At 38.2% G+C, this 137,453-nt stretch overlaps 1 protein-coding gene and 1 non-coding gene across 2 annotated transcripts; both read right to left on the bottom strand.

Annotated features, from left to right (window-relative positions):
- Positions 1-42,133: 42,133 nt before the first annotated feature.
- Positions 42,134-118,662, bottom strand: RSPO3 (R-spondin 3). Its single transcript, XM_059083576.2, has 5 exons — positions 118,554-118,662; positions 87,502-87,693; positions 85,787-85,933; positions 80,976-81,173; positions 42,134-43,375 (listed from the first exon to the last, which is right to left on the bottom strand). The coding sequence occupies exons 1-5, from the start codon at positions 118,648-118,650 to the stop codon at positions 43,182-43,184; spliced, it is 828 nt and encodes a 275-aa protein (XP_058939559.1). The 5' UTR covers positions 118,651-118,662; the 3' UTR covers positions 42,134-43,181.
- On the bottom strand, positions 52,554-52,626 carry TRNAG-UCC (transfer RNA glycine (anticodon UCC)). Its single transcript has one exon. It is a non-coding gene; the product is annotated as a tRNA-Gly (tRNA).
- Positions 118,663-137,453: the final 18,791 nt, after the last annotated feature.

Below are 137,453 nucleotides of genomic sequence, written 5' to 3'. Positions count from 1 at the left end.
TGTGTCTCTGCACACTAGAACATAAGTCTCTCGGGGTCAAGAATTTGTGTTCTATTTTGTATTCCAACTGCCAAGAATAGTACCTAACACATTTAGAGAGGCTCTCTGGAAATATATGTTGAATGATTGAATGAATATGTGCACACACATTTATATACTAAATAATATATAAATGAATAAAAACTTCTTATTTGTCAGCAATTGTATATAGAGAGGAAAATTGAGTGTATGGAATGTTATGCACCCCACCTTCACCACACCTGAAAGGTAGTATGAGTTTCTGTCTATGAGTAATACAGGAGGGCACCTCTCAACATGAACAGAATTATTTGAAAAGTAATTGGTTTCCAGTAATTGTCAAGATGCCCAAACTTTCTAATGGTTTACATAAAGAAATAAATCAGAGCCCAACAGATTCAAGGTATCTCTGTAATAATGTTATTATCATTTTCATTTTATTTTGCTTCATTGAATCAAGGAGTTGCAAAAGACTGCTAGGAATTGCTCTTTATTTATAACTGACCGTCTATTTCCCACAAGCATATAAAATGTGTTCATGAATACCACACGTCTCAGGTACCCCCTCCTCCCTATACTATCCCCCCAGCATATAAAAATGTTTGATGTTGTTAGTTTAATGATCAAAATATTCTGTTTAGTTAACATCTGAAGACATCCATGAAAACATGCATGAGAAAATTGTATGTGTAAACAGTGGAAAATGTTTTGAAGACAATTGATGTAGCTAGTTTAGGGCAGTGGTTTTCAGAGTGTTTTCTAGTGTTCCCTGGCGGTCCTTGAGATCCTTTCAGAGGATCCTAGAGGTAAAAATTATTTGGATAATAATATATACAAAGACTCTAGCTGCCTTGTTTCTCCCCCACCCCCTTTCACTTTAATACAGTGGAGTTTTCCAGAGGCCACATATGTGGTGTAACAACAGATTGAATGTAGAAGCAGATTCTAGAATTTGGCTATATTAATTAGGCCAGGCATTAAATAAATTTGCAAAACATAAAATAATACTGCTCTTCTCACTAAGTTAACTTTGGTTTTAAAAATAGTTATTTATCAGGAAATACTTATGGGGTTATTAACGTTAACATTAATGGGATTATTTTTAATGAATTAATTTTAATTGATGAATAAATTTTAATGAATTTAATGAATTAATAAATATTTTAAACAGTTCTCAGTTTTAGTTTGGTAAATATTGATAAATTAACATATATAAACAATACTTCTTTTGAGCCTTCTATAGGTTGTTTTAAGAGTATAAAGGGGTCCCAAGACCAAGAACTTTGAGAACGCTAGTTCTAGTGTAATGTAAAATAGTCTGGGGCTATTTTGTGTGCTAGCCCTAAGCTAGATTTCTTCCCACATGCCAGCAGTCATCTGATAACTGTGGACACAACTTTCTCATGTGTCTGGAAACAGAACAAACCAGATTCAGGAATGCACCAGTCATTATAGCTAGCAGCAGATGAATAGAAATAAAGCCAAGAGGAAGTTTTAGAAAGCAAACTTTTCCATTTCAGTTGAAGATTTTGCTCCAAGAGCTGATATACAGCTTGGTCTCTGTCCTACCATTTGACATGTTCTTCAGTAATCAAAAATACGTACTTTTCTACTAGAATTCCTTTGTAAATAGTAGTAGACTAGACAGTTTTGCAGGTGCTCATCCTTTACCTAATGTGATAATCAGTTCTCTCTCTTTGGCTCATTCTTAGTGCTTCTACAGCAGCTGTGGAAGTTACAACTGAGTTATGACAATTGTATGCCTGGGAAATAGCCCAAGACGAAACAGTCAGTGAGTCAGATTTTATAGTTTGTAAAGGCAAGCATGCCTTTCCTAACCCTGATTGTATCTGTACATCATGTATGTGTTGATTTTTAGATGTCTTATATTGACAATATTAGCTATTATATTATTTCCAAAGTCCATGCTTGTTTCATTGGACATGACCTCATTGAGCATTGTATTGAATCAAATGCTCTATTTTATTTATTGGCAGAATCATTTATTATTTTAAAGCTAGATTATTATTTTAATAAAACTGACACTTAAACAGTGCACCCTGTTACATAAAGGAAATAGCTTTCAGTCATACGGGCAGCAGATATGTTTTGCAATGCCACATTTGCCTCCAAATGGTTAGGTTAGGAAATCAATGTTAAATGGTTTTATAATCATGCATATTTGAATTTTTATTTATTTATTTATGGAATTAGATGTCTATCAATGATCAGCTTAATACGACTATAACCTAGAAACTTGAAATATTTTTCACAGTGGTGTATCAGTGTCCTCTTTGGAAAACAGACACCACCTTAAGTATTTCAAACAAAGGGAACTTAATGCAGTGAACTGCATTAAAAGTATTATGAAACTGGATGACCAAAAGAGGGAAGATGGGGATACCCTGAAATCAGTAACTACAGAAACTCACTAACTCTCCTAAGGTTGGAGGAGCAAAGGGTTTACTGATGTTCCCAGGAGCCTATTCATATACCCCCATAGGCTGCTATAGAGCACTTCTGTATGAATTGCTGCAGTAGGAAGCCAGGACCCATATGCTCACTGAGCCTACAGGAATCGGGGAACTCATGGAGACCAGCAGTTGCCAACCCCACCACTGCCAGAGCCAGGAACAAGAAAAGAATCACATTCTCCCTCCCCCACCTTCTATTTTCATGTAAGTACCTTCCATCAAAGAACCACGCAGAAAACCAGTGGTCAGTGGATTCTGGAAAATAACTTTTCCAGCTCCCTTCGATATAAAGCAGAATATACAAGTGCCAATGTGAGGCTGGGCATCAACAGGCAAGGAATTTGCTGCAACTCTGAATAGAACTGAGTTTTCCCCTTTTGTGTTTTTTTTTTTTTTTGCGGTATGCGGGCCTCTCACTGTTGTGGCCTCTCCCGTTGCGGAGCACAGGCTCCGGACGCACAGGCTCAGCGGCCATGGCTCACGGGCTTAGTTGCTCCGCGGCATGTGGGATCTTCCCGGACCAGGGCACGAACCCGTGTCTCCTGCATCGGCAGGCGGATTCTCAACCACTGCGCCACCAGGGAAGCCCTTCCCCTTTTGTTCTTCCCATTGTCCCTGATATCCATAGGGATCCATGAGATTCTAGGAAATATTACTTCATCCTTGTAAGTGAAGGATGTGAAATTCTGGGACTTTTACAGAGAGTTTTGGAATACAGACCCTCTCTTCCTTTGGATGGCATCAAGTGCATGTGTCACACCTTTAACTGCCTCATCTATATTGTTACCCTGAGGAAAACCGGCTGAAGATGAAAGTGATAAATGGAGGACAGCAAGACTTAGAGAATGGCAGAGGCCTCATTGAAGCGCATTGAAAAGCTGTCTTTTCTCTGAACTTCTTAATTATGTGAGCTCATATATAGCCCCTATATTGTTTGTCAGTTTGAGTTAGCTTTTCGTGTAGTATTTGCAACAAGAAACAACCTGATACATGATTCACTTCCTAGTGCTGGCAACAAACAATCCCATAGTCTAGCTACAAACTTTCATATTTCTGGCTCTCACACTTTCACAATCCTTCTAAACTGTTAGAAATATAAGGCAAGTGTGAAAAAAAACTTTTGCACAACTGATACATCTTTCAACCTTCGACAGAGTACATTGAAAAGAAAGGATAGTGACAAGGAGAAACTGCATGATAGTTGAAGGCTGAATCAATGGATATACAATAAACTTTATATCTATAAGAGAAGATATACCTTATATTCAAATGTCCATGTAATAATTACCAAACAGAGAAAGAGAAAAAAAAACTCATATACTTAGACTGTAAAGAATATTTCAATAAATTTCTCAAAAGTTTATTGGGCCATATTTTTCTGATAAACAATGTAGTTAAATTAGGTATTAATAATAATGTATTAAATGGGAAAAAATTCATTTCAAAGTTCCAAGTAAAGTCTCTAAATCTTGGACCAACAATAAAATCAGTATTATAATTCGAGACAATCTTAAAACAAGAATAACAAGAACACAATGTATTAGCGTTTTTTGAACATGGGCAAAACTAACCTCAGAGAAAATTTCATAAACTTAAAATGTTTTATTACTAAAAATAAAAAACAAAACCAAGAATTTTTAAAAGGACACAAGAATAGAGAAATAAAATCCTAGATATAAAAATCAAAGTAGAATCAATAATCCAAAAGTTTTGTTTGATTTTAAAATTAATGTACAATATAATAGATAAATTTGGACAAATTTTATTAAGAAAAGATGTAAAATATAAATAAGCATTACTATGAAGAATAAGAAAGAAAAACAGTCATATATAATGGAAGAAGTTAACATCACTTGAAAATACTATACTAATAAATTTGAAAATTCCAGTGACATGAATAACTTGGAACATACTAATTTTTTGTACACACAGAAATTTTTCCTACACTTTGGACTAACTGTGCCTTCTACATAAGATCTTGCTATGGGGCTTCCCTGGTGGCGCAGTGGTTGAGAGTCCGCCTGCGGATGCAGGGGACACGGGTTCATGCACCGGTCTGGGAAGATCCCACATGCCGCGGAGCGGCTGGGCCCGTGAGCCATGGCTGCTGAGCCTGCGTGTCCGGAGCCTGTGCTCCGCAACAGGAGAGGCCACAACAGTGAGAGGCCCGTGTACCACACACACAAAAAAAAGTAAAAAAAAAAAAAAAAAAAAAAAAAAAGAGATCTTGCTATGGTCTGAATAACTGTGTCTCCCCAAAACTCATGTTGAAATCCTAAACTCATAAAGGTGATGATATTAGTGGGTGGGGCCTTTGGGAGGAGATTAGGTCCTGAGGGTGGAGCCCTCATGAATGGGATTAGTGTTCTATAAAAGAGACCCTACAGAGCTCCCTAGCCCTTCCACCTGTGAGGCTGCAAGGAGAGATCTGCAACCTGGTAGAGAGCTCTCACCCAATCATGCTGGCACCCTGATCTTGGACTTACAACCTCCAGAACTATGAGCAGTAAGTTTCAGTTGTTTATAAGCTAACCAGTCAGTGGTATTCTGGTATAGTAGCCCAGATGGACTAAGACAAACTTCTTCCCCTGGATCTTTGGTGGTTCTTTCTTGTCAATGATGTCTTCGCCTTAAATGTCACCTCCTCAGAGAAGTTTTTTTCTGATTACTCATAATTCTCCAACTGTCCCCCAGCCTGTCATTCTCTATCATATTACATTCTTAATTTCACCAAAGCATTTTTTGTTACATGACATTTGAAAAATTTATTTCTTGGTTTATTATCTGTTTTTGCTTCTGAGAATGTAAGTTCCTTGAGAATAGGGGCCTTGTATGTCTTTACTGCCCAAAGCTCATAGAACAGAGGCACATAGCTGGTATCAATAAAAGGCTTAAACAAATAAAATAATTTTTTAGGAAAGTAAAAAGTGAGAAGAATCACAAAACATATATCTAATAATCATGGAATTACTTCAAAAAATAGTTCCAAGGCATGACAGTTTTAATGTTGAGCTCTTTAAACTTTCAATAAATGGAAACTCTCCATGTTATATAAAATGTTTGATAGCCCAGAAAATGATGCCCACTTATTCAGTTATACATTTAGAAAACCTAAAAGAATAAATTGTAAAATTCTTAGAACTATAAAAAACTTAAGTCAAATATTTAGATATAAAATCGATTATAAAAATTAATATTTTATTAAAATAGTAAAATAAGTATTATTTATTTTATTAATATTATTTAAAATTTCAAATTAATAAGGATTTACTTTGAAATTAAAATTTCAAATCAAAATCTGAAAGGATATTGTTGGAGATGGACAAGTTAGTCTTAAATTTACCCAAATGTGCAGGAAATAATTGACAGCTGCTAGTAAACAAGTGTATGATGAAAGAAGAATAAGATCTTAACAAGAAAGGCTGTGTGTTTTCAACAAACAGTTTTGGGGAAAAATTGCGTACTTGGAGGAAAAAATACCTACTCTCCACCTCTTATACTGTAAAGCAAAGATTGCAAGCTGGCCACCCTTGTACCATAATTGAGCCAAAAATGTATACTGTCTGTTGCACTGTATTTTAAAAATCAGAAAATTTTACATCAAAATATAAAAGTTGAAAAAAAAAAAAACAGCTTGGGAAGAAAAAGTAAATTGGAAGATAGAGCAGTGCTGGACCCACATTCCCAGATGGCAGCCGTTGGCAGGAGCAGAGGAGTGGTGGCCCTCCTGGTGCTCAGCAATTCGGCACAGTTCTCCCTGCCTCCCATTTTATGCCAGCTTGCCTCAAGCATTTAGACGAGTGGCTCCAGTCCTGTAGCCATTTGAGATTAAAAACTCTGGATGGATCAAGAGTTAGATATAAAAGATAAAACCATGAAATAAATTAGAAGAAAACACAGGTAGATATTTAACTGGTTCCTGTGGGTTGGCCTAACTCTTGGGTTATTTTTGTTAAAGAATGGTAGCCTCCAAGGGTTAGAGGTAAGTGAAGGTTAACTATTTCCTCACAACCTCTCTATCAGATTATAGAGAAAGCAATTCTCAGACCAAATTCTTCCCCACAAGCAGCCATTTATCCAATTTTTATTAGAAAGTAGGCAAAACATCTCAGGGATCAAGTCTCGGTGCCATCCCTAAGCAAACAGGATATAGGGCTCCCTAAGTTCCTACATACTATTTAAGAAAGGGTAGGAAGTGTCTCTGAAATTTTTAATCCAACATACATATCTCAAATGCCATTAGTTTCACCAATAAGAACTCATCTTCCCAACAAAAACCCTTTTCTACCATTTGCATATTGATTAGCAAAAGTTCCCGTGGTGATTAGAGACAAGCTAGCTGAAGCATTGGGGTTCTTTGGAGTGTGGCCTTTCTGACTGAGTGCTAGCTGATCACCATTTGGATGGGAAATTCTAATTAGGGCAAATAGTTACACGTAACAAGTAGCTTAAGCCAAGTAGCACATACATTGTAGCACACTGTCTATGCTCAAGCTCTTTAAAGTGAACTATAGATACCACAACACTGGCATTTTGCAGAAAAGCACTTTCCAAGCATAAAAGAAATGGAAGAAATTACAGTGGAAAAGGAAGGTATTTGATACCATAAAAATGACAAGTTTCTGTACGTCAAAAATACCATAAATTAAGAGGGGCATGAAAACTGCTGGAAATATTAGAGCAGTTATTTCCTAAGTGAAATATGTATTGTGTTTATTATACATACATAAATGTACACATTTATATGTATTACATATATATGTGTGTGTTTCTAGCTTCCTCTTTGTCTTTTTATGTGAATCTCATTATGCAAGATATGGTTACATGGATTTTCACTAAATGCTTGCTTTGGACTAAGCTGTTTCTTTCACTCCAGCATTCCCATCTGGCCTCTATGCTATGTTGCCCTGCTGATTCTCTTGAGTGTTACTCTGCTGGCCACAGACCATCTATTGGTCACCATTGAGGAAACCCCATCCTGATCTTAAGCAAAGAAGAAACTCCTGCAGTCCAAATAACTGGGTGTTTTTGTTTTGTTGTTGGGGAGGGCAGTTTTTTGGGGGGAGTTGTTTTTTGGTTTTTTACCACGCACCAATTATGCACCACTCACTCAGAGGTACTGTCCATGAAACGGAAGGACTCCACAACCACTGTCACGGATACAGGAAGCTCCAGAAAGTAGCTTATCTTTCTTCATTGTCGCTATTGCACCTCGAACAGCACACAGAGATTCCCAGAAGCCACCACAGGCATGAGTAGTTCTTAGATAACATCTTGGCATCACCATGATGCCTGCAGCTCCAGAGAGTGGAGAAAGACCCTTCCTCTTCCAGACAGAGGCCTATCTCATTTCTTCCTCTAGCATTAACCACTTACTAGAATGACTGATCTTGAGAAAATCCTTTCTTTTGCTAAAAAAATCATGGTCTTGCATCAAGATTCAACTTGTACCAATCATACCCTTTCCTCTCCTTGGAATCTGAAGCTCATGTGGAATGTGGGAAAAGGTAGAAAAAACAGTTGGAGTGGATCAACTCCATCTGGCTGACTGTCCATTCCTTTTCATTTTCTCCATAGAAACCTTGGCTTTTGACTTTTCCAAGACTGACTCTGAGGTTGTGTAAAGATGTCCCATGTTCTTCAATCCTCCAATATATTCCTCTGTGCTTGTTAGGCTGGATTGCTTTTTGTTTCTTGCACCTAAAAGTCTAAGTGATACAAGTTCTACTCATGATAACATTTTTATGTAAGTGTGCTTTTTCTCTAAATTTCCTGTTACTCAATTGCATCTATCTACCAGGATAGAATCCTACATTGATCTTACCAACACCATTCACTGATCTGGTCTACTTTCTCTTGAGATGCTGGATCTATCCCAGGATGAGGCTAAGATCAGATCATGCCTGGAATGTGGTTATTGAGGTGAAATAGCTGTCATGACTCATTTTCAAATGATAATTGTTGTTTTGCTTTTTCATTGCCTCAAATCAAATGCATTCTTTGAATCCCTGAAGGAAAGAGAAGAAAATGAATGAAAGTAATGACCAGTGATGTGGAGGGTCTCCTTTCCCCTGTCCCTGCCACCTGGCAGGAAGGAATAGGCCAATGCAGGTATAATCAGGGCTAAGGTTTATGAGTTCTGGGTGAAAAATTGAGTTTATCTTTGGGAAAGCCACTCCCTTGTTTTGTGTTAGGCTTCTTAAAAATGTCTCTTTAAGTATTTCTTTAATCTCTTTAACCATAGGTCTAAAGCAGAAACCTTCCTGTGAGACAATAGAAAAAAATTATATAAATATATATGTGTGTATACACAAACACACACACACACACACACACACACACACACACACACGTATATATCTGCCCTGGGTTCCTGGCACAAATCTCCTAAAATTCTTAGAACTTCCTAAGTGATAAAAGAACTAGGAGTGTCCTTTTGTCTAATTGGTGTTTGATCCTATTCCTGACACAGAGTTCCTAAATCCCTTGGAATTTCCTGGGTGATAACAGTGTCTTTTATGCTAATGAAGTGACTCTTGGTGGGCTCCTCAAGTGGGCTGGTCACTGGAAAGACCAAGACATGATTAGAAGTTTAAATTTTCAGCCTCACCTTCTATCTTCCAGGAAGGGGAGAGGGGCTGGAATTGAGTTGATGATAATCGCATCTACATGATGAAGCCTCCATAAAAATCCCAAAGGTACCAGGTCCAAGGAGCTTCCGGGATGCTAAACAAAGTGGAGGTGCTGGGAGAGTGGTGTGCCCGGAGAGGGCTTGGCAGCCCCACAATCCTTCTACATACCTTTCCTTATGCATCTCTTCCATCGGGCTGTTCATCTGTATTCTTTGCCATATTCTTTTATAATAAATTGGTAAACAGTAAGTAAACTGTTTTCCTGAATTCTGTGAACAGCTGTAGAAAATTAATTGAACCTGAGGAGGTGGTTATGGGAACTCCAACTTACAGCTGATCAGTCAGAAGTACAGGTAACAAACAACCTGTACCCTAGACTTGCTATTGGCCTCTGAAGATGGGGGCAGCCTTGTGAGACTGAGCCTTTAACCTGTGGCGTAAGATGCTATCTCCTAGTAGATAGTGTCAGCATTGAGTTAAATTGTAGGACACCCAGCTGGTGTCACAGAATTGCTTGGTGTGTGGAAACCCCCGATAGCTGATGTCAGAAGTATTGTGAGTCTGATAGTAATGTGAGAGTAAAGGAGAAACACAGGGGTAATATAGGTTTTCTTTATATTACCCATTATTCTTGGAAAAGCCATTCTCATATTTATATATCTCATGTTTTACTCTTCCACATGATTTTTAGGATTATTTCTAAATTCCATAAAAACCCTGTTGGGGCTGTTTGTATTATACTGGATCAATAGCATAGGGTTACCCAATAAAATCCAAGAGGCCAAGTTAAATTTGAACTTCAGATAATCAACAAATATATATATTTGTATAGTTATTATATATATATGATAATTTTTTTGGTGTGAGTGCATCCCATACAATATTTGGGACATACTTATACAAAAGATTTTTAAAAATTATTTATTTGAAATTGAAGTTTAATTATTTTCTATTTTAATTTGATAACTCTGGCAACCTAATTTGGGAAGAACTAATATCTTTAAATATTGTCATCCTTTTCACAAACACTCTATCCTATCCATCTATTTAGTGTTTATATCACTAAATCATTAGGGTTGTATATCTGGCTTATTGTGTTAGATTTATTCCTAAGTGAGTTAAAATTTTTTAAGTTATTGTAAATGAGAAAATTTTGTTATTGCAGAGGAATCCTATTGATTTTTGTATAGTGATCTCATATTTAGCACCCTTGTTGAACTTTATTAATTAATTTGTCTATAAGATATCCTGAATTTTTGTATTTATAATAACATCACTTAAAAAGAATGAGCTTTATTTCTTTCTAATCCATATCCTTTTATTTCTTTTATTATTTTACTGCATAGATAGGATCTCCAATACAAAGCTGAGTAGAAGTGGCAATAGGTATTTTTATCTTGTTCTTAATTTTAAAAAATCTGTAACTTTATCAAACTATTATGTTTATTGAAGATTTTTAATAGATAATTCTTATCAGGTTAAAAATTTTCTATGTATACTTTAGTATTATCATGAATGGATATTTAAACTTCAAAAATATATTCTGTTGCGTCACCCTCCCTCCCACCCTCCCTATCCCACCCCTCTAGGTGGTCACAAAGCACAGAGGTGATCTCCCTGTGCTATGCGGCTGCTTCCCACTAGCTATCTAATTTACATTTGGTAGTGTGTATATGTCCCTGCCACTCTCTCACTTCATCACAGCTTACCCTTCCCCCTCCCCATATCCTCAAGTCCATGCTCTAGTAGGTCTGTGTTCAAAAATACATTCTGTACCTATAGAGATCATCGTACGGTACTTTTCTCCTTTAATTCATCAGTGTGGCAAATAGAGTAACAGATTTCCTCATATTCTCAACTTAGTCAAGGCACACACAGAAACAAACACACACAAACATTGGTGGATTCCATTTGTTAATAGTTTGTTTAGAGAGCTTTTATCCCATGTGACATTAGCTTATAATTTTTCTTTCTTGTAGTGTTTATATCTGATTTTGGAGTGAAGGCTTTATTGGCTTTCTAAAATGAAATCACTAGAGAGGAATTTCTGTTTTTACTGTCCTCTAAAATAGTTTGTATAATTTTAGGTTGATCTTTTCCTTGAAACAAAATTCTCAAACTTCAGCCTGCATGATGTACAGATGCATCGGCTCATACCCAGGATTGCTAATTTAGTGGGTATGAAGTGGAACTTGAGAATGTGCAGTTCTAACAAGTTCTCAGGTGATGCTGATGCTTATGTTCTGAGGGCTCGGCTTTAAAAACTACTGCTTTAAGTATTTGGTAAAATTTATTTATAAAATCTCATGGGCCAAGTTGTTTGTTTCATTTTATTTTCTTAAGTAATGGGTGAATTTGAAACTATCAATATTAATTCACTATCTTAATGACCTAATTCTAGTCTAGTTTCCTTTTGGGTAGGTTTGGTAAGTTATAGTTCTCTAAGAAATTGTCCACATTTTCACTTACATTGACAGAATTATGCAGGATATTCTCTTACAATGTTTTAAATCTTTAGTGCTCTGTTTTTCAATTCTAATATTTTTCAATTCTAATATTGTGCTCTGTTTTTCAATTCTAATATTATTTGTTTGTGACTTCTCTCCAGTGGTGTGCTGGAGCTGGATTGTACCAGCTTCCCAGAGCCAACTCTGTGTATCTCTTCCCAGCATGTGCACAGTGACATCATGTCTGTAGATTAAAATCAGAAATAGGGGGAATATTTAATCTATGGAAATCAGAAATCTTACAAATTAGCGCCTACCTCCACCCCAGAGAGAGCTGATTTACCAGCATAACTCCTTCCCTCTCTCTCTTTCTTTCATTCTCTCTCCACTCCCTTCTCTCCCTTTTTCCCTCTTGTCCTCTCTCTCTTCCATCAAACTTGTTATATATTTTTCTATTGTATTCATTTTATCAAAAAATAATTTTTTGAATTATTCGATTCTCTGGTTTGTATCTTTGTTTCTTATATTGATAGATATTTGATCTTAGTTGTATTATTCTCCTTATCTATTTCTAGGACTTATACTGTTATTATTTTTCTGTTCTTGGAAGGATGACTGGCTCATTAATTCTTAGTTTTTCTTGTTTTGTAATATATACATTTTTTTTTTTTTTTTTTTTTTTTTGCCGTATGCGGGCCTCTCACTGTTGTGGCCTCTCCCATTGCGGAGCACAGGCTCCGGACGCGCAGGCCCAGCGGCCATGGCTCACGGGCTCAGTCGCTCCGCGGCATGTGGGATTTTCCCGGACCAGGGCACGAACCCGTGTCTCCTGCATCGGCAGGCGGATTCTCAACCGCTGCGCCACCAGGGAAGCCCTGTAATATATACATTTTAAGCCTATACATGTTCCTCTGAAAACTGTTTTGATTGCACAGGTTTTGCTATATGGGAGTCTAGTTGTAATTCATGACTTAATACTTAGTAATAAATACTGTCCGTTATTATTTCTTCTTTGACTCATGACTTATCTAGAATTGTGCTCGCTTAAATGTCCAGATATTTGCTACTATGATTTTGATTTGTTTGTTTATTTTTTAGGGTATACATTATTGGTTTTTCATTTTTATTTCAGAGTAGTTATGGGATGTGGTATATGTTATTCATTTGGGGGGCATTTGTTGAGAATACTTTGCTGTCTGAAGCCTAATCAACCTTTGAAAATGTCTTATTAGAGCTTAAAAAGAATGTGCATTCCCTAATTGTTGTCTAAATTATTAATGTTGTTGCTCACTTCTTTAAAAATTGTTTTAACGTTAACTATCAGTAACTATGCATTAACTGTCAGTTTCTGGGAGAAGGGTGTTAAAATTTTCCACTGTGCAACACTTTGTCACACTTCAGTCTTCCTCTTTGCCTTCGAATCCCAGCCCCTATGATATATCTCGTTGAATACTCCATGGGCAAAGACCTAGCTTCAACTTCCCTCTCTACTATTGTTTTAGTTATATGTTTATGGCTCCTGGAGTCTTCTTGTCTTCCTTTCAAGCTGAGAGTTGTGTTAAGCTATTTAAAAAATATTTAATTCAGAATTTTCTTTATAGTCAGAGGGAAGCCATCTATGCCAGCTCAGTTCACAGAGTTTGTTCATGCTCTTCTTCTGCTTTCCAATTCTGCCTTGAATTTCTTTTAACTAAGATAAAAGTTCCAACTTTTATCAATTCCTTTCCTTTGTATCCTATTTTCATTTACTATATTCTTTTTTCTAATCTCTTGGATTGGACCCTTATTTTCTTGTCACTATTTTGTACTAATTTTGTGAAAGCACTCGAGAGTTTTGATTTCTCTATGAGGAATTTTTTAAGGAGAGGTATATGAATTGAACATCATTTTTTTGGTTTCCATTTGCAGCACTGCTCTTTGTCTGTTCTTCTGTATCTGTTTTTTAATCTAGAGATATTTGATGACAAGAGAGCTGCAAGGCAGAATTGAGAAAAAGGAAACACTGACAAGAAATATCACATACATCTTTTTAAAAAAATTTTTTATAAGGGTATACATAAGGTATGCATAAGGGTATACATATATATACATATATAAGGGATTTACAATGTTGTGTTAGTTTCAGATTTACAGTAAAGTGAATCTGTTATACATATATGTATATCCACTCTTTTTTAGCTTCTTTCCCCATATAGGCCATTACAGAGTATTGAGTAGAGTTCCCTGTGCTATACAGTAGGTCCTTATTAGTTATCTATTTTATATGTAGTAGTGTGTATGTGTCAATCCCAATCTTCCAATTTATCCCTTCCCTGCCTTATCCCCTGGTAAACATAAGTTTATTTTCTACATCTGCAATTCTGTTTCTGTTATGTACATACGTTCATTTGTAGCCTTTTTTTTAGATTCCACATATAAGTGATATCATATGATATTTGTCTTTCTCTGTCTGACTTACTTCACTCAGTATGACAATCTCTAGGTCCATCCATGTTGCTACAAATGGCATTATTTTGTATTTTTTTAATGGCTGAGTAATAGCCCATTGTATATATGTACCACATCTTCTTCCATTCCTCTGTTGATGGACATTTATGTTGCTTCCATGTCCTGGCTATTGTAAATAATGCTGTAGTGAAAGTTGGGATGTATGTGTCTTTTCGAATTATGGTTTTCTCCAGATATATGGCAAGGAGTGGGACTGCTGGATCATATGGTAGTTCTATTTTTAGTTTTTCAAGGAACCACATACTGTTATCCATAGTGGCTGTACCAGTTTACATTCCACCAACACTGTAGGAGGGTTCCCTTTTCTCCATACATTTATTTATTCTTAGTAGTTTTTTTTTTTTTTTTTTTTTTTTGCGGTAGGCGGGCCTCTCACTGCTGTGGCCTCTCCCGTTGCGGAGCACAGGCTCCAGACGCGCAGGCTCAGCGGCCATGGCTCACGGGCACAGCCGCTCCGTGGCACGTGGGATCTTCCCGGACCGGGGCACGAACCCGTGTCCCCTGCATCGGCAGGCGGATTCTCAACCACTGCGCTACCAGGGAAGCCCCTTAGTAGATTTTTTGATGATGGCCATTCTCACCAGTGTGAGGTGATATCTCATTGCAGTTTTGATTTACATTTCTCTAATAATTAGTGATGTTGAGCATCTTTTCAGGTGCTTTTTAACCATCTGTATGTCTTCTTTGGAAAAATGTCCATTTAGATCTTCCACCCATTTTTTGACTGGGTTGTTTGTTTCTTTTGATATTGAACTACATAAGCTGTTTGTACATTTGGAGATTGATCCCTTGGCAGTTGCTTTGTTTGCAAATGTAATATCACAGACATCTTGGTGAAAATTAACAGTTTTCAGAGTTTCAAAGTAAATCTTTAAAAGCTAAGTCCTTCATGTGTCTATAAATTCTCAGAATTTTAAAAGGGGAAATTAGCTTTTATTTATGTTTTTAAAAGTCTATGAGCACATAATTATTTGTTTAAAAATACACTTTAAAATTTTTAACTAGAAGTTCCTCTTCTAGTCAAGATGAACTAATAGAGACCAGATTTTACCCACATCTATTGTCTTAAACGACTACAAAGAGAGACACACAGTAAATGTAAGTTTTTGGACATTGGATAGCAAATAGCACAGGACTATGACCTCTGAGAGAAGGGAAATAAGCAGTGCAAGACTTATGTTTTTACCAGCTTATTGCCCAGAGACAGTTTTCATGCTGCAATACAGTTATAGGAACCTGAACAGCCTAAGTGTCTTGCTAACTTGAAGAGAAAAAAAGTAAGAGTTTGGGGGTCTGAGTTGGCTAGAATTTGCTAGTGAAGTTTCTGAAGAGAAAAAAACTGTGCAAAAAGAGTTCCAGAGGATTTCAGAGGAATCTCTTGAGTCTTTAGCTGAGACGTGACCTACACATAAATAAGAGAAAAACTATCTGAGGAACATAGAAAGAACCACCGTGAAGGAGTAGGCAGAATAATTCCTAGAAATCACTCAGGGTTGGGAATTGTTCATGTTCATATCAACAAACGTGTAAAGACCATACAACACAGAGTACATCAGAAAGAATTCTCAGAAGAGTATCACCTTAGTGGGACTACATTAGCCCTAGACTGCAGGCTGCTTTGGATACTGTTCAACAGTATCCTTCACTCTAAATAGTATGAGGTAGCCAAACACATGGCACTCAACAATGGACAGAGGAGATTGGCAGAGATTTATTGGCCATGTATACTCACAGCTTGGGAATGGACACCATATGCCATGCAGGGACACATGGGGGCTGATCCTGGGGACAAAGTAACCCCAAAGGGCTGGGGGGAGTAGTTTCCAGACCATGAAGAGGGAGGAAATTTTTTAATTGAAAGACATTAATCACCAAAGCTCACTCAAGCAGGAATAAATTTGAATACCTCTGTATCTGTTAAAGAGATAGATTGTAGTTATAACACTTCCCACAAAGATAATTCCAGCCTCATCTTGCTTACCTGGTGAGGGAAAAACAACATTAATTCTACACAAACTATTCCAAAAATTAATGAGTAAGGACCTTCCAACTTGTGCATTAAAGTGATACCAAAACCAGGCAAGGCATTCCAAGAAGCTAAACAAAACAAACAAATAAGAAGAACCACTCATCAATATGCCCCATAAGCATCTATACAAAAAATCCAAACAAAATTTTAGCAAACTGAGCCCCTAAATATATTAAATGGGTAATACATCATAATCAAGTGGGCTTTATCCCAAGAATATAAAGGTGGTTTAACAGAAAATAAATCAATGTATTCACTAAATTACAAGATAAAAAAGAAAAATCATATCAAAAACATCTCAATAAATGGAAAAAGCACTTGACAAAATTCGACATCTATTCCTGATAAACATACTCAGCAAAGAAATAACACAAGCATACTCCCAGAGCCTGAAAAGGAAATCCATAAAAACCTACAGTGGACATAATACTTAATGGTAAAAGAACAAATGTTTTCCCTCCAAGGTCAGAAACAAGACATAAATATTGGCTCTTTCTAAATCCATCATTGGGAGGAAGGGCTACATCATGATGGAGTTGCATATCTGGAATGAAATTTCCCTCATTTATAACTGTGAGAGCACATGCAAGTGCCTAATTGTTTACTGCTCAGTGATAGAATGAATAGAAAGGTCACATACTGCCAGATTCCATACCCTGAGAAAACCATAATTCAAAAAGAGACATGTATCATAATGTTCATTGCAGCACTATTTACAATAGCCAGGACATGGAAACAACCTAAATGTCCATCCACAGATGAATGGGTAAAGAAGATGTGGCACATATATACAATGGAATATTACTCAGTCATAAAAAGAAACAAAATTGAATTATTTGTAGTGAGTGGACGGACCTAGAGACTGTCATACAGAGTGAAGTAAGTCAGAAAGTGTGCTAACATATATATAGGGAATCTAAAAAAAAAAAAAAAAACGGTATTGATGAACCTAGTGGCAGGGCAGGAATAAAGACACAGACATGGAGAATGGACTTGAGGACACGGGTGGTGTGGAAGGGGAAGCTGGGACGAAGTGAGAGCGCGGCATGGACATATATACACTACCAAATGTAAAACATAGCTAGTGGAAAGCAACAGCATAGCACAGGGAGATCAGCTCGGTGCTTTGTGACCACCTAGAGGGGTGGGATAGGGAGGGTGGGAGGGAGATGCAAGAGGGAGGGATATGGGGATATGTGTATGTATATGGCTGATTCACTTTGTTGTACAACAGAAACTAACACAGCACTGTGAAGCAATTATACTCCAATAAAGATGTATATACGTAAAAAAAGGAATACAACCTTTCCATGCTTCTCTTTATTTAATAACTTTTGGTTAACTTGACAATTTGTAACAAATGATGAATATATTTTGTATCCCAAATTCTACCTAGCATTGATTCAAATTCCATGCAGTATTATTCCAAAGCCTATGTGTTTTGTTTTAAGAGAAAATGATTTTTTTTAGGGAGGTTACAGTGAAAAAAATAATAAAACATTGGCCTGGAATCAAAAGTTCTTATTGTGGTCTTGGTTCCACCATTTAGGCAATTACCTTATCCCTTCTTGGCCTCAATTTCTCATCCAACAAATAACTAAAGGGCTAGACTAAAAGACCCTCTAATTCTCTTCCAGGTTAGAGATGTTTTTTTGTTTGTCTGTTTGCTTTGTTTTAATAAGTACTTAGAACAGTATCTCTCATACTTTAGCATGCCTCAAAATCACCCAGTGAACTTGTACACAGATTCCTGATTCCGGCATCCAGAGATTCTGATTAAGTAGATCTGTGGTGAAGTCAGATGCTTTGTATTTCTGACAATTTCTGAGGTCATGATGTTATTGCTGGTCTTCAGACTACACTTGGAGTAACTCTTGTCCTAACTCTAGAAATTATACTAGTTGCAATTCTCTTTCAAGACACTAGATGATATATTTTTGGATTAAAACTAGTCAGAAATACTTTAGTAAGGATATGTTTTAAATAGTCCATCATAAAAGAATATTTCTGGGCTTCCCTGGTGGCGCAGTGGTTGAGAGTCCGCCTGCTGATGCAGGGGACACGGGTTCGTGCCCTGGTCCGGGAAGATCCCACATGCCGCGGAGCGGCTGGGCCCCGTGAGCCATGGCCGCTGAGCCTGCGCGTCCGGAGCCTGTGCTCCACAACGGGAGAGACCAGCAGTGAGAGGCCCGCGTACAGCAAAAAACAAAAAAAAAAAATAGAGAGAAAACACAACATAACCCCCCTTACAAACAAGGGAGAATGAAGGAGAGATTAATTCTAACTGGAGGATACAGAGAGGAGGAAACAAATAATATGTTATGACCTGATGACCAGATTCTGTTAATAAAGAAAATAGGAACTGCCAGACTAAGGGAACCTATATAATAGATATGGGGACCTATTTTAAATTCTCTTCTATATTAGAAGACAACTAACATATCTGGAACTTTCTTTTGCAGTACTACATGCATTTTTCAAGTGTATTACTTTTAAAAACACTAGGAAAAATTAAGAAATAACACCAAGCAGTCATTGCGGTCATAAAAAGTCACTTTTAAATCTATTACAAAGACTTAAAGATTTTAAATCATTAACAATAATGTCTTCTAAATTTTTGTGTTCATAAAGAGGATAAGCAAACATAATTAGTCAACTCAGACACTGGTCAAATCAAATTTACAGTAGAATGAACGATATTTCTAAAAATAAATTTTGGTAAAAACCACAATGTAACATATATTTTCTGATTTAATACAATACATAATCATATGAGTTATACATATAAACTATTCACATAATATCTGTGCAATTATATGAGTTACACACATAAAATAAATAAAATACTTAGAAATTAAGGTTCTAGAGGCAAAGAGTTTCAACCAGATCCTAGGGCTGCACCTATGAGTTTTATTCTTTTATTCTAGTTCTCTACTTGCTTTATGATATTAAGAATTGTTGTGATATTCATAATGATTGCTATAATTTGTTGAATGACTATTATGTGCTATCCACATAATATACATTTTCTTGAAAAATCCCAGCAATCCTAGAAAATAAGTAGTACTAACTTCATATTAAATATGGAATAAACAAGTCACCTTTCAAATGGTATGGTAGATTTATACTTGACACCAGAGTGAGTACTTTGCCCACATCAATTACTTTATTTCGAACTATTCTGGTTTTGCCTTGGAAGAAGAAAATTCTGCTCATTTAATTACTTATCGGTCAGTCTTGTTACCAGGCTCGTATCCACTCCTTCCTTTGTCTGTGTCTTCTTGTGATGGTGCTATGTACTAGTAATGAATCGCATATGCCCGGATATATTTACAGAATGAAGATGTATCAGAAATACAAAGGACAATGAAACATACCAGAACTGACCGTCTTAAAAACATGGCTGTAGAGTCTGAACGAGAAAGCTACGTAGGAAGTCAAGCCAATATGCACAATGTAAACATGGGATTTAGGGCCTGAAGGCAACCTTTTTGGCCAAGTAATGCAGCATGTTTAGTTAGTTCTAAATGAAGTATGGGACTGTAACCACATAGTCTGTCACTTTCTTTCTTCCTTTTCCTTTCTTTTTTCATCATTATCCAACCCTCAGGTTGCCTCAGAGACATTTTCTGCTCTTAAACTCTAGCTTCCCGTGACACTTCCTTCTGCAAAATGTCCAAGGCTTGAGCTTTTGCTGGTTTCTCCGACACCTGTGCATTACTAGCCTTTTTCTGCTTGGATGGTGTGACAGATGAATCACAGTCACAAAATTTTTGACACTCCTTCTATCACGAGATAGGGTCTACTTGCCCTCTTCTTGAATCTGGGGTGGCATGAGGTTATTTTGACTAATAGAATTCAGTGAGAGAGACTATGGCCATTCTAGACCTTGTTTTTAGGAGGCTAGCAGCTTCTGCTTTGGTTTCCTGAAGCCCCAGACCACAAAATAAGAAGTCAGACTACACCACTGGAGAGACCACACGGCAAAGCCTGAGAATGCAAGGAGAGGGACAGAGGGGTCTAGCTGAGCCCAGCCCTCCCATTGACTGTGGCAAGATGTTAAGAGTGACAGTGAAGCTACCTTAGACCTTCCAGCACAGCCCAGCACAGCACCAGGTGAAAACCAGTGAGTCAGCACCCTGTGGAGCAAAACAATTGCTCAGCTGACTGTATGCAAATTCCTGACTCACAAAATGATGACGTAAACAACATGGTTATTGTTTAAGCCATTAAGTTTCAGAGTCTTTTTTTTTTTTTTTTTTTGGTTGGGGGGTATGCTGGCCTCTCACTGCTGTGGCCTCTCCCGTTGCGGAGCACAGGCTCCGGACGCGCAGGCTCAGCGGCCATGGCTCACGGGCCCAGCCGCTCCGCGGCATGTGGGATCTTCCCGGACCGGGGCACGAACCCGTGTCCCCTGCATCGGCAGGCGGACTCGCAACCACTACACCACCCAGGAAGCCCTCAGAGTCATTTTTAACACAGCAGTAGATAATGGATCTTCTGAATCTTGGACTTAATTTTCCTTTTTAGGATAGTTAATGTCAGTTCTTCTCTCTCTATCCAGGAAAATGGATGATTCCCTTCAAATCACGCCAACAAAGCCATTCCTGCAATAGGTAAAGGTCCGTCTGCCTGAATTCCAGTTCCCAGTCTCCTTTAGCTGGTCCATCCCATTCTTCCTGAGTCCTGCTTATTTATATGCATGCCTTTTCCCGCCTTGGTTTGTATATTGGTCTGTCTTTTTAAAGTCTGCATGCCTTTTTTGTGTGTATGGATCTCCCTTTGTGATTGCGTTACAGTATCAACTTTTTTTTATATCAATTTCCCATTGCCTCTGTGGGATGTGTGAGTGTGTTTCTCTTTGTTGATACCTTTCTGCCCAATCCTTTATGTATGGGTCAATTTTTACATGTGTAATTAACTTTCCATTTTTCCTTTTCTGTCTCTGCCACTTTCTACTTCTCTCACTCTCTCCCAGGACAGGTAGAACAGCATAGCAGATTAGAGTACAGACATTGGAGCCAGATTGCCTGGGACCAGACCCCAGCTCTGCCACATACTGAGCGATGACCTTAGACCAATAACTTCACATCTCAGAGTTACAGTTTTCCCATTTGAAGTATGAAGATGATAATAGTGCCCAACCATAGAATTGTTGGGAGGATACATATGTACCTACACACATACATGTGTATAGGGATATGTATAGGTGTGTCTGTGTACACATACAAATGTGTGTGCATATGCAAATGATAATTGGTCCCCAAGAAGCACTCTCTAAGCATAGGCAGGATTATAAGTTTTGTTTCTCACTGTGCCTCCTTGTCTGCATTCCCTGTACTCTGCTGTTTTCCACCTTTCTCTAGAAAGTAACTGAAGTGGCAGTTTAATTATTTTCAGAATAAATCCATAGAATTCAACATTCCCATTAATAATTTTAAAAGATAAGTAGATTGTGATACATTTCTCTCTCTTCAAAATTTCAAAAATTCAATTGATATAAGAATCTTTAAGCTCATAGAGACACTAACTTTTTTTCTCTCTTCTGAGGCACAAAGACTAAATATATAAAAAGATTCCTCAACCAGGCTTAATTTGTGGAGGGATTTCAACCCTTTTTTTTGGAGTGACACGTTTAACAGATGGCATTCCTATGAAGGATGGTTCTGTGGGTGAACTTGGAGCCCTGTGCAGTTTCTGACAGACCATCTCCATGTTTATCCTTTTCTCTTCTATTCAAGACAGCATATTGTCTCAGGCTAGGTTTCTCAGAAGTATAGCAGCCCCAGCCATGTGATTTGTACAGGAAGTGCTCAGGAAACACTGGGAAGAGAGTCAGGCTAGCAGGACAGGGAAGCAAAAGAAGCCAGGGAGGGGCCTTAGCCTGATCTGGGGGAAATGTCAAATTCTCTGGAAGGTGAAATTCACCTCGACATATGTCCTGACTGGAAGGGGAAAGAGCTAGGCCTTCACAGTTCTGTGTCGGTAAGTAAATGGCCAAGGGCTGAGGCTGTGAGAGGTACATAAGCTCTCAGGCACCTTCAGCTCCTTTGCTCCAAGTCTGTGGGCAAAGCAGCTTCAGTTGGCCTTCGGCAGTTTCCAGAAGAGTTTCAGGTACAGACAGGAAACTCGCAGAGGGCAAGTAATGGGGATCCAGGGCGCTCTGGGCAGAACACTTGACAGTGTCCCCAGCCCGGCACATATCAAAATGCAGGAAATGGGAGTGGTAACATTTTAGGAATAAAATTTGAATTGGTTCAAATTTATGTTTAAATTTTAGTCCCTCATAGGTGTTGGTGCTTTAACAGATAGCAGGTGGCATTTTCCACATCTGTTTGCTCTACTTCTTGTGTCATGACAACACAGTTTATGTAACTAGATTAGACACTAGTTTGTCCATTTTTTTTAAGAATAGTAGCTATTGTCTGCCTGCAACTTCATTCAAACTCATTTTTCTTACATTCTAATTATACTTACAAGTTGGCACAAGTAATAGTGATGTAATAAAGAGAAGAGGTTTTCCAAGGTTAACACATATCACAGGCTCATTGACATTTTCAGGTCAAGAAGACTTCTAAATGAGGGGGCAATAGCTAATTTGTTCTGACTATGTCAGGCTCTCTGACATGACCCAGACCACCATGAAACACTGGAAGTTAAGGGAGATGCCATCTCTTACTGATTCCCTGATTTCAAAGGTGCCAAATGGACCATTAAATTCACTCCTAGGTCCTGCAAAGCCTTTCCCTGACTCATTCCTAAGGCCCTGAAAAGGCCAAGCAGTGAGGCAGTAAAGTTTTGTACTCAGCAGCCTCAGTCTCTTTCTCCTGAGCCTCTTTTTGCCTCTGCTGGGGCTCCTGTGACTCTATCACCTTTGTGTTTATCCTCAACCAATAGAGAAGGAAACTGAGTGTTAACTATGTTTAACCTGTACGATGTTGTATGTGAAATTGTTAAATAGACACATGCTCAAATGCTGTAGTCAGTGTTGACATAGGACATGTCATATATGATAATTCATGTTTTAGTCACTATCAAAGTTGTTATCAGCCCATCTGGAGACAACCCTTCTTACCAATGTCTTTGGAACATAATACCAGTGCTCTCCGAGAACTTTCTCTTTCTTTGTTACTGTCTTTGTTCCCTCCCTTCCTTCCTTCCTTTCCCTTCCTTCCTTCCTTCCTTCCTTCCTTCCTTCCTTCCTTCCTTCCTTCCTTCCTTCCTTTCTTCCTTTCTTTCTTTCTTTCTTTCTTTCTTTCTTTCTTTCTTTCTTTCTTTCTTTCTTTCTTTCTTTCTCTCTTTCTCTCTTTCTCTCTTTCTCTCTTTCTCTCTTTCTCTCTTTCTCTCTTTCTCCCTCCCTCCTTTCCTCCCTTTCTTCTTATCCATCCACTAGCCATCCATTCATCCATCCAAAAAAGAAACAGACGGAGAGAGAGAGAGAGAGAGAGGGAGGGAGAGAGGGAGCATTTCAAGGTTAAGAAGTAAAACAGGCTGAAAGTATTTTATGGAACAAATTAGAGGAATCAACTCTCCATAGAAATCAACTGGTAGTAAAATTTGAGCATGTAGATATAAAAAAAAAGGATACTCTGAAAATAGTAATGAGGGCTTTTAAATAAGAAAAACACAACTCCCAATGTAGGTGGCCTGATAAAAACTATCACAGCCGTAGAAGAGAATATAAGAGGATTCCAGATTGAAGCAGTACATATACTGTATATTCTCATCTACATGGCTAAAGGGCTCTCATAAGCTCCCTAGTAAAAAGGAATTAAACGTCTAGTTTAGAACTTTACTATGTTAGTATATCAGAATCCCATATGTATGCATACATATAGTTGTAAAAAGGTATATGAGTGTGTGAGTGTGCATAATATATGTATGTGTGAATTGAAACTTTTATGGAAAGAGATAAGGTTAGCCATGGCAGAGCATCCCAAGCGCTTTGATTCTATTCTTAACAGGTACCCATACTCACAAAACAAAAACAAACAAACAAAAAACCAAGCACAGAAACAAACAAACAAAGGAACACTCCATTGCTATCTGGTGTTGGTTCCAAACTCCCATGGAGAGCGTCAGTGGCTGGACTAGCCTAGACCATACTCTAATTCTTTTGTCTTGGTTAATTGGTCCTAAGTGACGAAGTCCAGCAGAAGACCTACTTGTTTTCTTTGCTTCTACTCCAAAGTTTAAATCTGAATTCTGAATGTCAGCACTCTGAGTCAAGGAAAGCATACTACCAAGCAACAAACAGGAAGAAAGCACAAAAACCAAGAAAGTGTTTGGCCCAAGGAATAGGGCAGAGCTGCTTGGATTCCCTCCCTCTGCATTTTTTTGGGTTGGCTGGGAGAGGAACTCAAGGAAGATCCCTTCCTTGGATTTTCTTAAGCAGCTGGGTGGAAGAACTAACCAGTTATGCAACACACACCAGATAAAAGCCTAATGTATGTAATTTATCTCAGTTATATGAGGCCAGAAATATAAAGTGTCTGAAAACTGTTTTCTTTCTATAAAACTAAGCAAAATGAACTTCTTCTCTTAATCAAGAACATCCTTTGTTCCCACAGAGAAATGAAAAGTCCATTAAATAGGTCTTACTCTTGATTTACTCCTGAAGAAATATTAAAATTCTAAACTATACACAGAAACATCTATTCTTTTTTTGCCTCTCAGAAACATCTATTCTCTTTTTGCCTCTTTTTGCCTGAACTGATGTTCAGGACTTCCAAAACTTTAGTATATCACCTCCAAGTCCAGCATACCTTTGTTGAGTTTATTTGCTCAGTTGCTTTCCTGCTTTTTCATGTAAAGCACCCATTCATTCCTGTTTTCATCTACCTGATTCACTTGGAGGCTGAGAGTGATTGGTCCATGGATGGGAATATTTCCCAAACTGGGCAAATCAGAGTCTCTTTCCAGGAATTTAATCTCTTTCTATCTCCTCTCTAGTCAGAAACTGTAGGATGTGACTGAATAGTCAGGAGGCATTCTACATATTGATCATAATGAGAAACCCAGGAAAATAAAGCTAATTCCCACCCCCTAAAATAGAGGTGAGAAGTAGGGAGAATGTCTTGAGAATATTACCATATAAGAAGAGTCCTCCAGTATCTGGTTTATTCCTGAGGCAAGTTCAACCCTTATTCTTCCAAAGTCTAGGTTGTTTGGTATTTTTCTAAGTTCTGAACATTAGACAAATATCTTTCCAATAAAACTTCTCCAAGTCAAGACCTTTGGTTTGTTTGCTTGTTTGGTTGTTTTTCTTGAATTATGCATTAGCTACATGGATCTGTAGTGGACCAGGGTTGGAGATTTAGATGTTGGAGTATTAATGTTAAATGGTAGTTAAAATCTTGTCAATGAATGAGATTTTTCTCTATGCGAGATAAAGGAGGAAAATCAAGAGTAGGTGATATAACAATCATATGCGGAAAGAGTTTCAAGAAGAAAAATGATAAATACCATCAATAGTAGTAGAGAGGTCCTGTAAGGTAAGGACTGATATGTCTACTGTTTTTAGCACCTAGAGAGACATTTGTAAGATTGGATTTAGTGGAGGGAAAGAAGCATCGAAACAGTGGTTCGGACAGTCCTAGGAAATGGGGAAGTGGAGGTAAGCACTAATTGCTCTTTGGAGAAACATGGTTCTAAGAGGAAACAGAAAAGTAAGGTGATCACTAGAAGGAGATAAAGAGACAAGATGGGGAATGCTGGAAGAAAAAGAGAAGTTAAAGGTACAGAAGAGGGGAAAAACACTTGATTTAAGTAAGGTTCCCAAAGAAATGGAAAGATGTACTTCAAAGAACAGATGGGAGGATTAACATTTGAAATGCAGAAGGACAACCACTTAGCTAAAAATATAAAGAAAAGGAGTAAGGGTGGCTCTAACTATATTTACATTTGATTGTCTTTGGGGGAGACACATGGAGTGGAGAATGGTCTTGTATTATGGTCTCTATTTTTCCCTCTAAAGGAGAGTTCATTTACTCAGAGTAATGGAAAAAATCAGAGTGGTGAAGGTTTGAAAATATTGTTGTGGAGAATGAGAGAGGAAGTGGACTAGGGGTAGAGGTTTTACTGATGTGGGAGACCATGAATTTGTAGTGACATAAATCCATGCGGTTGTGGCATTTGTTTTTAGTAGTGCTTGGCAGCCAGATATGAGATTAGAAAAGGAGTGACTGGTTGATCCCGGGCTAGAGCTAATTTGGTGCAGAAGAAGGATAAAGGGCAAGGACACTGATGGTTTTGGCAAGAGGGTTTTTTAAGTAATAAATTATGAAGTTTAGATGGATCGAAGTTGATAATGATCATTGAATGCCTACATTTAGCAAGGAGCAATGTTATGTGTTTTACATAATTTATATCTAATCTTCACATCAAATATGCGATATAAGTATTACTACTCTCATTTACAAATGAGGGAAATGAAGCTCAGCTGAATAATTTAATGAAGCCATGAGGAGGATGAAAGATTAAGATAAATTGAAGGACAAAGGATTAGAGTCCTTAAGGAGATTCAAGAATACTTTTTGCAGGGCTTCCCTGGTGGCGCAGTGGTTGAGAGTCCACCTGCCGATGCAGGGGACATGGGTTCGTGCCCCGGTCCGGGAAGATCCCACATGCCACGGAGCGGCTGTGCCCGTGAACCATTGCCGCTGAGCCTGCGCGTCCGGAGCCTGTGCTCCGCAGCGGGAGAGGCCACAACAGTGAGAGGCCCGCGTACCGCAAAAAAAAAAAAAAAAAAAAAAAAAAAAGGAGTATTTTTTGTAGACCAACAGGTTGAGGGAGCAGAAAAGAAAAAGATGAGATCACCATAGATTGTGGAGATCCAGAAATTATAAATTCAGAGCTGGAAGAATTCTGGATGTTGTGTGGTCCAGGGTGTCCCTATAGAGATATATAGACAGTGAGGTTGGAGTGCTGGGTATGCTGTCTGCACAGAAGTGGCAGTCATCCAAGATGCAGTAGAAATAGGGGCAGAAACCTGACCTTAGGACTGATATGCTCAAGCCTTTGATAAGCATGCGGGAAGTGAGTAGGACATCAGAAAATGGTAACTGCTTGTAAGTGTGAAGCTTGATTATGCTAGAGGTCCTGAGTTTTAAGGAGAAGTTAAGGCTTAAAAACAGTGACAGAAAATCTCATTCTTCTGGCTGTTCCTCCTTCATGCACATCCCTCTTATCCTTGGTCACCACCCCCAAACTGGATCCTTGCTCTATATCATCTATGTTGCTTCAAGTCTGAATTATCTACTCCTCCCTTTCATCTCTCCCAACCCCATACTTAGAATCCAACATGTTACCAAATTCTTCATAAATTGAGCTCTCCATTTCTTTGCTTTAGCTGAAATCTAATTTTCTCAAAGACAGGGGTGGCCTGGAGAGAGAGAGAGTTGGTATTTAATCAGGCAAACCTGAATCCTCTCCCCTCCTGAGAAAATCCCACCTATGTTCTGGGATTCGCTGACCTCCCATTTCCCCATAGAGCTCAAGGGTGAACTTGAACAGGCAGTGGCTTGAGAACATGAATGAAATGTCACTTTTCAAGATTCTAAGCTAACTGATAAGGGGATTTTATTGTGGGTATCTGAAGACATTCTAGTCCAGGTGTGCAGACACTCAGATTAGCTAATCCCCAGGACCTGACCTTGAGGTGGAAATAGCAGCAGCCCTGAGGGATGGCTGGTCCACAGAACCATCCTTCATTAGCTCCTTTATATACCATATCAAACTCTTAGCCCTGTGAAGCTTGGTCCACTAGAACCTCTATGGGTTGACTTTTTCCATGCCAACGGCTATTAATTCCCTTGCTCCTTTTTAGTTTGTTGTACTTTAATGTAGGTCTATGCTTTCTTTTCTTCTTGATTTTATCATTTTGGTGCCAGACTGACATAGCAGTTTATTTGGCTGTTTTACAATTCTTATTGTCTCATCCAAAGCATCAGTTATTTCTCTCAGCATTCTCTTATATATTTTTTTCAAATTTCTTTAGCTTCATCCAACCTGTTGAGATGAAATAACAGTAAACGATGAAGGACAAAGACTTTGGTGCACCATCATAGAAACTGCAGGTTGACACAGAGAATTTTACCAATACTCCTTCTATAACGTTGCTCAGCTAGATATGGATCCATCTAATTGTAGCCACTTCTGTAAATTTATTCATGAAAATACCCAGAGAAACTCTGTTGAAATTCAAGATAGTGTTTGAAATTTCCCTAATTTATTACTTTATAAACTCTAAAAACAAAACAAAACAAAAACCCCCAAAATCTCCTACACCATAAACATGACAGGAAAGGAAAAGTGTGATTTGTAAGGCAGAGCCTGATGTCTGAGAGCTGTGGTAATTCCGCGATGGCCTGTACAGTCTCCCCTGAAAGTAATGTCTGGTCTTCTGCATCAATAGCTTAATATTAGTTTATAATTTTGTTAGATATAAATGCATGACTTTGGTGTAGTCTTCAGAATCTACATTTGTTCCTCAGGGCAGGTCCTGTTATTTAGGCAAAAGAAAATATGTTTTGAAAATAAAGTAATTTTAAAAAACGAGCTGTTTTGAGGAGGTGATAAAACATAATTGATGTTGTTTTTAAAAAGAATGTACAACAGATTTAAGAAAATTCTTAAAATCTGACTTGAAAGCAAGTTTTTCTCTTTTTTATTTAGGAGGAACTGTGAAGATATGTGATTTTTACTGGCTATCTGAGTTTCTATCGGGCAGAAAACTAGAATTCTATATTTACCATTGGATCTATACAATAAGTATTACATTAGGTTTCTGTTTCTAGACATCAAATAAGTTAATGGAGACAATTTAGCCCGATTTTTTTATGAATATGCTGAGCACAAGATGCTTCCTATCAGCAACCAAACACATGAGTAAAACAGCTAATTTTTAATTGAATAGATGAAACTGTGCCAATATGTGAAAGACAGAGTTACAAACTGCAACAAAATATAACTGGTTTCATTAAACAGGATTGCATACATTGGACTGCTGCTGCATGTATTTGTAAAAAGGAAAGCAAATATGGAGCCAAAAATTTATGCTTCATAGACTATATATTATACCTAGTAGGTTTAAACTTTCCTTAGTAAAATTTTCTACTAGGTAGTGATAAGTTGACTTGAATAGCTTTCCGTCTTGTCAATGACTTGTACTGATGATACAAACACTGACTTACAATTTGATGGAGGAGGAGATATGGCATCCTTAAAGTGATACTAATAATATATTATACTTTATATTTTATACTTTATTATTATACTTTAAGTTTTGCAGTCTTTTATATTTTTAAAAGGACTCATCCTTTTTTTATTTTACTTGTAAATCATTTACAAAGTAACATACAAAAAATAGAAATTAATATAGTATATACAAGTATTGGGCAAAAAGTTGAGTAGGCAATATTGTCTAAAAGTTGAGAAACTTGACCTGGGTGTTAAGGAGGGCAGTGATATAGATTGATTTTGGATAAAAAAATCAGTTGAGGTGAAATAGCATTACCGAATGCATTTTTGTGGAAAAGGAGACAAAAACAAAGGAGAAGACAAAAAAAAAAAAACGGTCTTGCTGAGAATTACAAAGTGATATGGGGATTTGAGAGAGAGTTGGAAGATGTGTTGGGAGAAGGATGTTAAAATGGAAATACTGTTTAAATTGCTATTTGTCCTCCATGCCTATTACAATATCTTTGGTTGCACTTTTATTTTTATTACAGGTTAGCATAATTGTACTCCTTGTCTGTTAAGCCAGGAAAATCCTTTTTCTCCTTTGCTTTAGTAGGTGAACATGCTCTAGTCCGATTTCTTTCTTTGAAAGCAGAGCCAAGTAAAAGATAATTGGACTCTGTGGGCCCTGCTCTGAGTTCCCTTTCTCATCCACCAAGAGGAGAGTTTCCCCACTGCTTTGCTTCCACGTCTGCAGTTCCCTACTTCCCATTCTGTTCTCAACACATTGGAATCTGAGTTCTGTCCACGCAACTTTTGAGGAAACAAGTTGAAAGATTACCAGATTTGCAAACCCTGGCAACATGGGGCCTTTAGAGTAACTGATTTTGTTGTAGCGTTTGATACAATTTGAAAGATTACCAGATTTGCAAACCCTGGCCACATGGGGTCTTTAGAGTAACTGATTTTGTTGTAGCGTTTGATATTATCACAGCTTCTTTTGATTCCCACCCCTAATGTTTCTGTGTTGTCACTTTCTTTGTTCTTTATTTACCTCACAGACTGACTTTCACAGTTCCCTTCATAGCGTCCCTTTTCTCTACTCACTCTTTAACTATTGCTGAGTGCGTTCAATCTTTTTTCTTTTCTTTTAATGTATTCTGCTCAGAACCACTCACTCATGCCCTCTGGTTTATTTATTCGATAATTACTCCTAATTCGATTTTCTACATTTTCTACATTTTAATAGAGACAGACCTGTATTTCAGACTCCCTTGAGTTCATCCCCATTGAATGCCTCACACATCTCAAAATCAACAAAGCAAAGAAGCAATCCACTTTTACCTGTGGTCAGTTCTCTGGGTAGTGACACCTCTATCCTCAGACACACCAAGAGAAACGCGGGATTCACTTCACTAACCAGCTTCCTCCTACTGGTCACCGCATTTTGTAGCTCCTACTTTCAAATGATGTTTGATATCTATTCCCTACTCTCCTTCACCTTTCTCTCTTCATTAATTCAGTCTCTATTTGTTTTTGAGTTCAGTAATATAATTTTATACCCCATACTTAAAACTGCTGCTCATCTGAGTCTTCTTCTGTTCATTCTTTTAAAAAGTTCATCCTTTCTTTGTCACCAAAGGCATCTCTGTAAGCCAAATAGAATCATTCCATTGCCCTTCTTACAACCCTTCCCAGACTCATCACTCTTTTCAAGATAAAGTCCTAAGTCTCTCACATAGCTTATAAGGCCGTTTGTCACCTGTTCCCTGCCCACACACCCACCAAAGCTCTTGCCAGAGAACACAAAAGCTACAAATGCTAACCATCATCGGACAAAGTAGGGTTGTCACAAACCTTGTTTGTCAAAAACGCAATATCTGTGAAGTGCAGTGAAGCAAAGTGCAATAGGACATGCCTGTATATATAAGAACTTCCGTTTCGAGTGATTTGGAAATTCTAAACATTTTAAACAGAGCACATATAAGATCTTACGATAACAGCAGCAACTTACTGAGTGCCCACTATGTGCCTGGCAAGTCATCTACTTTTTCAAAACTTTATTTAAATTAATTAATTTATTTTGCAAGCCATATACTTTGTTTCCTTTAATCCTCACAACAACTCTGTATAGTCTGGAATAATATATTCATTTTATACAAGAGGATAATGAGAATGAAAGAAGTTAAATTATTATTATTATTTTTCCAGAATTGCACAGTTAGTCTGCGATGGAGGGATTTAACGGCAACTCTTCCACTCTCCAAAGACTGTGCCCTTTCCATTAATTTTCACTCAACAAGGTAACCCCAGACTTACTTCCTAGTGTTCGCCAATGGTTCCATCCAACTATTTGTCTTGGCTTTTTCTTCTGAAGCACGTTTGGATTGTTTCTTGATGCCGACAAATGGGCATCTATTGATCGGGAGAGGAAACAGGAGCCAGGAGTCACTGAAGAGGGCAGTCAAGGGGCAGTGGAGGTAGAGAGATGGAAAAATGGCCAGCACTCTGCCCCCCATGTTTGCACTCTCTCTTCCCTTCTGTGGAGCTATGGGATATTTGTTTTTGCTTAAATATGTTTTACTTCGTGACATTTAAAAACTTGTAGAATGAAAAGCAAATGCTCTTTTTGAAACTTGCAATATGAATACCGTTTTATTTTTGTTTGCTGAAGTTTTGTTTGTTGAAAGAGAGGAAATGGTTAATCATCAAAGCTGAGGAAGAGTCTTTTAAATTTATTACAACTTGTAGCCTGGGTAAATTTTACCTACTGCCTACGCTTACAGTTCCTGATAGAAGAGACTGGAATTGAAAACATCCTTTATGCAGCCTGCCTAAAACTGGCATTTTGGTTAATCAGAAAGAGAAAGAAAAAAAAAGTAATGAAATATCTGATGACTTATCGCCCAGTGTTCTCCAGCGAAACCATGAATAGTTAATTCATCTTGGCTGTTTCTTCTGAGTTTCATTTGGAGTGTTTCGTGATGCAGTCAAATGGTGTCTTTTTTTTTTAAGATAGGAAAACTGAGTTCCCCATTTTGCTGGTATAGTTTAGGCCATATGTGAAAAATAGAATATGTGTCATCAGGAGCAGACTGTTAGCAGATGAGATGATATCTCAGGCCATATCTCGGCAACATCCTCTGCCAAACTCTAGTCCCTATGGAAAGAGAAACGAGTGCACTTTTATTTTCTTATTTTTTTTGCGGTATGCGGGCCTCTCACTGTTGTGGCCTCTCCCGTTGCGGAGCACAGGCTCCGGACACGCAGGCCTAGCGGCCATGGCTCACGGGCTTAGTTGCTCCGCGGCATGTGGGATCTTCCCGGACCAGGGCTCGAACCCGTGTCCCCTGCATCGGCAGGAGGACTCTCAACCACTGCGCCACCAGGGAAGCCCACGAGTGCACTTTTAAAAAACACTTATGTGAGATTAAACATACTTACATATTGATTTGACTAATGAGAAATAGTTATTATCCCATTAGTAATGAACAGGTTTGTTTCATTATTTTTAAAAAATCAAGATTTATGAACTAGGAAGAAGAAATAACTGAGGGTATATAAGTTTGGAATAATTAAGCTTATTATTATTATTCACTATAAATTAGGCATGAAGATATATTTTTTGGAGGTCTTACAATTTACTTACAAAATACAGAGGTTTCTAATGTCTTTTTTCTTTGGCATTGGACATACAATGCCTATGTCACCTACAAAAATGTTATGAGAGCTTTACACAAAATAAGCAAAGTGACTCTGGGGCAAGTATCCACAGAATAATCCTTAAATTCAATAGGAGAGACTCAAGCATTCCTTGTAATTATCTTGCATATGAAGAGTGTCTGACCAGTTGCTGTCTTTATAAATTTTTTTTTTGGTACGTGGGCCTCTCACTGTTCTGGCCTCTCCTGTTGCGGAGCACAGGCTCCGGACGCACAGGCTCAGCAGCCATGGCTCACGGGCCCAGCCGCTCCGCGGCATGTGAGATCTTCCCGGACCGGGGCACGAACCCGTGTCCCCTGCATCGGCAGGCGGACTCTCAACCACTGCGCCACCGGGGAAGCCCTATAAATATTAACTGAATGGGATCACTACCCACAAGTTGGATGCATACGAGAAGCAGGCGGAACATGGTCTTTTTGCTTGTCATTGCAAGGAGAAATAATTTAATATAATAATAACTATTGTATTCTTTTAGGATGGAAATGTTGCATCTTCCTAGTACATTACATTGGAGATTTTAGTTTCCCAAGGCAAAAGGGGGTATTTTTCTTGTCTACCAGCACCAATAATAATTAGAGCTAAATACAAACCATTTTCATATCTAAATGAAGTGGTTTAGTAACTGAATACTTAGTTTCAAATAGTAGAAAACAAGAGAGTTAAAATATCGCTAAGGGCTTCCCTGGTGGCGCAGTGGTTGAGAGTCCGCCTGCCGATGCAGGGGAAGCGGGTTCGTGCCCCGGTACGGGAGGATCCCACATGCCGCGGAGCGACTAAGCGCGTGAGCCATGGCCGCTGGGCCTGTGCGTCCGGAGCCTGTGCTCCGCAACGGGAGAGGCCACAACAGTGAGAGGCCCGCGTACCGCAAAAAAAAAAAAAAAAAAAAATATCGCTGAGATTAGCTCAAAGACATAATTACAGACAGTATTACATTATTTGGGATTTTAAAGTAAAATTAGTACATTTTTGGTTTGTGTTTGGTTAATAATGGAAAGCATGTCCTAAATGAAAAAAAATGAAGCCCATACTTTAGTAATAGAACTAAGAAAAGTTAGCACTCTCTCTCACCCAATCCCCTCCAAAGCTTTGCCTCCAGATGTTATTTGGTATTTATTTTGCAAAGTTTATTTTTACAGTCCAAGCCGTTTGTGTTTTAAAGATACATTGGTCAGTTTATTTATAGAGAGACAGCTTCCTAAAGTAAAGACAATTGACGCGGGTGTGGGTTAAAGCTACCCAGCACTAGAAAGAACGGGGGCGTCTGGTAACCTCTAGTATGTTCTCTCTCATTCCTCTCATGTTCTTTCATTATGGGGACTCTGGAATTTTCTTTTCCTTTTTTTCTTTCTTTTCCTTATTTTTTTTCAGTCCTGTAAGGTTTTACATGATTCGTCCTGGGAGGAAAAGCTGAGCTTCTGGACCAGTTATCCCTCACAGGAAATGAAAGAAACACAAGGCAGAAGGGGTGACTGGGACTTCGAGCATTTGCTTACAGATCTGGCTCCTGTCCAGGTTGAAACTGGAATAGCTGGAGATTTTTCCAAGGCACGCAGGATGGAGAGCAGTTCCTCGTGTTTGGATGGCATTACTGGTGCTTCTCAAACCAGGCTTAGGACCAGGGAGGTGTGGAGGAGGGTGGGCAGTAGGTGGTTATGACTGCACAGTCGGGCGGGATCGAGGTTGTGGAGGCTTCCTGTGCTGAACGATGCTGTCATTCCTTTCCTTTATGTGTTGCAAAGTAAAACAATATTAAACTGTAAAACAGGGGTGAGAAAGTTCAACAAAGTTCTCATTTTTCTCATTGTGACTACTTCACTGCCACTTCGGTAATATTGAATAGCATTTTTCCTTCAAAAATTGTTTTGTAATATAAAACAGCAATTTTTTTTCAAAGACTGCTTTTCTTTACCTCTGCTTTGCGAATCCCTTAGACTTTCTATTGGGAAATCTAGCACTGAGTTTGTGGGAGTACAGGTTGGACGCCGTGCAAAGAAGAAGCTGGGAATGTGGTATCCAATGAAGGCTGGGGAAGCACTGAGGACAGTTATGGATTAGGGCTGGTGAGGTGTCTTCAGAACCATAATGCAGCACTTTGTAGTAAAACTGAAGTTTCATCTTGCAAATTAGAATGTACAGGGGATTCCACTTATAATTATTTTCTTCTACTTTAGCATTCTTTTTCTTTCCAAGCTTTAAGAAGTGATTTGGGAATGAATTTGTCTTCTTAATTCACTTTTAACTTAATATTTGAGTTTTGTATAGTGTTTTAAGTGACACAAGGAAAAGCAGGACAATATGCTACTTTCCTCTGAGGGTCCAAAATAATCTTACACCTACCTACTTCTCCATTTGAAATGCTACTCAAAGGTGTATTTTATTTTTTTCAATCTTTTGAAGCACTGCTTGGATAGTGCTTAGTATTGCTAGCTAGTTCAGTAGTTCAGTCTGATTTTCATAGATAAAGACTTTTCCTTCAAACTGATAATTATATCAGTTTCTTTGCAAAGCTAGACTCCTGTATTTTCAAATTTTCTTTTTTTGTATCAAAACTTATCAAGTTATATAACTACAAAAGCAATAATATGTTCTCTTATCATTTTTACAGGCTGGAAAACATTAATATTTACTATAGATGCCAGGGATTGTAGAGCAATTATTACAAAAGAATATAAGGCTTTAACCTCTACCTGGAGACCTGACAGAAAATTTTAAGAGAATATGTAACCTATACACATGGAAATACTAAATCTAATTGGGTAGGTCTATTGACCCCTCAAAGCACTGTTGCTAATTAGCAATACAATAAGGATGGTGGAATCTATCATTTGATTACTTATTCATTTAAATGATACCTAATTAGTGGATGGTGCTATGGTCTGAATGTGTCCCCCTCCAAATTCATATCTTGAAATCCTAATGCCTGTTGTAATGGTATTAGGAGATAGAGTTATTAGGTCATGTGGGTGGAGGCCTCATGATTGGGATTAGTGCCCTTGTAAAAGAGGCTCCAGAGAGATCCCTAGCTTGTTCCACCATGTGAGGACCCAACAAGAAGTTTCCATCTATTAACCACAAAGCAGGCCCTCACTAGACATGAAATCTGCCAGTGCCTTCATCTTGAACTTCTAGCCTCCAGAACTGTTATCTATAAGCTACTAGGCTCTGCTATTTTGTTATAACAGTCCAAATGGACTAAGACAGACTGGAAATACATCTCCTGACTATTTTTATATTACTCTCCCATAGTGACTGTATTAAACCTGAAACAATTGATGCTTTTCTAAAGTAATTTTTCTTTAAACTTATTAATTTTTAATTATTCTTTGTTAATTTAGTCTTTATTTATTATCTAATTGACTGGTTGTTAAGGGGGTGGGGGGTAGAAAGGGTAGAGGCAAGGAAGTTGATACTGGCCCTGAATTTCAAATTGCTTTGGCTTGCAGGAATGGCTGTGACCAAACAATCTATTTTGATGATTGTGGAAAGGACAATTTTCATAATAAATTTGAAAAATCTGGAGACCTGGAGCAGCACATTCTAATGATCTCTTCCTTTCTATAAATCGTAGCATTTCCCATTTGATTGGATCATATGGATACAAATTAAGCTCTATTCTCTTGACCCTTCCTTTCACATGTTGCATATTAAGCTATGCTTTAAATATTCCACAGTCAACAAGCAGAAATATTGGTTTACCGCAATAATTCATTTTCCCCCCTCCCACCCTAAAAACTTCAACATTTAAAAGGAGACTAAGATGGCAATCAAGAAAGCTAGGGCTCATTTGCATGAAAATGACCCACTTTCCTAAACTGACTCGGCTTGTCTATGACTTTTTGGATTCATAAATTATTCTCACTGCTGGTTTGGATAAAACTATAATCTATTTTCCTGTAGTACTTGGTGTGTTCCTAAAATGAATCATAACCATTTCTTAATGGTTATGGGAAAAAGATCAGTAGGGGCAAACTTAGTGATAAATAGGATCTGCTTCTAAATAGTTACCACATGAGGAAAATCCCTTGGATGTTAAATACCAAGTGTTTTTATTTTTGTTTTTCTGGGTTCTTTGTTTTGATTTTATTCAACTACTTCTTTAAGAAGCGTAAAATAATGTCTTTCCTTAGTTTTATATTGAGTAGAGGAACTTACTAAATTATTTCTCCTCCAACTTATTCCGAGATTAATTTTTTAAATCAAGTCATTAAATCATCACTACTTAATGATTTAAAAATCATTTTTTCTTTCTCAAACTAGCCAGCCAAAAAAACATAACCAAGCAAAGTACAGGACCAAAGCAAGGAAAGAGGCTACTGGCTAGGATGATTGGTATTGCCATCATGGAGACGCCAGTACCCATGCCCCATGGCTAGGAATGTGGCTTTTTTTTTTTTTTTTTTTTTGCGGTACGTGGGCCTCTCACTGCTGTGGCCTCTCCCGTTGCGGAGCACAGGCTCCGGATGCGCGGGCTCAGCAGCCATGGCTCACGGGCCCAGCCGCTCCGCGGGTATGTGGGATCTTCCCGGACCGGGGCACGAACCCGCGTCCCCTGCATCGGCAGGCGGACTCTCAACCACTGCGCCACCAGGGAAGCCCTTTTTTTTTTTTTTTTTTTTTTTTTTTTTTTTGTATAGCATTCTGGGAGGGAGGGGTGAGGCAAGTACATGGTTGTCACTGAGTAGCTAAGGGTCCCCATTCTTTTGGGATCGTAAGTTTTCTTTTATTTTCTTTTTTTCAAACCTTGAGACTGTCATGGGCAGATGGTTGACTGATCTGTTAAAGAACTTTCTACCTCTCGGGAAGTTGGGACTCACCAAGAGTGTGCATGGTCGGCCCGGGAACAGAGAGCACACATGGTAGCATCAACTGACTCAAAAATGTATCTGGTATAAAATCAAGATTTAGTGGTAGCTTATGTTATTGTATTTGGCTACCACAAAATTTACAAAGTGAATTGGTGTCTCCTGCCCCACCTTTCATGTAGCTCCACTGACAGCAGCTACAGAAAAATAAGCCAGAAGGAAAAACTGCATGCTGAATTCTCAAACATGGGGTCAACTCAGGAATTTGTGCTTTTATTAATCCCTTGTTGGGAGTGATATGGGTAATTTCCTCTAAGAATAAACTCACCAGTGGGATCAACAGTGTGAGGAATGGGGAAAGAAAAGGCAATGAGTTGCTTTAATTAGTGACTAGCTAGCAACAATAGTGGTGTATATATTTATTGTGCTTTATAACTTCAAAGCACTTATAAATGTACTGTATTATTTCAGATTTTATTATAAAAGTAGTTGCCTCTGTAACATTTTTAACAGGTTGTTGAGTTGGTTGAACAAAACTCTCTCTTGCTTAAAATCTATTCGTGATGGAAATTTGATAGGGATAACTAAAATAGTAACTGGTATTAATAGTATAAAAGCCAGCATACCAGTTAAACATCAATTAGCCAGAAATCTTTTGTAATTAAAGTTATTATTCACTTTTCTTTAAAAACTTTTCTAATATGTATTTACTAATTTTCTATTTTTATAAGTAAAACTTAATCTATAGTAGATGATTCAATATCTTGGATTGTCTCAACATCATTTTGAATGGTATTTTTCATTGCATCAATGCATATATAAAAGTGGAAGATATTTTCTCAAACTGTTTATATATCAGGTTATTTTATGGTCATGTAATTCTGTCTTCTGAAATTATCATGTTGCCAATTTTCCAGCTAATGGAATATTCTTATTAGTTGAGGTTCTCTTACAACTATATTTTGAGGACTATGAATAAAGTTGTGTTTACTATTTTTTTGCCTCCCCCTTTCCTTTCCTCCACCCATTTCTTCTTTCTTTCCTTCATTTTTTTAAAACCTGTTTATATGATGGACATGCTACATTTGAGAGACAGGATGGGCAAGAAAAGGTATGTGACAATTGAAATATTGATACTGAATGTCTGATATAGCTGGGAGAAAGTGAGGCATTATCTGAACAAGTTGTTTTGGCAATTCCAATAGTGAAAAAGACCTGTTTATGTTTCTTCCTGTATTATTTTAACTCTGAACAAGGATTCAGGGAAAAGGTGATAGAGCTGGCCAGTATTCTGCTTACACTGAAAGAGAACTGAATTGTGAGTCATTCCACAGTCATGAAGAGCTATAGCAATCCAGGACTTTCCCAAGGAGCCACACTTGCTGTTCCCTTTTTGTCTGAATGTTGGTCTTTTACTGATGGAACATAATGATCACTTCTTTTCCCATCAACTCTCCTACTAGCTAGCCCACAGGCCCTCTGACAGACACACACTCTCACACTCACACCCACACATGTAGTCACATTTGAGTTCAGATTCAGAGTTGAGTCTTACCCTGGGTTAAGGCCTCTGTGATTTGACTTCTCAGCTTCTTCTTTATGAGCTACTAGTTCAGATCACAAGAAAATACTCCCATAATATGTTCACGGACATTTCTGGAGCTAAGAATAAATAGGATTTTAAGAGCTATGAGGTAGGGGAAGGAGCAGGGGCAGAGCTGGAGTGACTTCCACACTTACTGGTTGCAGGTTCTGCGACTTTGGGTGCTTCGCTGGGCCTCAGTTTCCTCAATTTAAAAACAAAGATATCAATAACCTGCTCAGAGGGCTTAGGGATAATTACATGATGTAACTTAGTCAAAGGGTAAGTGGCTAGCACAAAGGAGGCACAACTTTTAGGTTTTGTTTTTTTTTCTAATTAATCTAGAAGTAGGGATATAATAAAAAAGTGTTAATACTACTAAGTTAGTGAGATGAAATGTCATTGTTTGCAACAGGAACAGTCTCAGTTGATCCAACCACCAGCTTTATGTAATCTTACTCTTTCAGTGGAGGGTAAATTTATATTGGCTTCCAGACCAACTCTGTGTTACAAGAAGTAACAAATCAGCCTTAGAGAGAGGCCTCATCCCCAACTACTTTGCCCAGGAATAGTTTCAGTCTGACTGAGATAGAGTCTAGTCAGTTCTTCTATTAAAATATATTTATGAGAAAGACATAGTATCTTTATGTCCATTTATAAAAAATGCATACTTTAAAGAATAGGTGATTTCTTAATTTTAAGAAGATCCAAGACAAAACGGGTATTTACATTTTGGTTCCTATTATTCATTTCATTTCCACGATTCTCACATATATACTTATTCCTTGAAATTATTACATGTGTACACCTATATGGATAATATCATATATTAATCAAGATAAAATTGATTTATGTGTGTGGCTTGTGGAATTATTTTTATTGATATTTATTTATATATAGAATAATTATTATATTGAGTAGTGAACCTTTTAATTCTCCTCTAAGAGCCTACACATTCCCACTTTTTGGAAAAGCAGGGTTGGGGAACCCAAAGGACACTGTCACTAATGAAGAGTCGTTAGGGATATCACCCTGAACTAACAGAAAGGTCACATGCTTCCTTGCCAATGATCATCTCTAGTCTACCTCTTTCACGCTGCACATAAGAAATGGGGACCCAGAGCAGTTAAGTAACTTGTCAGTGGTTAACACCTATGACTGGACAGAAGAGAGACCTCCTGTCTATTATAAAGTAGAATCTGGAGACTAGAACAGGAGTGTGGATCAGACATAGATTTCTGTTGCTGCACTCCCTCGATTTTCTTTGTATTAAGAATTTACCAGCCATCTGTTACCATTAACAGTTTACCAGATCTTAGAGACAGAATCAGAGCAGAAAGTTACTGCCTTCTGTGACTAGTGCAGGAATTTTACCAGAAGTTAAACAGGAGATTTTGCTCAAAGCTGAGTAGGCTGCTAGTTTGAAGATGATAATGATTCCATGTGCCTAAAGATCTATTACGTGTGGATTGAGAATTGCAGTTAAAATTGATGTTATCTTTGTCTTCACTTATATTTCCCCAACATGTGACCATTAATGCTAGTTTTCATTTCTTTTTCCTTTGTAATATTTCTACTTGTAATTACATGCTGCATCAAGGATTTAGATTATCTGCCATTGTCTGGGGGACCACAGGGTAAAAGTCTTGAGTCAAAACACTTGGGAAGACATGATAGTCATTTGCCACGATTGTGGTGTCCTGGTTTATTTAACCTTTTTCCCAGTACTGCATATGCAGGCGTAGACCTTCCCAGTAATTGCTTGTTGAAAGAATGAAGACAATGATAAACATAGAAAATACACAAAAATAATTTGGCCACGTATGCTTGACTACATAAGATTGAGGACAAAGATGGTGATAGAGACCACCCCAAAGTTCTAGAAGATGGGAATATACTTCCACCTGATATAGCTTAGTAGGAAAAGATTTGTTTCTCCTTAGTGACATAAATTATATAGGTGAAGGTAGAATTATTTTTATACATTGGGAATATATCTAGTTAGTCGAAACACATCTCATGTGGACAAGAAAAGAAAACACCAGAGTAAGAAACAGGAACACATCATTCAAAAATTTTATATCTTGGAAGAGGAAAAGAGAATTAAGCCAAAGAGTCCATATGAACAGTACAGTTGGTGGAGAAAGAATGACCAGAAATAAGCAGCCAGAAGCCAGATTCATTGCCAGCTCTTCAGAAAGCAGTGATCTTTAGAGGACTAGGAAGCCTGGTGGACAGGCGAGCTGTGTGTCCTTCCATGACAACAGGAAGGTTATGGTGGGTCCTGAGATTCTGTGGCACATGCCTTCTGCCCTGGGCTGGCTGTGTCCTCTTTGATATACTGGTGAGGCCTCCAGCTAGGGTGACTTCAATCCCCAAAAGAGATCCACAGACTTAGGAAATATGGAGAAGAAAAAGCCAAATGTTCAAGATGCAGGAGGAGCTGACACACAAGAAAATATGCTAATTTTGAAGCAATGAAGGGGGAGTAGTGAAATCATTTAGGGAGGCCCCTGCACCTATAACTAGAATTTTTTGATCAAAATAGAAAACAATTGAATAAATATCTCCTAATACCTTGTAAATAAATCTCCAATGGCTCAGATAAAAGTGGATTCCAAAAGTAAACACTGAGAAATGTAATATGTTCTGAATTACATAGGATACAGAATCCTCTTCCCTAATTCAGGAGTCTCTAAGAGTAACAATTTTCTAATAAAACAAAATGAACAAAGCTTTAAAAACTATCAACAAATATATTTATTGTGGTGGCTTTCCCCCCATTGGATACACTTTGTTAGGAAGTAGTATCCCTTTTAGTTCCAGGTGGACCATTAAGCAGGTAATAAGATTGCTCCCCACCCCCACCCCCCCTCCGTTGAGAGAGAAAGAAAACACATGACTTTGCAAACATGTTATATTTTCCTTGCTCTAGTTTTTGTTTTCTATGAAATCAGAATTTTCTTCTAATAAGTATGATTTGTTTTTGGAAGTAACTTACAGGTACATGTTTACAGACTTACATAACCCAAGGGGTAGCAGAGGCTGAACCACACAGTGCTGACATAGACTGGAGACCTGTTCCAGGTAATCACAACCCTTCACAGTTTTGGAAAGCACAAAAGTCATCTCCAACTCTATGGTTTCTTCCACATTTTGCCAATCCCATACAGTATATTTAATTCTGTAAATATGTGCACTCTCATGCTTCTTGCAGAAGGACAAATGAGGGCAAGAGAACCAAGCTTAAAACAGTTGTTTCTGTGGTGATAATTCCTATGATTCCAAATGCCAGGCCCTAATATCTGAGCAGTCTCTAGATTTCCTGCACAAAACAACACTGTCCTTTGAAAGATGTTTCTCTCCTCTGATCTCCTGTTTCTTTTGAAGGGATACCACATCTTTGAATTTGCAGAACTATTGTTTGCTTCTTTAAACAAATAGCTCGAAAAAATACTTTTATAGGAAAAAGATGTTGCTTCTCCAGATGTCATCATTATGTTCTTACATCTTATAGCCTACTGATGATTATGTACAAAATTTCTTGTCTCTTAAAAATGCACAGAAGCACATAAGATAACCATTCAAAAACATCCCTTCTTTGAACTTTCAGCTCTTTGTTGTTAACTATGCTTGTATGAAGAATATAGCAACTATCTGGAATGTTGTTTAGACTGAGCAGTAACTGACACGTTGTCCATTTGTGGTCCTAATGGTTAGAGCACCTGTCCTGGGCATCTGGTGGAGATAGCAGCATCACGAGTTTACAACAATCTCATGGGACTCTCTAGTGTACAGTGCTGACTGATACCGATTTCTGTTGTTTATCTTGGACCTTTCGCTTCTTCTGCTGCTGTTTGTCTTTGTTTTCTCGTTGCTCTGGAGTTTCTCTGCTGGGCTCCAGACCTTTGTTATCAGGTATTGCATCCTTACTTTCTTCTTTATTAAGTTTTTTTCTTTTTCTCTCCCTTCCTTTTTTTCCTGAAATGAAAGGATACACCTTTTTAAAAACATTCAATCATGTTCTATTTGGTTATTCTAAGTTTTTAAAAACTAGTTGAATTTCTCTTAGGTTGCATACCATGCCCACAGATACCAAATATCTCCTATTTAAATAATTCATTCAACTAATCTTTATGAAGACTGTGCTATATTTCAAGCAATGTAAACATGAAACACATACAACATATAATGAAGCAATTAATATATGATAGTTCTGAATTCCAGAAAGTTCTATTGCTATAAGTTTGATATGAATATTATTTTACATGGTAACTATTTATGGATATTTAATAGAAATTTTTGAATAGATTTCTTGCCATCTAAGAAATTTATTAATGTCTATACATTATCTGTCTCCTACATAAGGCACTATTTTGTTTTCAAAATTGTCCAAGTAGCAGTTACATACTTGCAATATGCTGATATATCTGCATGCCATCTACTAGAAGAGAATTAATTTGCATAACAAATATGCAAATAAAGGTTCATGAGGAATACCAGGATAACTATATTTTAATGCAAGTATTTGTATGTTGAAATTAATTTCCATCACAAATTCTCTACATGCAGGGGTAGCTGTGTCTATAACTTATCGATAACCCTATGGTATTAGCTACCAGGGCAGGGACTTTGTGTCTCTATCAACCAAATGAGTAGATATTTATTGGAATATACTGGATTCCATGGAGGACCTTGACCTTGAACTGTGTTTGAAGCACAGATTTATTCAGATTCACACTCTAAGGTATTTAAAAAAGTGGAATCAACACGACTTTAAAGGTTTTGATGCAGGAAAGCATATTGCAAGAAAGGCTGGAGCCAGGGTGAATAAATGGATTTTATTCTATTGGCTTTGGGGAACTGTTAACAGTTTTAGGAGAGAGTAATTTGATCAAAATGTATGGGTCTGGCACCAAATGAGACGAATCGATTTTTTAAATTTCAAATTAGTGAATTAACTAGATATTTTATTATCATGTTAACATTTTACATATACAACCTACAGTGTAAAATAATTTCAAGGGCATGGTTTTAGTAAGCTCCATTCATACACATATCCCAGTGAAAAATTACTGATTTAAATCAGTATAGTAAATGAAAACTAGGAACAAACTACTCCTTGGTGTGGGAAAAATTCTGATTGGGTGTATCCCTACACACTGAGCCATGTAAAATCTGAAATTAGTTTCGGTCTACAAAAAGTCACTTTGGACAAAAGTATTTTGGATAAATTATTTGCATGACAGAACCAAAATATTTTCACGTCCTGAAATAGGCTGCAAATATTGAATTCAGTGGTTTGGCTTTCCTTTTCTTGAGCTCTGGTTATGGAATTCTAGGAACCAATATTAATACTGCATTCGTAAACTCGGCCAACACAGTCTCCTTGGATTTCATGCCACAGCTAGCTTTGCCTGAGACTATATTTACAAAACCTTCCAGTTACTTTATGAAAACTTGCCTTGTTGGGCTCAACATAACACACCTCCAAATTTTGGACTCTAAAAGGACAGTTAACAAAAATGAGAACTCAGACCACATAAAATAAATATCAGTCAAATTATTTTGGATATGTAGAGATGAGCAAAATATATTAGAGTTGACTGTATGTCTAGGGTTGACTAGTTGTATATTGATTCACCAATTCCATTATTCTTTACACTTAGAATATTGCTGGATTGATAAGATTTCTACAGAAGAAATTCCGGGTGGTTTTTTTTTTTTATGCTGGCTTTACATATTTGAAGAGCTGACATAAACTTAGTAACTAAATACAGAAAACTGAAGAGTTAATTTACTTTCTTTCTGAATATGTACCATAATTTAGTTTTCACAAATCTGCATGAACTGAAAGAGAGCAATGCTGGTTTTTATGGTATATGCTTGATTTTCTGAAGGACATGGCTGCATAGGTTAGATTACATAATATTTCCATTCTGAAGAGCATTTTGGAGGTGTTCAAGTTCAACTCTAAAAATATCATCAGTGAAAATCATTCCAAAGTTCCATAAAAACTACTGACCCCAAACAAAATGTTATTTTTTTGGAAGTCATCCAAAAGCTCAGTGTTTAACATTGTTCTCTTGATGATGGTCCAACATCTCACAGCTGTGATCCCAACCATAAAGTTTTGGACATGTAAAAAATATATTGTTTCTTTCTTGGTCAGAGATTGATTTATATGTTTTCTAGCTACATGTGACAACTTACTCAACTTACAGTGCATTTCTGCTTATTAGCAAACTGATATGATTATTTCTTAATATGGGCAGAAACATTCTTGGAAGTAGCTTGAAACCAAGTATCATAGTTTTATTATCCAAGGAATAACTATTTAGTCTGGGCGGTGAGTGAAAGGGGAGGTTCTACTAAAGTAACAGGAAACTAGCACATTGTACATTGTTGTTGCCCAACAGAGGGCTATTGCACAATAGAGAAATGGGATTATTACTTTTTACAGGCCATGTGTTAGTGGTTGGAAATGCTAACTACCCTTTTGCGTAAGTAATATATTTTCCTCTTGTCCAAGAAATAGAAATGCAGAAGAGTGGCTCTAGTCCATTAAAAACTCACAGGCAATTTGGGAAATTTGGTAAGGTTTTCATTAAAGAGGATTTCTTTTTCTATTCTGGTGACTTTTCATTGATGTGGTCAATAGTTATTTTTATACTTTTTTGGGTAATTATGCAAACTAAGCATTACAGTTATCACAATCTTACATATATATGTTTGTGTTTTGTCATTCATTGATTATGTGTGTGCACGCACACACGCGCACCAGAATTGTGTTGTAGAGTGTTCCAATGATTAAAAGAATGTTCATCTTCCCTCGATGTTCCACCCTCATGGGCGGACTTTGCATAGAAACCATCAAAAAGAAATTGCTATTAGCAATCAAATACAATCTGAGCCTTTGCATAGAAATATGTTTAAGAACACTTTCTTACATATGTAGAGAACAAATGTATGGGCACCAAGGGGGGAAAGCGGGGGGCAGAGGTGGTGGTGGTGGGATGAACTGGGAGATTGGGATTGGCATATATACACTAATATGTATAAAATAGGTAACTAATAAGAACCTGCTGTATAAGAAAAAATAAAATAAAATTTAAAAAAAATGGGCTTCCCTGGTGGCGCAGTGGTTGAGAGTCCGCCTGCCGATGCAGGGGACACGGGTTCGTGCCCCGGTCCGGGAGGATCCCACATGCCGCGGAGCGGCTGGGCCCGTGAGCCATGGCCGCTGAGCCTGTGCGTCCAGAGCCTGTGCTCCGCGAAGGGAGAGGCCACAGCAGTGAGAGGCCCGCGTACCGCAAAAAAAAACAAAAACAAAAAACAAGAACACTGTCTTTAGAGTCAAAAAAACATGGTGTTCAAATTCTAGGTCCGCCACCAGCTATTTGTGTGACTTTTGGCAAGTTGTTGATATCTCTCGGGATTAATTGTCTGATATTTAAAATGTGAATAATCATTACTACTTGCTAAACTTTTTAAGGATTGCGTGAGATGCTTGTAAAGCACTTAGCATAGTGCATGGGAGAAATGAAAGCGAATGTTAATAACTCATTACACAAACACAAATTAAACCTCTATCCCATGCCAAAGAGTGGGCTAAAACCTGGGGATACAAGCGAGATATAGAGACAGACACAAGAAATATAGTCACACACTAATGCAAAAATAGAAGCATGCACAAGATCTACTGGTTGCAGGGCAAGAAAAGCATTGAACTCTGCCAATGGAGATCAAAAACGACTCCCCAGATGGGGTGATGTTTGAGCTGAGCTTTAAAGAATTAGTGAGAGTTTGCCAGGCTGAAGAGGGAAAAAGGGCACGGTAGGCAGAGAACAATATGTCAATGGCATGAAGGGTGCAAGGACATGGTGAATCTGGGGAACTGAAGTAGACTTCCTTGGTTTGATCAGAGTTTATATACAGTATATTACCCAGAGAAGCTGGAACAATAGACAGGACTTAATTGCCATTTGGGGAGTTTGTCCTGAGGACCAGTGGTACTGAAAACTGGAGAAGGGCAAGTATCAGAATCTGAGAGCAAAGCAGAGTTTGGGTGTTTCTGTGACTAGTTTAACATGTGACCTTATTTTCTATTTCAGAAACACTTCTATAAGTAATAAGAACCCATAAAGTGACTAGTGGTGATGACTGGTATTTATTTTTGAGCCTTGACTTTCAAAAGAGTAGCTAAAGTCTATGTGAAGACCATACAGCCGCGTAGTATTTAAGATTTTGTTGCAAGTCAGTGTCACATAATTGAGTAGGTGATTGACAGTTTTGAGATTCTGAAGTTATTTTCTATTAATACGATAGTATGTAGCCATTTATGTAAACACCTCCTAGGGCCTTCTGCAGACCAGGTTCCCAAGCGCAGATGACTCTGAAAAATACAGATTCCTAGCGCCACTCCTGGAGATTATGAATCAGTAGTTTTCATGATGGGCCCAGGAACCTACAGTTAAAAACATGTTCACCCCCAGTTTATTCTTATGTGCAGCTTCATTTAAGAACCATAGCTGTAGATCAACAGACGATCCAATTTCCTTAAACATATACTCTCAAAAAGTTTATTTCATATCACATGTCTTATCATTTCTTGTCTTATATTTTTCCCCATGGATATCAAATATGTTTTCTGACTTACTGTAGCTACTAATTTTTAAGTCAAGTTTTCTGATTAGGTACATTTGGAATAGACACCTAGATACAAAACAAAAATTAGTTGCAGATAGTCATTCAAAAATATATCAAGGAAATATGAACTGAAAAGACTAAACATATTAAAAAGAACAAAGAGAGAAGGAAATGATCCTGAATTATATTTCCTAAATTACATGTAACATATTTTAAGTTCCAAGTAAAAATAAAAACCACAGAAAATGCTCAATCACCCTTTTAAATATAATGTGGTTATAAATAAAAGAGTTGTTCTCCTTAGAATTACAGATATAATTTATTTATTGAGAATTATTCAAATTATGAATATCAGTTCACAGTTTTCCAGATGTTTAGAAATATGTGTCCAAGTCTTTATAAAAGCTGCTTCTTGGTGAATTTCTTGCAAGATACCACTGAGGGGAGCTATTGAGCTTAAGTATCTCCACTTCCAAGACTTTCAAAAAGCTGAGAATGTATCCTACACTCTAAACTGAGGACTAAATATCACTGAATCTATGATTCAAACCAATTAAATAAATATCCCATCAAAAGTACAAAATTTATTGCTAGGTATTTTCTCTTTATTGGGTGTAGAAGGAAATTCAACTGGAAAGCCAAAGCTTTATACCTTCAAAAGAACACAAGTGGTGTGAAAATGGGGTTAATCTGATGATTTTTGGATCTAGAGTTGGACCTGAAACTTATGTATAGAGGATGAAAATTCCAACTTTTTTTCCTTTTTGTTAAGACATCACTGAAGAAATTTCACAAAGGAGGGGAAATCGCTACAGTATAACTTCTTCAGCAAATATGATTTATTGTGTAAATATATATTTAAGGGTCTTTGAACTGTGGGCACAGGACAGGACAGCTTGACCCAGTGGTGAAGAACAGAGCTGAAAGTCAGCAAGGCCAAATTCCTTCTCAGCTGTATTATTACCAAATAGAACAGACTTGAGAAATGCATTAAAACCTTTTGTTTTGTTTTTGTTTTAATAAAATAGAAACACTTATTTCTTTGCTATTTTTTTAACTCAGGAATTTATTTCAAATACATTGAACATAGGAAAGAATGATAGGTTTAAAAAAAATAGGCAGACAATTTCTCCAAATGGAAATTTAAGCTACCTGATTTATCTACTCTGTACAGTTGATCCTTAAACAACACAGGTTTGAACTGCAAAGATCCCCTTATACCTGGATATTTTTCAACAGTAATATTACAGTACTATAGTTTCTGGTCGGTTAAATCCCCAGATGCAGAGGAACCATGGATATGGAGGGCGACAATAAATTATACTTGGCTTAACCCTCTGAGGTTGTTTAAGGGTCAACCATAGTTTAATACATGAATTAGTTCAATTGTATTTCCATTTAACTTCCAAGATGCTTTTGAGTAACTATTCGCAGAAAAATAATTCGACGTATCATTATATGCTCTGCTAAGTGCTGTAATTTGGGGAGTTACCTTGAGCCCATTTTTGCAAAGATATTAAGATTGAAATAACATTTTGCCACCAACTGAAAACGGTTAATGTAAATCTATTTGTGTCATTCTTCTGGGGATTCTGAAACAAGTCCGTCCTGACTGAAAGGCACTGAGTGTAAATTTTCGGACGTGAAAGAAGATAAACCCAAACTTCTTGCCGTGGTGTCCGGGGTGCTTGTCCTGTGACCTGGCCCCTGCTTATGTAGTCTGCAACCTTGAAGACCTCATCCTTCTCTTCCTAGTCACCTCTGCACTTCACCTGCCACAGCTCACAGTGTTTACAGATCCCGTATGTTTGATTCATTTCCCTAGAATGCATTCTCTAGTATCCCTTGCGCTAACTCAGACTTAAGTACTCACGTGTCACCCCTTCAGGGAAAGCTTCCTCACTCTTCTAACTTTTTCTTAGGCTGGATTATTTAGGTTTCTCCTCTCTTTGCTCCTTAAACTGCCAATTAGTAATCCTGTTGCAATAATCAAGGAGAAGATGACTCAAGCTGTCTGTTTTTAAAAACAGTAAGAGCAATGACAGATAACTAAAACGTAATGAACACTTCCATGTGCCAGGCATACTTCGAAGAGCGAGCGCTGTGTCTATAAGCTCTGTCATAACCTCCATGGGAAGATGAGGAAAACGAGGGCTCTTAACCACCGTGTTCCTCTGCCTCCACAATTGTGTCTCAACAGAGCACAATGTGACACGACATCCTTGTATTCTTGTTTTATTTCACAATTAAACTGCTGAATACAAAAAAAACAGAAAAAGAAAAGACAGTGTGCAGGTGTGGACTAACATAGGAAAACATAGAGGTTTTGTAAAAATTAGAACATACTTACTTGACCTCTTGAAACTTCAGTTTCCTGAGCTGCCAGTTGATCCTCAGAACCTAAGAGCACTTTGCAGTAGATGTTTTGTGTCTTCACCAGTTACCTCATGCTCTACCCTCTTCTGTTTTATTGCTACAAGTCTGTTTAGTTTTCATTATTTCCACTCGTCTCCCAATCATGTAGAGGTAGGATATTGTATGCATATATATATATATATATATATATATATATCTTATCATTCATATCTAACTTACAAACTTTATTTGACTTTTAAAACTACCACTATTACCTTTTTGAAATTCTAATAAAATTATCAGAGATTTTTATATTTTGTTACATTTAGTATCAGAAAAAGAGAAAGAAAAACTGTATGAATTTAAATTTCACAATCCCACTGAGGCTTGAAGGCAGTCCCATTATAAATAATTTCATTTTATGGCAGATATCATAAACACCAATAATAACAACTTTTCAGAATCTATATTTCCATAATATGCTTCAGCAAAATGAACTTGCTTTTGCCAAATCAGATACTTTCCTTATGAATTGATTGTTGTCAATAGGCCTTTACAGATTTTTTCCCGTGTTGCTTAAATAGTTTCATTACTCACTGAAGATTCAGGATCTGAAATTTTGAATTCTGGCTCCACGTCCTAACAGAACTTTCCATTGGCCTTTCCCCCAAATGTAACTCCAGTCCATCTTCATGCTTCTGCTGCCCAGAATGCTACCCTGGACTTCTTGCACTCAAAAGGGACGTTACCTAGAGTGCCAAGGGAACTGTGAAAGATACTGGATACTGCATACTATGATGCCTTCTTGTTGTAAGTCGTCAGTATTAAAAGAACAGTTAAAAGTGCAAGGAGAGAAAAGAAACCCAAAATGTTTTACTATTTGCAATATTTACAATTTACTCATTATAAAAGTAAAGCGTATCCTGTATTTTATAATATTTAAAAAATATAACAGTGCATTACGATTTACATTACGTAACTATTTTAAGTTTAGTATTCTTTTATGTGGGCTAATTTCTTTTGAATCAACTACCTTTTGTTTGAACGTTCATTTGAAATTAGTAAGTTCAGTGTTGTTTTTTTTTTCAATGCAAAATTTCTTAACTTCACTTTGAAATTTTACCCAGCATATTAGGTTAGATTACAAAATTCTTGGAAACTAAATCACATACAATTTACATGTTGAAAATTTCCTGATCTAAGCATGTTTGCATAGTGTGTTTTGAACTAGATCTTGGGTCTTACACAATTTCACCTATTGGATAAGCAAGTAAACTTATTCTGATTTTCATTTGCTATCTAAGAATGTGTTAGTAAATTTCACCTATTAAATCAGTCAAATTTTGTTCATTACTTTTGCCATGAAATTCATGACTAGCTTGTGAAATGACTATTACTGCTCTCTTTACAAAAAATGACTCTGCATATGATATTTTGATTGTCTCACATACTGTTTATGAATTTACGAGGGTATGTGTATATTGCTTATCTTCAGACATTTAGACAGTGATATGGCTGGCACCGCTATTTCAAAAACCATTGAAACCTGCCTAGTAGCATTGTCGAGTGTCCTCCCAAAATTTTCAGTAGAGACCAGTCTTCTCAAAGTATTAATGAGTATCTTGGAAATTAATTGATGTGTTTATCTTTGTTGTAACACTCATTCTCTACCTTGTCTCCCTCCTCACAGCCCACCCTCAACTCATGTTGACTGCTGCTATAGGCTACCATCTTATATATCAAGGTAGAGAATATGTATGAGTCTATGGAATATTTATGTTAAAATTTTTTTCATATCATCCTTTAAAAAATCTATTGCAGCAATTTAAATATAAAAAAAGCCACCCAGTTTTATTCTAGGAATAGCCTCTTTGAAAATTCCTATCATATGCATATTGCCAAACTTAAAGTATGTAAGATAGTTTATTAAGGATAGGATTTCCTACAAAATTATTTTAAAAGCAGAATACACAATTGTCAGACCATTGTTTGAGTGACTCCTTTAAGAAATATGGACAAGGATTTCTTTAATACTTCACTATAAAGAATGTTTTAAAAACATTTCATATTTTTGTGATAAATTATTTTTCCTAATTTTGTGTCAATTAAAATTTTTTTTTCTTTTGGCCAAACTGCGCAGCATGTGGGATCTTAGTTCCCCGACCAGGGATCGAACCTGGGCTCCCTGCAGTGGAAGTGCAGAGTCTTAACCACTAGACCACCAGGGAAGTCCTCAATTTAAATTTTAAATGCAACAACTTTATTTAATATATCACTAGTCAACAACAAGTTGAAAGTACTGCCTGAAGTGTAGACTGCTTTGAAAATCTGAGCCTTAAAAATGTTTTTCTTGGTGAATTTTCATTCTCTTGCTCTAAATCTGTCTGAGTTGACAATCATCCTACCCCAGCCCCACTAACACATGCTAAAGCAACACAATAAAGAATGCTTAAATTTGTTGACTTACCCAATTCATTTACCTTAGAGAACCAAAAACCTCAGTTATATCAGTATTTGATTCTGAAAATTAACAATTGATATTTTAAAACTGTTTTTCATCCTCACATATTCCTCTCATGAGAGAACACAATGACAGTGTGTTTTCATGTAGAGCTTAGTCAGAATAACACTGGTATTTGAATTTTCCCATTTTTCTTCAGTTAGGTGTGTAGGTTCACAGTTCAGTCTTTCATACTTGAAATACAAGTTCTGGAATCTGTTTATGGTAAATATCCACCAAACGCCTTTTTTTTTTTTTAAGAGAATCACTAAGCCAAGAGCACTGTCTTCATCTTTCATGAATTATAGCTTTCCAATTAACAGGAAAGTCCTTCATTTCAAAAGTCTGAACGGAATGCTACTTGAAAATTCATTCCAGCTGGTTAAATTGAAGAACTGAAAGAATTCCAAAGAAAGAATATTCTCTTGGCATTTATCATTTGACTTTCATTTGGATAAATTTCCATTTGCTCCAAGAACTTGTCTCAGAATTTTGTTCTTCTGAGACAAAAAAAGAAGTGTTGATAGGCATGTTTGACTGTGCTGTACTTCCTCCCTTACCGAAATTGTGTACTTGGTTGTATTGACAGGAGGAGATGGCCTCATACTTGCTGACACTTTGGCAGTGATTGATTATACAAGAAATGTTGATATTATTCTAGTCACTTTTATCATTTTATGCACTAGTTGACTGTGCTGTCTAATTCTCATGCTACCACATCCCACTCTTTCTTTCTTTTGAAGCTTTTTACTGCTTGATGGAGGAAAAATGTAACTCTAACCTGGAATTACATCACAGGGGGAAAAGCAACTACCAAGTGTTTTATCTAGTGTGTTACTCCATATTTTTAGTAAAGATGTCACACTCTTTTAAAGTTATAATTTAGTATTTTCAGCAATTTATTGATTACTTATGTAAAGCTAATTTTTTTAACGCAACTTCAGTACATTCTCAAATGTTTTCACTATTAATACTAGTTTCAGTAATACTAGTTTTAATATTTTCTTTCTTTTTTTGTTACAGATTCTGTCTCAAACTATTGACTTCTTAACTAGCTTAGAAAACATAGCGTACCCCATGTAGCCTCTACTATATTAAAATTTGCAAGAAATAAATTTTCTTCATTAAAGTAAATAAGATAATAAGGGTTGTATTTCACCTATAGCAGATAACACAAGCTGTTTTAAGTACTTTTTCTCTCACTCTGTTCCTGTGAATATCTGTTCTTAATTAGAAATACTTTTCACATGCATTTCCATAAGCAACAAGGTAGCTCCTTGTAATTATTTCATCAACAGTGGTTACATATACTTGAATGGAATACAAATGATTTAATTTCTTTAAAAGTTTTTGGCAGTTGAGTGTTCACTAATCTAGAAATATCCACCGTATAAATGAGATTAGTAATATTTTACCATATCTCATTTTACAGTTTTTCATTGTACTTCCTTTTTCATTGTATTGATGCATGTTAGGATGGGGGAGGAGTTGGGAGAGTAGACACATGTGCAACAAGTGTGTGTGTATGTTTGTGTATATATATAAATATATATGCACATATTTATTTATAGGTCCCTTCCCACCACAGATGGAAAAGTTCTATTTTTCTGGTGGATTTAAAAATATCAATTCAAAGACAGAAAGCCTGTTTTCCAATTTAATTTTCAGTAAGTCTGAAAGGAGATTTAGCCAATTACAAGAGTTCTTCAGAAATCCGAACCTTTAAAATTAAGAGACTCTGCTAGGTTATGTGACTTTTACCTTTTTCTTATCAAACATATTTTCCATATGTTAAATTAAATTTAACTTAAATTAAGTTGCACCCTTTCTTTTTTTCTTTGCAAACTTTCAAAATGTTGTGGGAAAAATAGAATGTGGTGCTCTAATAAGCATCTGATTAATGCAGAAAAATTTAAAGAATTATGTTCATTCTTTGGATACTCAAACTTTTACATGTGGACTTCCCCTCCTAACATTGACGTTATCATGAGAAGTCCAATTTCCCTCTTCTTTCTTTGCTACTAATTAGTTCATTTCCTTCCATTGTTTTGATTGGGTCCCTAAGTGTATATTTTATGTATTATCTACATATATTATCTACTGAATTTTGATCTATACTTCCAGGCCCTTTTTTTTTTTTTTTTTTTTTTGTGGCCATGGCTCACAGGCCCAGCCGCACCGCGGCATGTGGGATCCTCCCGGACCGGGGCACGAACCCGCGTTCCCTGCATCCGCAGGTGGACTCTCAACCACTGTGCCACCAGGGAAGCCCTCCAGGCCCTTTTGTAATATGTCATGATGATACTGAATTATGCTTCTACTTTTTATAAAATAGGAAGAACAATGTAGTAATAACTGTAAATATGATGGACTTATCTTTGTAGAAACTCAACCTTAATTTCGTTTCCCTATAAAAATATTTAGAAAGAAAATACAATTCACAGGATGGGTTATTTCAGGTGGGGTGGATAACGTTGGGGCTTCCAGCAGTGGGTTCCTGATTCATTTGCATAATTTTGTGCACAGAGAACCTGGAGACATAAGAGGCCTCCATACCTGGTACACAGGTAAGCATTGCTACCATTGCTCCAAAGAATGTGGCAGTTTTGCCTTTCTCTTTGGCACGAGCCTGTACACAGTAGTGACTCAATAAATATTGGTTGAAAAAATTAAATGAAAAGATGAATAATGCTCTCTTTTCTTGATTTAATGCTTGTCATTGTATTTGAGGGAGAGATGGGGAAGGACAGACATAGAGAGAGATGCTTTTGGTGTTATTATCACATATGCAAGCATGCTGTGATTACCCAGTATTTTGAACAACTTGTCTTAATGAATGACATTTATTATTATGGAGCCCTCTGCCAGTTAGCCACTTCCATACAATATTGGCTTCAAGTGACTACAATTCACTCCAGAGAGCTACATCATGGTTGCAGGGAAATAATTTTAACTTGTCATGCTCTAGAAGATCATCTTTGGGACCAAACCAATGATGAATAACTAGAGTATCCCTAAGGCTGTTTCAGGTAGAGAACTTAGAAGTCCAGGTTGCGACAGAGAGGTTACAGAGGATACTCCTCTCTTCTATTGTGAGAAGGAACTTAAATTCTAGAACAGTTTTAGGGATTTGAAGGCTCTAAGGTTTCCCTGAGGCTGGGAATGTGGACAACCTCTCAGCCCAAAACTGGGAAAGAGTGGCCTAAGAAAATTTTTCTGAGACTGGAGAATAAGAGGTGGTCAGGGAGAGAGTGGGGAAATGGAGGAGGAGAGGAAGGGACTTGGATGATTATGAAAAGTTGAAGGATGGCAAAATAGCTTTTTTCTTCCTTAAATTATCTTCTATAGCAGGCACAAATGATGCTTTATTTGGTGGAGTAGGGAACGTTGTCTTCTTTTAAAATAATGAAATATGACCCTGGCTCATCTTGACCCAATCTTAGGGCTTTTGAAGTGGTACTGCACAGTCTCAGAAGCTTGATTTCCCCTTGAGTTTTGACTGACTGTGGCTTTTGTTGTGATCCATTGAATTTTGCGTTTGGTGGAATTCCACCAAAAGGAAGGGCCCTTGGGTAATATGATGAAACTGTCAATTTAAGAGGGTGTAGCAAGGGCAGCAAATGGCACGTGTAATGCAATTAACGAGAGGAAGTCAGGAAAGACTTAAGCAAATAAGCTGAAAATGAAAGAAACTGTAACAGTTTCTGAAGGAATGAAATCTGTCTTACACCATCTCCGCAAAAATGAATCCTTATTGTTTAATTGAGTATTTAAGAATCAAATAAGATGCTCTTGGAAATAAAAAGGCCAAATGAAGTAGAAAAAAGTGTTTTAAAGGAATAAATAGTTTTTAATATCCCATGTTTTAGTTTTTTACCTTCTGAGCAGAGTGCACAATCTTCCTGTGTCCCTGAAGACCATATGAAGGTAGAAAGGGGAATATATAACCAATGATTGATATAAACCCTTCCCTTATCTCCAGGGAACTTTTAGGAAAAAGGGTAGTAGTCAGGAGGTGATTAAAAATGCTGAGGAGTAAAAATATTTAAGGATGGCAGGAGTAAGATTGGCAGATTTATCTCTCTGCTGTGCTGGGGGTTGAGGGGATGGGAAGAAGAATCCTTTCTTCTCTATTACACCTTGGCCACCCTTAATCAAGTACATTTTTGGACCCTGTAAACTGTATTGGTACTTTTTAGCTGCACAGACCTTGAGGAAGCACAAAAGTCTGTCTCCTGGGCAGCCTTCCCTGAGTATGAACAGGTCTAGGTGTGGGTGATGAATCTGTCCTAACAGAAAACAATACCCATGATTTCTAAAAATCAGCAAAAATTTCAGAGATCACTGAATGCTCTAATTGATTTTTTTTTTTTTTTTCTTTTTTTTTGTGTGGTATGCGGGCCTCTCACTGTTGTGGCCTCTCCCGTTGCGGAGCACAGGCTCCGGACGCGCAGGCTCAGCGGCCATGGCTCACGGGCCCAGCCGCTCCGCGGCATGTGGGATCTTCCCGGACCGGGGCACGAACCCGTATCCCCTGCATCGGCAGGCGGATTCTCAACCACTGCGCCACCAGGGAAGCCCTAATTGATTATTTTTGCTACAGCTCACAACACATAATAAGTAGTTGTATTCTTTATGTATGTTAATATATTCAACATTTTTGATTCATACATGGATTAATAAATTAACATATTTTGCTGTACTAGTTGTTAAATGTTTTGAAAATCGCTCCTTGCCTATATACATCCTTTAAGATAGATTTCAAAGGCTGCTGTCTCCATGAAGCCTTCCCCAGTTATTCTCCAGCAGGTGAGTAGGGATGCCGTAAAGTATAGCTTCTATGACCTTGGACTTTGAAGTTAGAAAGATCTGAGTCTGATTCTGATTCTCTGCCAAACCATTTAGTCATTCTCTATCCTTGGGGGATGTTGCTTAAACTCTCAAGACCTCATTTTAAAAAATATGTGCTTAAAAATAGGTGTGGCATTCAATTAAATGTCATACATCTGAAATGGGTATCAGAAAATGTATATTTTAGACTTGGCTATATTACTTAGCAGCTATGTGACCTTAAGTGAAGCGCTTTCTGTGATTCAGTTGACTCATTTATAAACACGAACAGATAATTCCTATTCTTCTCACTACTTGGGATAGGTGTGAGGAACAAATGAAATACAACTACTTAGAAAATTGAAAAAATAATAAAATTATAACCCCTAAAATAATGATGATGATGATGTTGGTGGTGGTCTCTATGAAAATATAAAACAGTTGAGTACATCAAGTCACCTGTGAAAACAGAAGAGCCCTAATTTGACTAAAATAAAACCTCAGGGGCACTTAATTTTTTAAGACTTTTGGTGGAAGTCCTTAACCCACTCAAGTCCACCTGCTTCAGTAAAATTAAAAAAATCTTACTCCTTATGTATTGCTCAAACATGTTATTGTCTCTTCATTCTCATTTAGTTCAAGCCTCTTACCATCTCCAGAGTGTAATTCTGCAAAACTAGGGACACTGCATTTTTTTGCTTCCAGATGTTTTCCACTTTGCTGTCAGGTTACCCCGTTATAGCATGGAGGGCTGCTCTGCTGTTCCTGTTGGTCTCTTGTTTTTTTTAATCTCCACAGGGCCTGTATTTCCAAAGTTGGGAATACATGGCTTAGAAGGCCCTTCAGAATCTGACTCCAGTCTATTTTATAGAGTGTTATTTTTTACCCTAATTTGCCTTTGCTTCAGCTACACCACATGTCTCATGATTATCTGATCACATCACATTCTTTCTTGCTTTTGTGCCTAGATGCTTGTCCTTAATGGGAAGCTTCTTCAGCTGGAAAAATTCGACGTGCTTTTCAAGAGCCAATAACACGTTACCTCCTCTGTTTCCAGAACACTGTACCCATCTGTCTATTTTGCCATTATTTGTTTACAACTAACTCTCACATGAAATTGTGAACTCTTAAGTGAGTCTCATACAGATTTGTGTATCTTCCTTGTCATTTTCACTTTTTGCATCTAGCATGGTTCCTGGCATACAGTAGTTACTCAACACATAAAGTCACAAGAAAGGATGAATAGGCAGTGTTCAATGCCAGAATCATGCAGAGCTAGACAAGTGGTGATACCACAAGGCTTAAACAGCAAAAGAGTTTAACGACAATTCTATTCATAAAAACAGATTTTCTAGTAGGACATCGGGTTATTTATCAGACTTAGTTTGCCTTTGCCACAATTATATTGCTTTGTCAGTTTATGTTCTTTTTAGTAAAGGAGTCTTTGCTTTTGGTGATGATATGATCAAGTAAATAAAACTGTTCTATATGAGGCATGGCATCATTACGTCACCCCAGCTGGAAGCAGTGAGGATACAAGGCTTACTCATGGTTCCATCACATTCAGCTTCCAATTTCCTAAGCTTCAGTTTATCCACTGATTAATATGCACAACACATGCATGATGAGTTAGGGATAATGGATTTAGTCATATTTTCTACAGTGTTTATGAGAAGGATTAACTTTCCTTTTTAAATCAGTGAGAGATAGTCAGAGGGGACACACAGGCAGAGTAATGAAAGAACTGGGTAGACTTAGCCGAATCTGTCAACAATTTCTTATGGAGGAAATCATCACCGTAAGTGTTCACTTCATAAAAAGGAGCAATGCTAGTTGATGTTTGGTCCTTGGCTTGGTAATCATTTACCCAGGGTCCATTCAGAGAGCATTATGTAAATTGGGAGCCCTTCAAATTTCTAAGAAGCATGATCTACTTTACTGGAACAGCCGTGTGGCAGGCAGAATATAGCCTCCCAGAGATGTCCATGTCCTAATGCTGGAACCTATGAATATGCTACTTTACATGGCAGACGGGAATTAAGGTTGCAGATGGAATTAAAGTTGCTAATCAGCTGACTTTGCGATGGATAGAATATCTGGGATTATCTAGGTAGGCCCAGTCTAATTTCATGAGTCCTTAAAAGAACTTAAAAGGAAGAAGAGGCAGAAGAGAGGGCCAAAGAGATGCTTTGTGCAAAGGGCTCACCCTGCCATTTGTAGCTTTGAAGAAGAAGGAAGAGGCCACGAGCCAAGGAATGTGGGCAGTCTATCCAGGCTGGAAAAGGCAAGGAAGTGAATTTTCCTCAGCACCACTAGAAAGAAACACTGCCCTGTGGACACACTGATTTTAACCTAATTAGGCATGTGTTTGTCTTCTGACGTATAGAACTGTAAGATAACAAATTTGTGTTGTTTAAGATACTATATTTTTGGTAATTTATGGCAGCAGTAGAAAACTAATATGAGCCCAGACTTTGTAATGGTTTTCTTATATTTCAGTTCATAAATATATGCCAAAAATAGTTTTGAAGACCACTATCCTACTATTCAAATGCTCTAGGTAACCTGAATGGATCGTCTTGGCTCTGAATAGCATCTAACTTGTCTAGACAGACTATTAGAACATAAGCACCACAGATTTCTTTCTGGCAACTTTATTCCTCGAAATTTGGAGAAATAGAATTTACTGGTGACCAAGCCTGCAAAAAGCAGCTGTGTCAGAAATACTAACTTTTAAAAAAGTCATACCTCTAATATTTATCCAATTCTTGTGAGAACCGAAAATTTGCTTTTCCTAAAAATGATCTGATTAATTACAAGACAAATTGTGAAACAAGATGGGTCCTTCCCATCTTATTTTTATGTATATGCTACATACATTTTCAGTGTCAATTTGTGAACAAGGATTCCTATTAAGCAGAAATTCATCTGGAGTGTATCATCTGCAAGATCAGCTTTAAGAGAAATGAAAAAAATGTGAAAACAGGGAGATTCTTTAAGAATGAAATTATGCCTTCCTCCATGCGCCCACATCAATGTGGTTACAGAACTTTGGGGAATTTATTCCAATGTTTTCTGTACTCATGGTGTTCATTTCTTCAGTTCTTCCTATCAGAACCCCCTGAGGTCATAAAGTTTTGCCCTTTTCAGAGACTCTTTTCAGCCAGTGAAGGCTTCTGAGCTAACCAGAAATCAAAATGGGATGCTGCATTTTGTCAGAACTGCATGTTTAGTCTGCTTTCTTGGGAATAATCAAGAAAAGTTATATGTGAAAAGACACAGATGTTCCTTTCTCAGTGATATTTTCATACTTTTGAAGTATAATATGAAAAAATCTAGTTGAAATCTAGAACAACATGTATTTTGTATATCCATGTATTTTATTGATTTATATAAGCTCACAAAAGATAAATATCTTTTGGAAATGCCTAAGATTATATATATAATAGTATTATATTATACATAATATGTAATACAAGGCAATAAATGTTGTATCATGGTGATGTTGACCCTTAGTCCAGCATGTCTTTCTTTGAAAATTCATAGTAAACAGATATTCTACTATTTATTCTGACTCATACTTGAGCATATTTATAGCATGGAGAATATTTTTAATTTATCAGACTTCCAATCATTTTAGGAAAATCTTCGAAGAGGTACCTAAAAACTAATTTGCCCCAAATTTAATCATATTACTTATCTTTCATTTTTATTATTATGTGAAACAAGTAGGACTCAAAGCTGCCTTAAGACATATATTCTGTTATGAGTTTAGTAACTAAAAAGCATGTGTGTATATGTTAGAGAATCTCAAGGAGTTGTTTGTAATATTTAAAGTTGTTGTCCAACCCAAATTCTATAAAATGTTACTACTTAACTGTATTATATAATCTACCGTTTAAAAATCTATACAGTGAAATAGAATTAGTTAACTTTTCAATATTTGGATTAAAGATGACTATAGACTCTCTCATAGGATGTAAAGCCCTAGAAGAGCATCTAAGTAAATACCTATTAATATTCTATTAATACCAGTTTCATTTCACACTTCATTTCTATTTCAGAAATGAGTCAAAGGACTGTATCCAACAGATTGAGACTAATACTAGTGAAATAAAATTTATTATTCTATTCTATCATTAAAAAACCCAGCAAAATGCCAATAACAAAAACAAAACTTTAAGACCACTATTTGGCTCTCTCTGACTCCCTTCCCTGGACAGCCATTAAATAATTGACTTTTGAGGAAAAACAAGCACATTTGTAAAAAGTTTGGCTTCTTGTGAGTCCTTTCTCCCTTTGTCTTTCATCCCTTTTACTCAAGTTATAAAAAAAGAGAAAGTAGATGCAAATCTTTTTAATTTACATTTTTAAAAACTTCTTTTCAGTTCCTGTTTCACCAATTTAGTTTTTCACCTAGCTTTGATTATTCATCTTTAGAGTTCCTGACTTACTATGTTCACACCTTATCAAAAATTCTAATAGAATATAGAGTTAAGTTCTTGTGACTAGACCTTATTATTGGCATGGAACATTTGATGCCACCCTCCAACGAATTCCAGATTACATTTGTATCCATGTCCTCTTTTTGACAGGGCGCTGTCTCTGGGCAAATACACAGGTCCTGCCTGCTGGATGGCCAACTGGGTTTAAGAAGGAGACGGACTCTCATGGTTGACAGCTCACCAGATGAATGTGCCTCTTCTGTACAGCTGAGGTATGGAATTGTCATCAGTGAGTGTTTGGTACAATTTGGTAGCTTGAAAGGCTGGGAATTCACATTTGTGATATTTAAGCAGATTTTAGTCTCATTGGCTTATTCCCAAGAATTGGGTAACATGTTATAGTTTTTGATGATTTGTTGGTTATTTGTTATTCTTCTAAATTCCCAAAGAATGAGCAAAATATCCAGTGGGAACACTGACATGAGCAGCAGACTTAGCAGTCACTTTTGTGAGCCATCAGCCATGGCACATCACATTAAAAACCCCAAACGCAGGCCAGTCTTGGGACAGAATTCTCCCCAGTTAGAGGAAGACTCTACCATGAAGGAAATGAGCAAGTTCAGAAAGAGTCTTGGCTTAAAATGTAAGGTTTGAGAATCTTAGTAGAGTGGAAGGGGTGGAAACAGGTAGTGTTTATTAGAAATAAAAATTTGCTGCCACAGAGAATCACAGGGATTATCAAGAGTATAGTAATTCAGCTACAAGGAATTCGTACCTTGTAACGGGTGTCACCTGAGTTAAATGAAGATGAACTTTGACTTTTATTTAAAATTAAATAAATATATAAACCCTAGAGTAAAATATTTCTTCTTTAAAATGTGTCTTGAGGATTTTCATTGTCCAAACCCTGGATTATCGTAAATTCATCCTAAATTTCTTTCTGGTGACTCCTAAAATAAAGGGCTTTTTCCCCCCCCTTCCTAGACATTAAAACACATCGTGCTCTTTTAAAGGCTTATTCTTTCCATCTGCTTGACCATATTAAGAATAGTCATGAAAAATGGCTGACCTAAAACAAGTGGGATTTTAGGACCCAAAGAAGCTGATAGTAAGGAGTGAGCATTTAGGTCTATTCACCAAGAAAAAGGAAATAAGTTCCCTGACACTGGAGCTTCAATTCCTTTTGTTATAGGCTTGTACTTCAGCTTCTTTTTCTGCTTAGTCATTGCTTTAACTCCCACTCTGAGATTAATTGCATGACCCTTGGAGATGAATGATCTTCCACTTAATCTCAGCCAATGCAATCTGGACAACCTCAGGGTTGGTGAGGCTCCTCTTGGGTGGTTTTCATTTGTTTTAAGAACATTAAAGTATCTCATAAATCTATATTTATTATATTGGTGAGTAACCTACTATAATTAAATATGAAATGCTGAAGACAATGTTAAGGTAACATTGGGGTCACAAACCTCTTTTTATGGTGGTTTCATGGCTGCAAAAATACTCTGGAATTTGCTTTTGTCTTTATCTCTGCATCTGTTTAACATTACGAAGCATCCAACAGCATATCATTTTCAAATGGGCACTTTATAAGTGTTTTAAAATAATAGTGATGTTTCTTGATTATAAATACACACTGCTTATAACAAAAAAATTTAAGATGAATCTTGGAGAGAATACAGCTAACAATACCCTCATTCAATATGAAGTGTTTTCACTCACCAGTATTAGAAAATTTGGTGAGCCAGTTTTAATACAGTATTCAAGAATATTCAGGATTTAATACTAGATCTGTTCCTACTAGTTTTCGATTGAGACCAGTATGGAGATAACAGAAATCAGGCAAAGTAATAAAAAAATCAGCTCAAGTCCATGAATTTGGAATCTATGATTTAGAATGGACCATGATAAACGTGCTAAAATTGACCTTTGTAATATCTTCAGGGAGAAAAAGGATTTGTTATGCAAATTAATATTGGAACAAACAGTTGTTTTTAGAGGTGTTTAAATTATCAAAAAGTATAAACTTTTCCAGCCCTTTATATCATTTATGAAAAAAAATCAATGTTACGAGGAAGTATTATTTGATAACTGAAGCAGTCACCTAACCAATTTTCCACTTGACTGCAATAGATTAATCATATGCAATTGAGGAAAGTATCACAATTGCATGTTTTTCAAACATATTCTGTAAACACTAGCAAAGCTATTCCTTTGGATTTTCTGAATTTTCAATATTAAGCAAGATGCCTCCCTCCAACCCTAACAAAAACTAAATACTATGCTTTGGAACTTTGTCTTCAGTAAAGGAACTCAATTTTCTAAGTTAGACAGATGAACAAAACAAAACAAATGTGCATACCCGAGATAAGAGATGCTAAGTGTCAATTATAGGGATAAAACCACAAATCAATAAATAACTCATACTAGGAAAATATATATGTTAGAGGATAAATGAATTATAGAACATAAAGGGAGTGAGAGTGAGTGTTTTCAACAAGCTGGGAAAATCACTTCTTTTTGTATTGAAATGTGCTACAAAAATCTATTGACTATAAAGCTTTAAAATTGAATAAATCTTCATGTATTTTGTACCTAAATTCAGGAATACAAATGAAAGAGTTACTCACTCATATGATTCCATGGCTAGTTTAAAGAGTTAAGATAAAGCTGCCCAAAGGTAGAAAGCGTCTCCATAAATCTAAACAGTATTTAGACATCCTTGCAAACTGGCCTAGGAAAATTTTACTGAGTACTTCAAATGTAAATCTATTGTATGGCTGAAAATAAACACAAACAGATCACAAAATGGGCTTTGTTAAAGAAAAATGTGTTGGTGACTATGTTCCCAGTTCTCTGACTCCATATGTTATTAGTTTTAATTACCGTGTAGCGCACATACTTAAATTTTGAGGAGAATGAAGTTAGACTAGTTACATTCTAATGGCTCTAGAGAATATGGTGGCAGTGAGGTCAGCTTGTAAAGCCATGATCCTCATGTTCCCACAGGACAGCATATAAGCAGTTTCATAATGTATCTGTAACCCTGATTTTTTTTTTTTTTTTTTTTTTTTTTTTTTTTTTGTGGTACGCGGGCCTCTCACTGTTGTGGCCTCTCCCGTCGCGGAGCACAGGCTCCGGACGCGCAGGCCCAGCGGCCATGGCTCACGGGCCCAGCCGCTCCGCGGCACGTGGGATCCTCCCGGACCGGGGCACGAACCCGTATCCCCTGCACCGGCAGGCGGATTCCCAACCACTGCGCCACCAGGGAAGCCCAAACCCTGATTTCTTAACATCCCATGTTTCTTTTGCTCTCTTCACACCTCTTGGTCTTTTCCTGATGGGAGCATATCCACTATTCAAAAATGAGATTTAATGTAGTGTTTGTAAAAACACACAGGCAAGGCCAAAATGGCAGCCACCAATTTGTTCTTATTTCCATTAGGCCATCCTTGAATTCGAAAATCTCTAATTATGTTTCAAGTGCTTTAGAAGGCTTAATAGATCACTAGTAGGTTTTACCACATCTTAATTCTGAAAATCTGTATATAATTTAAAGAAAACATATCCATGTGTTTCTGACTAACTTGCCATTAAGCTTATTTTGTAAGCTCAATTTCATGTCTAAAAAATATTTAAAAGCCTCTTTAAATTGTTAAGCTCTTGCCAAGAACAAGGTATCATAAACACACACACTGTTTATGGGTTGGTCTTTGACAGCCCAAACTGAAGTCTGTAAATAGCTATCTAATAATACTACTAGAGGAAATACATGCTCCCATCTTTTTGCAAACAAATAGCTTCTTGCCCTCTCTTTGCCTATTTGGAGGAGCATGCTATATATTTATAACGAGTAATAGTGAAACTCTTATTCTGCTAACAGTCAGTTTCCCTTGTTTTCAAAGTTAAGCTACTGAATTCTAGGAGGAATTTTGCACCATTGCCCTAGCCTCAATCTCACGTGCCTTCAGCAGATGTCTACAGAAACTGAGAGCAGCATGTGATTTTTCCATATAGTCGTGAGTTCCCAAAGAACAGACCAAAAGTCATGCTGCATCTGCTTTATTCGTACATGCACATTGTGTTCTCTCTTGGAACTCTGTCCTCTTACAGCTTGCTTCAGGCTTGGAAACCTCCTGGGCTGGGAACTTTGCTCCACCTCTGGCATATCCACTGATTCACGCGACACTTAGGAGACCATGTATATTTCGTAAATTAAGTTGAAAATCTGAACCTCCTAAATACATTTTTTTTAGTAAATTTCATTTTACATCTTCATTGTTAATTTATAATAGTTGGATGGGGTATTAATGTTCATAACCTTTTAAAAAACCAAATGAGGATCTTTATTAGGTCCCATATTTAAACATAACCCTGTGAAAATTGCACATGGCACTTAGAGCCTGAAGGTCACTGACTCTACTGACTGACAGTGTCTTTGTTTAGACAGTGTGATGCTGCTAACATAACCATTTACTCCATTTGAATACGATGTTAGCAATTTGTGAAAACCATTTGGCTTTAAAACAGCAGTGTGATTTGAGGCAAAAGGCCAATTTGCTCATTAAGTTCAAGTTTGTTCTTTGAACAACAAAATGATCGTAAAACAGAAAGAAAGATTTAGCAGATTTCGTGATAGAAATAGAAGGTTCTCAATTTTATCAGCAACAAAATGAAAATAATAAGAAATAATGGCTAATGCCAACCATATGTGTGGTGTGTATAATTTTAAAAGGTCAGAAAAATAGAAATAAATGGTCATCTTGAATATGTGGCCAAAGTGTTGAAAGAGAGTGTAGAAAGAAGACTGGATTAATAGACAAAAGATCCACATTCTAGTCCTGATTCATCTGTTTACTAGCTAACACTCGTAAGGTTGTTATAAACTTTCTTCAGCCTCAGTTACTTGAAATTTCACTGGACTTGGAGTCGGGTCTGGGTTTGAGTCCTGTGTCTGTTGCTTCCTATTAAAGTCAACTACTCACACTCAGAGCCTCAATTTCCTCATTTTTAAAATGGAGTAGATAACAACAATGCAGACGTGCCCCAAATATTTGAAGAACTACATAAGATAATTATGCAAAACTGCCAAGATTTAGACAAATCATATTGTTAAATCACAGCCCAATCATAAAGAATCTATGTCAATGGTTATTGGATTTGAGTAAGGATATACAACCCCAAGCAAAGTACTTTCTTTGGCTTTTTGTAAGGTGATTTGGGGCCCACTATAATTACCCCGGAAAACCATTTTTACTTCTTCTTTAATAACTAGAAGTCTCATCTCGATTTTAATTGTCTTATCAAGTTCCCAGGAATAATATAAATAGGTGACAACTACTCTAGCTTTACCCCTTAGGGTCCAGTGGTGAGAAAATTCCCTTCTAGTTGTACTATTTAGTGGGGCTCCATGGAATATTAGGATTTAAACCAACTCAGAATTTGGATTTTTTTTTAAATTTGACTATAAAAGCTGTATATGTTAAACAACTTGATTTTAGAGAGTAAGATCAATAGTTAAGGGCTTTTTAATTATTCATAAGCTTCCTTTCCAGAGAAATGTAGGCTTGTGAAACAGGCCTTTTAGTTTAAACGAATAGCGTTTCGTGGCAAATCGAATATTTAATATCATTAATTAAAAATAGTGTTATGTTTCCTAAGGAACTTTGGGTTTTTGCAGTTAGAAGATTCTGGATCACATGTTGGCAGTTTTATTCTTTTCAGTATTCTAAATACATATATTCAAGTCCTTTGGGTCTCAAACTAACTTGTTTTTTAAAATTTAGTATTGCACACACATTTTTAGTTAAGCAGTAAACATCTGTCATCTGCCATTTATTAATATTAATTATAAATAGTCAGTGGCTCATGTGATCCAAGTACAGCAGCTGAGATTTTTCCAAATCTGACCTCCTTAGAGTTTATACAAAAAGTGTTCAGAGTAGTTCTCCTAAGCTCCTAGCCAATTTAAGGCTGGTTTGCAACCTAGTGTTTTAGATGCTGCATCTAGCAATCAAAAATGACAAACTGACAAAAATGATAAATGACAAAAATCCTGAAAAAAGCGTTGTGCTAGGGGATTAGGTGGGACAAATAACAAGATGTTCAAAATGATATGGTGCCATTCATTAACTATTACTACAAGCTAAAGGTTCTGTGTACAGTGTATGTGTTAGGAACGTTAAAAATGTCATGTCCCTTTTCCATAGTTTTGTTGCTTCAGATGGCAATATGGAAGCCACACTTCCATAAATTAGTATAAGAGAATACAAATTTGAGGAGAAAGTCAAGAAACAAACAAATACAAAGCCAGGCATGTTAGTATCTCCCAAGAGAGCTAGTGTTCACAGCTACTTATTTCTTGTCACCCTAAATATCCTACAGCTACAGCAACATATAACCTAAGACATCTGACATGACCTCTGCACAATGCCTTGGGGGGCATCCTGACATATTTTTCCTTTCTGAGATTCAAGCAATTTTCCAAAGAAAAAATATTGTGCTATACTGTAGCAGAGGGCTCATAGAAATGTCAAGTTCAGGTTTTACCTGAGTCTAATTGGAAAACATAAAAGATTTTATAAACCATCTTGTTTAACGGTTTCAAATAAAATACCCTAGCACAGGGCTACTGGTTGGTTAGCCCTTACTTCAATACCAGCACTGTTATTTTCTTTTACTATTTTAAATTGTGGTAAAAGTGCATAACATAAAGCTTACCTTCTTAACCATGTTTAAGCGCACAGATCAATGGCATTTAGTATATTCACATTTTTGTGCAACCATCACCACCTTCAGTCTCCAGAAATCTTTTCCTCTTGTAAAACTGAAACTCTGTATCTATTAAATAGCAATTTCCTTCCCCCCCTCCATAAAACCACCATTCTATTGGGTTGGCCAAAAAGTTCGTTCAGGTTTTTTATAAGATGTTATGGAAAAAGCGGAAGGAACTGTTTTGCCAACCCAATACTTTCTACCTCGATGAATTTGACTATTCTGGATACTTCATATAGGTGGAATCATACAGTATTTGTCTTTGTGACAGAATTATTTTACTTAGCTTTATATCCTTAAGGTCCATTCATGTTGTAGCATTTCCTTCCTTTTTTTTTTTTTTTTTTTTTTTTTTTTTTTTTTTGCGGTATGCGGGCCTCTCACTGCTGTGGCCTCTCCCACCGCGGAGCACAGGCTCCGGACGCGCAGGCGCAGCGGCCATGGCTCACGGGCCCAGCCGCTCCGCGGCATGTGGGATCCTCCCAGACCAGGGCACGAACCCGTGTCTTCCGCATCGGCAGGCGGACCCTCAACCACTGCGCCACCAGGGAAGCCCTTCCTTCCTTTTTAAGGTGAATAATATTCCATTGTACTTTTATATACCACTTTTTGTTATCTATTCATCTATTGATGGACATCTGGGTTGCTTCAACCTTTTGGATCTTGTGAATAATACTGCTATGAACATGGATGTACAAATATCTCTTTGAGACCCTGATTTCATTTATGTTGGGTATATACCTACATACTTGGAATTGGTGGATCATATGGTAATTCTGTTTTTAAATTTTTTGCCAAACCACCATGATGTTTTCCATAGCAGCTCTGTCATTTTACATGAGCAGCCTTACTAGTAGTCAGATAAACAAAAGGATACCATTGTTAATCCATCAGAATGGCAAGTCTTCAAAGGACTGAAAACATCCAGCTTTGGCATAAGGAAAGAGGCATTTCCTATCTATAAGGAAATAGGCATTTCTGATACACTGCAAATGTGAACTGTTCAAACCTTTTTGAAAAGTAATCTGGTAGAATACATTCATTTTAAAAACGTGCACATCCTTTGGCTTTTCCATCCAGTGTTTGGGACTCTATTTTATATTAGATCTCACAACTATTGAGCACTTACCAGATGCCAGACACGAGTCTCAAGAGTTTTGTACACACGTTAACTCCTTGCTACATCACTCCTTCACTACAACTCTGTGAGGGAGTTACTGTTATCATCCCCACTTTACAGATGAGGAAAATGGGATATACAAAGCCTAAGTAATTTGCTTAAAGTCATACAGCTAGTTAAAAAGCACAATTAAGATTTGAAAACAGGTACTCTGGTTCCAGAGCCTGTGTTCTAAATACTACGATGTATCGATATTACCTCCTTAACCTCTGATAGAAAGGGAGTGCATCAGTTCATTAACATTATAGAGATTTTTATTGTAGTACTAAGAGCAAAAAGGGGAAAACATTTTGCTATCCACGTATACCATTATGTTATATTGGTAGTATGCCATTGTGGTATCTATACGTACCATATCATATATACCATTACTGACGTTGAAAATAATGCTTTTTTGCAAATTAAACAAAGAAAAAAATAAACACCAAATCTAGAGTTGAACTGAGATGGTTTTGGTTTCCAAACTAGTTCAGTACTCTTTTACTTAACCAGGCTGACACTGCAAATATTAAACTACTTTGAAGACTGTGAACACAAGAAGAAACAATGATTCTGTGAACATATAATCCTTTGAAAATGGAGGAAACCTGCAGGAATGGAAGGAAAGGGTGTTAAGGCAGGAAACAAAGCAGGAGGAGGGCCGCGAAGGGCATACAACATGGTAGGAAGCCGAAGGGCCAAGGGAGAGGCGTTAAATAGGAAAACTCCCTCTCCTACACATTTCAAAACAGAATTAGAAAAAGTGGACAAGCATGAATCCACCACAAGTTTGCCCAAGAAATACTTCAGTAAACTGCGTCTTAGCTATTGAAACAAACCAATTTGAAACAAAACAAAATTCCTTTATGATTTTGGTGTTGGCTGGAAACCAGAGGAGCATGACATCAGATGTTAACGGTTTGTACTTATTATTTTGAGGAATATTTCACTATTCCATGGTCCATAAATAAGTAATCAGCTATCTAATTAGCGTTCTATAAATTAGGATAATAATTTTTGTTCACAGGTTGTAATTAATTAGATATTTTAACTACTGATCCTGAGTATGTATACATTTCTATGACTCATTTTTGGAATTAGCAATTATACATATTTTCCAAGTGTGAGTTCAGTATGTTGACATTTCCTTGCCTAAAATGTGATATTATTCAAAAATCAGTGAAAAATAAGTTGCATTGTGCTTCCAGACATTAGATTTCACATCATACAAAAGTAAAAGGGGTATCTCATTTAAAAATGTATGTTTTGCATTGAGATATAAAATATAATTGGACTCTGTTCACAAACTATTTCCTAAATCTGATCTCTTGCAAAAATAAGAAAAGCAGGCTTTTCCAGCAGAAACAACAAATAAACAAAACAAGCCTTTACAAGATATATTTTTCAATTATGGCAGCTTGGGCTCACAGAGGCTAGAGTTATGACCGGGTGGTGTATACACAGTATAAACACAAGAGTTCAGTAATTAGGTTTGAGTTAATTTTAAAGTTTCACTGGCCTGATGTATAATCAAGCAAAAGGTCATTACCCACACTGGTACATTTCACACAGAATCTCAGCAGCTAGAAATGGAAATGGACATGTCTTTACTTGAGCTTGCACAAATCAATCCCAGAAACCCTTCATATGAGTACTGGATTCTTTTTCTATTCATTTCAGAGCCAGTTTACTCACAAAAAAATTTTCTAGTAAACCAGAAAAATCAGAAAAAAATTAGTTAAAATATTATTAGCATTATGCTAGACATGCCTCTCTAGTCTAAAACAGATGGAGTAAAACTTTGGTTACACTTTTTCACTTAAATGTTTTTTCCATAAATAATATTGGACAGGGATTACCCTATAGAAGAGTACAAGCTTCTAGATTTTGAGCTTTTTTTTTTTTTTGGAAGAAGATCACTTGCATCTGTTGTTTTGTCAGCCTAGCACTCATTTCTACATAGAACTGCTACTCAAAGTGGCCCACGTGTCCCTTGGCTTCAATAGTGAGCATGTGACTCAGGCAGACCAATCACAGTACTCCATTTCCTCTGCCACAGTGATGGGTCCAAGGGTAGACATGTGAGCCAAGCTGGGTCAATTTGCACCTTCTATGAGATTGGATGAATGGACTCTGAAGGAGACAGCTCACTATCCTTTTGGACCAAGAGCAACATGGATATAGATTTAGGGCTTCCCAGAGCTAGCTTTCTGTGTGAGTAGAGACAGACTCACTGTAGCAGGAGAGAACAAGGCCAATAACAGACACAGAGGCAGGATGAGTTGAAATGGCAAGAAAGAGAGAGGAGAGAAGATGGAACCAATGATATTGTTTGAGCACTTAGAGCAAACTGTGTCTTCAGCAAATAGTTTTCTTTTGCTTAAGGTAATTTAAAATCTGTCTTTTCAAATATCCTGATGAATACACAGAAGGTAACAGTGACCTTGGTGAAAAAGGACTGTCAATGAAAGATAAACACTCAGATATTGTTTTTCTGTTAAAATAATAATTACATACATTTGCAAAAAATTTTTTGGAGAAACTGAAAAACAGTAAGAAAAATGATAGAAAAGCATTTCCAATTTAGGACATGAGGAATGGGGTGCTTTAACCAAAAGGAAAAGGGAACTGAATAGAAAATTAAATGGAAAGTGAAGTACCTGTGGAAGAGAGCAGAAACTAAGTGGAATAACAAGTTATGAAGAATTTTTCATTTACACCCATTTTGTACATGTTCATGTACACTGATGCCAGCCACTGTGCCGAAAACTTTATGCTTGGATTTGTCATTAGTACAAAAATATACCACATTCTATCTGGGGTCTGCTTTGACAGCAATGTACAAGAATTAAACCATTTGAGTGGTCTTTTCCTTTTGTGATGCTAAAAATGATACAGTTTTAATGTAAACAAGTTTGAGAATGTTTCTGTTTCAATGAAGTCAGGGAATTTAATTGTAACCTGGCTGTATTTGATTGGTCACACCTCTTGGGAGGCCTGTGGACAAGGTAACCAGTCTTTTCTGTCAGGCTGTAACAATCTACAAAGTTAGTCTGTAACACTTCTACTAAGAAGTTACTGGAGTAGATAAAAAGAGAATAAGATAATGATCTATGGAAAGAATAATTCTTTTGTGCCTTCAAATGTGGGGTGTCTTCTTTGCCAAAGAGGTTTCAGCAACACCAGCAGTTTCAAGGAGTGAGTGTGTTAGGGAGGTGGGAAGGAGGACAGGAGCATGAAAGGAGGAAGTGTCTTTTTTGCTGGAGAAATGTTTACTTTGTAATTAGCAAAGGACAAGAAGGCCTTTTGGAAACTATACTTGGGGGTCCAGAATTTAAATTTATGCTGATGCTCTCTGAGGCTCTCTCTAGGGAACCCGCCTAATTGGCAGGGATCTCAGTTGGCTAGAACAGGCTGCACATGAAGCCAGGGTCTCAGGGTCATTTCTCCAAAGGGCCTGTTAATTCAGCTCTGTTCCACAGCCACAAGCTGTACCTTTAACCCTACTTAGCCATCTCACAAAAACATATTAGCATATCAACATGGTGGTCACAGAAAAATAGATTTGCCTTGAGACCAAAACAAAAAGTAGGCAGAGATATTTCATTTTTGCCAGCATAAACAAATGTCTTTGTAAATGTGTTAGCAAACTAATGAAACTGCAGCTACCGACAGAAAAATATCGCAAAGATGAAAACGGTCCACTCAAGCATATGCTACAAGTGAGCTGATCATCGATTGTCTTTACTTTGTGGACCAACATAAACCAAGACACCAAGATCTAGATTCATGATGGCAGGGACTTTTGTCTTTCTTGTCCATTGCTATATCTTCAGCACCTAAAAGTGCCTAGCATGGTGCTTTAATAAACATGTGTTGAGTGTATGAAGGTATCCTGGCCTGGCTTTTTATTTATTCTTCCTATGCTGCCCTTTGCAAACTGGAAAATACAATATAAATAATCTCCTATATACCATCTCCTGTATCAACCACTGAGTGTTTTTACAAAGGAAGAGACACCGCATTAAATAGGAAGAGAATGTTGAATAAACCAGCAATCACACTCATCTAATTGCAAACAAGAGAAAGACCTCCGTGGAGGATGGAAAAAAAGGTTACAATTCTCCACTCATCCTTGTATGTGCATGCCAAGTTGCAAAGTAACTATGGGACTTCTCCCCCAAGAGGTGAAATCTATTTCAACTTTTGAATCAGGACTGGCCTTGTAACTTGCATAGAATAACAGAACATGGTGGAAGTAAAATTGTTCCAGTTCTGAACTCAAACTCAAGAGGAACTGCTTCTTCTCTCCCTCTTAGAAACTTGTAGAACCCCTAGCTACCTTGAGGATGATAGAAACAGCAGTTTCCTCCGTCCTCAACCAGTCTACCACATTAGGGAGCCAGCCAGAACCGCACAGTGGATCCCAGCCCATATTACCCACCCACATTTACTGTTAAATAAATGGTGGTTGTTTTAAGCCTGTATGTTTTGGGGTTATTTATTATGCAACAAAAGCTAACTGAAACAACTTCACCCCAATGCACAGGAGCTAAACAATGGCAAGATCGTTGTTTGGTTGGGGGCTGAAGAATGCTTTGTTTACTACAGCTACTGCTCTATTCAACAGACTGACCAGTATGTGTTATGTTACACATACCAATGGGTTGAAAAGCATTAGATATTTATAAAAATCACAAAAAGGAAATCTCAGAAAGTATAAGTATTTGCAAGAATAATTTATTATAAAGATTGTTTTAGAATAGAGATGCTGCAGTATACACAGCAACACAGCACAGAAGCCTAAAAATGATTTTTCTACCACCAAAGCAAGGTAGGGACTACAAAGATAATAACAACACTTAAGTATTTTCCCACTGTGAATAATGCCCACCGTGAATTTTGACGACTATGAATGTCCCCCAAATCTTAGCGATCCTACAAAAATAGAATGGTATGAACTTGGTATTGATTATAAAAAGGTAATAACTGCTGGTTGAATTATAAAAAATGGTATAGTACCTGGGATTGCAAAACATGAAATAAAAGGCTTATTTTCTGCAGAACTTTTTCATTAACACTGGGAAATTTAAGAACATACAATGTAATTGTAAAATGTGCTCAAGGCAAGAAACCTAGTAACTGTCATTTTACTTTTTTCAAAATCTATCTAGGTGCTGGATGTGATCCTTCAGCTCCATTATTACAGAGGGAAGTAAACTGTGCACATATAAACCATCTTAGCATGGTCTTGAACCCACAAACCTGGGCAACAGAGAATGCTTGCAAAGATCCTGCCACTGTAATGTCAATGTCAGAGGAATCAATGAAAGAAATTGGTGCCTGTCACAGAGGTGATAACACTCTTTAACTATATGGATAATACATTCTGACACATAGCTGTGAAATTTGCAAGCTGATTTGATGCTTCAAAGATTAAGCTGTAATTGGTGGGAAAGAAACAAAGAAGAGTAAGAGTTGAGTAATATGGCAAAGGAGAAAATATGTAATCAAATAAATCAGTGCGTAGGCCATGAGTGAGCATAACTGAAAAGGACCCAAAGATGAACCATATTTTTATGAGAATCTTCAGAGGTTAGGCGTGCCTACCTACATCCTTCAAAAACAATAGCATACCTGTATTAATATTAAAACCCTAATATTTAAATTAAGTTGTGGCATATACAAACTGTAATGTTTTCATCAGTAACAATGGTACTCTAGGTCTAGTTCTAGTATTTACAAAATTCAGAGAGAAAATTTTGGAGTATTAGGTTGACCCCTGTGAAACTGCTTATATTTGACCATTTATAATCAACAAAAATGGCAGTTTCATATGGTTTAACCTCGTAGATAGGAGTGTATTAAAAAACAAGAGATGACTGTAGCCACATAATTTGTCTCAGTGGAGAGAGAGCTAAATAGTGATTAAACAAATGACAGGCCTCTCCATCGGGGACATTAAATGAAAAACTGGGCTTAGCCTTTAAGAGAAAGTCCATACATTTGTATTAAGGAACATTGCTCAGAGTGAAAGGCATTATTTATTTGCAATAGACTACCTTTCTTGGAGGTTTTTAACATAGCTAAATATTTTCGTGTGGTACTGGAATATTTGAAATTCAAAGAATATTAATTTTTAATAAAATTGATTATTACCTTTGTAATGATTGGGGGGCAAAAATGTCCCCTCTGTTTCACCAAACTGTTCTTGTTACCAAAGGTCTGCACCATGTGCAGGTTTCCATTGGTGGCAATGAAGGGTTTTCACTGGTCCTTCCCAGAATCTAAACAAAAAACCCATTTGGGTAAGGACTAACATGGCCTCAAAGAGGGATAACAAAGAGAGATTGTTGAGTTTGTACCAGGGTTTCTCATCTTTGGCACTACTGGCAGATAATTTTTGATGTGAGGCTGTCCTGTGCATTGTAAAATATTTAGCAGCCTCTCCCCACTAGATGCCTGTAGCATCCCCCTCCTCCAAGTGTGACAATGAGAAGTGTGCCCTGGGGAGCAAAATCATGCCTGGTTGAAAACCACAGTCTTTAATGCCATTCTTATCTCAGCTCTGTACTTTGTCGAATTTTCTCTGACCTGTGTTAAAGGGCTAGCGTACTGATTGGGTGTAGAGGAAGAGCAGAAAGTTCCCATCCTCCAGTGCTTAAACAGGATGAGTGTCTGTAGGCCAGCTGGTCCTCCTCCATGATGATGGTGGTGAGAGGCCATCATCAAAATTCTCCAAGCCAGTTGGCATCCTACAATTGTAAGCTAATGACTCCTTCTATTTGGATTTTGAGAACTGTTCTGAAAATCTTGGCTAAATGTCTTGTTTTGAATTTGACTGAATCTTTAATATGAATCCTTCCTGTAGAAAACTCAACTCTTCATCACTGGAGTAGTTGTTATAAAGATTTTAAGAAGTAAACTGAAAGACAGAGGTGCAAACCTGGGAACAAAGCAGACTCATTTTTTACTTGTTTTCTTTTTTAAAAACAAATTTTACTGTAACTTTAAATATAGTGCTCATGATAAATATAATGCACATTTATAATACTGGTATTTGAAAACATGATTAACAGCAATTTGTAAGTTAACATATAACACTTTTCTTCTATGTAAAACCTAGTAGAACTTTACAACTGTACTTTTAATTTGGGGAAGGCACATAAGGTGACCTTCAGTATGTTCAAATAATGCAATAATTCCCACACTTGTTTCTTCCCTTGAAATGTCTCTGGACATTTTATTTATTTATATTTTAATGGATTCTTTTTCTCCTTCTCTGCTAGGAAGGATGCTATTTCTTCTTTACACCAAGAAAGTAGACCCTGCCCCATTTCTTCCATGACTCTGTTCTTCTCTCTCCTTTCTTTCCCAAGATCATGTACTACATGTAATTAATTAGGATCTTATTCATGCAATTCACCAAAGAACAAAATTTCTTTCATACTTTGTGAATTGCCTCAAAACCCAGGACCTACAGGAAATTCTCTTCAGTTAATTAAAGAAATGTACAAATGAATGAGAAACATTTTGGTGATCTTCCTTTCTTTGCACCCTGCCTTCCAACCCAAACAAAAAAAAATCACTCTTTTGCATCAAATGCAGACCCATATATGCTCCCCTGTTCTGTTTCACTTCCCCTTATCTAAGATGGTTACACGCAATATATCAGGAGTTAACAAGTATGAGTTGGCAGCCATTAAAAGTGCATTTTCTCCTTGTTTACTTCTATTTAAAATATATTGTTTTAAGGCGTATGTGATACTAGTATATATGTTAGCCTTCATAATCTCTTAAAATAAATATTATATATCTTTGACATTTCAGATATATAATTCAATTGAGATAGGCTCAAGCTAGAAACTACTGCAATGGTAATAACTTCTTATTAAAGCTAGTAATTGATGGAGAAGTTAAGATATTAAAAGGCAGCACGCCAGGTAAAGGGAAATAATCCTAAATGTGCAAACAAGTAGCACATCAGATAAAAGTTTAGATTTGGGGCTACAGAAATGACATTTATCTCCTCAGATTAACTTACTATAAATATTCTAGGCATGAGAAGAATATTAGTAAATAAAAATGTGTGTATGTATAAGATTTTGCAACCAATTTTTCATATATATATGAAAATTTCATATATATAAATATGCATCTCACAACTAGAATAATCCATTCTGTTACTAAAAACTAGTTCCTCCTATTCAGCTTCTTCTTTGTGTACATTTTAGAAAGTCATTTCTGGATCTTATCATTCTTCCCTGGAGACCTTGCCTTTGGCAATTACAACACAGCAGAAAACTTCCTGAACACGTGCTCCATACCTTTTCCAAATATAAGTGATCTACTTCTGTCTATTGTTAACCTCTTGGGCAGGGAAGATAGATGTAAGTTTAAATTCAAGAATTTCAGGCTAAATTAAAAAAAAAAAAAACCTTATCTTTTAGCTTTCTCATCTGAAAATGCTCAGCCATGGACCTAAATGATGTTATTTTATGAATCTACAATCACTTAGGTGCAACTCAAGTAACAGCTATTCTAGTGGTAGGAGAAATCATGTCTTCATCACTTTATTGTGTTTATATTTATCACTATTGTATAGCTCTGAGATAGACAATATAAACAAGAAGACTCTGGGTAGTGTTATTATTTTGATGTGATATTTGATACAGTGGCATGTCCAGGGGTCATAATTACTTTTCTGTTTGGTTTCTTCATATTCAAATAGATATATTTTTGATATTTGAGTTACCATTAAGAGAAGTTAAGAAAACTAATAGGTTAGAGAAGTAAGGAATGAAGGGAGAAGTGGTTACCTTCCTATCTTACATTTCTAGGCTACTTGAGAAATCATTTTTGACAGGCATATAAAAAGATGAATGAAAATTAAATAAAAATGGAACTAAATCTTGAATTTAATTATACATGTAATCCATATTTCCTACTTTGTAGTCTATGTATTATCAAATTTGAAAAAGAACAAAGCACCTAAAATTTTCTAGTTGTATAACATTTTCTTTGTAAACATAAAATGTCACTGTATCCTACTCAGAGGGGAAGAAACAAGGACCAGAAAGAAATTTTTAAGTCAAGCTTATGTTACAGGTTACTATTTTAAACTTCTTATGGCATTACTTATCTTAGTTGTGGCTAGTTTAAAAACTAACATTTTCAATGTTAATGTTTAAGTCAGTGCTAGCAAAATATATTAGAAGACCACATCCTCAAATAAAAGAAAAAAATGTAATTAGTATCATAATTTAATTTTTCTATCGGATGAGATTTTCTTCACTTATATTTTAAAAGCAAAGTATACTAAATACTGATTAGTAATGTAGAATCTTTGTGGAAAGAATAATATGAACAAAGACCACCTGTAAGTCATTAAATTTTAAGAAAATTTAGTAAACATAAGTAAATGTACGGCTATGGGAGCTTACCAACAAGTAGAGTGATGAAATATTTGATTTCCAAATCCAACTTTTAAAATCTAAGATGTTTTAAATTAATTGGTAACAAATGCCAGAAAGACCTTTTTCACCAGCCAACTTTCATTCCTTAAACCTAATTTTAATCAAAACCTCTTATAAATTTACAAAAACTTGAAGTTCCCTTAAAATAATCCATGTATTCAAAAAGTTTATCACATTAACTACTTGATTACTAATGGCAACGACAGGCTGTATCCATCCTGATGATGGTCAATTTGGTCTTTTGGTACAGTGAAAGACACTGCAAAGTACGGGTGACCCAAGTTCTTTCTTGTATGAACAAAGTTCAAGTTTTCACAGCATCCTCTTCTGTGTTTCCACCGAAATTTTCCACACACCAAACCTCCCTTATTATGTGATATTGTGATTATCTGCTTAAACATCTCAACCTTTTACTGGACTCTGAGTATAACTTCAGGATAGAGATGGTACCCTATTCAGTTGTGAATCCCCAGGGCTTAGCACTATGTGTGGCCATAAAATAAAAATTCAATAAAATGATGTTGAATGAATGAATGAATGAAATAAGCAAAGGAAGTTCAACTACAGAGTCAGCCAAGCTGCAATTAATTGAGAAGATCATTTATAGTCTCACCAAGAGCTACATAACATATTTGTAGGCAGTGGTGCTGAGGATTAGTGAGAAAGATGGAAAAATTGTATTTTAAAAGTCAACAACTGCAGATCTTCTATATGGAAGTTTAATCACCTTAAAGCATCAGATTAAATGATATATTTTTCCTTGGCTCTCATACGACTTCAGAACAGCCCTTACACAGAGTTATTTAATATTGATTTGGTAGGTTCTATAATCTGATGTATGAAATTACTGTAATATGAAAAAAAATCTGGGGATAAAATGTCACGAATGCTTGTATTATACTTATAAAATATGTAACCTTTAAAATATGTTTAGCTACAAAAGCTTAACACCTAATTGCACTACTTTGGTTTGTAGGCAATGAAGAAAGGAGTAAGCTGATGGCTGGTTTCACCATGCTCGTGTACCAAATGTTGTTATTAGACCTTGTGTTTCTGAGGCTTCCCCTAAGTTTTCCAGGTACTAGGAAGGTAGATGATAGGAAAGATAATAGCCCAAAAGGAAGATACAGGCATATATTATATGCTTATAATGCAGCCCCTTTCCCTAAGATTCAATTAGCACACTTTTGTGTAAAGTTCTGATATCAAGCTCCATTTAAAAAAATTACCACATCGATATTCTGTAATTTACAGCCAACATATTCTTTGTTTGGTACACATTTTAGGGTTTTCAGACATGAATGATAATAATAAATGTTTCCTAAGAAATAAAGTGAAATTTGCATCAAATCATGAGAAGTCAAACAAGCACATGTTATTAGTATGATTGTACCTCGTTCTCCCTTCTGACACTTCTTTCTCTGCACTGTACACTTTCTTGTCTCACTGGTGGGGGGACACAGGTTACCCTTTGCTGATGGATGCTGTATTATTTCTCGAACCCGTGTTTCAGTCCCTCTTTTGAAGCCACATGTTTTTCCTTTTTTCGTGCATGGACTCCAAGGACTCCATTCACTGGCCTCACAGTGCACTGAAACAGAACACCAGAAACAGCCTCAGTTTGCTCACACATAGTTTCACAATTGTTAAATAAACAAGAAGGCTTGCTTCCATCAATACTTGCCCAAATTCTGAGCAGAAATCCTGCAGAACAAAGTTGGGCAAGATGACTTAAAGATAAAACAAAGAGAAAGTGAAAGCAGGAATAGAATGTTTTCCACTTTTTGGTCCTCATATTATCAGGTAAACTCACTCTTGCATTGGGTTTACTTTTCACTGTAGATTTGATTAACCCAGGCATGAATATAATTATTCACAACTGACCAATGCTTTAAATTTCTAGAGCACTGCTACAATTATTGATTGATCTTGACCATAACTTGATAGGTTAGTCATTATTACATACTCGAGAATCGATTCTCAAAGTTTAGTGTGCAATAGAATCACCTGCAGGGAGGACTTGCTAAAACAAAGAATGCTGGACCTCTCACCACCCAGAGTTTCCAATTCAGTTGCCTGGGGTGGCGCCCGGGAATTTGCATTTCTAATGATACACCTGATGCACATTTGCAGGTACTGAGAACACACTTTGAGAACTTCTGTGCTAGAGAATGATTAAGCAAAAAATGAATTCAGGTCCTTGCCCTACAACTCACTGCTTTTTCTACTTCATGTGCCTTTTCTTGCATACTTAAATATTGTCATTTATTCATGGGTGTAGATCAGGCATAGCAGTATCTATTTTAAGTGAATTATTGGTCAATTTCAGCTGATAAAATGCTTCTAGAATTCACCTGACTGGCTGATTTCTAGGATGAACTGATATACTTTTTCTAAAACTTTTGTAGATTTTTCCTTTTTTCTGTGTGTATCAATCTTTTTCAATCTTGGCTTTACAAGATATTATAACAGATTTTTGCACTTCTAATAAAAATAAACACCTGCAAGGTGATATTCTTATATTTATGTTCATAAAATTTCCTGACTTACAATGGAAATGGCTTGCAACAGTAACTCTTTCAGATGATATGACTCTCTTTCCACAAAAACAAATTCCCAGTAACCTTGCTGCCTTCTGATTTAAAGTATCCTTATTTTAGAGCAGAATACTATTTTTCATACAACCTCAAGGAATATAACCTAAATGTTTCAGAAGTTTAAAACCATTTACAATACATTTTTTTCATATGCCTTTTCAGTCACTTTCAGGTATCTGAATGCAACACAGAGTTGAATGGAAATGATTAGATAAGTGAATTTAAGTTTCTATGAACTTAAATGAACTTTACTGAACCACTTTCAAAGGAGTCTTCATGTTCAGTTGGTTAAAGAACAGAGCAACCAAATCACTTAATGATATCATAATCTCTTGCCAGTTAAGGTCATATCTCTGATCCCAATATTAGTCATTAAAAAGTAGGGGAGCTTTGCACATACAAATAAAAACACCTCCAAGAAAGCAAATGGAAAAATAAAAATCCAAGTTTGTGAGCTGTAACTTTGTCCAGTATTCATTTAATGCCAGAACTACATGGACTAAATTAGAAAAAAATTACGTGATGTGGAAATGATCCAAACTTTGGTGATTTTCATAAAAGCAAAGGTGGTCTAGGTAAATGTACACCTAGACTTAAGAAAAACAGATTTAAAAAATGACAACATAGGTAGCTAAGAGTCTTTAGTCAGATGATGAATGGTTCTAAAAATAAAATTTTAGTGCCAATCTTAGATTATTCCATTGAAGAAGAAGGAGGAAAAATATTCACGACTAGCGAGTTCAGATATAAAGAGCTCTAATAAGATGGGATAGTTAAAAGGCCTTGAGAGGAGAAGAAATTTTCTGAGCTGAATACTTTCAAATGAACCTTTAATGTTAGCATCCAAAAAGTATTTTTGGAAAGAATGGAAACTTTGTTGATCATGTAAAGGCAACAAATAGGTTGATTTAAGTAGTATTCAGGTCATTAAATGAACAACATAGATCTGGGGCACTATTTGGTTAAGAGGTAATTAAGAAAAAAACAGAACTGCTCAACAGAAACTGCATTTCTTCTATCTTCTGCATTAAGAACAATCTTAACACTGGAACGTTTAACTGTTCACTAATGAAACAAGTGTCTCAAAAACGTAGTTAGCTCCTTGTCCCTGGAAGTGGTCATGCTGTGGTTGATAATCAGCCTAGAATGCTGTAAAAGGGATTCTTGAATTGGAAGACAAGTTGAATTGGATATTTCACCAGTAATGGTCTTACAGCCTTATTCATTTGTTCTCATTCTTGCTGCCTGACTGCATGGTTCCAGAGAGAACATAGCAAGGCCATGTTCTTTGCTACTCACTGTTTGGAGCTAGATATCTTCCCTCTGTGACTAGTTGAACAGCACCAACTCTCCAAGAAGAGCAATGAGGATGGCAGAATGACAGTGCAGAAAGGAAGCAAATTGCTGGAGCACAAAGTGAAAGAAATACATTCTCCTATAAAATTGGATTCAGTTGACATTTTTGCTTAATTTGACTTGCAAACCATGAGGAGTTGGTATGTTGTGACATAATTCTTTTACCCTAGCTCTGTATGAAGGTGGTGTTTTCTCTGTTTATGACATGTTCTCTCAATTTAAAATCTGGGTAAGAAACAAGTCATGCAGTATAGATTTTAGCAAAGGGAGAGACACATTCTTCAAACTCTGCCCTAGAGAGCTAGAGTAGAGGTACTAATTATAGCACTGACAATAGCTCACATTGTGTCCTTGGGATCACCATTTCAGCTCTCTGGGTCCTAGTTTTCATATTTGTTAAAGGAACAGCCTTTAATGGTCCTTTGTGATCATCAAGTAAGTCATCATTTTTTGTGAAATTCTGAGGCAAGCCCACGGGCATGGTCCACACAGTGCTTGTAGGCCAGATGCCACGTGATGGGAGACATCCCTTATGGAGCGAGCAACAAGAGCCAGCTGGGAACTAAAGTTGTTGATTTGCCTATTCCTATGTCCTAGGTCATTTACACCTATCTGTTCAATGAGCCTGATTCACTAAATGGCTTTTAGATTGCTAACCTGTATTCTGAAATACATAAATTTCTTAAACATAATTGTGTTAACCAATCAGTCTTTGTCTAAATAGTATTACAAATTACCAGGAAGCCTTAATAGCTAATCCAGCAGTGCCAGGTGTTAAATGCTCTCTGATAGGAAAGCAGTAACTCATTTAAATAAATGGCCTTTGAAGGACTGATGCTTCACCTTCAACAACTAAGAAAATCTAAACATTCACCCCTTTCCTGGGTAGAGCAATATCAAACTTTCAACAACTTATCCTGAATTTCTCTGTTATCACCTCTAATCATCTGCCCTAAGGATCTACAGAGAGATGAACTTTAAGTGCTTTCTCATGTACCTTTTACCCTATTTCTAAGTTATTTTTCTGTGTTTTTATTGACTAGAGGAAAAAATAAGAGTGAACCAAATTGAGCCATGAGCTGTTTCCGGAAAGTTGTTTTCCAGATGCTTCTGAGATTATTTTTAAAATATCATCTATTTGTTTCCTTCTCACCAAAACTTTGCTTAGAAATAAATGTCTCATGTGGACCTGGAATGGTTAAACCACCACTTGAGAGTTATTTCTCCAGTACTTAAGATTCTAATGGATCTGTCTGTGGGAAGCCCAGGGGTGTCCTGGAGACTATCTTGCACTGAATCAAGGGGACAATTGTGTGCATTTGCCAACAGCACTGCAGTATCAAAAGGTTCTTGCAGCTCTTGCCCAGGGGATTCTGAGATTTAGTATGCTGCTTCCCCACTTGGTTTAGCATCTGCTCCCCAACTGTTCACCAAGCTCGTAGCTGTAGTAGCTGCACACCATTTAAAACAGGGAAAATATAGCCTGACAGTGATCCGTTATTAGACAAACAACTTGTCTGAGGAACCTCCCCTCCAGGAAACTCAGCCTGCAATTAATCAGGCCCTGGGACTGTGTCCTTCTGTCAGTTTAAGTCCAAAATCCTCTCCTTGTCTCTGAATACCTGTGCAAGCAGGGCGCTTCAGCAAAGCAGTGTGAGAGCAAAAAGTGAGATTTTTTTTAACCATATCAGATCCGATTCTCTAAGTCTTTGATCCATCTACTGAGTATTAAAGGGCTGTATCCAGAGAATATGTTTCCTCCTTTTGGAAAATAAGTTTGGTCACTGGTTGACATTAGATCTAGGTGGAAACTCTTAACCTAAGGTGGAAATTTAGTTCAAGATCAAATTTGTGTGTGTGTGTGTGTGTGTGTGTGTGTGTGTGTGTGTATGTATATGTATATATATATACACATATATATATGGAAGTGTGCATGTATACATATAAATTACTGTAAGTAAAACTTCATTAGATAATGATACAAAATAAATCTGTAATGATCACAATAGTTGAAACAGTTATCGATGGTCCCTAAGAAATAACGGTGCACGCACAGGGTGTTAAATTTACTGTGATACATGCTGAGTAAGGCCCGTTAGGATGGTATCTTTGTAAAGAAGGAGGGAGTGAGCCTCTTAGAGGTGGTCCCTCAGGCTCTTGTGAGACAGGACTTTGAGAGCATTTCCATGGAGACTGACATTATCATCTCTGGTGTTTCTCATCCCTCCTAAGTCTTAGAGCTCCTCCTCACCAATACTGACGCACTCCATGGTATGGTTATTGGCTTCCAACCCTTCTGGGCAATTGTCAAGGCACTTTCCAAGGTGTAAGTAAAATCCACTTTTACACTTTGTGCAGAAATTTTTGTTGAAACAGGTATCACAGTCAGCTTTGCATTCTGAAAACGAAAAAAGAAAAGAGAAATATGCTTCCATTAGCGTCAGTTAACTATTTATTGTTGGTCCAGTTCTGTATGCTTACAACACAGGCACATGCAACTTGTATGTCAAACAAACACTTAGGCTCAAAATTATTTTGCCAAACCAAATTAAAGGTTCCTCCATAGTCATTTAGTTGATGTACACCAGTCATTGATTTCAAAATTATTGTATTTATTGCCTTATGAAAAAAATGTTGACAAGAATGCTTATAAGACCAAGTCTATTTATATTAAATGATAGTGAAAATGTTTCATTAGAACTTTAATGAAATGTATTAGGATTTTGCCTTTGTGCTGCTCTTGAGGTCTATTTGTTAATTCAACAAATATTTGATTGCCTACTGTCTGCCAAGCCCTATTCTAGGTACATTGACAGCAGCATACAAAAGAGAGATAAGGCCCATACTTCACAAAGTTTACACTCTAGGAGGGGAGATAAAATAAACAATAATGATAGTTGATCCTTATATGGTGATTACTGTATGTCATACACTGCTACAACTATCTTACAATATTGTCATTTAAACCTTACAATAACCCAGTGAGGTAGCCCCTGTCATGATTCTCATTTTACAGAGAAGGAAACTGTGATTCATAAAGGTTAGGTAATTAGCTCAGGACCACAGAGCAGAGTGGTCTTTGAAACTAAGCAGTCTACTTCCAGAGTGATAAGTGCTCTGGAAAAAAATAACGACAAAAACAAAAGGTAGGAAAAAGATATAAAAAATGACTGATGAGGTTGATTATTTTGGACAAGATAGTCATGGAGTGCCTCTGTGAGAAGGTGACATCTGAGCAGAATCTTGAATGGAAGGAGGGAGCCCGCCAAGCAAAGGTGTGGGCAAAGAGTTTTCCAAACTGCCACGACGGTGAGTGTACAACAGTCATTTCAAAAGCCTTGAAGTGGGAAGATCTTGCAAGAAGGCCAGTGAGGTTAGTGCAAAGTGGTTGAGGGGCAGTCGTAGGAGCCGAGTATGGAGAGGAAGGCAGCCACATGTGATGTATGCTAGAGTAGTGATATTTCCTTATTTACATTTCGAAAGGTTACTGGGTCTACAGTGTGGAGAGTAAACTTTCAGTCCAGATGAGATGTGATCTGAGAGTGTTTCCAACATTTAATTCCAACTGATAAATAAATGTTTCAGTTGCTGTACTGGAATCCTTCTTGAAGCGAAAATAGCTGAATTACTTCTTTCAGTCATTAAATACTTGGATTTTGTGATGGTGGTGGGAACTCATGTGGCACTGGTGCTTGTGGTACCTTTCTACAGGTTCAATGAATGATTACCACGTTCTCCGTTTTTGTATTTACGATGAAAGAAACACCCCTCAAAATGGAAGTATTTTTTATAGTGGTGAAAATCTTCCTGCCCTGAGGGCTAAGTTCAAGTATGGTTTAGCCTAAGTGTCAGGTAAATATTATTATTTACTTACCATTGAATATTACAAATATGGCTAGAAGCCATTTCAAATCTGGAAAGTCCCCCAAGGATGAGATAAAAACATAATTTTGTGTAGACACTTACTTGTACACTTATTTATATCTGGATATCGAGTTCCATAATATCCACTTGGACATGAAGAGAGACACACTCCAATCTGCTTCATGCCAATTCTTTCCAGAACAAAAAATAGTTTGGGCTTACATGACAAACATCCATTGTAATCTGAACACGTTGCACAGCCTCCTTGGCAGCCTTGACTGACGTTAGGATGCACTAGGGGGACAAATGGAGAAAGACAAAAATGAAAGTTAAATCATAGAGATAGAAGTTCGATGACATTCTCTGGGCAGGATACACATTTTCTTTTATTAGCTTTCAATTTGGTGGTAATGAGTGAATAAGTTGGTAATTTTTCCCTCTTTTCTGTGATCTGGTATTTCCCTTTAATACATACATATATTGTTTTAACTTCAAAGTTCTTAAAATTTGAGCATTTGAAAAATAAGAATATATTGCCTCAAACTATTTATAGATAGTATATACCTAGTGGAAGTATCCTCACTGAACTAGCACCCTGGCAGATTAGAGACAGGTATTTTGTGCTCACTCATTGAAATCAATACATATTAGTTTTGCTTTTCATTTATGTGGTGGATGTCTCTCATGTCTTCAGATAAGGATGACAACATAGACTGGGGCTTAATCTGAGTAATGACACTAATTTTTAAGATATCTTTTTCATCTGGTCTATTAGAGAAACCATTTCACTCTTTGATTCAAAGCACACTGATTCTGCAACTATGTAACTATTCAGCACCTCACTCCTTGCCAATGCTTTCCTGAAACATTTCTTCTCACATGAGTTTACTATTTATCAGTTCAAATTGATATAATGGTGAAAATGTGATTTATCTTATCGGTAGTTCCACATGGATCATATGTAAGTATTTATAATAATATTTACTCTAAGTTATGTTCAATATTTGATCTTTTGGGAGAGGAGTCTTATAATGTTTGTGCCCTCATCTTTCATTTACTTAAGTGAAATATATATTTGGTGAGGACATGACCAGTCCGTTCTAAGGGCTACTACTACACATATCCCTGAGAATCCCAAGGTTTCTAAGAGTCACCAATATGTGTGGTGAGAATATTCATTAGCAAGTCTGAACAAATACAAACATTTGGAAGATTCATGTTTACTTGAGATCTTCACAACTTCAAACCTTTTTTATGACTATTAACTGGTCATAGGCACCTATGTGTGAGCTCATGGAAAATTGCTGACTGAGGTGCATCTCTCATGTAGCTGGTGTTTGGGATGATTTCTTCTCCTAATGTATTCTCTATTCATATACAATATTAATAGCTTTATTGTCCCTTCAGGAATTCAAGGGAAGGGAAGGGAATAATCCTGACCCTATGAGAAGCAAGGTTGAGGCACAAGAGTGCAAAGGCATCCCCGTGTTTCTCTGACTACTGTTGGTGCGGGGAGGGACCTTGCAATTACTAAGTCTGTCTTCACAGTGATGTTTGATTATTGCTAAGTTCTTTACTGCAAAAACAAATCCCACCAGGCTTAGTTAGAAGGGGTACCCATAAGCCCGATCAGCCTTCCCACAGGGGCGCATGGGTTAGCTGCAGAAAGGTCATTTGGTTGACCAGCATTCTCTGCCTGGAGGAAACCATCCCTGAATCAGCCACAGGAACCACAAGCAGCTCATTCTCATTCCAAGACGTTTTGTAAATAAACTGAGGAAATGTGTGGGGGAAGGGAAGTCTGCTCTTCCTGTACATGCTCCTCTGTGGGGTGGGGCGGACATCTAAAGTGGCACAGGAGGTTTAGACATTACAGGACCTGGGGGACTTGTAAGTGAATACTGCCTTCCAAGGAACAGGGTCATTTTTCATGCCAGGAACTCCAGCATTGGAGACTTACAGAAAATGTGTACATATTTTAATCTGGGAAAGACCCTAAAAAAGAAAGGGGTGAAGAGAGCTCCATGTGTTCGGAATCTAATCGACCCATTTCAAAAAGGGAGAGGTGTAGGTCAAAACCTGTAAAACCTTTTCATAAGAATTACTGATGGAAAACGGGACCTCAGTTTGAAAGAAAATCACTCCAAGCTCAGGAAAGTAAGTGACTGAATTTAAATGAAGATGGACTGGATTGACCCACATCAATCTATCTCATCTCTGAAACGCAGTTGCTCAAAGGAACACAATTGTAAGTCTAAGCCCCTTGAAATTTTTGTCAATTATAACTTTAAATCGATCAGTTATGAAAATAAATATGACTTACATATTCTGAGCCTCAAAAAGTGATATATATTGAAATAAATTTTATTTAAAACTTTGGGTTTTGAATGTCTGGAAACTTCTGCCAGAGAGACCTCTGTATGGGTCCCACGATTAGTAACAATTTTGCCCCAAATTATGAGATGTGCCAAAGTATCTTGCTTAATTCCCTCTTTAAAACTTTTGCTGATGAACTGTAGCACATTCAACTCACACATGGTACTACAATCACTCTTTTTTTCCCCCATATTTTGCCTTTTTAGACAAAAGTTTTGACAAAACAGAGTTTTGAAAAGTTAAAGAAGATATAATTGTTCTAACTGGCAAAGAAAATTTCTGTTTGTTTTTAATCAGGGAATTTTGAATATGGGCACGTACAAATAATGGCGAACATTATTTCTTCAGGAAGGGTTAAGTATTATGCTGTGAGAACTAAGAAAACATTGAGACTATGAAGCTCAGATTCTATGATTCTAGATTCTTTTACAGTTGAGTAGCATGACATTTTGCTTTCTTGAACCCTGTACAAGGATCACTCAAATTATGCAGCTGGTATGACACAACTAGACACAAATTTCCCAAACTTCATCTTAAGGCAAGAGTTTTTACTTTTTATATGGAAACCACAGAAAACTTTGATCTGGATTGACTGTAACAGACCTTTCAGTCTTAAAATCTTATAATTCTAAGAGAGAAAAGAGAATTCTACTTTGTCATGCTGCTTCTTTTTTCCCCACTCTAGTTATACCTTCATTTTCTATTTCTGAATCAATTTTTTTGCAAACAATGTTTTGTACTACTACTTTATATGAGCATTGGAGGGGCTGGTGGTGGAGAGGTTTCACAGAATATCTAACATTTGAACTTCATCTTAGAAAATGTGTTGAAGTTATGAGCATGTAAGTGGCCATGATGGGGCTGGAAACAGGAACACCACAATTACCCCATCAAGGAGACTGGCACGAGTTCCATGCAACTTACGCTTAAGTAGTGGTGAATGGAGCTATGAGGCACATCAAGAATATTGGAAGCACAGGATAGATCGAGATTAGGAAACCCCTTGTGGGCTCTGCCAAAGAAATTATTCTGTAGATTTGGAGGACTTCAATCTGGTGAGTGATACAATCCCATCTGTATCAGAAAGGCGATTTCCCTGGCAGCACGGCAGGCATGGAAGCTAGGAGAAGACTAACGTAAGGATCAAGGTAAAAAGACTGATGAGAGCTTAAAATATAGCAGAGACAGTGCAATGTGGTGAGAGAGGGATGCATATTCCAAGGATATTTAGGAGGTGGACTCAATCAAATATGCTGACCAACAGAATGTGGACTGAATAAGTAAGACGATTTGTGTTTTACGTTCTGGCCAGTGAAGAGAAAGGAAAGGGACGGCTGAATAAAAGCCGCAGTTAGAGGGCTGTGGCAAGGTACATAGAATAAGAAGGTCTACAGGGCTTCCCTGGTGGCGCAGTGGTTGAGAGTCCGCCTGCTGATGAAGGGGATGCGGGTTCGTGTCCCGGTTCGGGAAGATCCCACGTGCCGCGGAGCGGCTGGGCCCGTGAGCCATGGCCGCTGAGCCTGCTCGTCCGGAGCCTGTGCTCCGTAACGGGAGAGGCCACAGCAGTGAGAGGCCCGCGTACCGCAAAAAAGAAAAAAAAAAAAAAAAAAGGTCTACAAATATAAACGTGGTTTGGGATCACTGATTTTTCAGATTTTGTGAATTGTCCAAAAAGTGATGCTTAGTATATGTAGCTTAATACCATGATGGTTGCTAGAGATGTACGTGAGAGTCTTTTAATTAGAGAAGAGGTCTTGAAAGGGGGAGGTGCCAAAGATGCCAGAAGAAGGAATAGTAGTCCAAATAAGGAAAAGATACATTATCAGCTAATTTTAGTAATACTCTGTGTTTCTATACCACTTTTGCTTTCAATTTTTACCACTTCTGCATGCATCTCATAGAAATCTAAATTAACCGTGGAAACTGCTGTTAGTAAGTGTAGAAGCTATCACAATTATGTATTTTGGAACCCCAAACTAGGACTCAAAGATATGCTGTAAACTGCTGGACAAATAGTGAACTTAGATCAAAGGTTAGAACCTAGATCCTTGATATCTGGTACCAATCTGTTTAAATATAAGTAAACTCTAGGTGTGTAACATGGGTAAATATATAAAGTGAAAAAATGGGCAGAATTCATGGGAACTTTAAATTGGGACCTTCTGATTACAAATGCTTCAAATACATGGTCAAACTTGTATATCTTTTCCTAAAATTGGGAAAGAGGAAAGTATTTTTTCTTAACTTGTATACGAAAGTTAAATGTGAAGAATATACCTTAATGCATAACTTAAACCAATTTTCAGTGTCTGAATTGTCGATACTCCCTGTGTAAGTGACTTCAATTTCTCTAGCTGTTAGGCAAGGCTTCCTACTATTTCTCTGTTTGAATCTTGTGATGTGTAACTGATGCAACTGTTCCTAAAGGCTATTGTCATGATAGTTAATTCAACTTTTTGATAAAATGTGCAGAACATAAAGTTTTAAATGGTACTAGAGCATTTGGAAAATACACAATCTTTGTTATTTTCATTGTTTATGATATACCAAACCAACTGCAGCATTGGCATCTAAGTTCTGTTTCTGTAACAATTTAAGTGTAAACTTCAAGGATTTCCCTTACTTTAATCCCTTTCTACAGCCCAACTGCAAATATTAACATCTCCTGTAAATTGCTATGCAGAAGAAATCCATTATTGCATGCTGCCAATTACCTCTGAGAGTCATCTATCTGTGGCTAGAGAGTTTCCAGAAGTACAAAATTTAACAGACTTTAGGTTTATAATAGGCTCGACTAAGTTCAAAGGAAGTGCTAAACACATGAAGGTAACATTGATTTTATAATTCAGATAATCAAAAGTTAATAAATTAACCAATTTGATAAATTTATTTTTAACAAATGAAACATACAGATTCTCCCTAAAGCATTCTTGTCTTCACAACATTCACTGTCTGCTCTTCTCCATGTAGTGGCCTTAGGAGACAGGGTAGGGAGAAGAGACAGGTGAAATTCTATAATCAAAATTACTTTTACATCTGTCCTTCCTTCCATGTCCTCTCCTTTTACAAGTACGTTCGCATTGACTGGAAGCTTCTCGAAGGCAGAAATATAGTCGGTCTAGATAATTTCTTCGTAATTTTCCGGATAATTCTCAGCTTCTACACAGGGTAGCTGCTTACTGAATAGGTCCTCATTAGAGGTTTTTTTGTTTTTTTTTTTTTTCCCCCTTTGGCCATACAGCATGCAAGCTCTTAGTTCCCCAGCGAGGGATCGAACTCGCACCCCGTGCAGAGAAAGCATGGAGTCTCAACCACTGGACTGCCAGGGAAGTCCCTTCATTAAAGAGTTTTTGATTATTGAATGGATGAAAGCAATAAATATAAAATATAAGCCATTTATTTGTGTTTTTTTAAAAAATAACGATGTTAAGCAGTAAATATTTAACAGAAAGTACCTATAATAATTGACTTTAAGTGAACTGTATCTATGAACACATAATAAAGAAACCAGGTTTAAATCACATACATTTTGAGGATGCTTAATTATGAAATAAATCATTCAAAATAACATAATGAAAGCTTTTCTAGGTGCCATTTACTTCAGTTATCCATTCACCTAGTGAAAATGGAGACTTTTATCTTGCCTAAGTTAGGACAGCACATTTCTATCAGATCTTGGGACTTGACTGTTACAGACTCATTTTTTAAGTTTAATGTAATCTTTTGGTCTTGGAAAGAGATGTTTCATGTTTCCTTTGGAATGTTTGGCAATATTCACTTTAAGAAAAATCTAATGTTAAAAACTTGAATAACTTGGCAGTCTCTTTCAAATTCTATTGAATCAACCCCAGAAAATATTGAAAGTCAATGTTTCTTATTTGTTCATAGGTTAAAGCTTTTAGCAGAACTGACAATGGCTAAGATCTCTAGAACCATCTGCGCAACTTGGGAGTATTAGGTATAGACAGCAAAATATCAAAAGCTGCTTAAATAAATATAATCTCTTACTGGTATACAATACTCCTTTACATTCTTAAACAATGATACCTGGATGAACAGAGGTCTATCATAGTCCTCTATTATTATTTTTGACTAATAATTTGTTAAAGAGCAACATGTTTATATATATGCTTATATAGATTTTGCTATTTTTGAAGTACTGTGTATCATCTGATGATTTTAATGTCTTCATATACCAATGTTTTAATCATTAAATGAATTAAAATTCACCTATGCTATTTAAATATATAAATGTATACGCACGTGTATGTGTGTGTGCGCCCGTATCACACACATGACATGACACCCACACATTCTACTTGGTCTTTTGTCAAATCAATAGCACAGACATGAACTGACCTGAAGCAGTTAAAATCATTGAGTCTGCCACATCTTTTGTCCCAGTGAATCAACTTCTGATATTCTGAAAGTTTGTGCCCAGACCAATGGGTTCACAAAATTCCTAATAGTCTCAGAGAGGAATGTATTCACCAGCTGCTGAATACAGCCCAGTTAGGGCTCCACCATTATTATGTGGGAAACATACTGTTTTTAATGGAAACTATTTCTTTGAAAACTTGGAAAATCTTTCTTTTTCTCTTACTGAATAATAATTTCCTGAAGGGAGTCTAATATTTATATTCTATAAATACTTTAAAATAAAACCACAGCAATAAAACAGACCTAACATTAAGTAGCAATTAGCTAGACTTTCCACTAAAATCAAGCCAGCTCAAAATATTAAGAACATGGCTAGCAAATGATGGCAGATATAGAATTCCCGAAATCTAAGATATGATGAATATTTGGAACTAGATGCCAAGTTGGTGGACAATGGCTGTGCTTTGTCTAAGCACAGGCTATAGCATCAGAACTAGAAGTGAAAGATGAAAGTGGGTTGCATTGTGTGTGTATATATATATATAACATATGTATATTATATACATAATATTATACATAGTATATATATTATATGTAGTATATATTTAATATACATACATTATATATATATTATACACAACATGGTGCAGAAAACGTAGGAATGAATGACATCTGGTTCCCGATCTCATGACATTAATCGGCTAATAAGCAAGTAAACAAAAAATTAAATGATTAAAGATTATGATGAGTGTTGTGCAGGAAATAAACAGGTGGGTAAAGCAGAGAATAACTCTGGGAAGTTATTTTAAATATGCTGGTCAGGAAAGGCTCCTTTAAGAAGTTTACCCTTTAGCTGAGACCTGGAGGATGAGAAGGACTCGGCCATGAAAACCTGAGGGAGAGCACCCCAGGTGAAGCATCAGCCAGTGCAAAGACTGTGGGAAGGAACAGGGCATGAGGAAGAGCACAGGGGACACCAATGAGGCTGCAGTGCTGTGACTGGTATGAGATGAGGTTAGAAAAGAAGGTTAGAGCCAGATCCTACAGACCCTTTTCGACCAAAGTAAATAGCTGGGATTATCTACCAAGTACCTTTAGACTCTGCATTGGTAAGCAGATATCAGAAGGAAAGAAAAGAACACATTTTTGCCTGATTTAGTTATTCACATTAATTTTTGTTAATTTTATGGGTCATGGAACAGAACCAGCATCTTGTATTCCACGAAAACATGTTTTCCTATTAATTTTTATATTAGAGGATAATGTTCTAACTAGACATAACTTGGGAATTTACATTCAGATTGCAATCTTGGAAGAGACTGTACATTGATCTACCTGTACTTTGCTCTTGGGAACATGTTATTTCTCTTTTGTTCCTCCCATCTCCCTCTAGAAGTAATTTTAGTTTGCTTTGGGGTTTTAAATTTTCATTCTCTTGTACTGGAGTGTGTGTGTGGAGGGGGAGGGGGCATTGGTGGTGGTGAGAAGAAACAGGAAAGTTATGAAATATGTAAGACGTCATAAGAATAAATTAAAAGAGTAAAACATTTTGCAATCTTGAATATAATCCTTTTTGTATTTTTCTGAATTCTTGCCATTAGTGACGCCTACTGACAGTCTAAATAATTGAGAGCAACAGCATTATAGTTCTCACTTATAACCTTCCTTTTAGATTCCCACTATTATGTTCTTTTTTTTCCATTAAATGAATTAAATAAGCTAAGGGCTAATTCCAAAGTCGATTCTTCAAAAGTAGTGAAAACCAAATTAGTTTTCCTATGAGCTACCAGATAGCTATAGTTGATACTACTGCTGAAACTGCAACAAAAAGCATTTGTAGAACCAAAAATAGTGGGATTTTTTCCTAACTACAAGTAGAAAATCTATCATGAAGTACTCTGCTACGGGTGTAAAATGTAAGTTACTGAATCAGCATCTCCAGCTGTTGCTAACTGCGGGGGGAAGCTTCCCCTTCTCCAAGTGGCCATGTTCCCAAGTGGAGGTGAATAGAGGATAAGAAGGCGTGGACAGGGGTAATGGAGACCCAGATTCTGTAGAGAGCCAGGACCTGTTGATGAGTTAGTGGGTGGTAATAACAGCGTTTTTCATGAGACAGATCCAACAGTGTTCATCCAACAGTGGGAATCATTATGTGCTCCGGTCTGGCTGAGAGAGCCATTCTTTTTTTTTTTTTTTTTTTAAGGAGAGAATTAATTAGAAATCAACATAAACAGAAAATGTGATAGTTTAATGGTAATGAATCTGCATGGGTATGATTCTATAACTACTGAGTTCATATTCTTGAATGAAACAAACTTCAGTTTGTGCTAAAAACAAGCTCCACTTTGTTATATTCTGAATAAACCTAAATCTTCTCACCACATAGCATGCTAAAGTAGCATATCTGATGGCTGAAGTCTTAGCATAAGCAAACAGCAGGCAAGGGACTTGTGATATTTTAACAGGCACAAGATGTACAAATAGTGGGTATACCATTAAAGAAATCCAGCTTTATGTGTGACATCTAAAGTCCTGAGCAGAAAAAATTAAGTGGATTTTTCTCCTAGATTCACAAAATTGCTGACAAAACAGAAGGCCCTGAAATGCACCTTTGTGAGTATGATGCATTTTTGTATTTATGTGCATGGTTCACTGTGGTACCCCCTCATTCAGAAATGGGCCTTGCCTGTTCCCTAGAAGAGCACAGGAACTGGGTGGTGGAGAACTGGCTTTGGACTCAAACAGAGTTCTGACATTTACGAACTGAAAAACCAGAAGGTACCTCTTCATCTAGCTATTCATTTAAACAATTAAGTTTTCTAACCTCCAGACACTGGGCTATTTGGTGAACATCCAAAGATGAAAAAAACCAATAATCTGTGTCGAAGAGTTCACAAATAAGAGTCTGATTATTTATTTAGACAATAGTTGCTTAACCTCTTTGAGTCTAAGCTTCCTCATCTGCAACCTGAAAATATCTACTCGATAGACACTGGGGGGATTAAGTGAGACCATGTGTAAGCACCTAGCACTCTTACAGGCACTCGTTACAAATCAGTAAGTGTAAGACATTTTGTTTTACTCAAGAAGCACCAAACACATCCTTGTACTATTTCCACTCTTATTCAAGGCAGCTGGAAGCTTTAGTCAATAATAACTCCTCAGAAGCCTCCAAGCAAGGAGACAGGAGAGAGGGCAGATGCTGAAGCTTCTTTCTAACACAGATTTGGGGAACCTCAAGGAACCAAGGATTTACGAACAGTCACAGAGAGGGGCTACATTTTAAGGACTGCAGACACAGCTTTTAATGGGTATCAATGGTGGTCTCAAACAACATTCTGAGCAAGAAGTCCTCTGGGACTCTAGCAACACACTGATGACAAGAAACTGCTTAAACAGACTGAAGGAGGTCAGGCATGCCATGGAAATGGTACCAGAATGGTATAGAGAATGTGAAGGTCTATGCCTGTGGTTCTCAAACTTTACTGTATGTGAAAATGACCTGGAGTACTTGTTAATAATGCAGATGCATAGGTTTTACTCCAAAAGATTTTGATTTGGGAATGAAGAGGTGGGCCTAGGTAGCTGCATTTATAAGAAGCACCCCAGGTGAATGTGATGCAGGTGATACAAATACCACACTCTCAGTATCACATCATGGCCATCCTCACAACTAAATATTTATTCAGTGATTACTGGAAATTCTCTAGTAGGGATTGAGAGACAAAACATGGTCCCTGGCTCAAGAATTCTACAATACAGTTAGTAGAATAGTCTGTTTATATTCCGAGGGCTGTAAATACATAGTTTAGAAATTGACAACAGAAATTAAAAGGTAGGAGTAATTACTGATGGCTGAGGTATCTGAAGACTGTAGAGAATGATTGGGAATAGTTATGGCACTTGAAGGAAGAGAAGAACTTAGCCAAATGGAAAGAGAGGGGATGTTATGAACAGGAATGTTTATGTAGGAATATATAAAGAACATTTGGGATAATGGTGAATACAAAACTGTGGAATTTTATGGGATCTTAGATTTCAGATGAGAACACTGACATCCACACAGTTAATTAGCTTCCAGCTCATAGAATCATAAACCTTTGGAACTTTAGAGGGATTTAGTTCAAACAACTTCCCCAGAACAGTCTATTTAATCATGTTTAGTAAAACAAATCTTATATTTGGGGGCAGCCAACATGATTATTTTACTGCATCCCCTCATATTGAACATCTTAAAACATCTCCCCACAGTGAACATTAATCTGTCTTTCAGAAAGTTCTACTACCATAGAGCACACCCAATATGCTTTCTGTTTTCCTTCAGACAGTTTGTCAAACAACGCTTGGTGCTTTGGATGAAAAGATGGATAAGACCTAGGAGTTCCAAGTATGGCTATAGACTATAAACAAGGTCAAGCCAGCATGGTAAACACTGTGTACAAGGCCAGGGAAAAGGAGACAACTAACCACCTGGAAACACCTACTTGGGAGACCTGACACTTGAGCTGGATATTGAGAAATAAGGAGAAACTGGGTGGGGATTTGAATTTAATCTTACACGTAATTTGGATGAACTGTTTATGGACAAATCAGTGACATGATCTAATTTGGTTCTAAGTAAATCATCTCTGATGGTGGAGAAAAGAATCAATGGGAAGAGACTAAAAGTTGAGAGAGTCAATAGGATGTTATGCTCTGCACCTGCCATTGCTGTTAGCTGAATTAGAATAGTATTAATGGGATGCAAAAAGAGAGCATGGATTTTAAAGTTATTTTCAAAGAAGACTGGACAGGATTGACAGGATTTGACAATCAATTTTCAATGGGAAAATGAAAGAGTAATAAATGTTGAGTTGGGGGTTTCTAACTTGGGAGACGAGGCATATAATGATGTGGTTAACTGAGATAAGGGAATACAGATATCAAACTAGAAGGATAGGTGATTGAGGGAGGGAGAAAAGCAGGTGAAAAGGCTCGGACTTGTCTTATTTCCCTTCTGTATCCCCAATACATAGCCCAGGACAAGGCACATTAACAGGTTCATAATGCATCATAAAGAATAAAACCCTAAACCCCTTCATTTTATTAAAAAAACCCCAAACTCCCCAAAAAACAAAAGCTGAGGCTTATGGAGTTTTGGTGCCTTGACAAGGATCACCTAGCATTAGTGGCACTTTACAGGGTTTTTTTTTGTTTGTTTGTTTGACTGGAATGTGAAATTTATGGAGAGAATTAGAAGGGAGAGAAAGTTAATTTTAAACATAAGGAGCATGAATAACAGGCCAAGGAGTTGGCTGTGCCGATAACAAGGAAACGTCATGGTTTCGCAAGGTGATGGGACTTTAGGAAAAGTTGTTCACGCATAATAGGAGTTCAGAAAACAAAGTTGGGGGGAATGTTTGCAACCCAGCAGTTCAATCATTACACCTGAGCGTGCACGAATTTAGGTATGGAATCTAAGAGTTCTCCAAAACCAAAGAGAACTAAAATGCTGAAGCGAAGCGTGATTTCTTACAGCATCAATATCCCATTACATTTCCAGTGTTTAAGATCATTCCCTGATGTTCATGTCTTCGTGATTAATCATTGTGGAGACAGGTTCTGGAAAGTTAGTCATGAACCTTGCCCAGAGTAGGAACAGAGACACCTGACTGTTATTCCTCTGATTTTCCATCTTCCTCACTGGATGAAATAAATGTTCCTGTGGTCCATGATAATGATCACTCTACATTGAGACTATACAGCCAAATCTTTAGTAACAAAAAGAGATCCAACTTGGTTCATCTTCCATCATGCCCTCTATAGGCATGTTACTTTGGATACTGTATCACCAGAATATTAATCAGGGAGCAAATTTCAAGATCCTAATTCATTACCTGATACATAACAAAAATAAATGATTATAGTGAAATAACAAAATGGGAAAGATTTTTCCTTAATATTTTATAAAATAATGTATCACTATGAATCTTTATTTTTAATTTATTTTAGCTTATGAGGACTATCAGGGGAGCCACGGGCTTAGAATTTTATTCTTAGATTTAAAAGCATTTCTGTTCTGTCTTTAAAATAGCTTATTTGGTACCTTTTTCCCTTGGAATTTCCCCCACCCCACCTTCCAGGATGAGTTCACACATGGGTATTTAAATGGGAAAGAACCTTAAAGAGCCACCAATTCACCTTGTCAGCCAATAAGAATCATCTCATCCATAACAAAGATTTCCCCTAATTTACATGCCTTTATTGTCAAACTCAAGGAAATTTAACTAATAGTAGGAACTTCACAGGAGATAAATGGGGATTCTGGTAATGCAGGAATGGCCATGAACTTGTAAGACAAATATGCATACAAATATGCATGTGTTTATAAGCTGTACAAAATTATATTGTTAATAATGGGCATAACGGTACTTTACCAGCTCAGGTCCAGATCTGAACTTAACCATTCCCAGGAATAGAATAAGAATATATTTGATGAGGAAACTGACAACTGTATTTGATGAGAGTATGTATAATTGGTTTGTTTTTTAAAAATTGTGCCCTATTGTGAGTCTTGTTAGACTAGGACAACAGGTTATAGAAACTTTTTAGTGTTTAGATCTCATGGAGTAAGAAAATGAAGAGATTGTGAAATAAGTATCCAGTGAACAAATAATTCTCTTTGAAACGACCGTTAATTAAACAAATAAGAAATCAGATTGCCAGAAGATTCACAGAGAACTTCTCTGGAACGTCAGTCCTTGGAACCATCTGCCATGTGGTGTCTGGTGTTACAGAATGGCCACAGGAGTTGTTTCTACTCTTGGCTCCACTGCAAAGTGACTTCAGTCAAGTAACTCACTTCTCTGGCCTCTCTTTTTCCTCTTCAGTTACGTAAGGGAATTATGCTGCATGCATTATTCCCTGCAATCTTCCTAGCTCTTAAAACATGCTGTAGGACTTCACTGGTGGCACAGTGGTTAAGAATCTGCCTGGTAGTGCAGGGGATCCGGGTTCGATCCCTGGTTTGGGAAGATCCCACATGCCTCAGAGCAGCTAAACCCGTGCGCCACAACTACTGAGCCGTCACGCTACAACTACTGAAGCCCACACGCCTAGAGCTCATGCTCCGCAAGGAGAGAAGCCACTGCAATGAGAAGCCCGCGCACTGCAACGAAGAGTAGCCCCCGCTCGCCGTAACTAGAGAAAGCCCACACGCAGCAACGAAGACCCAACGCAGCCAAAAACAAATAATTTATTAAAAAATAAAATAAAAAAAAAACATGTTGTACACCTAATCCACATGGCTCTTTCTCCAGTATTTTCTATTTCAGTAAATGGGACCATTCATTGGCTAAAGCCAGAGAGCCGGGTGCCCTCCCCACCCTCATCTCCAATCACCCTTTCCTATGAACGGAGCTCACATCTTTCCATTTCCAACCACCACTTCTGCTCCCATTGAGCAATTACAGTGAACATTTAAGAACAGTAGTTGTGATCTTATCAGGCTCCTGCTTTAACAACAGTTTAAAGGCTTCTCATTATACTTCCCAACTAACCACTTCTGTCAATTAGCCCAGTTTACTCTCTTGTCTAAGGGGGCATCAGTAGTTCTGTCTCAGTAGCAGAAAGAGAATTTCCCTCACTTAAACCTCCTCTGGGCTTCTCTGTTAATGGGCTTAATGAAAAGCAGAGTGTAATGCGGAAAGCTGTGCTTTAGGCCATAAGACCTGGGTATACAATTAATTCGACCCTTTCTGACTATGTCATTTTGATCCATTTCCTAATTAGTTTAAGCCTCAGTTTCTTCATTTCTAAGATAGTTAGCTATATATCACGAGATTGGTGTGAAGGCTACATGGGATAACATATATAAAAACACCTGATAGTCATCTCTCCTTACGCAAAATCCTTCACAAGTTAGTAATAACATACAGAAAAGAACTGGATCATATTATTTTCAAGGCTCTGAATTCTGGCAACTGACATTTAAAGCTTTCAATTGATGTTAGGAAAGATCACATAAGAAATCCAAATAGGGCTTCCCTGATGGCGCAATGGTTGAGGGTCCACCTGCCGATGCAGGGGACGCGGGTTCGTGCCCCGGTCCGGGAAGATCCCACATGCCGTGGAGCGGCTGGGCCCGTGAGCCATGGCCGCTGAGCCTGCGCGTCCGGAGCCTGTGTTCCGCGGCGGGAGAGGCCGCAGCAGTGAGAGGCCCGCGTACCAAAAAAAAAAAAAAAATCCAAATAACTTGTTGACATGCATTTGCCAAACTTGTGCTTTAAGTAGATCGGATTGTATGTTCCATGTAGTGGTCAAGGGTTACCATAAAAGGTTTGAAAAATGCCTCTGAGAGATGGACAAAAATGCACTAATGTTTAAACATACAATATTTTAATGTTTGTTTGATAAAAGTAATTCCAGTTAATGAACTAGTGTGAAAGTTCAACTATAGAAATTATTCAGCGCCAAAAAAGGAAATTCGCTCAGCTAAACCATGCTGCTCCATTACAAGCTTTACCTAACAATGCCAACCACGTTTATAGTTTGCATAGCAAACTTCCTATGATTGTCACAAACGTCATGCTAAGCCATGACTCCTATTCATTGGTCATAAATTTTCAAGCAAGAAAATACTGGGAGGCCCAATAAATTCCAGTGTTTTCAGTTGATCTTTCCTCTACCTTCCTGTGTCTTCCCCACATGATGTCTAGTATCCTTGTTTTCCAGAGAAAAATCTGGGTGTTCATTAGGCTTATTTGTAAACAATCTGATTTCCAGTTCTATTTAAACAAGACTTAAAAAGAAAAGTTATACAGCTTAGAAAGAGTGCCTAACAGTTCTCACTTATCTTAGGCCAAATACTGTTTAATTCTGGTTTCATGGTTTTGTTTTGTTTTTTTTCCTTAACCACTGTGACATGCTACAAATCACATGTGTTTTGTTCACTTTTGTAATCTCAGCACATACTAAATGTTCAATAAATAGCTGTTGAATGAATGAATGAAGTTATGTTATTTTAGGCTAGTTTAATTTCAATTTTCCCTGTACTTTTCCCCCCAACAGAACTTCTTTTTCATTTGTTAGCTTTTTAAAAATATGATCTAAAAAACTCCATGAAAGTACAAAGAGAATCTCATGCTTTTGAATTCAAGCTCTAACTCCACATTCTTGAAGTTTTGACAGATAGTTGTCTAAGGACAGAGCATGCTACAAGAAGGAAAGGGAAAGCTCTTTGATCTTACTGTTGCAGGGACTTCAAGATCAGTCTCTTGCTTTCAAATAAATGAAAGATTAAGAGTCAGATTTTATAGTGGATGCAACTGAATCACAGACTAAATGATTTGTCTAAATTATACAGCAGAGTGCTAATTAGAAATCAACCCACATACCCTCTAATGTGGCATTTCTCTAGCTATAGTCCAAACTCAAAAAGATCAAGATTCTAAAAAGGCAATGAGAAAGATGTTATTCTCCCACAATGAAGTTTATGAAGTTTCCATGTCATCTCCCTTAAATCTCTTTTTATTTTCTTTGCAAAATCACCAACAAATATAGGATTCAAGTGGGATCCAACTGGAGACTCAGCAGTGAATGATTGTCAATGTAAGTTAGAAGCAAAACAAGGAGGGATAAAATCCCATTGTAGATATTTTAACAACATTATTTATATAGCATCTTTTCTCTAAAATGCTTTTCAGCAGAAGAAAGATTTTATGTAAAGTAAAAAGAAAAATCCTACTCCTGTAAAGAAGAAAAAATTACATATACTAATGAGAAATCTTAGATTGTGACTTATCAATAAAGAAACTGAATTAAAATTCTTGGCTTTTTACATTTTAGCGTAGGCCTTAAATCATCAAGCGAAGGAGGAAACAATAAGTAGTGTAAAGGATGTATACCTTTTCTAGTCAAGTATCACAGTAATCATCAATACTCTAGAATTAATTTGAAATTCAGTCAATGAAGCCTCCGATGTTTTAAATGACTTAGCTGTGTAATCCCCTAGTATATAAAACACTTGAAAATGCCATGCAAACAGGAAAGTGCAGAAGTGGAACACTGGTACATTTCCACCCCTTGAGGCTAGGTTACCACCCTGTTTTAACAAGTGATATTTGATACAAGTATTAGAGCTTAGCTATTATCCCTTTTAATAGTTCTTGAATAACAACACAGAAACCAGAACTTACATCAGATAGGATCTCAGATGTATTACTTCATTTTGTTGGGAATATGGAGAAATAGCTAAGAACTACACTGAACTGGCAGGGTGACAGAAAAATCTGTAACTGCCCCTCACTTTTTATTAAACCATTAAAACACTAGTAGCCAATTTTTACTATTTTCAATTTAACTCATTTCCCCTACATTCTGTGCACATTAAAACATGTCATCTCTCTGGTGATAACTTATAATATTTTTCAGTTCAGGTTACATAGAGTTCAATCTACTTCCTATCTGGATTCTTTTTTCCCTTAGTCTTTTCTCCAATGTACAATATTGGAATCTGTGCATCAGATAGCATAAGGCCTGTTGCTGCAAACATTAATAAGATATATCTTTTGGGAGCAGTTACTTACACTTTGTTTCATCTCTAATGGAAAGGATTTCTCTAAATATTTACACCAGAACAGTTGTCAGAATGAATCCTGCAAAACTGCTGGCACACTCCCAGGAGCAGAGGCTGGTGTGGGGGGAAGGGGAGATTCCTGGTTCCTGGTCGTATAATTTTAAGCAGCCCTAGATTTTCAGGAAGCTGCTTGCTAGAATATGAAGGGTTTGTATTAACAAAAAGGTACTTCAGTGTGTAGACAAATTCAAGTAAAGTATCTGAACAGCCACTTTCGTTTATTGCTCTTATAAAAATGGCTCTCCATTTGCTTCAGGTTTAAAGTAAAGGGATGGATTTGGTTTCAGAGACCCAGCAAATAAATTGTATATGAGGAAAGAAACTTGTATAGGAAGTGTCAAGGAACAGCAAAATCATTCTGTGCAGTGGCCCTCAATGTGCTTAATATATAGAAATGACTTGTTCCTTCCATGAATTGCTGAGCGCAAGAGTTAGCATGCAGGAGTTAGACAGGAGAGAAGTGAAATCTGCCAAGATAAATGCCAAGATAAATGCAGCAGTGTTTCATAAATTAACTCGGCTGTCTGTGTGTTTGTTTTTTCTTTGGAAGAGCCTAAAATTAAGGCTGTTCGACTCATCTTAGTAGTGGTTTAGAATTTGAGGAGTGGATGAGAAAGTAAGTTTGTGCTAGGAAGGGTAGAGAAAATATCCTGCATTGGAAAATCTTGGCAATTTTCATTTGAAATGTGTTCTTATCTGATGAACGCTGGTACTTCTGCCCCAAAGTCTGTGAATTAAGTAGTTTGGTTTAAAAATTATTACACAAAGATTTCTGGGTTTGTAAGCTCTCCATTTATAATATGGGCAAGATATTAAGTTCAGAGGCAAACAGTTCGTGATGAATTCCTAGAATGTTAAGGAGGTGTCCACATGGGTATTGAAAATGGTAGAAGTAGCTTGAAATGGTCTGGACCTACTCTTGCTGGAAATCTCCCTTATTCTATTAGAAATTTAACGTTAAGGTATGGGCACATAATGCTCACAAGTCTGAAAACACACATGAATCAGGGCTGGGCCCTGGAGGCTCAGTGCTGGGTAGAATGGCACATGCTATTGATTGTACTAGGGCCAAGGATGCATCGACATGATCTTGCAAGTCTAACTGGCTTCCAAGGGAATCCCACTGATCTATGTTAAAAGCCTGGATTTACATCAAGCTCTGGACAGAATTGGAATGTTGGATGGATGTCTTAGAAATATGCTATAGGAGAGACTTCCCCTTTTAAATTTTACTAGTCTTTGTGGAGAGGGCTAAGAGTTAACATCTTGAGGGTGGCATGAAATGAGTCTGTGAATTGAGGCTGCTAAGGATACCGCCTTCGGGCTTTATTTCTTGTTACCAAACAGTAATGAGGGTCCTGTTAAACTTAGATCAACAAATTGCTCATAAATTGGAAAACAAGACTGAATTCTGTATGAAACAAATCTTCAGCAGCTCAGTATGTGCTCATTTAGTTTGTGGCCAAGCAGCACTTGTCTACATCTTCTGTATTGCACGGCAGAAACTACATGCCATCAGAAGGTAGTGAGTGATACAAGTAAGTGCAAGGTCACCGTTTTGCTGCTAAATTTCCAAAAGTTAAGATTCTTCAATTCTTAAATCAGCTCATAGTCAAATTTAAGACCAAATGAAATCAAATATATGATTCCACTAAACTGGTAATATCATATTGATAGCAGATCATTATAACTCTTTGATGTACACAGGGCACGAGGTCAGGGTTTATTTGCCCAGTGTTACCTGGAGATTGCCAGTTGCCACAGAAGGCTGGCCAGACTGCGTGCCTTTCTGTGGATTTAAAATAAGCAATATCACCCATCCACATGTTTAAACAAAGAGAGTCTAAGGTCACAGGAGTCTAAGGTCTGAGGTCATAGGAGTACTAAAATATACTGACGTCATTCTGAATCATAAGAGAATGTGAAACGTACCACATTAAGGACAGTGGGAACTCTGTGACTTTGTTCAGTTAAAGATCCAGCACATGAGGTGACAGAGTAACCTTGCTGGGTATTTGAGGCAGTGTCAATAGTTTCAAAGGTGAACTTTCACTGAGGTTATTAAGCATAGGTATATTTGTGCTACTTGAATATTTTCCTATAGAAAGGCTTAACAATCTTCTGATTTCTAGCATATTGAAAGCTTAAAATCAAAGCACCGCTTAGTTCTTAGTAATTTTGATTTAGCTGCTTACAGCACCATATTTCAGAATGGTATTGTTTTCAGTAAAAGAAATCCTAAGCTTGCTCTTGGCCTTTTCCTAGATCTAGAGGTTTTAGAGCTCCTGTCCTGTGCAACATACTACTATTTTCTTATTTCCAAATGTTACGTCAGGAATATTATATATAAATTGACCTTAGGATGTTTACAAAGATCCTTTCCCCCTTCCCTTCCCATCCTAATCAGACACCTCTTGTACAAAGACTCAGGCTACATTCCTTGGGTTCTTTTTATCTACTCAGGAAGGGAGGAGGAGAACTTGCAGTGATGACAGCAGGAGTTCTGTATGTGTGCGTTTGCCCTCCTGCAGGCAGACAAGGTGGTTTATAAGATGACGGTGATTTGCACTGCGCACGTATACTGGCGGCACATTTCCATCTCTTGCATGCTTAGGATGAATAACCTATTGAGGAAAAAAAAAATTGGTGGAAAAGCATTGTTTTCTGGTGGGCTTCCTGCTCTCTGTAACTCATGATTGCTCCCAATCCCTAGGGACAAGTAACTAGGTCTGACCACGGAGCAATGGCTCAAGCGTGCTGTGATGACCCTCCTCCCCAAAAGCCTGGCTTTGCTCAGTCTAATTACTTTTGGCAATTGTGGTTATTGGGATTTGGCCTAGTGACTCACTGGAACCCAAATTCTCACAAGGAGCCCCCTTAACAAACAGAATTAAGTCTGACAGGAAGCCCAGACTTCCACCTCACTTTTACATGGAGCTTTCCCTGGTTTATGGCAAGGTTTGAACATCGTTCATGGACTAGAAAAGAATAATAAACAAGATTTAATGAAGATAACCACTTAAAGAAGAGCACATTAGGAGAGAAGTAAGAACAGTAAGTTCAAGAATAAACAACCTACTGCAAAACTTAACCCATTAAGATAGAGTTACAACTATGCTATTTATAGTAGTTTTACTGATCACCAGTAGTCAATATAAAGTTAGTCAGTAATTGTAGAAACCATAAAAGAAAAGGATGTTTATTTCTTATTAGAGGCCATTTTCTAACCGTTTCATTTTTCCTGAAAACAAAGAGGACTCTAGGGCACAGTCATCGGGTAAGACATGAAAACAGTTGTTTATGATTATGTAGCTTTGAAAAAACATTGGGGGTATGGCTGATACCTCATCTTCTATTCACTGTCTCCCTAACCCCTGGTATAGCTCAGCAGCAAGCACCCTCACTCCTGATCACACCTCTCCCAGCAGCAGGGTTCTTATCTGTGAAAACAGCAGCAGTATCTGGTAAACTCACCATCATGTTCTACTGTGTGCACTCTGTTATGTCTTCTTAGACCCTCTGGATGAGACAATTCTCAATCAGATGGTCTTGTCTGCACCAGTCAGTGCCACAAGTTAAACAGTACTCAACTGATAAACAATCTGGGGCAATCAGACTGCTTTATATTTTAAACTACTATCTGTTCCAACGACACATATCTCATCTCTTATCATACTCCACACAAGCCTATTTTTTCTGTCGAACTCTCATGAAACTGGCATTGTTTTCACCAGTTGCTTAGCTGTAAGAGTTATCCTTGAATTAAGAGTCCAGTGGTACTTCTCAGTCTTGGCTGTACCTTAGAATCACCAGGACTACTTTTGAAAATGCAGATGTCCAGGCCCCATCCCCAGAGATTGCTTCATTTGGTCTAAGATAGAGTCTGGCTTTTTTGTTGTTGTTGTTAAAATCCCGAGGTGATTCTAATTGGAAATCAGGGTTGAAAAATCATTGCACCAAGGCCCATAAAGCAAGAATTCAGAGTGGAGGTTACTGTTAATGCTCATAGTAGAAGTAATATAAATAAGAGATTTTATGAAGCACCATAAAGATAACTTTTCTGGACAGCAAAAACTAGCCAGTGAAATATCTATTGTGGTTATAAATTACAGAGAAGGATTTTGATATTTAACTGCAAAATTATAGACTTTGTCCACATTCTCATGCCTTAGTTAGTCTTCTCTTGGAATTATGCACCATAGATGGGAAGAATAATCTTAGATTATTTCATTTAAACTGTGCTACTCTATTGCTTCTAATGAAAAAAAAATCAGCAACTTTCTATGTTTAAAATCCATCAACAGGGCAGGTTTAAGGAAAGAGAAGAAAAAGGACAGAGAAAAGAAAGAGATGTGGGAAGGAGTGTTAGAATACCAGAAGCAACCTCTAGAGTAAATGTTTGAAGAAGACTTGTGGTTTGTTAAATGAGGAGGAAGAGATAATGAACAAAGAGAGTAAAGGAAATAAAAAGTGGGGTAGCGTTTGAGAAAACACCCCCTTGATTGCTTCAGGTACCAATCCCAATAGTTGAAGTGACATGAAAAAAATCAAGGAAAGACATGGGCTTTGGAGTCAGTCCTCGGCTGGGATCCCAGGTCCACCATATCTTTGTTGAATGACCTCAGGCGACTGATATGGGACTACTGGGACCTGCAGGGTAAGTGTGAGGACTAATTGAGATAATATTTGCAAAGACATTAAGGACAGAGTCTGGCACTCACAGGTGATTAAAACGCGGCAGCTATTTAAACAACAATCATCACAATACTCACTTTAACATATAAATATAAATGCATATTAAGATAGAATGTATGTGAATACAACAGTGGTTCTGAGAACTATGGTACCTCTTTCTTTTCATCTAAATGTGGCTGATACTGTCTCTTCTTATATGACAGCTTTTGTCAAGATGACTGTGTGTTCACATGTGTGAGGTCCCATTGTATGAGGGTACCTAACAATGAGAAACTAGCGGCACTTTTTCTTACCAGCTTATCAAGCATATGTTAAGAAAATAGTGTTCTAAAATAAGCATTTCACAAATTCTGTTATTTTATATTGTGTGGTGGTGGTTTGTATTATGTGGTTATAAAATGGGGGCTGCTTTACCACTTACTCTCAGGAATGTGCTTTGTATTGGGGTATAATTATAAATATGCTTACCAGCTAGTTTTCTAAGGACACTTTTTGGGAGTGAATATAGTGCATTGAATTACTGTGTATTCATTTTAGAAAGATGTTTTAAGGTAACTAAGTGTAATCCCATGCCCCAGCCAAGTGCTCAGAAGAGAAGTAAGAGAACAGACCACTAGAAAATATAACCTGCTTCGTGATCCAGAAGACCCAACTTGTCTAGAAGAAGCAAGAGAGGGCATGGAACCTGGTTGTTACTGAGGCTAGACAATTACTCAGTGGGGATGTTGCAGAAGTAGTTCACATATTATATAGATGGACTAAATTCCTTCAAGTTTCATTCCATCCTGAGAATTTCTTATTTTAAGAGAGCACACTTTGTTGAGAAATCTGCTTGAAAGTAGAATGCTAGGAGTAGATGCTAGCTCCAAGTGGAACAATATAAAAAATCATTTTTACACCTTAAGGAAACTAATCTTTCCTTACTATAAAGTTTTTCAGGTCTCCTAAGATCCTGTGGCAAAGGAATATCGTTCCACAGGTGATGAGACTTCCAAGTACGATCTTCAAGGGGAAGACTTGGCAACGTAAAATTACCGCTCCTGATACCAGTGACCACTTTCTTACGTAGCACAAAAAGGGCTATAAAAATCTCATTTTTATAGAAATGAGAAACTGTGGTTTCTCAACCACAGTTGAAAATGATATATTAGACTCTATAGACAAAGTACCTTAATGTAATTAATCTTATTTTGATACTACCAGTAAGAGTGAGTCTCAGTGTCAGCACAGCAAACATTTTAATAACAATAAACAAGTCACTGCCAGATTTTTATCTCATGTATTCAACGATCCCTTTTATGGGAGTAACTCAAAAATGCTATCTTCAGCTCCTGAAACTCTCTGCAACTTTGATTCAGAGTTACTAAATGCCCTGCTGGCCCTCAAAGACAGCGCAAAAGGAAAATAAGTTTCCTAACAAATCTGCTTGTCTTACTTTTCTGTTCCTTTTGATTATCTCTAATCAAAAATATAGAGATAATTGTTTTTCACCCAGACATGAGTGCTTATAAGCCAAAGTTTAGTGCCATGGCTCTCTCCCTCTTCTCCCTTCATATGCACTCTCGTGCTCAATCAGTCACTGTCATAGCACAGGGTCTTATAAGCTTAAACCTGGTCCTTTGTAAGTGCCGCTTCCATCCCATCACAGGGCCACTTCTAAAATCCTGTCATGGTAGGGGAGTTCTGATGCATCTCTCTAGCTGGGATTCCAAACCAGCTCCCTGTGACTCTAAGCCCAAGGACAAAACGGACTTGCCAAAAATGGAGTATATGGATTGACGCTATGGCTATGGTTTTCAGGCACTAGATATTGCGATGGGTGAGGAATATCATAATTAATTCAGTCTCTATGTTGATAAGTTACTTATTAATCTTTATATGATGGATTTACTTATAATAAGTGAATACGTATATGTGTTTGTATTCTTTTTTTTTAAGATGACCTCTTTCCTCCTCTCTTTATTTATTTATTTATTTATTTAATGGCTGCATCGTGTCTTATTTGCTGCACATGGGATCTTTCATTGCCGCATGTGGGCTCTTCATTGTGGCACGCGGGCTTCTCTAGTTGTGGACTGAGGGCTTAGTTGCCCCACAGCATGTGGGATCTTAGTTCCCCGACCAGGGATTGAACTGGCATCCCCTGCATTAGAAGGTGGGTTCTTAACCACTGGACCACCGGGGAAGTCCCTGTTTGTATTCTTAATCTTCATCCACTAAATTTGGTTGAATAAAACAACTAAGTTTAGAAGAACTAACTCGCTACTCCTCGTTCATGTTCTTATACCAAAAGATTGAAAGTTGAAGAGCCTATAAGAATTGCTTAGATCTAAATTTTTAACCAACCACCTCACTTCACAGATGAGGAACTGCAGCTTAGTATGGTAAAGGGACTTGTCTGGGTTATTCAGGTATTACTAGCAGTGCTAGACATAGAACCCAGGTCTTCTACTTCTTAGCCTACTTTTCTCAACATACACTGGGAATTCTCCTTCAATGACTTCTTAGGTCTCAGTCTGTACCATGAATTTATGATGTTTGCTGCTATCCATCAAATTCTTAAAGGTCAGATGGAAACCTAATAAGGTAGCATTTTGAAGACTGGGTTAGATACTTGCATAAGGCATAAAGCATAAAAGCAGTTAAAGGCCATTAAATATGTATTTAATTGGGCAATCATCTCCTTTAGTACCATTGAATTTTCCCTAAAAACTTCCAGAACAGTTTTAATGACAGCAGATGGTAACTAAACCTAGTTACCTAGGTTACCCAGTTACCTAGTTACCTCGTCAAGAATATAAATAAGGCAGAAATATTATCAGAGAAGAGGCACCTGCAGCCATGTCTTTTTAAAATGAGTTTTTGAAATTATTCAAACTTTTTATATGTAAAAAGAACTCAGGTATTTTGCCTAAAAGTTGCATGTTGTTGAAACATCTTTGGAGCAGAAAATGGGATTACTTAGCACTCAATGGCATCCTCAGCACCCTGACAATCCTTGAGAATGGAACATTCCACTCTTTTCAGCATTGCTGGGTAAGTACTTTAGTCGGAATGCTAGTAATAGTCCTGAATGGAAAGATCTGATGGACAGAATTAAACAAATAGTAAAAATGGGCAGCGTCTTTTACAGATGTGTATTTTATACTTTATATGTTTTGTTAAGGTATAACTGCAAAGCATTTCAAACTTACTAGGTCGGCCAACAAATGGTAAATTTTAAGATAATCGAATCACTTTAAACCTTAAGAAAAAAAATTCACAATCAAGAAAGCAACCTACGTTTTTCCTCAAAATCAAAAGCAAGGCAAAAAATATCTATATAACTTATGATGCGACACTTTTTCAAATGATCATTCTCAAAAGAATGCCAGTGTATGATGCACGGTTCAGAGAAGAAATAGTCTTAACCAAGTAAAACATATAATTTCAACACACTGTCTTACATGATCCTTACCATGGTCTCAAAACTGAATGATGTTTTCCTAATGGTAACCAAAGTTGATTCTTACATTTCATGAAACATAATACCCACTCTGATGGCATTTCAAGAATTCACTGCTTGGAAAAGGATGTTTTGGGGGCTGGGGAGAGTGAATAGTGAGGAAGTGGGAAGAGAGGTTAGGACAACGTCCAAAATGAAACATTTGGATAGAGATAAAGGGGGGAAAGATGATTTAGAAAATTGCTGTATGTGGAATAGTTTTATTTTTTGATAGTTCATTCTTATAATTGCAGAGGGATCATGTGGTCTTAACTCTACAAACGTTTCTGACAACACACAGTATTCTATCAATAATATATAGAAATCAAAAGAACTATTGCATTTCTTTAAAAAGATTAACCATTTAACTAGAAAATATTTGAGATACTCAGTAGCAATCTGGAGATCTCTGTCCAGATTAAAATAGACTAAAATGATCAGTTGACTAATAAACTTGTTTTGTAGTAGTGTGGCCAGAGTTTCCCCATAATAACTTGAAAATCAAATTTAACTACATGCTGTAATTTCCCATTCATCACTTTCTGGGGACCTAATTTGTAGAATATTAAATTCCAGGAAATATTTAATGGAGAAGTGATTCAACAAAACTTATCTACTTGCACGTTAAAATATCGTTCATATTTCATGCTTAAAAATATTGAAGTAATGCCATTAAATCAATTTTATGCTTATTATATTCTCAATTACTTTACACAGAATAACTTGGGACTAAAAAGACAATATTCAAAAGTTATCATTCTTAATGTTCTTAATAAAATCCTTTTATTGAAGTAATAAAGAATTAAAATAGTATAACAAAGAGATATTTTAAGAAACAATTTTGATAGTGTAATGATGATTAAATTAGAATTCACAAAAATAAGTGTCTTTTGTTTATATTTAGATGTTGCTGTCAATGCCTAAGAGTTTGAATTTGGGGCTTGGATTCATACAGATGCCACATGATATGTTGCAGAATATACTTTCTCTTGCAAATTTTACTCATATCTTCATCTATTAAACAGTGTTACACTCAAAAACAAGGTAGACTGGTGACAAAAGTAGACGGGTGAAAAAATGCGTTGTAGCCAATATCCAAACTATACACTTCCATTCAAAATTAATATGAAAAAATGCATAATAGAATGAAAGATTTTTCTGTCTTGTAGTTAACCTATTATTTTCCAGGTTAGCTGTGTAATCATCAAGAGTGTATCAGGGGCTTGGCTTCCCCGGTGGCGCAGTGGTTGAGAATCCGCCTGCCAATGCAGGGCTCACAGGTTCCATCCCTGCTCCAGGAAGATCCCACAAGCCGCGGAGCAACTAAGCCCGTGCACCACAACTACTGAGCCTGTACTCTAGAGCCCTCAAGGCACAACTGCTGAGCCCGCGCGCCTAGAGCCCGAGCTCCACAACAAGAGAAGCCACCGCAATGAGAAGCCCACGCACCACAACGAAGAGTAGCCCCCGCTAGCCGCAACTAGAGAAAGCCCGCGCACAGCAGCAAAGACCCAATGCAGCCAAAAATAAATAAAATAAATTTTAAAAACAAGAGTGTATCAGAATCTCAAAGAATGGCTTAACATCCAAAACAGTATCATGAGCAATGGCCACTGTATTCCAATAAATCGGTTTTCATTTTTATCACCATTAAAATGATTTCTCTTATGTTCTTACTCCTTTATTTCAAACATCTTTATGAAAGATTTTAAAAAATTTTATAGATTGTGCAATGAGTGCTTGGTAATTATTATGCCTACAATGGCTTTTCAAAAGTTGGATCTATCTGGAATCTAAGCAATTAAAAACCAATTAATAGATGGCATCAAATAAAAAGGGTACTACAATGGCATCTGATGTTTCTCACAATAGTCTTCTGGCATAATATGATCCTACAATGTCTTCTTAATAACTAGATAATATTATATTATATTTAGCAAGCTTCATTATCACTATCAGGTATTTAACTCTTTGATATTGGTCATTAATGTATAAAACATATAAATATCAGTTCAAAAATTTCCAGTCAATTAGAACAGCTTATTCTACAAACATAGGATAAATGATGGTTTTGAGACCATCAAATTTATTATTTAACACGCCTGACATCTTCTCTCTGACATGGGCCAACATATAGCATAAATAGCAGGAGATAAGTTCGATTTAGCAGCTGTATGGCTTTGTATAGGTTACTTAGCCTCTGTTTTGGGGGTTCTTTCCCTGTAAAATGAGGATATTAATACCTGCCTCTATACTTCAAGTGGCTATTTAGGGACCCAAGTGAATAACTCAAGTGAAAGTGTGGTGCAATTGTAAGGTACTGCGGTTATTATGGCACATATAACCTTTACTTTTATTAGCAGATAAGCTAGAATTCAGAAGCTGACTGTACCAAGCAGCAAAGGCTGAGCTGGAAGTTAGTTTAAAACTCCGTTCAGGATTCTTTATTTAACATCCTCTGAAAACATTTCTGGTTGAGGATTTTTGAATAAGGATTGCATTTCATTTTTATCTTGAGTAAATTCAACTTAGTCAACTCTAGGAGCTGTATATGAATCCAAGCAGGTAAAAAAGTTATTGAGTATCTATTCATCCATAACATAATAGATATTTTTTTAAAGTACAAAACTTCTGTTTAAAATGTTATTTTTTTCTATAAGAGGAAACAGTATCACTAGTTTGGAACAAAGTAGAGATAAATGGTATAGCAGTTCCTTGAGGGAAACAGGAGATTACTGATATAGATAGCTTTATCTGCTTTACCTGCAGATTAGCCATGGTTCCTTAGACTTGATAATATTTAACACTGCAAATGAACGTGTTTTTGCAAGAAACTTTTCTACCAAAGCATTCAAGAGACCACTTTAAAAACTCTGAAAAATAGTTCTTACACCCCAAATTTCTAACATTGGTTAAGATTTAAAAGTTTAGGAGAGTGAAGCTATTTAACTATAGGCCAAAAGGTTAAATACCTTAATTGTCTCTTGAAGCAAAAATAGGAAAGACCGTTTCTTTCTGGAATACCTTTGACTACTACCTTATTTTTCATTTAAACAAATTTTTCCCAGTCCCTATTTGAGAAAACGTTTTTTTTCAGAGATTTCCAAAGAAACGAGTTTGTACACCTGCAATTTGACCTTGATTTTCTGGACCTTACCCTCTACTCCTTCCCCATTCTAAAAAAACCCCCAAAACTAACAAACAAACCCCATGCTGCACCTGCCAAGAGAGTCTCCTCTGTCTCCTCGGAGAACGCAAGGGGTCGCCCCTCTCCCAGGATTGTATCAGCAAACCCCAGGAGCAAAGGCAGACTCAAGTGTGAAGGAGCAAGGAGCATCCCCTGCTAGGGGAGCTCTCTCCCGGCCCCACACCCACAGAACAATCGGAATTTCAACACAATTCCACCCACTCCCTTTCTCATCCCCACTACACAACAAGAGGGCGCCTTTGACTTGGCCTTGAGAAGATTAAGGCAGATCAAAAAGCAGCTCGCCTTTGGACTCTGTAAATCCTCTCTAATCGGAGCCTAAGGGTGCTCCATCCCCCCTCTGCTCCCAGAAGACTTGGGGCAGCACCACTGGGCAGCTTCCTGCACTGCTGTCCTCGCTGGGGGGAAGTGAGAACGAATGGATGGCCAGCTTTCTTTCCGGCGTCTTCCATCAGAAACAGGGGCCCCCAAACTGCAATCGGAGTCCACTCTGACACTCAGGACCCCGTCCCTCCCCCGCGATTGTGTGGCTCCTCGCCCTGGGGTCCTCAGTGGGGTGAAGGAGGGTGTGGGCCATGGGCGCCGGGTGGGCACTGTCTGGAAGAGGGATGAAGCAGGAGGCTGCGCTTGTGCCCAGCATCCCTCTCGCTCCCCACCGACCTTCGATCCAGTTCCCCTGGCCGGGCTCCGCGAGAAGGGGACCTGGGAACCGCCAGAAACGAGGGCAAGTCTCGAGCTCCAAGCCACTTCTTTTGGGAGGCGGCCGCAAGTCTCGAGCGAAAGGGTGAGTGGAGGAGTTTCGAAGAAAATACAACCATCCAGAGGCCAAGCATAATAAATCGGATGCCCCGATGTGCTTCGATTAGGCCCTCCTGCCCCCGGCTACGCGATCCTAGAGGCGCTGAGGCCGGGCGGGAGCCCCTGGCGCTCTGGTACAGCGTTTCTTAGAGGCAGTTTTCAGGTGACTCAAACCTTGTCTGCCCTAGGCAAGCGGCACAAAGGGAGCTTTCAGGGGTCCCTCACGTCCAGAAACAGGGCACAAACAGTGGTGGAGAAGCGATTACTAAAATCTCCATCTTACACAAGACTGTGCTGTGTCCTCTGCGCTGTACCCGAGCTTGCCCCCAGGGGCTTCGCGGGCCAGCGATCCGAGGTGGCTCTGCGCGCGGGACCAGGCGCCGCCGAGCGTCATTGGCTCCTGGGCGGCGGAGGTCCGAGTTGGTCAAGGCAATAGCATCGCTCTCTGCTCCCCGGGAAGTTTTTTCCCTCCCAGTCCCCGCCAGCGCCCCCCACGCTGGAGCCAGGGTCGCCCTCGGCTCTATCTGCGAAGGAACTCCCCACGCCTGCACATACGCCGGAGCGGAGCGGCCAGCGCGCCGGGCTACCCAGGGCCAGGGAGAGGTGTCTTTCTCGGGTCTGTCTCCTCATCTATGGAAGACGCCACCTTGAAACAGACCAACCCGGGTTGAGGGTGCCCGGGGGGGCGGCGGTGCCCGTTTCATCCCAGCCAGGGCACTGTCCTAGGAAGTCTTCACAAGCCAACCTTCCAAGTAACTGGAATCGGGATAAGGGGCAGCGAGGAGGCGAGCCTGAGTCTTTGGGGGAACCCCACCCTCAGTGTGTGTTTGTCCCAGGGGACCCACTTGAAAGGGCCTGAGACGGTAAAAGCGCTCACGCGTGACAGGCAAGATTGTAACCGGAAACCTGGCACCTCCAGCTCCCAGCGGCCGGTTCGGCAGCCCTCACATCCCCCGTACTGGGACGCCGAGCGTCTCCTTAAGCGCGCAGGCACGCGAACCCCCGAGCGCCCCGCGCGCCCTTCGGTTCCACTCGTGCGTGGCTGGGGGTATAGCGGCCGCGCAGGCGCTCGCTCGCCATTCCCGGAGGGGCGGGAGAGTTCCTCGCGATCCCAGCGCCTCGGGAGGACCCTGCGAGGTCTCCCCAAGCGAGGCGGCGACGCAAGGTGAGCGGGCGCCGCGGCCGCGCCTTCCCCGGCGGGAACTCAGTGGTCAGGGGCATCCAGCCGGCCGGGCGTCCGTGATGCCCGGGGGCTCGAGGCCCCCGTCCACGTCTCGGGAGGAAAGCACAAATCCCTCGAGCTAGTCTAACGAAGGGCCGAACTTTTCCGCGAACCTGAAATTAGGAGGGTGCGAGAGCCACCTTAGCGCCGGGCCCGCCGGACTCTGGCACCCAGAAGGATGCGGGGGAAGAGAGGGGGCGCGGAGAGGAAGGCGTGAAAGACGCCAACACAGGAGCCTAAACAGTTACCTCCTCTCGAGGCGTGGGGTGCTGGGTGGGAGGACCGCTGCCTCTGGGAGCCGACTCAGGACAGGCAAAGCGACCCGACAGGTGAACGCGGCGGGAGGGAGCAAATGCGTAAAAAAGCCTGCACTTACTTCTTCGCTGGCGCCTTCCCCGGGAGGTGTTTTGGCTGCCGATGTATTCCAAAAAGTTCAAAATGATAAAAAAACAAGAAATCAGTCGCAAGTGCATAGTAACCCAGTAATATTTCCCTTCCTTTTCTCCTTTTTCTTTTGATTGTTAATTAATATTGAATGTTTTAGAAATACACGTAGGTGTTAGGCGTATATGGAGAGCAAGAGAGAATCCAAGCAGCGGACTCCTCCACTCAGATCCGAGAGGCGAGCTGGGATGGCAAACGAAGCGGGTCGGGTGGTCAGGGAAACCAACTACTGTACTTTCAAACTGTCCGAGCCCTGAGCTGCGGGGGCTCCCGTACGGTGGCTGTCAGTGCCGCAAGTGAGGGTTCCAGAAGCAGCGAGCGGCCTCGCCAGGGCGGCCGCAGGTAGCATGGTGCGCGGCGGCGGCGGCCGCGGGCGGGATCCGGGTGGGCGGTGGCGACGGTGGCGGCCCCTTGGGCTTAGAGGTTGCTGCGGCAGCGGCGGGGGCCCCGGGAGCGGAGGGGAGCGGGCGCCGTCAGCACCGCGGCCATGGCCAAGGGGCGGCGGAGAGACCCCGAGCTGCTTCTGCTGTTCGCGAGCAGGAGCCGCTCCAGTGGTGGAGGGAGGGCGACAGGGTGGGAGGGACGGGGCGAGGGAGGGGGGAGGGGAGGGGGATGGCTGCTGGGGGCGGGGAAGGAAACTGCCGGAGCAACAACCCTGAGCGACCTCAATAACTTTCAATTTCAAGAGGGAAAGAGGGAGCTGGAAAAGTACAGGCGCGGCGATTTGGCAGAGGGACGGGAAGAGGCGCCTAAGGGGTCCCGGGTCTGCGGCGGAGCATCTCTGGACACTGCAAAGAAGGCGGGAGAACAGGAGCCGGAGGGAGTGGGGGGAGGCACTGCGTTCCCAGGAGAGCCCCTCGTCAGAACGGTCGCGGTGGCGGGGAGAGGCGGGCGCGCTCGGGCTGGGACCGTGGAGGTGGACGGTCCAGCGGCCGCGGGACGCCCCCCTCCCAGCCCCCGACTCCGGCCGGTCTCAACCGCCTCAGGCTGGGCGCACTCCGCTCCCGGGGGCCCGCGTCCCGGCTCCCTCGCGCCTCCACTCCCGGCGCCGGCGCGCAACCACTGCCCCAGGGCAGCTCGCTTCTCGCCCCCTTGGCAGATCGCTGCAGGCTTTCTGGCTGCGGACTCCTTCCCAGCTTCCTTGAGCCCCTCCTCCGTTGCTTTCCTCCTTTCCTTTCTTTCTTGCAGTAGAAGTAGCTGCAGTGGGCGCCGGGCGGGTGGTCCGGGGGAAGCTCAGTGGGCACCGGTGGTCAGGTCGGCCGCCCGTTACCTGCCCGGAGCGGGTAGGACTCAGAGGTGTGTGCGCTCACACACCTTTGGAAATCCAACTGTGCTGAGACTTTCTCCAAACGGAGTCTTCGCTGAGGCTCTGGAAGATTCCTCCTCCCCTCAGGCAGTTCCCTCCGCAGTTTGCTTGCCCTCGCCCAGCGCCGCTCTCTCTCTCTCTCTCTCTCTCTCTCTCTCTCTCTCTCTCACTCACTCTCCGTCTCTCAAATCTTCTCGAGATCTCTTGTTTGGTTTGGTTTCTCATCTGGGGGGCTGGGAATGAGATTTGGAAAGATTTTTCCCGGCTTGGGGAGGAGCGGAGAGGGTCCACTACCTTCAGTTCCAAGTTCAGGTAGGGGCCCTTGGCAGCGAAAAATAAGGTTCGTTGGTCCACTCCGGGGTGGGAAAGCCGAGGGCTGACCCTTCAGAGCGGGGTACACCCTGGCTCTTATTAGTCGGTGGTAGCTTCCCACCTCTTTTCTCCAGTAGCACAAGTCGAAGAGCTTCCAGTAGTTTCTGAAGAAGTATTTAGTTGAAAGTCACAAACCCCCGAAGTGATTTTTAACATAAATCTGTCCTATGTGTTGTATTACACAGACTGTCTCAAGGACTGCACTCTACAACATTACAGTTTTACACAGCCCCAGACTTCTGAGACGTGGCTTTGAAAAAGTCCCTGATTCAAAGACACCTTGCTAATTGTTATGTTCAAATAATTTAGGTTTAGAAAATAGCTAAAGCCTTGCAGGAACAATTAAGATTTGTGTTTCTCTCTCTTTTATCTATTTGTATCCCCTATTACCAGATTGCCTTAATATCTGTGTTGATAAATGAGAGGAGAAAAAAAGGTGATTGCGTCTAGCCATTCCATTTTCAAGCTTGCAGTGCTTCAAATTGTTGTGTCTATGAAGACTTCAATGGTGTAGCTGTTATACATCCCCAAACTGAGGATTGAGGAGGTGAAATGGCCTGGAAGCAAAAGGAAGGGAACATGAAATAGGCACTCCTGTCAAGCTGCTAAAAATCAGAATCTGAGAGACTGGGTCTTCCCCTATGAATTCCTTAATTACATATCATTTATTACTTTGCATTCCTGTATTGGAATTTTGGAGGCAGGAATAGTTTTCTTTAGGTTCTTTATTATGGGGAAGACCACAACCCATCAAGATTATGATTTGGGGCTTATTTAAAAATTCCCATTTGCAAGATTTCTGTTTCTGTGGTGGAACTGTGTTTTCCATACATCACACACACACTCCCTTCCTTTATCTGTTGCATAACATCCAGCTGAGAATGACCGAGTTTATTACTTTGAACCAGAAAAGTTGCAGACAACAGGACAATTCCAATAATGATTATCCAAAAAAGAAGCTACTCTACTTTTCTATGCCCGTCTCAGTCAGCTTTGCTTTCCGTCTTAATACCTCAGATCCTGAATATCTGCACCATAAAACGTGGAGGATTTAAAGGCTGTGGGAGGCTCCCTTTGAAAAGGACTCCAGAGACGGCCTTTCTAATCCGGGATACTTGAGCCGGATGGGATGAGATTGCAAAAGGGGATGTAAAAAAGCAATTTGGTGAACAAGTTCAGGGAAATAAACACGGAGAAAGAATTTACTTTTTGCACTGTGTGTTGTGCAGACATATGTTAGTTTGGATGAGGACAGGAATGGGCGTGTAAATAAATAAACAAACACAGTGAGAAGCTGCAGTTCTTGAGCCATCCCAGAAAAGAACTAGATGCAGTGGGCAGGAAAAGCTTGTCAAGGAATAAGTGCTGCTCTGAGGAAACATAAGGAAAACATTAAATAAACGACGAGTGTATTCTTTCTCTCTTGACACTATGCTTTAGAATAACTTTTTCCTGATCCATGTTACCGTTCTATTAAATGTGTATTTACTTGCCTGGCTGAGCCTTGCGTCCCTCGACTGTCCTTACAGCTTATGGAAAGCTTGCCATGGCCTATTTTGTGCAACATAGCACTTTTTTTTTTTTTTTTTTTTTTTTTAAATCAAGAAAACAGCGCTCACAGAAGCCTGTGGCTGCCAATGAATTCCAGGGCCCAAGCCTAAAGCAAGTTAAAAACCATAGGCTCAGCATAGAAGTCAACATTTGCTTGCTAGTTTTCTCCAGAAAAACTTCAAAGTCCCAGGGAGTTTAGATAACCAGGAGTTTGAGTCGGGCCAGGAGAATAGAATAGTTTTGGATAAAGATAGAGGGTTAAACGCATCCAGACTAGTTAGGGCAACTTCTCATCTCTCCTTTTCTATCTCCCCCACCAGGCAGTGACAACAGTAACAAGTTATTTTTGTCACTTGCAGCAGTGGCACTTTAAGGAAAGAAAATGATTGTCATATTGTTGAATCCATACTGAAAATATGTGAAAGGGGGGTGTGCTCCAGAAAGAGAGCGCAAGCCCAATAGTTTGGAATGGTACATAACTGGTAGTGATGAGAGATGTCTGGCAAAGTTCGGGCTGACATCAGTCATTATACCACAGAGCTAACATGCAGATCCTGAAAATGCTCAACTCTCCAGTTACTCAGATCTGGAGGCATCTGAGTGAATAAGTCAAGCAGGGTGCTCTGAGTGGTGTCTGTGTAACTGATGCAGCTAGAAGTCATCCCTGAAATAGAGAGCAGACAACAGTATTCAAAGGCCATTGAAATGAGTAGATGAAGGAAACTACTATTTTTAAGAGAGAAATAAAGGAGACAGAATTATTATAGCAATTTTAAAAATGATTAAATGGTTATATAACATTAAGAACATGAGAAAATCAAGACCCATGATGAATTACTTTCTGTCAACAAGAAAGAATGTTCTTCCTCCCAGATGAAGTTATGGGACACTTATAAAATTGTGGTGAGCACTGTCTGCTGTGCCTATTTTTAAAAACTTTCACAAATCAGTTCTTTGCTGGGCTCATTTAAAAAGTGAATATCTGGTAGTACTTAATATAAATTATTTACTACCTCAGAAAATTTTGTTTGACTACAGAGTTTTAACAGAAAGAGGCTGTGTGTTGTGGTAAGAAATCTAGGGATCAAGGTGAGTCCTTGTTCTGAATTTATTGTTGTGTTTCAGCTTTCTTTATCTGAAAAATGAAGGAATTCAAGTAAATCATCTCCAAAGTCCCTTTCAGCTCTGAAAATAATGGCAATATATCCAAAAAAGAAAGACAGACTTGTAATTGCAAATGTCAACGCTATTTCTAGTTATGTGACATCACATCTTTCACCTACGGAATTACGTTTGACTGAATAGGTCCAGATTTAGAAATCTGACTGTAAACGCGTTGATTTTCTGGAAATGCCTAAACCCTTACAAGAATCCTAGATGACGCTGGCCTGGCAAATTAGGTCCAGGACTAGTTTAATCTGTCTAGATGTCTCTAGACTTTGGGACAAGGAGGAACACATTTTAAACCTCGGATTCTGGGCAGATGCCCATAGAGATTAGGGTAAAGGACTTTTGCACCTCATGGAGATACGACTCAATCTCCTTTTGCTTTTAGGAATTGTAAGTGAGGAAGGAACATGAATTTTACTGAATGTGGCCTTTCCTTTTTATTGTGTTAGTCCTTTCTTTTTCCTACTCATATCTTTGGATGAGGACTGATATCCATGTCTCCTTTGTCCCAGGAAACGCTTCAGAAAGTCAACAGTGAAGCTTGAGTGGCTGTGGTCACAGACTTAGGCCGAAGGATTACTGTCGACGACATACAAGTCCGATAAGATGTCGTGGGCAAGGATACATGAGGGATAATTTTAATGAGCAACTTTTTTGCAGTTGCTCTTGCATGTGTTATCTCAAAACAGCCTCAAAACACATTGTTTTCTAGATGAGACAACATAAGCCAGAAAGATAAAGTTGCTTGCCTAAACTTATATAGAAACTATTCTGGTTATATTACCCCAATATCTATTTTCTCTGCCTTCCCTGACCCCCAGGATGTTGATTTCTATGGACAAATCCCCAGAACTTTCTACCTCTGATTCCTGGTTGAGTTCAGTCAGTGAGGGCACCAGCCGGAGATCAGAGTATGGGAGCAAAAGTGATTCTTCTCCCTCCCTTCTTCGACATCATTCTGGAAATTGCTGTATCCCTAGGGGTCACCACAGCTCCGTCAAGCAGCCCCTTTTCTGTGTCCCTAGTTCTTAACCAGGTTTCAATAACACCGTTGACTCTCCCTGCCTCTTTACCTAGGAGTGGAAATGGTTAGCTCCTGGGTGCCTTAACATCTCCTGTTGTTTCCTTTCACTTTGTGCTATTATAAATAGTCCTTTTTAAAAGTGTCTTCCAAAAATTCTTGCGGGGTCCTGAAGTGACACATAAGTGTCAGAGCTGGGTCTTGAAACCAGGTCGTCTGACTTAAAGCCAGTGCTTTTTCTACCATGTTGTCTGGCCTTTCCAGAGGAATGCTCTCTGATTAAAACTGAGTTGGGTGAAAGGGAGGGAAATAGAGGAGACTGCAGGGTTACAAGCCAGGAAGGCTTCGCAAGTAAAGAAGCAGTCATACAACAGACATCAGAGCATGGCTGTGGGCTAAACCAGAGGGAAAAACTAGAATCAGAAGGGCAAGGAGCAAAGCAAAGTTCATGTTCAAAATTGTAGCCAAGCATCAGCAACAAGGTGATACATAGGAAGGGAAGGAGCAAAGTAGTCAGGATACAGCAGTAGCAAAAGATGATGTTGATTTTAAGGCTGTTTTGAATAAGTCATTTTTTTTTTTTTTTTGTGGTATGCGGGCCTCACTGTTGTGGCCTCTCCCGTTGTGGAGCACAGGCTCCGGACGCGCAGGCTCAGTGGCCATGGCTCACGGGCCCAGCCGCTCCGCGGCATGTGGGATCTTCCCAGACCGGGGCACGAACCCGTGTCCCCTGCATCGACAGGCGGATTCTCAACCATTGCGCCACCAGGGAAGCCCAGTCATTTTTTATATTTATTTTTTCCTGCTAGGTCTAAAACAAGTCTTTCACAATCCATAGGTGAGTGAGGGTACTTTATTGGAAAGGGTAGTGAAGGGTGACAGCTAAGGTAAATCAGTCATCCCTTCATTCCAGAAATGTATATTGATGGTACCTGCTGTGAGTAAACTCCGGGCTGGACAAAGAAGCAGAGACTTATGCAAGGTCTTTAAGACAAGAATCTGGAAGGGATGACTTTATAGGTTGTGTTGGTGCTCTGGTTAAAAACAATGTTATAGTTTATGACAGAAGTAAAGTGGCATGTAGAGGCACATAAGGACATGTTCAACAACAAGCTTTATGGAAACAATCATCAAAGCAACTCTATTGGGGCTTCCCTGGTGGCGCAGTGGTTGAGAGTCCGCCTGCCGATGCAGGGGACGTGGGTTTGTGCCCCGGTCCGGGAAGATCCCACATGCTACGGAGCAGCTGGGCCCGTGAGCCATGGCCGCTGAGCCTGTGCGTCCCGAGCCTGTGCTCCACAATGGGAGAGGCCACAGCAGTGAGAGGCCCACGTACCACAAAAAAAAACAAAAAAACAAAAAAAACAAAACAACTCTATTAAAAAACAAAACAAAAACAACCTCTATCTATATATTTACCTATCATTTATGGTTTACATTTGTTGTTACCAATGCATTTGGGCAGCTACTTTTGGTCAGCTGGTTACCCTTATTTCAACATTCACTGGACATGTGGCAAGCACCACGCTAGGCTCCAGGGATACAAAACTATGAGGACTAGGGCCTTGCTCTCCAGTAGAATGCCCTCAGTGAGGGAGACAGCTACATAAACCATTAAAGCTACCACGAGATAAATGCTATGTGATAAAGCTGGTGGTATGTTGTGGGAAGAGGAAAAAGGAACAATGCTTTGGGGAAAGGTGGGGGGAGATAAACTCTGTGTCTAAGACGGGCAACATTTAAAGGACTAATGGAGAGTCTTAAAATGTGGATAAGGAGGGATTCCTTCCCTTGCTTAGACTGGCCCTAATTCCGAGGTGGAAGGATAAGCTCTCCTATCTTGTTTTGTGAAGGTCGGTGGTCAAGGTTGGCTGCCTGCTTGCTAGGGAGGCAGCCATGCTTCTGGAGTGGTATCAGGCCTCCTCCTCCTCCGGCAACTCAATGTGGCTCAATATTGACTATGTGGGAGTGTTGTTAATGGCTGATACCTATGCAGGGGTCTTTGTGGGTTAATGATTTGACCAGTTTACTGTAGCTGCACTGTGGGTGGATTCCTCTCACGGGAGAAAAATGATGTTTCATTTCTCCAATTTCTTATAAGCGTTTGAGAATATTTAGAGTAACCAACAAAAAAATGAAGGTCAGCCTTCCTAGGTGTCTGGCTGCTCTCATTCTCCCACCCTAGCCCCGACGCTCCACCATCCGGTACACATTCTGGTATTTCTTTGCAACATCTTCTCCCAGACAGGGTTTTGGTCACCCAACCTTACCCAAACGTCCCCTGCTGAGTCTCATCCATTGGACAATCTAGCCCTCCCCACTGTAGAAGCGCCCTACTCTGAAACCTAACCCTAGCTCGCACGTTAGTGATGGTAGGGGTCCCCAACTGAGGCCTGCTAACCCCAACCAAGGCCTTCTAAGTACCGGCCGCACAGCAGGAGGTGAGTAGGGGCGAGCAAGCAAAGCTTCATCTGCCTTCCCCAGCGCTCTCCCTGCTGCCTGAGCCGTGCTCCCCCCACTGCGACCGTGGAAAACTTGTCTTCCACCAAACTGGTCCCTGGTACCAAAAACGTTGGGGACCACTGTAAAGGATTAGCTTAGCTCTGCCATTCTTTCTTTCTTCTCTACCCTCACGTAAACCTTTCTTTCTAGAAACATATTTTGGTTTTGATATCATGTTGGCCTGGGTGGTATGCCCCAGATGTAGGGAAGATGTAAGACTACTTTTTCTCTTTGTGTGCATATGACTGTACATATTTTTCATCTGTCTAGTCCCATTGCTGAAATTGTTCACATGTATACTACTTGAAATCATCATAATTAAAAATTTATTTAAATGCAAATATTCCCAAGAAAGTTAAGAATGAGTGAATTATTTTAATTAGATTGTTTTCTCTTAACAGATCTCTGACATGTGGCAAGGGAAGAAGGTCCAACATGTGCAGGGCCTTATGAAACGTGAGTATGTGGAGACTTGTGTTGAGTAAGGATGCTCAGTGACCATGGGAGGTTGAAAAGTAAGGGCAGAAACAGAAGCTGAAAGAAAAAGCAGCAGAAGGGGAGGTGTGACTCTTTCAAGGATGAACTTAGTTTTCTAGGGGTGACCCAATGAAGCATTAACAAAAGTGTAAATTAGACACCTTATTGAAATTCCCTTACCATAGGAGGAGATTATGGCAAAGACTAAATAATGGATTGTTCTGAAAGTAAGTTAAAATTCCCTGATACAGCTTCACCTGAGAGTAGGCATGTCCTATGACTTAGGAAAGAAGAAGAATTGTACAGAAAGTGCTCTGAAGATTGAAAATAGATGAGTATATACTCTTGAACAAAAAAGGTGAGGCAAAACATACTATGCCATTTTTACGTTTTATCTATTTTCTTTTAAAAATTAATTGTTATCAAAGTTGCTGCTATTGTTGGTACTTCTTAGTGAGAATTATATGAAAGGATTTTCTCTGATATGAACAACTTCTGAATGCTTAACTGGGGGAACCCTCAATGACAACATAGATATTTCTGATTGTTTACTAGGACCCATGGTACATTTTAAATAAAGACTGTACCACCTAGTGAAAAACATTTTAATTTATAGCCCTGAAGTTTAATATTCTATGTTGCTTAATTTGAAGATACCAATTTTGAAAATGTTAAGCAGATGAATTTTTCATTCTCTTGAAAATTATGCTGCCCTACGGCTACTGTATCTATTGAATCAAGGCCATTTATTATTTGTGGGTTAGGACAGATATCACCTAGACCACAATTTCATTGTTCTGCTTTGAGTCTCAATGTTTCCTTTCTTGAATTCCCAGTAATATTCACCTTGCCAAAGATTTTTTGAAAGTCAAGATATTTCTATACTTTAAAACTTCCCTTTATGTACACAAGCAAAGTTGGAGATCCAAATATAGAGTTCCACTGAAAGTCACAGTGTAGTCACTAAAGATTTCCCTGTCAGAAGGAAGAGGACATGGAGAATTCTTCTGGAACAGGAAGAAGTACAGTAGGAGAGTAGGACAAAGAAGTCCTAGTCTCCTCTTGACAGGCAATCATTCATGTCTCTTTTCATATAGGAGGGATACAATTGTTACGGATATCTAGGGCCTTGTGTAAAACGTCCATAAGGAACTTATAATCAAAGATCAGAGGATGAACTAAAATTCCTCCCTATGCTGCTGGGACCTAACATAATAGTTCAAGGACAGACCTTCTTGGGAGCCAGAGACATCTTGTACAGCACTCAAGTATGGGTTGAAAGTGACCACAGGAGTTTCCCTATAATAATTGTAATGCCAGCCCTGGCATGGCTTCATGTGGTAGCCACGTGAATGTTCAGCAAATAGTCTTATCTCCCTTCGCTATGCTTTCTAGACATGTACAGAGATTTCATATCCCTCCCCCTCCCTCCCTTTAAAGTTAGGCATAGAATGTATACGTGGAAAGAAATGAGAGTAGAAGTGACACTAAGTCACTTCAACATAAAAGCTTTAAGAATCAGAGTCAGGTTTACCACATTTTCTTTCTAGCGCTGTGATGTTCACGGAAGCACAGGACAAAATGAAGCCTTCTTCAGACTAGGTCCTTGGGGGATTACGGTGAACAGCCCTCTCATTCCCTACGCGCTGCTGACTATGTTGCATGAGTGAGAAATACAGCTTTGTAGTTATTGGGCTACTGAGACTTCCCTCAAGTCAGATTCTGGTTCCTTCAGTCAATATAGGGCCTAGCATATGTAAGTCAAGACAAGTGTGCAGAAGGAGAATAAATAAGAGAATTAAAATAGACAATTTCCATCATAATAAAAATAATGGATAATTTACAGGGTAAGATTCAATAGGTTCTTACTGATAATGGGCAAAATTGACTGAAAGATGGCACAGCTGAAGCCCCTGGAGTAAGATCTGTTTGCTATTGATGAATTAATCTATATGTGTTTTAGAGAACTTGAAGGGTTTGGTAGTTAATCTAATTTTTCATACTTGGCCAATATTTCAGTCTGGTGCTACAACTCCCTCCCACTGAAGTGCACCTTATTGCTGTGACTGTGGCACCCTGGAACACCAAGTCCTAAGGGGCTTCAGGATGCTTTACATACAGGGCTCTCTGATGTGAGCCATTAGATGGGAGCTGGAATACAATAGAGAAACCTGTTTGCCACTTGAACTTGAGGCGGGAGAACACAAAAGGCATCCTTGAGATGCAAAAGTCTGCATTGTTTTGAAAGACCTTGCGGGGAGGAATTTACAATCTTCTTTGCAAGCTTTAAAAAATACAGAACAAATTTTATTTCACTCTAATACAGCTTATGCCAACATAAATTTTCTGTACTGAATTGAAATTTCAAAAGCAAACTAGAATCTTTGCTTAGAAACTGGTAAAACTTCTGGTTCTTAATGAAAGTTTTAGTTTAATTTGACTCCCCAAATTCATGGAATTCTAGAACTGGAAGGGTTCTTAGAGATCACTTAGTGTATATATATATATATAAAATTTTGTTTTGTAGATGAGGAAACTGAGACCTGAAAGATGAGATGACCTGCCCAAGGTCACACTGGCATAGCTGAGACTAAAGCCCACACTCTCATTACTAGGATATTTTTGACCACACCAAGATTCTGAATACAGTTTCATTTAGCATTCAGTGTTTCATCACTCGTGCTGTTTTAGAAATCTGTATCGTTTTGTTTCACATCAGTGGAGTCTGAGAACAACTCATTCATTCACTAGTTCATTCTTTCGTTCACTCACATTTATTCAACATTCCTTTACTACCTTCTTTGGGCATTGCCCTTGTTCCTCATTACCATTTTCAAAGGAAGAACTCTTAATACAGTTTAAAATATTACGAATTTACCCATTTCCTTGGGTTAAACACTTTAGTTCTGGTTCTTTTAATAATTCCTCATAGTCTTTCATTTACTTGCATTTGCAAAGTCTAGGGTCAGATGAATTCTGAATATAATAGAAGGCAGATCTAATATTTTTGTGTTTACTTTCCTAACTGAAGCCCATATTTGTTTTTATAATAGAGAATTCCAATATGGATTTGCTATACAAGAGGCCCTGTTTTGTTTTGTTTTTTTCAGTTGTACTTAAGGAAAAAAAAATTATACCCTCCTCAATTAAATAAGGCGATGTGTTTAGTCCATGTAATACTCTATACTTGTACTGCTGAAATTGTCACTTATTTTCAAATTCCTTCAATGTATGAAAATCACTTGGATTCTGCTTCTAGACTAACGATTAGTGAGAATGATGAATGTCTGCTATGTGGACAATAAGCATAAATGTATTAACTTTTGTCAAAATTATACCAAAGAAATGATGGACACAGGTCTCCAGGAGCTCATAATTTAGTTATGAGGAGGACATAAAGAGGTTACAAAGGTTCCTCTTTAGACTACAGAGAAATGAGCAGAACTAGGTCAGGGCAGTCAAGGTATCAGTCTTTAAAGACTTGGGTGTTAAGCCAGATTCTGAAGCAAATCTGATGAAGATATAGGGAAAGGGTAGTTCAGGTGTTGAAGTTCTTCCTGTTCAAAAGAAAGACTTAGGCTTGAATTTTTCTCTCTCTCCTTTGAGACCAATTGAATGACCCAGTCTGTGCATCTGCCCCTTCAGAACATTCAGATTCCCTTTCAGCAGCAACTCCTGAGAGCTCACGTTCCAGTGTCCACACAAGACGCTATGGCGTGTTGTCACACTCGTTCACCTAATCGTTTTTCCAACGAGGCAGGTTGCCAGGTTATTCTCAATCTTCCCCTCCATGCTATTAGTCTTACTCACCACTGGAATCTAAAATATATAAGTAATGTATGTGGGGGAGAAGGAGAGCGGAAGGGAAGGCGGGTGAGTAAGTGCTAGCTCTAGCTCTGGCTCCGTTCCCAAAGATGTCAGTTTAATAAGCCTTGCTGCTCACATGTGGTCCACAGAGCAGCACCCCAGAGATTACCTTGCTAGAAATGCAGACTCTCAGGACCCATTCTAGACCTGCTGAATCAATCTACTGAATCATTTCAACCATGTTCCTGGGTGATTTGCATGTACATTAAGGTTTGAGAAGCTGCTTCACAATATAGTCATTTGAGGGAGCTTTTCAAAGTACTGATGAACGAGCTGTATTTCAACACAATTAGAGCAGAATCTCTGGTTGTTGGGCATCTGTATGATTTCAACATTTCCCAGGAGGTTCTAGTCAGTGCCCCTGTGTCTTTTTACCAGATGACAAGAGGGAATAGACCCACAAAGCAGGGAGGTAAACATGGAAAGGAGAGAATGTGGGATGAGATATACGTTTCAAAATATCTGATAGGGTCTAAGCAGAGGTGGAGGTGGGTAGAGCTCAAATCAGTCTGTGTCCCCTTAACTTTATCAAGAGCCGCTGCTGCACCTAGATCAGTGAATAATTTTCAACAACTCTAAATCTCTTTGTTTGGGAAAGGGGTGGTGCTGAAAGGGAACATTTCAGAGAAGATAACCAGAGTATTTAGGGGAGGACAGAGAGCAAATCAAAATGGTTAACATGACTGAGAGTCTTAGGGTTCAACGCGAAGGGAATGAGTAGGTGTTCTTCAGTACTGTGGAAAGCTCTCCTTTGGATTTCTTTTATTTAACCCCCAAATTAAGGAATACTGATTTCAAGAATATGTAGTCTTTTTATTGGTATATGTGATGCAAAGGGCAACAACACATTTCTAATACTGGTGTGGAGTATGCTCATTGCATCTGTTCAATATATCTGCCCTCTTGACATAGAACAACAAATTGGTCTGACAGATTAATCCCTCATAAAATTGTTAGCTGTCATTTAAGGCCTTGTTCTTTCTAAGACCTTGCATTGATTTATATAATTATTTAGATTTTTATTTGTTATAGTTTTGTAGTAGGAAAATACCGTGTATTTTAAATACCTACATAGAGAAATTTGTGGAGTGCTCTGCTATATGCTACAGATTTTTAAAAAAGAATATTAAAGGATACAGCCCCTGCCTCTGAAGGAGGTGGGGTGGATGGTCAGAACTTGTATGCACAAGAAAATAAACAACATTGAAGCAGAGCACATATTGAAAGCCAAACTGGAGGTTCAGACAATAAGTACTAAAGAAGTTGGGAGTGCTATTATGCCTGTGGGTATTGAGCTTTGGGCCTCTCCCTCTAAAAGATGCCTATGTGAACTAGGAGACTATATTCTATTTCATCACTTTTTCTAACTTATAGCTTTAACAATCATTTAACTTCTCTTAATCTTAGTTAGCTGAATGCAAAAGCTCCCTGGTGCTAAACTTAAAGGTACTTCAGAGACACAATGAGTTATCTTACCAAGTTTGAATATCTAGGGAAATTACAAGACCTTAAGATAATTAGCCTTTGTAATATGCTTCCAAACTGGACATTTGGTAGATAACTATTGTCCTGCCATCTCATTCTAACAAGGGGTTGTGATTTTCCCAACAAAGGCAGAGGAGTTGCAAAACAGCAGGACTTTGCTACAGTTAGTAATTAATGAGGTGCTAAAAGTGCCAGAGCAGAGGCTCCCAGACACAGTGTGTGACTCAAAGGGATAAGAAGCACCCAGAATTTCAAACAAAAGTGTCACTTAAATAAACAGAAAGTCAAGTGAGTCCAGTCTGTGGAATGGAAAATGGTCTATGGACCTCAGGAGTCATCACACAACTGTGTAATACAATATAATAAAGATTAGTCACTACATTTTGCAACTTGTGAAAAAGGAGTTCTTTTCTCTCACTCCTGCAGAAAGTGAGAAATTATCTGCTTTGCAGTATTCAATGAAGTCAAAATGAACTCTCAATGTACCAGAGTGTCCAAATAAATAACCAATTTGTTACAGGTTCCCACCAGCATGACTTTCCTCTGCACCTTTAATGTATATTAATCAATCAAGTTAATTATTAATATTAGTAGACAAGCCAAAGTACTTTACTAATCAACTAATAGCTGGGGACCCAAGGCCTAATGAGAAATTTCTTCACTGAGAGGAACATTTTTGAGAGAGAAGGACATAAGGGTCATTTTGGACCATGAGAGCTGCCTAAAGTGGAATGTGTTTTCCTGCAGAGTAGAATTCCTACATAAATTCGGATGACTGTTAAGGTATTTTCAAAGTAAGATTTTATGGTTTCTTCTCTCACGTTATTTTCAAGCTTCTTTAAATACTCTTTCTAGGGAATTCCCTGGCAGTCCAGTGGTTGGGACTTTCACTGCTGGGGCCCAGGTTCGATCCCTGATCCAGGAACTAAGATCCCACAAGCTGCATAGCATGCCTCTCCCAAAAATATGCTATTTAAATTTTGGGGTGGTAGATACTAAAATAACACTTTAATAGGGTCTACCAACCTAGAATAGCAGAAGCTCATTAAACAGGTCACTAAAATATCTATCTATATCCATAACTACAATACATCTATATCTGTATACTATATACATATATATGTACACATATATATATGTACTTTATGTAGGTTTCCTGCTAGAAAGAACAAAACTGATTAGATGTAATTTGATTATCCTAGCATAAATATCGTTCCCTTGAGGGATTTCATAAATACCTCCATTGTTATTGATGTATGATACTTAATGATTCAGTGACCTTGAGAAAACGTCTATGTTGAATAAGCCTACCTGAGATTGAGAATGCAAAAACGGGTGAAAGAATCTCTTAAATGTATTCAGATGTTAAGATTTTAGGAGAATTAAGCAAGTCCCGGATTTTCCTTTTTGCAGTATGGAACTCATACATATATATCTTGCCATAAAGCAGCACATAGCATTTACACATTTTACAAATGAATGTATGTTCGTTATACATGTGAAAAAGCTGAATATCATTTGAATTTGGTTAGTGAACTTTAAGTTGTAGAAATAAAGGCTTCATGATAGGTTTACTTGATAGCATTTATTAAATGCTAGCCCATTAGAAAAAACCACTAGCTGCCTCACACTAAAGCTATTACTGTGAATTTGGAATTTTAATACTTCAAATCACAGAGCCAGTATTTAATGACTTGACTTTAGAGGTCTCTGGTCCTGGTGTCAGCAGGTGATGAGTTAGAGATATAAATCAGGAGTTTACTCGGCCGGAAACATTTTAACTCTCTCCATTAAGAATGACTGAATTGTTTTGGCTTTTCTTTTTAAAGAAAACTTGTAGATTTTGTGGAGGAGGGGGAGTATTGTATCAAGAACTTTCCATGTTTTAAAATGTGTATTGAAAAAGAATTCCCTGGATCAAGTCTTTCCCTCCAACATACTCTAGAGGGAGTCAAATCTAAGAAAGTTATGTTTCATGCATTTCAACTGCTATTGGTTCTTTTAGAAATTCCTTTTCTTGCTGACATCGTTGTTTGACCCTCTTTGTTAATAAGGGTCCCGTCCAGGAGTTGGTGAGAACCTGGAGCTAATGAGGCCAAGGTAGGGAATGACTCCTTGTGTGAGCCAATTAGCACCTTACAGAGAAAATACTCTGTCCCTTCCTTACAGACTGCATGGGTCAGCCTGTGAACCAGTGCATATTTTGGCATGAGTGGGGAGGTAAGGTGTGGAGTGAGAGAGTATTTATGGACCAGGGAAAATCTTTCCTTCCAGACCAGAATATAAGCTCCACTATGAGTCTCAACGCTGCCATTAAGTAGCTGTATGAACTTGGAAATGCCACTTATCTTCTTTGAAAGTCAGTTTTTCAATTCTGCTAAAATAGAGGGTTGAGTTAGAAAGGCCCAGATCTAAATTTTATGGTATTATTTCAATAGAAGATAGTTTATCATTTGTATAAAAGCATGCCTTGAAAATCTGACGATGAGCCAGGAACTACTAGAAGAATTGTGGAAGTCTAGCGTTTTGGTCTTAAAATACTTGTACCATCATTAAACATACACAACTGGACTACATGTTCTTCCCTTAAACACTTCTTAGGCTTTTTCACATTTGCTCCTTTTATTGCACTATTTCTTTCATTTGGAATTCCTCCAGTGCTCTCTACAACTATAGAAATCCTACATGTTCTTCAAGGCCCGACTCAGCTGGTGTGTGCTCCATGAAAAATGTCTTGTACCTTGCAACATTATGGGAATGATTTCTGCTTCCTCTGAACTTTCCTGGCATTTTGCTTTCATTTTTCTTTCGGCATTATCATCTTCTACCTTGCCTTATAGTTGTTTTTTGGACATGTCTTACCTCAACACACATTAAAGCTCCCTAAGTGTAGGGATTAAGTGATCTGGTTATATTCTTCATTTTAAGCAACATGGCTTGCTCATGGGACGTGCTCAACAAACATTTATTTAAACATGAATAAAAGAATGTTATTGAATAAAAAACACCTAGTTTTAAAAACTTATTTAAGAGGGCATGTTTTAGTATCACTAATTGCAATTCTTCAGGCTTCATGCTTGAATGCTGAGACAGCTCTTGTGTCTGTGAGGAAATAGTTTTAGGAAATTTTCTCTTTAGGGATTGAGGGAGGAAAAATTATTTTGTATTCCTTTGTACTTTACATATATATTTCTAAGAAATCACACAGCTTTGACTTTATTCTCTGGCAACTATAGATTGGTATCTACTCAAAGCAGATTTTGAGTGAATGTTTTTTAAGATCTGCATAACGTTTCCACATAGTTAATTTCTTGTAGATGTAGCCCTTGGAGATGAGGAGTAGCCAGCATTTTTCTCATCAGGTACCAATTTATTTCCGTATCACAACAGGATCACATCTCTAAATAGAGATGAACATGGAATTAGAAATTCTCACATTTAGTACAAAATGTGTATTCGAATTTTGCTTCACAGTTTCTTAATTATTGTAACTTTGATTTCTATTATTATGCCTCCTTCTTATCTTCCTACTTTGATTTCTACATTTTGTTTCTTCCTTACAGCCCACAGCTACAACAAGACATTTATATGCTAGGTGTTCAATACGTATTTTATTTGCTTTCTTACTGGTCCTTTTCCTCTACTAGGAAATGGAATTTTATCCAGGAAAAAGAGTGACACATGTGGAATTTGTCTTTTTTTTTGTAACTTACAATTACCTGCTCTCTCAGTGGCCTTTTTCATCAGAAACCTTTCATCCTGTATTTTAGCTTTTCTGTATTTCTTTCTTCAAGTCGCTGCCATTTCTTTCCTCTTGGGTGTCAGCTTACGCTGTGGGATCCCTTCCCTTGGTAATTGCAAAGGCATAAATCCCCGATGATAAAGTGTTAAGTGGTGGGGTTGAGATTTCTGGACATGAGGGCCTTGTGCATCATCATGTCCTTCATATTATCATGCCATGAACATATATGGCTTTACCAATGGGCGTGGGCAGAGGGTTCTTCCTTCTACCCTGATACTGAATCTCTTTCACATAGGGGTGGCCTCCTCACCTCTCAGCTCAGCTCTGGGCGGAAGGCAGAGTTCTTATCCAAGTTGCTTAATTCCAATCCCTCCATTCCCCCCGCCCCCAATTCTTTTTGCCTCCTCTGGACTGATGTGATGACTAGGGTAAGAAAACTTTATCTCCATTTAAAAAAATATGTGAAAATTGTTATAGTAATGGTAATATAGTATACTAGAGTCAGTAGTGTCAAAAAGATTGATGTTAAAGGCCAGATTGAAACACAGTATTAAAGAGAGGTAAATGCCATTTGCAAGGATGAGCTCTGGTAGGAGTTCATGGCACTCTGTATTTTAGTTTTGTCCTTTGGATTGATGCTTTGTTCAGCTGCTTTTCTTTGGAATTCTATAAGGCTGAGCAGTGTGGAGTGTGCAATGTCTCCTGTAGACTGCAGAGGCTTTGTGATCACTTAGCTTCCAGGTTAATTTCTAAGTCTTTTTTTTTTTAAAACATCTTTATTGGAGTATAGTTGCTTTACAATGGTGTGTTAGTTGCTGCTGTATAACAAAGTGAATCAGCTATACATATACATATATCCCCATATCTCCTCCTTCTTTGCATCTCCCTCCCACCCTCCCTATCCTACCCTTCTAAGCACTGAGCTGATCTCCTTGTGCAATTTCTAGGTCTTCATTGTAGAATGAAGATGTTTTCATTTATGAAATAAAACTATTGATATGGTAGAAAACAAAAAATATTTTTATCCCTTACCTCAAAACTCTGGACAGAATTTCATAGTAGAGATAATTAGTATCATCTATGATTTTAGAGTCTCAGTTTCTGTATCTTCTTTGATGATTCCTTTCACAGTTTGAGGTGTACCTTTAACTGATAGAGGAATATTTTAAATATTAAAACCATTGTGACTCTACTAAGGAGCAGCTGTCTCTCTGCCCTCATGAAGTGGTTGGTATCATTCTTCTCTCTTGGCTTCAGAGCTGACTTGGATTTTAGGCTGGCACTTTATGCTATTGATAATAATATAGGTGGTAAAGTATAACATATTTATGGCCAATAT

The sequence above is a fragment of the Kogia breviceps genome, chromosome 13 (assembly GCF_026419965.1).
Source record: "Kogia breviceps isolate mKogBre1 chromosome 13, mKogBre1 haplotype 1, whole genome shotgun sequence".
In the NCBI taxonomy this organism is placed as follows: Eukaryota; Metazoa; Chordata; class Mammalia; order Artiodactyla; family Physeteridae; genus Kogia; species Kogia breviceps.
Note: the sequence above shows the minus strand (reverse complement) of the source record. Positions and strands in the feature narration are given on the sequence as shown.

Excerpts from the sequence above, each read along its gene's own strand:
- RSPO3 (XM_059083576.2), bottom strand. The coding sequence starts at position 118,650 with ATGCACTTGCGACTGATTTCTTGTTTTTTTATCATTTTGAACTTTTTG. Across the intron at positions 87,694-118,553 it reads GGGAAGGCGCCAGCGAAGAA|TGCATCCTAACGTCAGTCAA; the intron begins GTAAGTGCAGGC and ends TTGTCCCCCTAG. Across the intron at positions 81,174-85,786 it reads CATGGAGTGCGTCAGTATTG|TGCACTGTGAGGCCAGTGAA; the intron begins GTGAGGAGGAGC and ends GTTCTGTTTCAG.